The 121,302-nt window shown below is 41.3% G+C and overlaps 3 protein-coding genes across 6 annotated transcripts; all 3 read right to left on the reverse strand.

Moving 5' to 3' along the window:
• Positions 1-6,749: 6,749 nt before the first annotated feature.
• On the reverse strand, positions 6,750-81,625 carry nek7 (NIMA-related kinase 7). The gene is made up of 10 exons (XM_086115868.1): positions 81,324-81,625; positions 53,952-54,045; positions 47,391-47,531; positions 46,754-46,816; positions 40,066-40,176; positions 29,939-30,047; positions 27,656-27,763; positions 18,115-18,209; positions 12,185-12,298; positions 6,750-9,311 (listed from the first exon to the last, which is right to left on the reverse strand). The coding sequence occupies exons 2-10, from the start codon at positions 54,009-54,011 to the stop codon at positions 9,201-9,203; spliced, it is 912 nt and encodes a 303-aa protein (XP_085971994.1). The 5' UTR covers positions 54,012-54,045; positions 81,324-81,625; the 3' UTR covers positions 6,750-9,200.
• A 10,378-nt stretch (positions 81,626-92,003) lies between these two features.
• lhx9 (LIM homeobox 9) lies at positions 92,004-105,047 on the reverse strand. Of its 4 annotated transcripts, XM_086116179.1 has the most exons (6): positions 104,729-105,047; positions 101,904-102,180; positions 100,997-101,199; positions 99,865-100,223; positions 95,989-96,191; positions 93,665-95,535 (listed from the first exon to the last, which is right to left on the reverse strand). In XM_086116179.1, the coding sequence occupies exons 2-6, from the start codon at positions 102,081-102,083 to the stop codon at positions 95,281-95,283; spliced, it is 1,200 nt and encodes a 399-aa protein (XP_085972305.1). In that variant the 5' UTR covers positions 102,084-102,180; positions 104,729-105,047; the 3' UTR covers positions 93,665-95,280. The 4 variants fall into 4 exon arrangements, with proteins under 4 accessions (XP_085972308.1, XP_085972305.1, XP_085972307.1 ...); XM_086116182.1 differs by lacking the exons at positions 93,665-95,535; positions 104,729-105,047 and adding an exon at positions 92,004-93,244 and having other exon boundaries at positions 101,904-103,641; XM_086116181.1 differs by lacking the exon at positions 104,729-105,047 and having other exon boundaries at positions 99,865-100,220; positions 101,904-103,647.
• Positions 105,048-110,029: 4,982 nt separating this feature from the next.
• On the reverse strand, positions 110,030-117,936 carry c7h1orf53 (chromosome 7 C1orf53 homolog). Its single transcript, XM_086116507.1, has 3 exons — positions 117,531-117,936; positions 114,216-114,317; positions 110,030-112,059 (listed from the first exon to the last, which is right to left on the reverse strand). Exons 1-3 carry the CDS (start codon positions 117,915-117,917, stop codon positions 111,988-111,990), a joined length of 561 nt encoding a protein of 186 aa, XP_085972633.1. The 5' UTR covers positions 117,918-117,936; the 3' UTR covers positions 110,030-111,987.
• Positions 117,937-121,302: the final 3,366 nt, after the last annotated feature.

Here is a 121,302-nt window from a genome sequence, read left to right on the forward strand (position 1 = left end):
CTTCTGCTTTTAATAAAGATACATTCTTTATTATGTACTCACATTTTATCCATTATATACTCACTTTTATAATCAAGAATGCTTGGTGCACTGTGTGGAAGTTTAGGGACGCAACCACCTTTCCGAGGACGTGGTTGGGACGAGATCAGTGTTAAGACTAAACAGTGAGCAAGGGTGAACAGTGAATGGAGCCATCAACACCAGCTGCGGCGTGATGTTTTTGTGACAATTGCACACGTGTACGTAATTTGCACTCACATACACACACATAGTCAAACAAGTTCAGTGTGTGTTCAACAGCCCCCACCCTTTAGGTTGGACACACCTATGTAGTAGCTTTCCCAATAAATGAGGAGGTGAAGGGGGAGATCGTTAGGGTTACGTGCGGAGAACTGAAACCGAATGCTTCTCCTCGTTCCCTCCTGGTACCAGAATCGAGTCTCCTGTCTCCTCCTTTTGTTTATTCCTGAGTGTCAAATTGGATAAACCTGACAGACGCTCCCCACTTTTTCAGTCTTATTTCAATGCAAAAACCACCGTCTTATATTCGGGCCAATACGGTAATAACGCTCCATTCGTGTCTATCAAAAACAAGCATTCTAACGCTAAAAGACTTTTAGACTTCGAGCGTTGCTCTCAAGAGATTTTGCAGATTGTGTACCTCTGTTGTGGTTTCGCTTTCTCGGTGATGCGTCCGATATATTTTGGTTTACTCGCTTTCATGCGCACACTCACACACGCTCACCTGAAGGTGGTGGGTGGAAATGGGAGGATGGAGTGTGTGTGTTTGGCTGTGGGCCCTGCATACAGGGCGATCAAAGGCTCCTCAGTCTGTCTGCTAACGTAGAACAGACAATAGTAAAGAGGGCCCGCTTTGATTCCAGCTCACTTTTATTGATCACAAAGGAGCAGGGATTGAAATCTGAGAGACAACCCTGAACCCTATTCATCTTTCAGCTATTGCTTATATCCAGAAAAGGTGGATCAATGAGACAAGTTCTTGTTTTAACTTTTTGTTTGTTCCATTAAAAAAAAAACAAAAAAAAAACGGGTCTGCTCCTTGGCTGTCGATCAGGTGGTGCTCCGACTGCTTCCTCTTTTGCACACAATGCCTCATCTTAAGTAAGATGCTTCAGTAAGTTAACATTGAAAACTTGTCAGGGATTTGCTGACAGCCCTTGGCCTCTGCCGTGATCTTTCATTGCTCCTCTGCTGCCTGCTCAGCAACCTTCAAACCAGAGTTTTAGGATGTTTTGTTTCATCGTGCTAGCAGAGGTAGAGTCGGTGTAATTCGGGCGCAGGGAGGTTTGGCTGCAGCCCAGAAAGGAGCGTGTGAATGAGGAAAGCCAGCATGGCCAAGTCCACAACAGCCCCCGCCTCCCTTGTCTCTCTCTCTCTCACACACGCACGCACGCACGCACACACGCACACACGCGCACACGCGCACACGCGCACACACGCACACACGCACACACGCACACACGCACACACGCACACACGCACACACGCACACACGCGCACACACACACACACACACACACACACACACACACACACACACACACACACACACACACACACACACACACACACACACACTCTCAGCTCATCTCTGTCTTGACTCCAGCGGCAGCCTTGTTTAAATCCCTCATGAGACGCGAACTGCCCGGCCTAAATTTGAGACCTGCAATGAATTTATCGTCTTGGCTTTTACTGTTATGAGGTGAGACACAGCACTGCCTATGAGCTCAACTTGTGTGCAAGAGAGTGATGTTTTGAATTTAACTTGGCTGGTTGTAAAAAAACAAACAAACAAACCAAAAAAAAAACAACCATACACAACAAGTCATGTATGATGGTCATCAGAGGGGAAAAATGGGTATTACATCATGATGCATGACTGTAACCTGGCTTGAGAATGATTTGGAATGCCTCTCCAGTTGGTGACGGAGTCTTGCAAAACATGCCTTTCAATATATCATTTGCTTTGTCCGAAACAGTAATTCTGAGTCGGACCCATTCTATGTGCAGCTGGCGCGGTGCCTTCATCTTTAAAAGTGACTCTTTAAGGCCTGTTTAAGTTGAGCTGACAGATGTGGTTATTTGGGGACAGCTCATTGGCAACTTTATGGGCAGAGTGCTTATTTTACTGGAGCCAGGCACATGTGTGCGTGTGTGTGTGTGTGTGTGTGTGTGTGTGTGTGTGTGTGTGTGTGTGTGTGTGTGTGTGTGTGTGTGTGTGTGTGTGTGACAGTGAGGGAAATCCTTTCGGAAGTCTGGAACAGGGTTGAAATATTGGAGAGCTTCAAAGGACATAAAACCTCCTGATGTTTATCATCCCAACAACAAACAGTTTTGTCCAAATAACTACAGTAAAAGAAACTGCATTTGTTGACGGGGGGGGGGGGGGGGGGTCATCAGTTTGGACTGCTTTTACTTTGTATGTCAAATGTGCCAAAGAGTTTTGTTTCCACTGGGCAATGATCACATTTAAGGCACTGATGTGAAGTTCAGTGTCAATTTGAAGTGACCCGTTATAAAAGTGAGCATTCTTGCATATTTCCGAATGCTGTCCGTTAAGCAGTAAACACTTCGAGTAAACGACCCATTTCTAATCTTCTCATTGTCGCCTGGAGGCAGAGAGGAAAAAGACAAAATCAAGGAGTCAAGTGTGACCGTGTTTGTGTGTAAGTTTCTCGGGGGTGTCCAAATTACAGAACCCCCCCCACCCCCCCCCCCCCCCCCAGTCAGCTGTAAAGCCTCAGTCTTGGGTTCAGTTTCTTCTGAACACATTTAAGACAACATGTGTGTCCAGTGCATAACAGTTTGTGAAAATGCCCATTTGGGAAGGCTGAACTGATGCCTCCCTCTTTAGTTTTGCCAGGCGGGATTTTACGAACCCCCTGCAGGGCTGCCCAACAGACAAGGGAGGAAGAGTGCGTGGCTTTTAAGAGCGCCTGACTGCTTTAGTGAGCCACTTAGCTTTTTATTTTGGTTGAGCTCACTGCAGGCTCCTTGTACTTTAGCGTGCCTCCCCCCGTGCCGGCCTGGTGGTTGCAGATTAAGGACATGCGGGGCATTACGACGGCGTTTGTGTGCGTACACATGCTTATTAGGTGGGGTGTTTAGTATGTGTGTGCCTTCACATATGTTTGTGTATCAGGCACAGTGGCGCGACCGTGACGCCAGGTAGCCTGCCGGGGTGGAGCAAGTGACTGAAAAATGACTGCAAAGCAGAGCCTTTTCCTCATGTGAAACTCAAGACGTTCCCCCCGGAGAGAGCATCCTGACAAATACAGTAACCCGAAAACCGAGCGTGTTTCATTCTAAATATGAGTTTAACCTGTTTAAAGTTTTATCAGTTCAAACAATAGCAGCTTTCAAATGATGAACAGGACTGCGCTGCTGTTCCCGGCTGTGTTTGGAGACTGTCCCTGGTGATTCTCCTCTCCCAGCAAACTAATATGTTTGAAGCTCAGGCTGCCATAGCCAAGGATGCGCCACAAGCTATTACAAATGTGCACTCAAGTATTGATATTCTAGGCTTCTAAAAACAAAACAAACAAACGGGAAGGGGGTGGCGAAGGGAGGGTGTGTGTGTGTGTGTGTGTGTGTGTGTGTGTGTGTGTGAGTGTGTGTGTGTGTGTGTGTGTGTGTGTGTGTGTGTGTGTGTGTGTGTGTGTGTGTGTGTGTGTGTGTGTGTGTGTGTGTGTGTGTGTGTGTGTGTGTGTGAAGGGGGGGTCGTTGGGAAATCAAGTCAATGTCCTCTGGAACGGTCCTATTTCTTTCCCTCTCAGAACACTTGAATATCACCTGGGACAAATGATGAGCTGAGAGATTATCCAACTACTTTTTTTAAGCTCTTACATCTACATATACACAGACACATAAATTATGCTTATGAATTACCAGAGATATTTAAACTCAAACCCTATTTTAAGGTTGAGTGAAGGCCTTGCTGTTTTTCTCTTGCGGAGTTCTCAAGCTGTGTGCTCACAAATTTATGGAGGGCCTTTCTGCTCTGCTGATAGTCACAATTTTTTGGAACATTGGCATTTAATTAAATAAAGAAAAAAACAGCATTAAAATATTAAATAGCCCCACAGCGAAAAAACATGCCTGAATGAATTATTGTTGGGGGTGAATAGGAAATAACTGTACTGCCTGTAATAACCGTATATAACATTTATTCAATACTTTTGATTTATTGATGATGGGATGGAAATTAAGTGTATGAATTGAAGTATACCTATAATAACAATTCCCTTATTTATACATGTTCGTAATAAAGCCCCCAAAATGAGAGAAAAATGCAGGAATGTGCAAAGTGTATTTAACTGGGTTATTAGTAATGATTTACATATGAGCACTGTTCCGCAGCCCTCAAAAGCCAAGAAAGACCAATGTCATGACACTGAAAACGGCATATGTCATTGTGTGCTCATTTCCACACCTTTATGTAATTCCTCTTATTTTAAACAGTGAAAGCTCAGCGGATGCAGAAAAGTGCAGTGAAGATTTTTCACCACCAGATGGATTTAGGGCTGCACAGATATGGAATGAGGCGTTTGGCTAACAACGCTGCTCAACCTTTAAACTCAGAGCAAGCCAGATCAACATAATGTTTCTATACTTTGAAGCAGAGGAGCGCATGGGGGGGGGGGGGGGCGAAATAAGATGGGCCGCCAAACAGCGCGTGTATTAATTCCAGATATTTACTTGTGTTTGTTTTTACTTGGTTCAAGGCTCCGTGGGAGCAATTCTTGCCGCGGTGAAACTGAACAACAGTCCCTGTGGAGTTCATTATGGCGAAAGACCCAGTGCCCAGCCCGCCGCTCCCCTTGCCAACAGGGAATCGGAGGGCCTGGAGACTGGCGTGGCGTGGTGTTGGTGGTGGTGGGGTGGTGTAACTCAGGGGAAGCAAGACATCACAACCACTTTTCTAATGACCTCAAACATAACAAAAACACAACAGAAATTAACGGAATGGCTTCGAATGCGGAAGTTTGCTTCTGGTGCAAATGTCAAATTGTGTGCGTGTTTTCGTTCGACTCGGAAAAGTATCGAAAGATAAGGGAAAAAGTAGCTTTTCTGGGCCTTCATCAAATGTAGCTCCCTGTGGTGTGAGTGCATGGCAACCCGCACACAAACTCGGAGGAGTCAGAAAAAGGAGGAGAGGAAGCAGTAAAATAATTGCCTGTTTCGCGTCTCACATCCACTCCTTGTTATATTGTGTCGTAGCTGTATCCCAGAGCAAGCCGGTTTGACATTAACTTTCGAGTCACACTATCCTGGAGGCCTCCACGCGAGCACACATGATCAAACTCGTAACTCCGAGATTTAGTGTGCCTGCTCATTCGGGATTGAACTGCGAGTTTGAAATGAAGTGAGCAGATGTCTACATGCCTTTTAAGCAAACATTACCTCTGGAGATGAGTCGAAGCATGTAGACGTACTTCACCTTAAGGCTAGTACACAGGGAGCTGACAGGGATGTTTTCATATGGCAACTCCTGCCCTTTTCTACTTATCATCATTTAAGAAGGTTTTTATGCTTCAGAAGCAACTCAATGGGATTAACATAAAAGACAATTTCCTCTCTGATGGAAACGTCTTCAAGTGTCTTTAAACTTCAATCAAACGTGGGGTTTTTTTGGGGGCACTGAGGGCATCCGAAGAAGTTTAGGACATGATTGAACAAGTAATGAAATAAAGTATATATCAGAAAATGGATAAAAGTAACAAAGAAAAATGTCATCATGTCAGTCAGGCAGCTGGATTGACTAAACTAAAGATTAGAAAACAACAAAGTCCATCTCACCAAGAGCTGTGCCTGGTCCAAAAATGAACAAAACCAATCAGCAGCCTGCAACGTTGCAATTACGGTCTTGGTTTAGATATGTTAAAAACGAAAAGTAACACAGTACACAACTTGGAAGGATTTCTCTTTATCGCATCATTAACTTACCTACGTCGAACTTTGATGTGCCAAACATTATGTGCAGCATTCCTCAAAAAATTGAGAATTTAGGTTCCAGGACGCCACGGCCATCATGTTTTCTTGGGATGGTTAGCCTGCATCGAAGGACCAGATGTAATGACTAGACAATGACAAGCTAACTCCAGTGTGTCTTTCTGATTCATTGTCTGAAAATTAACTATTAAAAAAAAAAGGGAACTACAAATAATAAAGGAATACTTACAGACATTTGCTGAAACTCCCAAGATGTGGGCAAAGTTTAAACCTTGTTTATAGATGACACGTTTGTGTGTGACCACGCGTGTGTGTGTTTGGGTCAAGGTTATCATATTAACAAAAACTAACAAAATAACTAATACTCAAAATGAACATGGCTTTAAAAAAAGAAAAAGAAAATGGATTATATAAATGCTTATAAAATTAACGAAAACTATAATTACAGGGAAAATGTCCTTCATTTTCATCGTTGCGATTTAATATGATACATGAACTTTCAGATTTTATTTTAAATCTATATCGGTATTGCTGTATGGCCATACACAATGTCAAAGGTCAAGAATTACTTTAATACACTAGTGACTTTTTAATTTTGCACTGGACATTTCATATGAAAACTAACAAAAACGAAACAAAAACATGGCATTTGCCCCAAAATAAAAATTTCAATTCAAGAAGTCAAAACCAAATTAACTATCCATCATGAAAAATCCCAAACTCTGATCACCCTGGCGTGTGCGTGTGTGTCAATATCAAAGTACACACTCAAATAGTCGGGAAAAATGTTCGAGCTTTATTGCATGAAGCTAAAATACATGGCATCGGTGGGAATCTTTCACACGAGATGAAACCAAAACAACCACTAGCCAAACCATTAATAAAGCCAGTAGGGCCTATTATTTTACTTGTGGGAAAAGCCCTCAACTCTCCGACGAAACACAACTTACATAAGATGGCCTTTGGAAAATGTAACTGAGTCAAGGTAAAATAATGGGGCACAGTGGAGCCCTTTCCGTGAAGAAGGATTTCACCCTGATAAGAACCGCCATAATCCCCAGGACTCTGGATGTTTAACGAGCCCCTTGTGAAGACGTACAAATGACCTAAATCTCATCGTCTGTGCACAAACAAAACATAATACTGAATGCGCACGCCCAACTTCAGGCAAAGCGACACGAGTGAACGCAGCACAGTTCATGTTGAAAATTACCTATTTTAAGGACAAGGGTAATGGGTTTGATGAAGGCATTTGACTTTGGAGATTAAATATTCATGTCAATGACAATACATTTTTGACTTTAAACACACTTATTATTTTGGGATACTTCTCCTTTGGATTTTTGAAGTGACAATGGCGCGATGGTGCTTTCAGCGTAAATGTTTTTTCAGCAATGTTTGCATTGAGGTGGTTTGTGTGTGTGTGTATGTGTGTGAGAGAGAGAGAGTGAGAGGAGGATTTAGGAAAACAAGCATGGTGTTTTGTTTGTTGAAGGACGTGCCATTAAAACGGGCATGCTTATAAAAATGCTTAGTAGCAAATAAAAGTCGCTTGCAATTACAAAAATTACCGAAAGCTTTGGTGGAACAGCATTGTGGGTGAAGGTAATAAATATTCAAGATAACCGCCGACTGAAAATGTTTTACTGTGGAAGGAGGGGGGCAAAGAATTGTGAATGAAGCATGATCGCAACCCAAAATATTATGATACTCGTAAATGTAAATGTTCTTCTGTCTGGGCTGTGAACGTTTACTGTCTATGATAAATGGTGAGGATTTAAAAATGCATGTAAACTGCGGAACTTGCTAACAAGCCAATAAAGAAAATGGACTTTCTGATCATTCTAAAAGACAAAGCGGTGCTCCCGTCAATGTCGTGCAGTATCACCGTAATGTAAACCAGAGACAGTCAGCGCTCGACACGCATTGTATGTCACGCCTTCGTAAACCTATTTCATGAGAGCTAGAAACTTTGCCATGTGAACAGAGGACAGGGGTTGGGTAAACGTTAGACTGCAATGAACAAACAATGTGGACCAGCCGGTTGTCACAAGGATTAGGTAGGATCTTGGACAAAAAGTAATACACTTCCTTGAGGTCAGATCCCGCAAATAGGTTGTATTCTCCATGTAGAATAAAATAATACCCCCCACCCCCGCCCCACGGCTTTAATATAATGGCAAGAAACAAGTGTTTTCAGCGCAGCATCCTCGCCATGTTTGTGGAGTGTTTCATCAGGACTGTTTGGGCTTTGCGCAGTGATCCTGACGGACAGATACGACAGATGCCGAATGAACAACATTTAAAAGCAAATATTGTGCACATCCAGACCAGCTCATCATCTGGTAATTTGCTAGGAGCTATACATTGAGTAGACAACATACATACAAGGCAAACATTATCTGTCACAAGGAACACGAGGCAAACTCAGCAATGTCCATCACACCGTTTTAGCAATATAGACAACCTTGCCGGTGGATCATGAGCATGTTTGCTTATTGTCATTTACTGCTGTGCCCAAACAAAGTCCAAGGCAAACCAAGAAGCAATTCTTTTGGTTTCGGTGACAAAGGTAAACAGTATTTTGTGAAACTGTTCTGTTTTTTTTTTTTCTCTTGTCATAGTTTCTATTACTCCTTCTCCAGGCCGACTGAGTGACAACCATTCAAAGTGTTGGGAAAACATTTGCCCGTGTTCTCCCGCCTGCAGTCGACCCTCTGAACCAACCTTGCTTTCCAAACGCTGTACATAACCATCCTGCCGGGCCTCCAGTACCGCTGTAAAAAGTACAACACTTCCATCCAAACCGTCTTATTATTACATCGCTCACTTATGGGAATCATTGTGCATGATCCTCTTTCGTCAAATATTCACTTTATCGCTCCTGTCAAACTTTACAGCATTTGTGATAATTGCGTAACTTAAGAGTGAAAATATTGCTTGTAAAACACTTGGGCATCTTCACGAAAAAAAAGAAAAATCTAAGCTACAATATGAACAGGGATGTACAATAGACAGATTTGAGGGGGGTCTCGTTTCAGCGCAGAAAGGGTTTAGGCTGCCAGTCATGTTTACATCCTCCAAAAACCATGTTATAAATGCTGTCCCGCTTATCACAATGAGCACTGGACTAAGTAATTGCATAGAAGCAGATAGATGTGTACACGTCCAGCATGGAAATTGAGAAGGGATGTGTTCTACAAGCTATAGTTTGTGTAATTCCGGGCTTAGCTGCCCTGCGTCACGTTCTGCATGTGTTTGGCGATGTCGTACACGTAGGTGATGTCTGGCCTCTTCTCCGGGTCGGGGTTGATGCACATATCTACCAAATTCCTCAGCTGAGGGCAAGGTGGGGTTGGTTTGGGGAGGAAAGGAAAAGAAATAACGGCATTAATGAGGATTGATGACACAGTTTTTTCCAGATTTCAACAGCTCCTGAAAAGAGAATAAACCCCAGGCAAAGGACAAACGCTTTTGAGGAGATTTCTCCACTATGGTAGCAACAAGGCAACGGGGAAATGGACTGAGTCCACTAATCACTTGCTGGTCGGCAGCATTATACTCAGGTCCACGCTGACACACACAAACACACAGTACTGCCACTCCATTACCAACGCTCACACACGAAGCTGAGCAAAGCGGCTGATTGGAGCAGATAGACAGACAGGCTCGCAGGCGGAACAGCCACCACCATCATTAAAAAAAGAGGAGAATAAAGGATGCAGAGAAAAGGGGAAAAAAACATCTATGCGAGGTCGCTATGGTAACTGTCTGCCAACTTCACGGCTGCTGTTGCAACGGCAGTGGCTCGGATGAGTTCTTGCCGGCCGCTGTGTGCATATGTGGGTGCCGGAGTGAGAGGAAGATATAAATTTACATAGTCTGAAAATTAGTACTGCCGAATGGAGGTTTGGGCGGGGTTTAAAAAAAAAGATGCCGATATGTACAATATTCATGCACTTCTTTGCATGGCGAGTGGGGTGGGGGAAGGGGTGGAAAGTGTCAGGTGGCGGGTGGAGGGGGAGTGAGAGCTGGTGGAGGGAGGCGGAGGGGGGGTGGCGGTGGAAGCAGAGACGGAGATGGTTAAATGACACAACAAAGATGAGCAGCTGACAGTTTGCTGCCGATCCTTCAGGAGCATTGTTTACATCCAGACAGGCGCTGTAGGCACCCCCCCTCATCTCCATCCCTCCGTCAGCCCGTCTCGCGCTCCATCATTCGCTCACTCTATCGCTTTGTCTCCCTATCTGCGGGCTGGGGGTGACATGTGGGGCACGCTCCAGCTCCGAGCGGTGGGTGTGCAGAGAGGGAGCCACGGTAAGGAATACGCGCTTGTGCGATGGATGGCTCATGCACAAAAAAAACAACAAAAAAAAACGTGCAAAGACATGAAACACCATGCAATTAGCCTTTGTCAACCTAATGAAGTAAACACCAAAGTGTAATGAAAAGCACTCTGCAGGAGTTACTGCAGAAACTTCTCACTACCCACTGTGGACTCGTGTATGCAGACACACGGGTAGCAAAGTGGAGACATGGTCATTGAAACGCATGCAATGGCCGCCAGCTTTTACCTACACTATTAGACACCTGTCTGTATACATACTAAATTATACATTATAAAGCATTGATTAAAAACATGATTTTCAACAGGGCATTAACAAAGAGTGCTAACCTTTTAATACATATTAAAGGTTTTAAGTTGGCGCAAGCGTCATGAAGCTTTTAATAGTCTACAAAGTGAAAGCAAGGTATGTGATGTTTTGTAAAAGGGGGATTTTTCTTTTAACCTTCCGAAGAGCCGGCTTGTGGTTTCGTGCTGCTTTCGTAGTTGAAGCAAAGTGGTCAGTCAGAGAAGACAGTAAAAGGGTCGAACTACGGTGGCTCTGAAGTGCAAAACACACCAAAAAAAAAATCACCAAACACAACAGCAACCCCCCACAAAGATGAGCAACAAAAATAACGTAAAAAACACAAACACCCCTCCCAAAAAAACAACCCCACAGCAAATGAAAAACACATTTAAAAAAATTAACACGACGACATATGAACAAAAACAAATGCTGAAATAATATGAAACATAGCTAAACAACTGCAAATCAAAAAGCACAACAACAAATAAAAACAACAAGAAGCTTAACACAACACACAATAAAGAGAAAACATTAAATGAAAAAACATGTTGTCTTTACTTTTTTGTTGCGTTTTGCACTTCAAGGTCACTGTACAGAGCTGGTTTGAACTCTTCACCATACACAATCAGAGGTACACAATCATACAGCCCAGGAAACGTTCCATTTATTCGCATAATGTGAGGTTGTGACTCTGCAGTATTTGTAAAAATCTAAATATATTTGTTGGCAACATTTTTACTTAAAAACAAACTTGGGAGAGGGGGTCAAGCTGCTTGACGATGTAAATGTGCTTTGGTACAGACGCCTCAAAAGCAGTCCAACTTCTCCATAGAAATGTAACAAAACACATCAAAGTTCTTGTATGTCTGGACACTTTGATGGAGTTTTGAGACAAATACAGCAAAAATGTTTCCCAACAAAATGACCCCTGCGTAGCCAGCACACAGATGCATAATCCAGTACATTCTCTCTCACACACACACACACACACACACACACACACACACACACACACACACACACACACACACACACACACACACACACACACACACACACACACACACACACACACGCGCGCGCGCGCGCATCACAAGCAATCAACTACCATGCCATCTTTAACCGCAGCCTGACTGCATTACATGTACGTGCACGAATGAGGCTTTGCAGAATTACGGTAGATAATTTAACATTTAGTTAGGGAAACTTGATCCTCAAGCTGATTTTGTTTCGCCCTAGTTGTGTAGCACGGACAGATGCTTTTGATAAGTCGGATTTCATTTTCAAACGGTTAAAATCATGGCCTTTTCATCATGGAGTAAATGGCATTACAGGGAAATACGCTGCACCAACAGTTGGATGCATTTCAGACGTAAAATTAAAAAAAAAAGGCAATACAAGTCAAAATCAGTTATATGGCACAAAAAAAGAGAAACTGGTCATTGTTGCTCAAGTGTTGTTTCACTGAATATTCATAAGTGTTCACGAATCCAGACTAAAAATCAGTGAAACTATCTGAGAATATACAAAGCTACACTACATAGTACTGACTGCAAGTGATGCGTGACATTACTTACTTCCTCTGAATAATGATCTGATGGAAGTGGAGGGTAGTCACACTGCTCTATCTTCTTACAAAGGGAGTAGAGGTTCATCTTATCGCCATAGAATGGACTCTGTAGGGCTGCCATCTGAAATATGCAGACAAGAGAAAACAGTGTGAGGACAAGTAGGAAATTATGTGAAGAAAAAAAATAAACACTTGAAGTGCTCTAGAATTGATGGTTCGGTATGTACCAAACTAACATAATTTAGATTGAAACAAGAGTGGGATATCACTGAGCTTTGAATGCTTGTAGAGGCAGCGAATGTTGGAGTCATCAACTTTTATGACAAATGTTGATGAAAGACAGGGGGTCGCCTTCGTCATTGGCAAAATTAAGCAACTTCTAGAGATACCCAAGCCCGTAGCTAAACGGGTGTGTGACAATTTGCGGGTGCGCAAGCAGCAAAGGATTTTTCACCAGGGTTTGTTCATTCAAGGTCGGAAGAAACGTAATTTGAATGTTCTCCAAGGGTTGCAAAAAAATAAAATAAAATGTCAAAATTGGATGGCGGCAAGGAAAATGTGCAAACCATCGCTGCTGCGTTAGATACGGCCTTTAGAGACCACGCACAAATGTTTGTAAAAGTGTGTAAAAGCATCCATATGGGACAGAATTGCAAAGATTAGCAACTATTTGCCACTCCTTTGCCATGGTTTAGGATCCTTTGGGATTGTTTGACAACTACAAATGTAGCAGACAGATCTACGGACCCAACACAATGGAAAGGTGCACGAACGCCCAAACATTCACTTTTGATCTGTCCACCATCAAAGACGGATATATGTAACTCATAAAATTTAACACAAAACACTTCACGACTTGCACGTTGATGCAGGCAGGCCCTTGTCTTTCCATTTCTCTTTCGCAAACTGCCTCACCACTCCCTTTTGTCGTGTTTTCTATGTGAACTAAAATATCGTGGGACAACCACAGCTTTTACTGAAACACTATTTCTAACAGGGTATCTTATGCCACTGCTTCAGGTCCGTGACCGAAGATCAGTACTTACAGACAAGATAATTTTTAATCTTTTTTTTTTTTTTTAACACCACACCTTTTGCTATTTGTGTCCTTAAACTCTTCCAAAAAATCCGTTTTATGACTCTCAGAGCATACAGTAAAGTGAGTTGGGCATAGGTGGGCCCACTGGAGAGTGAGAAGTTTTGTTTGGCATCGTAAGTAAGGTTAGTTGTGGCAATGCACAGTCGACTGCTTTTCAATGGTTGCATTTGTGGACGGATGCAATTGCTTGTAGGCGTTCGACTGCTAGAGTTTTTCCATTCCACAGTATTGGCCGACAATGGGTCATCTCTGAGTCATACCGTAACCTCTGATCTATAGTACACAGAATATTATTTAAATGCACCTATTCTACTTGAAATTTAAACTTTAATTAATAGACAAATCAAAATCAGTGAAAATTTAAATGGAATAATCAGTTTTCTTTTGAATTAAATGGGCCTTTGTGTAGCACTGTGGAAGAGCTGAAAGAAAGTGGAGAGGAAAAAGAGTCATGAGGTGAGCGACAGGGATACCAGACTTTGTGGGAGCAATGAAAAAACACCATACTATGGAGCCCAGATGCACACAAACACAGAAGGGGGAAAACAGATGTTAATGGAAAAGGCGGCAGCATAAGGAGACTTTTACTGCTAAGTGTAAATCGGTCAAGAATTTCTACAGCCTTCCTAATAATAGGAACCTATGCAGTTAACCTATCTCTCTTTTTTTTTTAGCACAACATTTGCATTAGCCCAAGTGCTTTCATTAAGTTGAATATAAGCTGTGTCAGGCCTAAATGTTTAACAAGTGATGAAATACATTGAGCTTCAAATGATTATGCATAAATGATCTGAGACATCCTGTATTTGATAAATCGTCACCAGCGTAATTAATGAACTACTTCATGAAGTTGTTCCACATTATTTATGAGACATGAGAGAAAGTGATTAAGCAAGTCAGTTTTTATACATGATTGCTTTTGAGATATTCAATGTTTTTATTTAACAAAGGTTTTTAAAACGTGGACATTTTGAAATTGGCATTCTCTTTATGCTACAACGTTGAGCCTTCTATTATGCAAATCGTGTTTCATGGAGAAAATAAAACAAAAATTAAGAACATTTGACAATATTAGCAATAAAGAACAAGATTGGTTCACCTTTGAGAGAATAAACAAGCCTTTTGATAGCCCCCCCCAAATGAGCAATCAATTAATTGTCAAAAATATCAATGTCTCTCAAATGAGGACCAATTCAAAGACATTTCGTTTTCGGACTCAGCAGCCCAGAATGACTCAAAAATCATTCAAATATCTTCATAATTGTTGGACAGGGTACAAAAGGATGCCAACAAATTGGGACCATATTATACACAAGTACAGAAAGAAAAAATGCAGGATTCACTGTTTTATCCTTCCAAAACACATTTCCACACCACCACTCAAAACATGCAGCCATGCACAAAGTCCCGAAGATTTTGTGTGTCCGCTCTATAAGGTACTTATTACTCCAGGACTCCAGAGTGGGGGTTTTCCCCAGTGAGGAGCACAGTGGCCCTGAAGCTGAAATTTTACAAAATTCAGGGGGTGCACGCACGCACACACACACACACACACACACACACGCACACTGATTTTTTTTTATGCAAATTTACAGGTTGCATATATGTGTGAGTAGAAAAAAAACATCACGTACACGGTCTCAAATTTTAGGAGCAAAATGTCACCATTTATGATCAGTCTGGAGCCCTGAACTCCCGGTAGACTAATTATTAACTCTTCAGGAATGACCTGACTTATACATATCAACCTCACAATTAAAAGTAACACTAAATTGCTCGCCATTAAATCAGTTCACTATTTAATCAATTCATTCCAACCTGAAATGCCATCAGTCCAGTGAGGTGTGAGACATTTGCACTAAATGTCAAACAAAGATCCACTTCCAGTTTCACGACCACTAAACATTCTCATTTGCTGTAAAAAAAAAAAAATAATAATAATAATAAAAAAATACAGATTGTCAAACGTGTAGAGGAAAACTGTCTTTCAGAGGAGTCTTTCTGATTCGTTGAACTAAACAGGCTGACTACTTGCTGCAAAAGTTCATTTCAATGCCATGGAAGGGACCATGTTGACTCTCTCAGTGTCTGCCTTTTGATTCGGTAGAAAAGAGTACATGTTTTTGAGTGCTGGTGAGTGTTTACCAAAAATATACACTTCAAAGTAAGTAAGACAAAAAGAGAGGGAGACTGAAGCAGACGCACAGGGGGATGTGGTGGTTGGGAGGTGGGGGAGGATATGCCAGCAGCAGATACCAGAAGGCAAAGGGTTAAACAAGACCCCAAACGTATTTTCATGCATCTTCTACTTTTGACAGATGAAAAATGTCAACTGTCCTGTTTTTATTTGGGAGTTTTTGCACTATTCATCTGCTTCATTAGTGTCTGCTGCTCCTAGCCCCTGACAGCTGCTGGCCCCCCGCGCTTGCGCGCACACACACACACACACACATCGAGATGCACGCCACACAAACGCATACTCATTTTTTTCAGTGTCACTGATGGCTTCGATGATTGACTCACTGTCTGACCTCTGAGGCCCCGGTTTGTGTGTGTGTGTGTGTGTGTGTGTGTGTGTGTGTGTGTGTGTGTGTGTGTGTGTGTGTGCGCGCGCGTCCGTGTGTGTGTGTGTGTGTGTGCGTATTGAGAGAGAGAGAGAGAGAGCGCATGGTTCATTGATATTCGAGAAAGATTCAATGCGAACGCATGCCTGCTGTCTAAAGGGGTGTGAGTCGTCAGCGGTAGAACACGCAGACACACAAAGAGAAACAGTCTCCGCTTTTCTTCAGCAGGGCTTTTCCTGAACCTTCACAAAGGCCGCAAACCTCCTTGTTTAATCAACACTAATTCAGTCGGGCCTTTTCTGCCTCTTTCAGCGGCTGCGAAAGCTTCTCCGGCCATCCATGAGGGCTGTTCACACGTAACGATTTTCAATACCTTCAAATGATAGCAACTAAACGTGCGTACGTCCGGTCCCATTCTCTCTTACACACTGTGCACGCATTCTGTCCAAGTGAAGAAAGCACGACTTTTTTCATGTTCACATTGGTCCTTCGTGTTTCTTAAGGATGACATTCATCAAGGAACAAGTCAGAGTGTCTGAGGACTGTTATTACAAATACACCTACTCCCGGTGGAGCAATGATTCCCAAAGTTTGACATATTAATAACAAAGGAAAGGGTGAGGGTGGGTTGATTAATTCTCAGGACCAGAATCTATATGGTGTTCCAGTGAGCAGGACTTTGTAAAATTTATCTCTGTGTTTGACATATTGGTGTGTTCATTTTAGAGATATAATTCAATTTTTTAGCAAACGCACCAGTTACTACTTTTCTTCTCTACTATGAGGCTGTACTCGAAAGAGAAAACAAATCAAATGCCACAAGTGATGAGGTCATTTTAAGTAGGTTACATAATTTTTTAAAAAAATGGTAAGTAGTTCAAAAAAGTAATAAATACTTTTTAAAACGTTTAAAGGAGGCTCACATTTTTTCTTCAAAAACAAGTCCACCATCAGAAACACAGACTTAGCCGTGGGGCAGCTCATCACATGTAAATGCAAGTTGCTGAGAACCAAGGATGCTGGGTCCCGTAAAGCCAACATCAATACATATACTATAGTGGGGGATAACTGGCCGAGCTACATAAAAAGGTAATCTGCTCCTCTACTAAAATCATGTGTCGGTATCAATTGTGTGTGTCAAAAGGCAAACTTGCGAGTTAAGTACATACCAATCCAAAAATGTGGCATTTTTCCCAGTGACAGGAGGAGACAATGTTGTGAGGTGATAGTTTTTATCAGCTGATGTTGAGCAAACTCCGCCTCCTTACCTTTCATGTCACCCTGGCAGACATACGACTGCTGTTATCACAGAGGAGGGGTTTGGCTCAGGGGCACATGGAGGGTCAAAGAACGTAATGAGGGTGGACACAAGGAGAAAGGGATCAAACAGAATGGAAGATGAAGATAGACGCTGATACAATATGACCAGGTATTGACAGACCCTTCGGACTTCACCAAACCCGCAGGCATAAAAATGGAGGTGGGAGGTGGGGACAACAACGGTGCTTTCAAACGGAGCTGTTGTCCATGCGGGCACAAACACAAACCAGCACAAAACCTCAGCCGCTACAATGTTCAGAGTGAGATCAATGAGTACCAATGGGATCCTCCTTCTTGGATGTCTCTGTGAATTCCTGATGCCTGTAGGTTAAGTGAGGAAAAGGGAGCCACGCAGAGGGAATGGAAAAGAAGGGAGCAGAAAAGAGTAGAGAGGAAAGGAGGAGGGAATGCGTTTCCACACATTGTGGATGCCCTTTGGGCCCAAGCAGTTTGGGCAGCAAGGGCCTGTTCTTCAAATGGCATATTATGCATGGTGTGATGTGCAGGGCTTTGGAAATCTTCATCTCCACAGGCTTCTTGCATGGCCTACCTCGACCTGGTGGGATGGTGCTGTAGTTCGAGGAGGTCTTCCATCTCAAGCACCACCTATCCCCTTTCCTTCTATGAGCTGCCCCGTTCCACTTTACATCTCATCTTCCTTCCTCTATTTTTTTGTTTTTGTCTAGGAGAAGGTCGACCCCTTCCTGATCCTTTATTACATAGTTATTTTTAGATACAATATAAATGAATTTCTGATTCCACGTCACCTCAGACCCAGACCCAAAGTAGCACCCGCACAGCTAGCTATATCGGCACGCATGTATGCCCACATTACCATAGGAAGATTATTTTCATCACTGTAATGACTCATTACTTTTTGTGTAGAATCCTGCCATAGCCTTGAACATAGGCTGGGTACCGCATTTCTACAAAATATATTTGGCTGTACTTTACCTCGTAGAGCAGGCATCCTAGTGACCAGATGTCCGATTTGAAGTTGTATCCGTTTTCATGTATCCTCTCCGGTGACATGTAGTATGGAGTACCCACTCGATGATGGAATGGTACACAGAGAGATGGAAGTGGAAAAAGAGAACAGGAGGAACAGTGATTATTACCATTTTGCATTGCTTACCGCGGTTTATAGACCTCGTGACGTACGCTCACACAGTCAAGGAAAGCGGACAAGGAATAAGCCGTCTTTTCAACCATGGCAAGTTCAGAGGTAGGAACACTCCAGGAATGTTTGTAAGAGTGCAAGTAAGGCAAACTACGGGGAGTCATTAAAATATATGGCCTCTATTAATTATTAGTCAGCTCAAGTAAGATGATATTTAAAGGTTGCATATAACCATGCGCGGCCATAAAGTGCATATGATTGTCAAAGCATGACAATGTTGTATATGCATCCACAGCTGACACAAAATATGAATAAATCAGTTTTGATTAGTGGCCTTGGTAATGATCTGAAACAGCAGCTATTGAAGGCGCCCCAGGAGCACCGATGGAGCCTTAAAAGGAGGCCCATTTCTGGTTCTGGTTTGGAAACTCAAGAATCTAAGACTACCCTGGCGACTGGCAGCTTTCCAGAGAATCAGACCTTCACCCAACTGGACTCCAACAGGAACCACACAGCTTTACATCATGTCTGTAAGACACCGCAACTGGCTTTATAGATTCACTGCATTCTTAGCAGAGTTTGAGAGGCTGCTTTTTGCATTCGCTTTCTGTTTCTGGCAGTTCCCATGTAAAAGTCGACCAAGCACATCCAGCAGCAGTTTTACATTACAGTAATCACATATGGCCGGGCGTTTTACGAACATGTACTCATTCCACATACCGGTACTCTGAAGGCAAACCTATGTGGAAACTTGGAGCAATCAAGCAAGTCCACATTTTGTCTTTAACAACACAAGTCCTCTATATGATATTATTTTCATAAAATTATGTTGTAATGTGTTCTTTCCAGTCCCTCACTACGAAAAAACAAAACAAAAACAATGTCTTCACTGCATCAATTTGTCCAAAACTGTATTGAGCAGCCCTGAATGGAGTTGCTGAAATGTACAATTTGATTTTTACGATTTAGGTTTCGTTATAGTTCTTTTTTTTTTTTTTTTTTTAAATACAGACAAATGATATGTGGCCAGTGTTTTCACAAAGGTCTCCAGAAGCTGTCAATTTAGAGGGCGTTTCATTTGGAAGAAGAGTCCTCGGTGTTTGAGCGTAGTATTTCAGTAAAAACAGAAATGTACAGACAAAATGCACAATGGCAAGTGTTTAGGTGTGACCCAAGAAAAAGAGAGAGTGACATTGGATGGTGGTGTGGTATCAAAGATATGAAATGCATCTGCAGTCCACAGACCTTTCTAACAAAGAGAGAAGTCTTCGGAGTCCGTACAAAATAAACAAGTGGTGGTTGCGCACAAATTTCCGGGTTACGCGCAGTGTGGGTATGTCAAAAGCTTAGATGGGAGAATCGCCGCATCTTGCAAGTGTGACAGAAAGGTGCATAAGAAACTGACATTAAGCGTGAACGGGTGAATTTGCCCCGATTAGATCAGGAGCCGATGGGAATGGAAATGCGACTTTCATTTTGGTTAATGTTTACTTGGAATGAAAAAACACCCCCCCCCCCCCCCCAAATGAATAATGAAGTGTTACCTGTTATTAAAAAAAATAAAAATAAATAACTTCGGCAGCGGTAGTGTGAAAGCTAACTTGAAGAGCGGAATAAACAGGAGGTATCTAATTGGTCATCAGGCTGATTTTATCGCATGTGCTCGCGTGTGAGGTCTCATGACACGGTCGGAACAAGCTCCCCAACCCTAACATTCATTAGCTGATTAAAAAGAATCAGCTTCTCTTATGCAAATAGTTGCATGAAAAGAAGACTGGGTTGAGTGTGCTTCAGCATGCAAAATGAAGTTATTCATCTAAATGAATTGAAAATCATGTTGGGATTGATTTCAATGATTGCCCATGACTAGGACCATACTGTATTTTTCGTAAAACAATTCAAGAGAGGTAGAAGGTGAGATAGAAATTACTGTTAAGTCAACTGATGAGCAAATGACTGATTAAAAGTTCTTGCGCAAATTATTATTACTGATTTGTAAATAGCTGCAGTTTCAATACGTTGTACATCTTGGGTAAAAGATGTGCATTTCATGTGTTCCTTGAATGCTGAGCCATCATTATTTGTGCGTATGGGTGGGCTGAGGATATTAAGATGATCGCAGAAAATGTAAAAATTCAAGTATGATGAATGTATTGATGAATCACACAATTGTAAGCACCTTTGCTGCACTGTGTGCATACACATGGTGAATAAATGAGACCTGTTGATTCTTGTCAAAGTTTAGGAAAAGTGTTTTTTTCACAGAGGTTAACTTCTTTATCACTCAAATTCGATTTGTCTTTTTTTGTTGTTTTAAACAGAGTTGTGTGACAACAACAAAAAATAATTTAAAAAATGCACAGCTGTAAAAGGTTTTTGGATGGAGACCATTTGACAGTCGATCAGATTATGTCTGTTATTTTCTTTATTAAATCGCATCTTTCATACACATGGTACTCAATCTGCTTCACATAATTTTAAGTGGACCATTTAAAAGCGTTGACCAACAAAACCGTTAAAGACACTGAAAGCAAATTGAAATAAAAAGTACAGTGAAACTCCTCTAGAATGAAACCTACATGGCCGAAAATACCCCCTTATGTGAAAAAATCTTCATGCATTAACACAATTCCCATTCTCCTGCCCTCCATACGAAGAAAACCCCCCTGTTGCGTTACACAAAATTATTTTCTCTGCTCCAGCCTCGCGAAGACATTCACTACAACAAAGTCTTATCCAACAGCGACCTCTACTGCTTCGTTCGAAAAAAGGCAACAGCAACCACCACATTGGTTTACATAGTGAACGATGTTTATTTCGGTCACAGCTGCGAGTTTCCTGGACTCCACATACTCATAGCTGCTCTGCCATTGGCTTACCGAGCATCATCGTGGCCTCCAATTGGCCAAGAGGGACCTCGCTGTCTGTGTGTGTAGATACTGAAGCTAGATCCGTAGCATCCGATTAGCTGCTCCGAGGAAATTGCTTATGGCTCGACAGACGTTCAAATAAACGAACGTTTCCTTGAATGCTTTACTTGTTATCTTGTTAAAAACACCCACGGGACGCTTCGTAGTCCTCGATGGCCATAGTTAGCTCTCGAAGGCTTAAAACCTTACGCTAACTGGAGCGCTAATGAGAGAGAAGCGCTCCAGCTAGCGTAAGAAGCACTCCAGTTAGCATAAGGTTTTTAGCCTTCGAGAGCTAACTATGGCCATCGAGGACTACGAAGCGTCCTGTGGCTGGCTTAAAAGTTCATTGCATGCCATGAAGTATTTGCTATTGTGAGATTCAGACGAGGATGGACGTTGCATTGCTAAAATGGCTACAAAACGGACATTTGGATGTCAAGTAGCTAAGACAAGAAGAGCTCTGATGCTGGAAGAGAGGGTAAAAGTGATCAAAATGAAAGACAGAGCAAGCAAAATAAAAGACATTGTCCAAGAAATTGATGTAAGTGAAAGTGAATGCTGATCGTAAATTTCGCAATTTCTTTCCCTTTTTTCCTTTCTACACTGACAATATGAAGTGTCAAATAAGTGTGTGCTCATACTTCTGCACTATTGGAATAAAAATAGAGTACACATCCGTTTGTGTGTGCGTGTACACATACGTTTGTGTGTGTGTGTGTGTGCTTACATCTGAGATAAAATTTGCTACAGTGAAACCCCCCTGTTGTGAAAAATGTCTTGCTGCAAACATGATTTCGTTGTAGAGGAGTTTCACTGTAGCTGACTAAAATGACTAAAACAATGAACAGAACAAGATTTTGGAAAAAAAATATTTATGCTTTAAAAGACCTCAGTCATCGGTAAGAGAGGAAAATTGGTTTTAAAAGCATACATTGGGGCGAACTTAACCTCTGCTGGCAGCTTACTCTATTTGCATGCAGCATAACAGCTAAATGCTGCTTCACCATGTTTGCTTTAAACTCTGGGCTCCACTGTTTTTGTTTTTTTGTTTTTTTTTGTGCAGGTTTTGACAGATTTTGACATTTTCAGGAATCACAGCAGCCGACCTCGGGTCTGTTGTAGTCACGTGCAATTCATTGCTTTTCCTCATTCTTATTTTGACACGACCAGTCTATACAACTTTGCTGCTAGCTTTTATAGAATAAGTGTCCATTTCTAGACATATTTGTCTAAATCATCCCATTCATCTCCAATAATCTTCCCAGAGTAATCCATCTTGTGTTCTGCTTTTTCTGAATTTTCTCATTGCACAGTTCACATCGTTAACGCTGCCCTCATTAAAGGTGTTAATTACAGGTGTATTATACCACATATTACTGCCTAACATCTTTTTAATGACTACATCATCTTTCTGCTTGCTTTCTTCTTTTCTGTCTCTCACTTTTTTGGCCGAAGCCCACACTGCAGATGATGTTCTACTCCCAAAAGCTGTTAAAGTGTCATATATTGTATACTCGTGTGTAGCTTTTTCACACATACTGTGGCATCTAAAGTGCTTAAAAAATGTATTAGACGACCAATCATAAACAGACCATCCAGCGTCATTAACTGTTTTATGTGCACTCTTTCATTTTCAACCAGATCACTACCTGACCATTTTGAACAGGACTGGGGAATATCACACGGAATTCACCTTTTTAAACTTGAGTCGCTCACTGGGCTTCTCTGAGTTGACACCATTTCGCATTTTTTCATAATTAATGGGTTATATTTATATGTTAGCGTTAAAAATATGATTTGGGTCAAGCACAGTGCAGTATTACTATCAGCAAAAATAATGCTTCTGTTTTATTCATTATAAATGCAGTTATTTTATGGCAGCTCTGGCACAAACCTGACACTGGGTGATGGCCTAACAAATTTGTTGAGCGCTACATGTTGCTGTGGACAGAGTTAAAGCGCATGCACACATACATCAGGAGAGGAAAGTACAATTTTTTGTGTTATTGGAAGTAGCCTAGGCGAATGTACATAAGATGAAAAAGGCTGTTGACTGTGAATTTTAAAGCTTCTTAGCAGACCCAATGGCTGGACGACCACTGCATTGGTGACTGAGTTTTTTATAGAGCCACACTGGGACAGCTCTGTGCAAACATGCTCAAATATATGGCTCCTCCCACTCATCCTTTACTTTCACTGCCATTTTTCCTGCCATTCCGTTTTCCAATTGCTATGCTTTCTCTATTTCTTTTTACTGTCAAATAGTCAGATTATTTTCCAGCACTGGACACATTATGCCCTTCTTTCTCAGAGTTTCTTGGTGATCGACTCCATTTCTTTTGCCCCATCTTCAATCTGTTAGTAGACCCTGACTTCACTTTCTTCTCTTTCACATCCCTACACTCCACACACCTCGGCTGTGTCAAATGGTAGAAGAACAAAGCTGGGGGAAGAGTACGAGAGAATGACAAGAAGAGTGTCTGCAACTTAACAAAACGTATTAAAGACAGACAAGTAATAGGGGTGAAGTGATAAAAAAAAGTTACAAATATAGTGTAGGTACAGCTGAAAATTTGCTGCAAGGGGGCTTCTCGTGCACGGAAATACGTGAAGGGATGAGCGAGTACCAATACCAGGTCTGGGGAGGTATGGAGTACTGGCAAAGGCTGCTAATATCAGTTACCGATACTTAAGACACCCTCTTGTGGCTATTCTACAATCAAGAACTAAACGGCATGCATGGCTAACAGAACGTTTTTCTACAGGTAGGTGCATCCATGTCAATCCTCTCATATGCTCATTAGGATGCAATTTCTGTTAGTATATGTGTATGCTTTCTGCACTGCGTGGTTAGTGTACGTGCAATGGAGCACGCCATTTCTGGGAGCTGTACAACATTAACAACACCTGGCGGTTTACTCACCCGCGCAACGGGTTCTTCGACTAAGATTTTGAAGTTTGCACTCTGTAATCCTCCAATGATTTTTAAGGTTTCATCTGGCCGTGTATCACAGAGCATGTCGTCAACACCAGGTCGTAAACAATGTCGGAATCTCTGCTGAAAAATCTGCACTGGACAGCCTGTATGAGTCGATTCGGCCACAAAGAGTAACTTTCTGCCAGTATTGCTGTTTGAGATTAGTTGGCAAGTTGTCAGAATCCTGTAAGCGCATGCAACGCGTATGACATACCCCCAAAGAAGGCTGCGGCAGAAAAAAAAAAGAGACATCCCAGAATGCATTGCTCTGAACTGCGTGCAAGCAACCTACACGTTTGTTTGTCAACTCAATTTGGGTGGTATGATGACTTTCTCGATTACGGTATTTCAGTATATCAATACATACTTTACACATTGACTTTCATTTACTGAGAAAAGCAGAACGTTGCGACTATGCAGTGCATTAACAAGGTCGATTGTTTCTGTTGAATGCAGTGAAGGCAACATTGTCGCGCTTTTTTGTGTGTGTACATTTTACAGGGTGCCATATTCACAGGTTGCCTGCTTTTTGTACTTGTACAGGTATATACATATATTTTGTTGTATGAATGGCATTTTTCCTCTGGATGGTTGCATTTTATTATATTTTATTTTTAGTCCATTTAATCCATCCATTCGTTATTCCAACCGCTTTATCCTCACGAGAGCCCCGGGAGTATTGGGGCCTATCCCGGGCAGTAGGCAAGGTACACTCTGAACTGGTCGAGATATATTGTATTATTTTAATTAGGTTAAATAATTGATTTACCAATATCGGCGGATGCGAAATATTTCCCCGGCCCTATTTTGTAACTTTACAGTGCCAATATTAACAGTTAATAGTATTATTTTACGCTTCAATTTATTTTGAACAAAGACTATATCTTTGGAGTTGTCTGTTTTGTTTGACACTTGAATCCCAAATCAGAGTGACTTGTTTGTTTTATTTTGAAGTTAAATTCTCTTTTGCGGAGCAATTCTTTTGCCTTTTGCCATCAATAAATTTTCTTTCTTCAAAATTACCTGCCATTGGCTCGATATGTTATGCATCAAATGTACAAATGGTATACATTACTTGGTATCAAGTGTTGCGCACTCCCTTTGGTATCGGTCTGAAAAAAAAATTGGTATTGAATCTTTTTGAATATTTTGAAATGATGAATTCATAAAAGTTGACACAAACATGGCTTCTTTGATACTAACGTTAATAACTATGTATTTTATGTGTCTATTTTTGTAAGATGACATCCAAGTAGCTTTAAATGAATGATTAGGAATGGGATGGAAAGGAGTTGCCTGTCCCGGGTCAGCCTAAAGAGGGTGCTGTGGACTTAACGTTTAATGGCCAATTGCAGACATTTTCACAGCATCATGAGAGTCACACTTTTTCCACAGTCTGTGCTGCTGCTGCCACTGCACAGTGGCCTGGAATAGCATACTGAGTGTGATAATAACACTTCGACATCGGAAAGTGAGACAGCGTGAATGACAGTGGAATATGTTCAACATATTCCAATCTACTTAATTTAAGCAGCCATGAAGCTGCCAGAAAGGTTTTGGGCAGCTCCTTTGGACATCTCTGCAGGCCAAACTGTAACCAGCGCACATCTCTATTCCAATGCAAGGTCTTATTGATACAAATTTTAAGGCTGCTTTACAACATGACCAGAAAAGCAAATGTATTTTCTTCACACAACTAAAATTAATAGCATCTGTTAAGTTACTGTCATTTCTGTAATATTGACCACACTTGATACACCCAAAATAAATATTTGTAAATATATAATCCACACACCTCTATATGCCGCAGGTGTTCATGTTGTAACATTAGATATTCACACGGAAATATTTTTTTAATTAACACACACCCGTGTATATTACCCACCCGTCCCTTGCAGTCACCCCACCATGCCAAATAAATAAACAAATAAATAACTACCTTCAAAAACAGTTTTGTTTTTTTCCCTACTGTACTCATGTTTCACACGGTCCCGAGATTTGCAGGTATCCACACTGAAAAAGTGAAGCATTCTCCGCATTGTCATATGACACGTGTTTTGGTCAAAAGTACAAAGAAATCTTATTTTGCTAACAGTTTCGGCTGTCATAATTTTTACTGCTCATCAGCAATAATGATGACCTGCGAGTGCATTTGTCCCCAAATGAGCGGAGGCAAAAAACAAGGAAACGATCGGAAATTAAACAAACATGTTTTGTTTTGTTTTAAATTAAAGTGGCTTCCCCAGGCAGCATCATTTCACAACGCTCTTGCCTCGGGAAACATTGGGAGATGTTCGGCGCACATCCATGACTATTTTTCTTCATTGTTTTGTGACGTCACAAGAGAGGGCTGACTCTCACAGCAGGCTGCAGATAGCTTGCTCACAGGCTCTCTGAGCTGTTGTGAGAAGTTATAACATTGTGTGATTGCTGGGACAGAACAAAAGGACGGGAAGAATCACGCCAAAGGACAATATACAGAAGTCAATTTTTTTGTCATACCTTGATAATCACCTTGATAATTATACTCACATTTTTTTTAATTTAGCATTTGATTTTTAGTGTTTTACAGTATTGAATACAAAATTCATCATGTGTCAGCCAGGAGGCATTAATTAAAAACTTAATATTTAATTGATCAATCCATGCAACCTTTTGACATAGCAAATTAACTGTGATGGTTTAGGGTCACAGTGATAAACGGCAGTAAGAGCAGGCAGTTTACAAATTGTTAAGTGGCAGATTACCGTTTTAAACACCTGCACACCTTTGAAGTGAGGAAGAGGCGTACGGGGGTCTTTTTGTGTTGAACCCCATGTCTACTTAAAAGCGAAACAAATGTCTTGGTCTGTTCCTTTAGAAATTAATTATCACTCAAACGTCTCAATCGGATACTGGCTTCACTCCAAAAGATTCACGGTACATGGCTCATAGTACATCCAACATCCAACTCATTATAGAAGAATAGAACAGAACATGTGGTTCCAACCTGTCAATTTGTCTCCGGTTTAGCGCCCCTTTTTTGTGTGCACTCTTAAACAAGGCCAACATCCTAATTACGATAGCTTCTCATATCTTCAAAGAAAAATACTGTGTCATCAGATTTTATTTCCTATGGCAAACATGCACCCACTTAATGCTCATAGTAACTTTGATTGTAAAGTTTGCCAGCTTGCTTTACAAAACACAGCCCCTATCTGACCGTGTGTCAAATGCCTGTACTCTGTATCCATCTGTACAGGGGTTAAAGGGCAATGCAGCAGGAAGTGACTAAGTGGCCTATGAAGCTGTTGGGCACAATTCTGAGTAGGCAGCATGGCTAAATGACACATGGCTCTGCTCTCACCATGGCTAATGAAACACATCCAACTGCAGGTGATTACTGCGGGGTTGCCTTGTGCAAGTGTGTGTGTATGCATTTAGGTGCACAAACATAAGAGTGTATTTCTTTCATTTCCAAGAACTTGTAAGACTGCTGTGAATTACCTAGAGAGTGAGCGGCCGTGGTTTTGGAGCTGAAGAACCGCCCCAGTCCCAGATCTCCTAGCTTCACTACTCCTGTAGCTGTGATGAATACATTGGCTGGCTTGATATCTGAAGAAGAAAGGAGTTAGGTTAGGCAGATACTTAAATGATACTGTAACAAATTCTGGTCAGTTTGTTGCTATCAAACTCAAATTCCTGGGATGTCAACGTGATATTCTACAATAACATGATGCCAACCTGTTCCATTTGAGAAACTGTATGTACCAATTAATTTTGAAAATATTGACTTCAGTAACGTTAGTCAGACAAACCATCTCCGTGTTTTTGGAGTAATGTTTGATATATGATGATGCACATCAGCCTTTGAAATTTATTAACTTGGTCCAGTGATATTATTAAGCGGCTTTCCACAGACCTCCTCTCTGTAAAGGGGTCTTTAAAGCCCTGAGCTCTCGATTCATTAGTGTCCCAATACTCTAATCAAAGACAGTCTAACGGAAGCCTATCACACTTGTAGCTGTGTGTGTGTGTGTGTGTGTGTGTGTGTGTGTGTGTGTGTGTGTGTGTGTGTGTGTGTGTGTGTGTTTCTAGGGACTTGATTTGAGTGCTATTGAACACACATGGCTCCATGAACACTATGTTCTTTTGGCCTATGGAACTACTTGTACAAAAAAGCATTGCGAATTACCATTTTTGAAAAGCATTATTTCTGGATGAAATTACATTGTTTAGGGTGGTTTAGGTTAAACTCTGCTGAGATCAATGAATTATTATATTGAAATGTAATTAATTGAATATGAAAAGCTGACAGTCTTTTCTGCAACTGTCATTCTAAATCCAAGTGATCCTTTAAACACATCTGTGCAACTCAAGTGAGAAATGAACTGAAAATTAAAAACTACAACAAAAAAAATGTAAGTCATTTAAAAAAAAATAACCAGGGTTTTTCCTGCATTCAAAATTGCGTGGCAGCCGCCCCCAGTCAGACCGATTGATATTGCTCAACACAGTGTAACGCCCCAGCTGTGCTGCTAGAGCGATTGATGTCCCACTGCGGCAGCGATGTATTTTAAATGCAGTTGCAGCATTGCACCACTATAGAGGCGCTACATCAGCAGGAAAGACCTGAACAACTACCGAAGAAGAAATAAATCAAATCTTGTTTTTCCCCCGCTCGTTGGTGCCATCGGCATATTGATTTTTCCTAGTGGATAGATACATTAAGAAATGGGTTTGTTTGTTTGTTTGTTTTAAATGGAGGACACTGCAGCGTGCTATTGCAGCACAGGTGCCCATGGACCACAAAGCGCTTGAAGGGTGCTTCAAAATAATCTATGAGTGTCTCAAACAAAAGTGGCCCCATCAGATAAGCCATGAGTCCATTATTCTCCGATACAAGTTTTAATAAACGAATGCTGTAACATGATAATAGTCATATTCTTATTGGAACTCTTAACTTAAAGTATGCTTCCTGTAAAAGAAAGTGAGTCCGCTGAGTTTACAGAGTACATGCACGTTATGGCGCACGGTGAGGATGGAACCATCTCTGCCTTAATTTGAGCCACGAAAACCCTGATAACTTCCTGACTACCAGTAGTTCAAATTTGTCCTCTGTCGAGGACATTTGTGAACCTAAATATCTCCCACCCAGTGCCTCCAATCGCATTAACTCCTTTTGTTACTCAAAAGAGGACATTCAGTGCTTTCCAATGACACCAAATTTGTAGGGGCTAGAAAAAGTAAGAAAATGGCTTCCCTCATTGCAAGCACTTTTTATGGGAAGAGGAAAAGTAATACTTTTTATCAAACACATTTTGTCTTGAAATGCTGTTGGCATTTTAATTATAAGACTCTTATGAACACGTTAAAGTGTTGTTTGAGTTGTTCTAAGTGTATTTGAGCCCGTTTAAAAAATGTAGTGGGATTTCAAAAATTTCTTTTGGAGTAGTCCAATTACTTCACATAGATTGGGGAATTTCAAAATAAATGTGATTGGACAACATTTTTTTTCCTGGTAGTTAGGAGGATAACTCAACAAAACAACAGTAACAGAACATTTGAAAAATTCATTCAAAAATTCACATCACTATTACTATTTAACAGTGATATTTTAACATGAAAAAAAAAAGTCTAATTTTAGTCAATGGCGCTTTTTTACGTACTGGTGTATTAGCCATAACTGAAATATATAATGTTGGGCAGCTGTGGCATAAACTTTAAATGAGGTGACTGTCTAATAAATTTGTTCAGGACTGTACGTGGAGTGTTTTTCATCAAGTCTACCTCTGTGCATGACTCTCCGGGAGTGCATATGCTCAAGTGCGCTGCAAAGCTGGACAAAGTACTTCCACACAGTTCTTTCCGGGATTAGCCTCCTCTGCTTCTTAAAGTGCTGTGAGAGAAACACACACACAAACACACACAAAATAATTACGCAATACAAGATTTTAACAACTGCAGAAACGTTTGTGCCCTGAATACAGTTTTAAATATTGGCCCACAGTGCATATGCCTATCCGGGATCCCTCTTCTGTGTTTAATGGGACCCAGATCGATTTCCTCTCATTCGGTCCCTTTCCTCAGTCTCTTCTCATTTTCTCTATGGCCTTCAATAGAAAGCACATGCGCTCTCAGCAACAAAGGCAGGAAATGTGTGGTACCTTCCAAAACTCCCCCATCTGGCATATAGTTCTTTTGTGAAGTACAGCTTTCAGTGGCACACTGTAACAGTTGTTGTTATTGTTGCTTTTTGTTTTGTTTTTTTGAAGTTTATTTTGGAGGGCAGAACTGATCGGACTCATCCAGCATGTGGTCGCTTATTAAAAAATAAAATAACGGAGACAAAGCTTCAGCGAACAATATATTGGCACACCAATCACAAGCTATAGTCCTGCTTCAAGAGCAGTAAGTAAAATAGCCGAGTTCAATTTAGGGTTTCATTATCTTTATTTTTTCATTTTACCACATTGTCTACACATTTTCTTGCAATATTTTAGTCAAAATTTGTGATGTCAGCAGTAACATAATAGTGTTTTCCTTTTTATGTACCCTGCCATTTGTATATCAACTGCAGTACCTCAAGGTAACACAGTAGCTTACAGAAATGTTTTGTTTTGGTGCAACTGTATCAACGGAATGAAACGGGGGAGGGGAGGGAAAAAAAAACTTCGCTAAAGATGTCATCATCTGTAATATAGTAACTGCCCTATACCACATTGCTGACCTTACGCAGCACAATCCGCTTCTTGTTGAATTTATTTGTGAGTAACATTTGTCATACCAGTTCTACCAAAAAAATAATATTCATGCAAATACCGGTAGTTTGGCAATTACCATCTTGTCTACAAAAACAATAATGGAAACACAAACGATAAATGTTCCCTGTTCCACACCATAAATTGAAACACTCAGTGAAACTGTGATTGGGGTTTGAAAGCTTCCTGGCCGTTATGGTCCCATAAAAATGAAAAGTTGATTTAATTGTCCACCTACAGCACTCTGAATAGAAGATTACTTTGCTACCATGAATTCAAGTCGGTTTTAGGTACTTGGCGACTGTCAATTGGCCCTGTCAAGGCAAAATAAAAGCGAGTGTTGTTAAAGGTCCCCATATCTTTTTTTTTTTTACTGCATAATCTTTAATATTCTTTTATTAGGTTTGCAAGATAATTTCAGCTGGAAATGAGCAGGATGTCCTTTTTCAAAGTTATTTCTGTTGGTCAGAAATACAGTACGTGAGTTTGAACAATCCGTTATCTCATTAATATTCAAAAATATTCCATTTGTACATATGCTTTGCTCCAAGTGGGTCTCTGTTCCTCTTAATTTGATCTGGAAAACAGACGTCCTGTGACTGGTTAGTTACCGATATGTGGTCATCTTGTGGCCAACATGTCTCACTTGTATTGGCTCCACATGGCAAATATGACAAGGCAGTGTGTGTGAAAGCTTTTGTTCAGCCAACCTCCGCAGAAGGTGCCCTAAAAACACACAATTCTGGTTCCGAACCGTTCAGGAGTTTCTCCCAAAAGAAATGGAAGCAGTTAAATTCCTCAAGTCCTCTGAGAATGACAGAATGAGTTAAATATTGAGACACAAACCTAAGTCACAATGTTGGTGAATTGAAATCAGACCGTTTTGCAAGCAAGCCTTTGCCTTTTGTCGGCTATTGCATCCAATACACGAACCACATAGATGTCATCCTTAAAAGAGGACACAGACTCATTTTGACAAATGTTATGCAGAGAACTGTGGAAAAGATATATTGGAGTGCCAAATTTGAATGAATTATTCAAAAAGCCAAGTATATGAAATCAGGCTCCAAAATCATGAAAAATAGAGCCCTGCTCAAATTTTTCAGACACTCTGGTTGTGTCCACCGTATGTGACGAAAACACAGCAGTGACTCAATGATGCCTTTCAAGGACCAAAGTAGTATTACAGGTTTGGCTTGGTCTCATTTGCTTGTTTCACAGTTTTGAGTTATTTTCATGTATGACAATTAAAATGCAATTAGTTGAAATAGCATCTTATTGCACAAGCAACAGCACAATAGATAAATACAAAGACAGACATTTTGGTGAAGTCGACGGGTGAACAGCCCAACTGGACAAAGAAAGAAAATAAAGAAGAAGATAATAGCGGTAGATGGAAAGAGGAAAGGATAGACCTTGGCCTATATCCTAATAAAGCCCCACTAAGAAGCCATTCTTCCCTTGCCCTCCATTTCCATATCAGAGAACTGTTTGATGTCAATGGGGGAGCACAGAGATGCCCACCACCAACCCAACCGTTACTCCTTTCACGGCAAACACTGCACATGCAATATTCTGTCAGTGCATGCAAATTCAGCCATTTGATTTCATTTGGATTCTGAAATAACCAAAATAAGATTCATGGAAAATTAGAGAAGGAATGAGACAGAAATTGAAAGAAATAATTAATATTAAGAAATAATTCAATAATTGGAAATAACTACCGGTACTAATAACAACTGATTAGCTGAAACTGTATTTAAATCCATCCGTTATTTGATCCGCTTATCTAGACGAGGGTTGCGGGTGTGTTGAGCCTATCTCAGCTTTCTTCGGGGAGCAGGCGGGGTACACCCTGAACTGGTTGCCAGTGTGGTACATAATGTTAACTTGCACATACAACAGTGATTGGTAACAATTTAACAAATAAGGTTTAAGTGTTACTGTTATGAAATGAGGCCTATATAGCATGGTGTGCATTTGAATGCTTTGTGGAGGTCCATGACCTACTGTAAAGGTTTATACATATACACACACACACATATATATACATACTGTATATATATATATATATATATATACATACATACATACATGCACACACACACACATATATATATATATATATATATATATATATATATATATATATGTGGGTGTATATATATAATAATGCACGCACACACACACACATGTATATATATGTGTGTGTGTGCGCATGTATGTATGTATGTATGTATATATATATATATACATTATATATATATATGTGGGTGTATATATATAATAATGCACGCACACACACATATATATATATATATGTGTGTGCGTGTGCATGTATATATGTATGTATGTGTATATATATATATGTGTTTAACATATATATATAAACCCACACACAGTATATCTTAACATCTTCAGTATTTTAAAAAAATATACATAACTCAAATTATTTCATAGTCATGAAATGTTCTGCTCAATATATTTAAAGTATATAGCTCAAGTATTTTTTCAGTTTATTTTTAAAGGGATGGAAATAAAAAACGATTAATTGCTTGATCAAAAAACAATCACCCATTGAAATAATCATGAGTTGCAGCCCGATTCTCATGAATGTGGCAGCAAACTCCTTGCCGACGGAATGCGGGCGTGTATGCGTGTACGCATGCGCATGCCTGCATACTTCCTTCAGGCTGCCATGTTCACTCTCGTACAACTAATCCTCGCCTCTCCTAATTTCATGTGTTGAACTGTATGGATGTGAAACTGCTGAACATGACTCCAAACGGCTTGTCGAGCTGTGCTGATACAACGCCGCAGCGTTATTTATGCATAGAAGACCAGGCTCCATATATGCAAACCACTAATTTGCCTGACTGGCAGGCATAATAAAAACATGAGCTTCAGCTAAGTTCAAAATGAAAAATAAGGGGAACCACAGGAGGGTAACTGAGAAATTACCCTTTTGAGCTACCACATTCTTCTCTTCCACCTCATTTCAACATAAACATGAACAGCTAGCAGACAAACTTGGGCCATCAACATGGTATGTCAGAAAGGTTACAGGACTAATAATCACAAAAGACATTTTCAAATCCAAATGACACATTTTTCCATCTTAAAGTAATCCTGCCTGAGTGTGACACATTCACCGAGATACTGTTACACTAGTGTTTTCTGCCACACCTAATATGGTTTCTTCTGGGATCCTATGCAGCTCCGTTGACCTGGCGATCTTCAAAACGGGTCCCGTTGATGACCCCCTTGAGCTCGCGAGATGTGTGGGAAAATCACATGAAGCCAGGTCGGGTGAGAAGGGAAGTTGCTCGAGCACGTTGGTATTCTTTGTCAGGAACAGTCGGATGCTCAAGGGGAGTGAGCAGGCGTCTTGGTGAAACAGCCACAAGTTGTACTGACATAAGTTCGGCATCTTCTCACGTCCTGAAGGACGGAAATATTGCGAAATGTCTTTGCAGACGTGCTGGTTCATCGTCTGGCCCATATTGACAGGGGAAAACTTTTACTTTATAGTTTGGGTTTGAAATATATCTTTGGTGACACAAGTCCAGGAACTTCTCTGACATATTTCGTAGATGTACAGTATTTCGGTAAGTAAAGTATTATTACCCATGTGCCAATTTGGCTATAATTTACAAAATGATTGAGATGGGTTTACTGTATCCGTGATGGAATTGAATAGACAGCAAGAGGTAGTTGTTCGTTAAGAGACACTTCTGAGAATAGAGATTTCTGGTGATTTCTCTTGTCATTACAGCAGGAAATAAAACAAAACCAATCAATATCTGATGTGACCACCATTTGCCTTACATAGTGCAACACATCTCATACAGTTTGGCGATCAGGCTGTTGAGGCCACAGTGATTTGGGGAAAAGATTGAATTGTGATTTTTCTGGCAAACTATTTTTCTAATCACTTCCCGATTTTCTTTAAATCAAGTATGTACATTTTGTGGCGGCCCGGTAGTCCAGTGGTTAGCACGTCGGCTTCACAGTGCAGAGGTACCGGGTTCGATTCCAGCTCCGGCCTCCCTGTGTGGAGTTTGCATGTTCTCCCCGGGCCTGCGTGGGTTTTCTCCGGGTGCTCCGGTTTCCTCCCACATTCCAAAAACATGCGTGGCAGGCTGATTGGATGCTCTAAATTGTCCCTAGGTGTGAGTGTGGGCGTGGATGGTTGTTCGTCTCTGTGTGCTCTGTGATTGGCTGGCAACTGATTCAGGGTGTCCCCCGCCTACTGCCCGGAGACGGCTGGGATAGGCTCCAGCACCCCCCGCGACCCTAGTGAGGATCAAGCGGTTCGGAAAATGGATGGATGGATGGATGTACATTTTGTACTAAATGTACACAAAGTAACATTTACAAAGAGGACAGAAAACTACATCGTACCATCAAAACCTTCAACGGTATTACTCTAATAATGCACCGACACAAAAAGGGCTGGGTGAGGAAGGCAGCTCTTTTTCAAGGGTTTTCATAGAGCTCCATAAAACAAAACCTACTGCTTACCACTATACATGTGTTGATTGTCAATTATGTGGAATATTTGTGTGAAAATAACACATATGTCTCATTTTGACTAACACAAAAGAAAATCAGGATGTTTCCATGAAGAAAATCATTGAATAATTACTGTTGAGAGGCTGACATCAGAGGATTTGGACAGTTTGGATAATTAACACATTTGAACAATGATTCGATTATTAAAATACCTGGTGATGAATGTGATCATCGATTAATTAGCTGTAATCAATCTAATAATTTTGACAGCTCGAGGTGCAAAATGCTTTTAACCAGTTAGGAGGTTTGTCTCCTGTCACAAGTAGCATGCCGCTTCAGATTGCTGTGTCTGGGATCACGATTTATATCCCAAAGCAATAAATCGGTCAGCCCCATTGTCACCTCTGAAGGTTTGTACATGCTTATTCAATGGCTAAGCAAAGTTGTTCAATATCGGCAGAACATCTCAAACATGATTCATGGGTGACGTGTCTGGGGAGTATGCCGGCCAGCTTCCAGGAACTGACTAGAGATAAGATCTGAATTACTAGGTATGCTACACATGATGCTGCTGAATTCGGTTAGAAGAAAGGTTTGAAGCCTGACCTCAAAACTTTTAAATGGGGACTCTACACTAAAGGTCGCAAGCGTGACTTGGCAAGCGTGAAATGGTGCAACTTAATGTCCATAAGACAAAAAAAATAAAATAAAACAACAACCAAACACTGCATATAAGTATTATCAACTAGCATGTTTAAATGTAAATATAACCATATGAGTGTATACACAGCAGTTGTTCAAATGAAGGTCTGTGTACATTTAAAAACATGTGTAACTTTTATTGCCCACGATCATCATTGTATTCTTCCCAACATCCTTTCTCCATTTAAGACAGATGTCCACACATCCTATTTAGATTAAAGATGATTTTAGGGGTCCTATAATATTTGGTTTTTGGTTACATTGCCGAATGTATGATTCAGTTTGATTCACTGTCCAGGTAGCCAAAAACCCAGTCTCGCAAAAACCACAGACCTCCTGCCTCCATTCCTTCAGTTATACAAGGCCATATGTCTGGGATGTTATTTCCAAGTCAACATTCCATTACACTCAACAGGGAGGCAATATGATGGCGAATTTATCCTTGGAGATGATTTATATGTGTTTCATACAAAGTACTCCAATATATGACATTGTACAAATTAATATCTCATTCATTCAGTCATCAGTCATTCAGAATCTCGTATTCTTTTATTGTGTAAAAGGGTGTCCTATTGGGTGAAGAGATGCTAGGTTAAAGCCCCCGCCTCAAAAAAAAAAAATGAATTTGACAGAAAACTTTTATGCTTGAAATGACTGGGGTCAACTAGCCCAATTGTTGCAGTACAGAGGCGCACACTGTTTCTTTTAAAATAAAAATATAGGCATTAAAAGAGGTCATGGGTGACGGTATCAGACAGTATCAATCTATAATAACGTATCCATGTATACGTGCACATTATGCAATAGAAGAAATGAAACTGACATCTTCTCTGATGAAATACGCAACAGTACAACTTTAACGGAGTGAATAAATAATAAATGTAAATAAAGAACACTCAAATGGTAATGCAAATGGTGCAGAAGGAGATAGTACTTCTCGTGTCTTACTGTCGCGTCCTGAAAATTAGTCGTAGAGATTATAGAAAGAAGCACAAGTGTTCATCAGTATTTATTTTTTGGTGATTCACCATTAACTACACAAGCTAGCACTAACAAGTAGTTTTTCACCGCAAGATTGTTGAGATAGTTAGGTGATTTCTTCTGCCGTGTGAACCAACGTTATGTATGTGTGACGCGATTCTTCTAGTCATATATTACCGGGAGCTAATGTTAAGATTATGTCAACTGAGCTCATTTCTAACTTAAATATACAGTACCAAATACTGAATTCATCACTTCCCTAATTCAATCAGGCTACTAACGATTGCTCTTCGAACTTCCGATTCAGAAACTTGCTTCTTTTCAGTTTCGGAATACAGTCAAACCTCGGTTTTCTAACGTCTCTGTTTTTGACCAAATCGGTTTTCGACCAAAAATTTCAAGTTTTTTTATGCCTCGGATGACGACCGAAAATCGGTTCTCGAACAAACTGAGCGCACTTGAATGCGCCACTTGACTCCTCTCACCTTCCTTACACGAGGAAGTGACGCTTCCTCGGGTAGACAAGGAAGTGACGCTTCCTCGTGCAGTGTTCCATTACTGAGCAGACGTGTTAAATATATATATATTTTTTAAAAGAGTGTGGTTTCGGTTTTCGAACAAATCGGTTTTCAAACAGCCTTCTGGAACGGATTATGGTCGAAAACCGAGGTATAACTGTACTTTGATCTGATGAGCCAATGGCTTGTAGATGTCACAGATGTTAATATTTTTGAATAAATTTTGCAAGTTTTATTAAATGATAAAAAGACAACTGTATAACAGGGCGGGTGACTGTATTCGAGTATCGTATTGAAAATTGTCAAGACAGGTAGTGTATTCAGGTAAATTATATTTTTATTTAACACAGCTCACTTTAGAACGAAGAACCAATTGATTTCCCTTGTTATGTAATAAACTATTTTTTTTTGTCTAAAGAATGTTTCAGTAGGGCACTTTCAAACTTGACCAGAGAGGAAACAGTTAAAAAAGGAAACTATGATAAATCTTGATAAATGATTCTCATTAATTTCAGTTGTGTTTCAGTGTTGAGATGTGTCCCTTGTTCGATAATAATCATTAAGGAGTTTAATGACAATCTAGTTTAAGAAAAAGGAGACTTTTCTCAAATTTGCACTTACAACAGGCTCCACTACGTTGATCAGCAGTGTGACACGCACTGATTCCTGGAAACATCACATGACTTATCAAGATGGAATTCATTCATCTGTTCAGCACAGTAGTCACTTGGCTTGATAAAAACAAGTTACAAATTGTTTGAAACAAGTTCTCCCATGTCAGACAAGCAGTACTGGGACACTGCCTTTTTTGAGTGTGTACACGACGGCATCATTACGCATTTATGTCAAGACAGATACGCAGACCGGAAGCAGCCTGACTTGACTATGACTTATGTCGCAAGCTGGCTGACAACCACACTCCCCGCCGAGTCCCACACAGAGGGAGCGAAGGGAAAACAAGCCCTCCGTAACGGCGGCCACTTTGATGACTTTTTAAAATTATGTATACTGTATTTTCCAGACTATAAATCGCTCGTGAGTATAAATCTCACCAGCCATAAAATACATAATAAAGAAGAAAAAACAGAAGTCCCACTGGAATATACGTCGCATTTGGGGGGGAATTTTATTTGATAAAATCCAACAACAGATATGTCATCTTGAAAGGCAAATAAGACTAAAAATAGAGAACAACAGACTGAATAAGTGTACGATATCCTAACGTTAGATGATGCATAAACAACAAGGTGAGAATGTGCCTGGTATGTTCACGTAACATATTAAGAGTTATTCAGATAACTATAGCATAAAGAACATGCTAACAAGTTTACCAACCCCCCAGTGTCACTCCAAATCTCTAAACCCAATGAAATCTTCATCCTGTGTGTCACTTTTAAAGAACTCCCCGAACTCCGGAGGTAGAAGATGCGCCACTTCCTCTTCTACGCCACTTACGTCAGAGTCATCATCAGTTGTTTTTATCAGTTACCGCCAATGTGAAAAGTACCAACACAGGCCTCAAGCACCCTTGCAGTTTAATGTGAAAATTACGTGAAATGAAAAATATGTTAATCATTTCACACAGAAGTCGCTCCAGAGTATAAGTCGCACCCCCACAGTGTGTGTGTGTGTGTGTGTGTGTGTGTGTGTGTGTGTGTGTGTGTGTGTGTGTGTGTGTACATTGGTTTCAAAAAGGCAAATTTCTCAGAATGTTGAGTGATTTTCATGCCTGCAATTTGGCACGTCCATGATTGCCGAATCAATGTCATCTCATCCACGAGCCAAGTTCACTAAAAAGTCATGTTTTCTTGTCAACCAGTGCACAGAAACTGAGATCTGAGCTACATGTTAGCGCAATTGCAACAGTGCTGTATACATTTGCTGTGTAGTGATTTCAGACGAATATGAGATAATAGATCAGGATGTCAGCTTTTGTTTCGGGGTGTTTACAGTACATCTGATACCAGATAAGAAAACGGCAAATTGTGTTTTAATCAACTCATTTCTTAGGCAAGTAAACTATTTTAAAATCTGACTGACGTGTGGCCTCACTCCATATTCAGCTTCATTCACTTGAATCCGATGAATACTTTGGCTCACCTAAAAGTATAGCGGTTCGCTACAAATAAGGATTTTTCTCAGTTTTGTTTTGAAATCCAAATGTAAATTCCAATAAATAAAGTTGAAATGGTGATCTTTTGTCTTGTATTCCTCTTTTGATGTAAAGTCCAAATGTGTTCAGTCTACAAGAACAACACCAACAAAATATCACCCCAACTTTCAATACTGTTGGGAAGCAAGTTTATGGTCCAATAAGTAGCGATCTCTATATGATCATTTATGTTATGTGGTATCCTCGTGTGGATAATATTCAAGACCATTCTGTATTCATACAAACTGTTCTTTAATTTTGGGACTGCTGCTGAGGGTAGTCACTTACCTTGATCATACGCGAGAGGTCTCCGGCATCAGCAAGCTCCAGTACTATGTTTAGCTCATTGTCCTCAATAAAAGATGCATGATACTTTATCACATTTGGATGGTTCAGTTGCTGTGGGAGAGAGAGAAACAACACAACAGAGAAATATAAGTCAAACATCTTTTTCATATATTCAAACATAATATTCATTCATACCTGACCTGAAGTGACTATGGTAACAAGCACGAGATGAGCAGTAGATGAATTGTACTTGTTTGGCATTAAGTCTCGCAACTTTTTCCATTCGTCATAGCAGCACATGACCATTTTGCATAAATTAGCATTTGCCTGCATTCAAATTCACAGGTTATGAGTTGGTCGTGCAACCTCAAAATTTCGAGTTTTGATTCTATAGGGAGTAAATTCCGAATAGCCCCCAATGGACAAAAATCCAACAAGCACACAGTACAAATTCTTTGCATCCATAGGTACTGGCATTGTTGAATCAAACTCAAAAGTTTTTGTTCTCACTGGAAGTCACTCTCTCCCGTTCCCACGCCCATCATCAACTGGCATCTGAGTCGGAAGTTCACATAAGATTTCCCTATCCACCAGTCTTCTCCTCACACTCCTCATTTGGCTTTTGAAAATAATCTGGGCACAACCGCTTTGTTTTTGGAAAATGATATCACAAGGGATGCAGCTATGTTGCGTTCTGGCTGCAAGATGTTTTGTTCTGTCCCCCATAGAGCTTCAAACCCACCCGAAGAGGCTTAAAGAGAGCGTTGTCTGCCTGATATTCCCTGCTTCCACAATTGTTTACTATTTGTTTTTTTGGTGCTCCACCATGGAAAAGTACTGTGTAGTTCAATTACCGTATTTTCACGACTATAAGGCGCCATTAAAAGTCTCAAATTTTCTCCAAAATGGACAGGACGCCTTATGATGCGGAGCGTCTTGTGTATGCGCGGAGTTCCAAAACCTGACTGACAGCCGACACGCTGTTTATATAGAGAAAAGGCGGAAGTGACTGTGGACAGGCATGCGGCAAAGAAGTCGGCCAATCAGTGAAGGGTGGGCGTGTATATATACATATATTGAGAGAGAGAGAGAGAGAGAGAGAGAGAGAGAGAGAGAGAGAGAGAGAGAGAGAGAGAGAGAGAGAGAGAGAGAGAGAGAAAAGGCAGACGTGAGTGAGGACAGGCATGCGGCGAAGAAGTCCGCCAATGAGTGAAGGGTGGGCGTGTAAGTGGACGCGAAAGGGACGCCCCTAGCAGGTACCAACACCTGTATAGAGTGTGGCTATGTGCATTATTGCAAAACAACTTCGGTTTTGGTTTCTAAGAACCCCCGAAAATAAATTCTACAAAGAGACACGCCTACGAAGCTCAGTTCAAACTTCAAGCCATCGGTTATGCTTTTGGCATGCGTGCCCATCTCACAGCAGCGGTGAAAAACCAAGTCAAGCAAATGAACTCTGAGCTTGCCGTTATTCCCGGAGGCTTGACTAATGAAATCCAACCGCTGGACATCGGCATCAATCGGGCGTTCAAAGCAAAGTTGCGACCGGGCGTTCAAGGTAAAGTTGCGAGCTGCATGGGAACAATGGATGATCGATGGCAAACACAACTTTACAAAGAGTGAGAGGCAGCGCTGGGCGAGTTACGCCACAATTTGTGAATGGATTGCGGCTGCTTGGACGAACGTGTCTGCTTGCACTGTTGTTCGAGTTTTTGGCAAAGCCGGCATCATTTCTGTGGAGCCACATGGCAATGAGAGTGACTCTGACAACGAGAGGGAACACGGCGTTTTTGATGGATTACCGGTACTTGCACAATTGTTCAATTCTGATACAGAGGATGAGGACTTTGATGGATTTCTGGGTGATGATTGATCGAAAAACGTGAGTACATTGTACGATGGCTAAATAAAATACAACGGAATTCAGTTTTGCTTCCGTTGCCTTTTTAAAAACGTGTTTTTAGCTTGTATCTGTATGTCTTGGCATGCTACCGTATGCTACAAGCTAACGTGTTTTTAGCGTGCACGCATGCATGCCGTATGTTTAAGCTGGCGTATGTTTTACCACTGTAAAACTGCGCCCAATAATACAGTGCGTTTTGTCTATGTGTCAAATACAGAAATAGCACCCATTAATGAGACTGCGCCCAACCATACGGTGCGCCGAATGGTCGTGAAAATACGGTACCTCTTTTTTTGTTGTTGTCACTGTGGTTTTTGTCCGTATTACCTTGTGCAAAGTGCTGTTGACAACGTCCGAATTCATGTTGTTGAATTGATTGTTGAACATGTTTCAAGAGTACTAAAAATGGCAAGAAATGTTTGGGTTTTTTTGTACAAATATACCGGCAAATACATATTAACCAATTAATAAGGCGTTGGGCTGGACCTCAACGACCCCTTGAATTGTAATTCTTTAGATCACCAAGACAATTCGATGCCTTCTACTTTTCAGGAGCAATTCGCAGAAGGACATTTTTTGTTCCAGAGCTCCAGTGCAAAAAGCAAGGTCCATAAAGCCTGTTTGTAAAGGTTTGGTATAATGCAACTTGAGTGGCCTGCATGCAGTCCTGAGGTAAAGGCTGCATACAGTATTTGTAATCCCGATTTTACACATGTGGACCTAATGAAATGGTTTTGTTCTCTAGGGTGACAAAGCTGGGTGACTTGTCACAACAACCCCTCTAAATGCGATGACAACAACTCGTGCGAGACACACGCGCACAAACACACGTGCGCGCGCGCACACACACACAGACGCACACGCACACAGACGCACACGCACACACACACAGACACACACACACACACACGCACACACATGCACGCACACACATACGCCTGACAGGCTGACAGTCAGAAAAACAAGCCGGGCTTATCTCAGGCACTCAGGCTGCGATTCCTTCCTGCTGCTTGGTCAATAAGACAAGAACAACATTTCTCGTTGTAAACAAAGTGTACCCATCCAGTTCAAGAAGAGGGAGGACGGAGAGAGCGAAGGTGCAATTAGGGCGATGAAGGACACCATTAATTTAAAGCATTAATAGTGTCAAACATGGAAAAAAGAACTAAATTGAGAGAGCAGGGAACGGGGAAGTGAACATATTTAAAGAAAATATCAGTGAAAAGGGAATGATACAAATAGAAGCGCTTGAGTCAAGGTCCCATGTGGCATGGTATTGCGGCATTGTGGGGTGAGGGAGGATATGCGGAGGGGATACAAGTAGACAGAGCAGTGTGACACACGTCCTCCATGTGGCTTCGCTTTCTACGCTGTGATTAAAGAAATGTTCATGCTCTGAATGACGCAGAGATGGGGAAGGAGGGCTCTGGACAGTACACTGCACTCCCCCCAGTCATCTCTCCATCCCTCCCCGATCCTCCTCACGTGTACTCCCTTGTATTTTCCCCATGTCTCCATCTTTCCCCGGCCGTCCCTTGTCCTCTCGCTTGCCAGATGTATATTTGGCTCAGCGTGTCAGTTCTACATGTCTTCACACTGTAGCACAGCCAGAAAGCGATGACAAGCCCACCCAACCCATTCCTCTGCCATAAGTGTAACCTCAGGCAAAAGATACAGAGGACTGTGGGGATATACACATGCAGATGTTGATGCTAATGATGGATGGAATCCCAGTCTAAGGAAGTACCGCATAGAGCTTTACACGATTATGTCATTAATTACACACACGGCCTGTGACCCACCAGCGTATGTAATTACTTAATGATGTAAAACCGTGCGTGCAATATAATGTGTGAGCTAATGACATGGCTAAAAGAAGAAACTGGTATCTAGGGAGACCATCTGACAATATAAAATTACCTAACGATGTCTTACATTTTGAACCGATGGCATAGCTTTGTCATGTAGATGGAGCAAATGTTTTACAGTACAGTGGATTAGGGTTAGGGACTGAGCCGGCACACGAGTAGCGAAAATTCGCATATAATTGAAATGCATTGGTGGGAGGGATTAAATATATATATAATTTTTTTTTAATAACCACCAAAGTTCTTCCAAAAATGCTGATAAATATAAATAAGTGTTCCAAAAATAAATAAGTGTTTACCGTGTAAATATGTGCTATGTTTCAAAAATAAGTTCAAAACAACCCAAAATATGTAAAAACAAAAAATATATATTGAGAAAAAAAATGGACAAAAATCTGCAAATATACAACTCCACAGGTGCCAAACCGCGAGTATCAGGGGACCCATTGTACTTGAATGGGACAATTTTTGAAACAGAACCTGCAGCTGCAGTTTTAGACCTTCTAAACCAAGGGTGGGCAAACTCCGGCCCGTTGGTCTTTTTAATCCGGCCCGCCGAAGATTGGTGCACAATTAAGGTTTGATTGCATTCATTTCGTTTGGACTTGTAATGACAGGTATTTCAACACCAGTTAATTCAAGTTGCAGAGCACAGGGAGGGAGGGGAAGACGAAGAAAGATGGAGAGATTAATGACCATGGAAGGGAAAGTGATATGTATCTGATTAAACGAAGCGGGTAACAAAGTATGAAACATTCAGGAGACGCCTGGAGTCAGAAAGACTCAAATCTACGAGACTTTGAAAAACAAGGAAGCGATTCTTACTCAGTCCGATTCTGGCAAATTTCCATGCTCAGAGTGAATTGCTTGTGGCTCGAGTAAATGAACATTTCCTAGAATGGTTTGACTGTTATCATGTTAAAAACTCTCCGCAAACTGGACCGCTAATAAGAGTCGGAGAGCAGTCAAATGTGTAGAGTGTGAACAACAGGGGGCTCAGTACACATCCTTGAGGAGAACCGGTGCTGAGTGTGATGGTGGAGGAGAATGTTACATTATTACTGGCATACAAACACATTGTGCTATCTTCTTTATTTTCTATTTCTATTTCTAACTTTTGGCCCGGCCCTCCACAATATTTTCTGCTTCTCATTTGGCCCCCCCGGGAAAATAATTGCCCACCCCTGTTCTAGATAATTGAATAAAAATGTAAACAAAGTGGAAATGTAGGTGAATGTTTGATATTACAAAAGCTTAATACGTCACGGGTATTTGCCTTGTCAGTGAACACATGCTGCCTAATGACATTTGCACGCACACACACACACACAGACACACACACACACACACACGCATAGATAATTAGCATCTTTAATTGTTGACATCATTATTCCTCGGAACATAATGCAGACTTGATAGTAATTGACAAAGAGGAGCATGCAGATGTGGAACTGCATGCATGATGAAATCTGAGGCATGTCAGAGAGCTGGATACTCAGTGTGGACAAAAGAGAGAGTGAGTGAGAAGTGGGACTCTCCAGTTGAAACTGGTAAGCCACAACAGGACAATGCAGATGAATAAACAGATGCAAATACAGACAGACAAACAAACAAATAGGCAGAGCAATGAAAGGCAGTGACTAAGAGTAATGTGTATGTGTCCTGTGTGAGTGTGTCCAGGCATGCGTGCATGGAACCACACACAAGTATGTGTGTCATTCCAGTCGGTCCATGCCACTGTGTCTCTCATTATTCTGATTTGGCTGCATCTCCTGTTGGCTTGTCTAGAAGGGGGATAAGGCAAAATGGCTGTCTCTCTCACACTCAGCCTTTTATTACAAGGCGTGCAGTCAAGGGCCAGGCAGCACTTCCGTGTTCACTTGAATGAGCTCAGAGAGAGGGAAAAAAACCAAAAAGCTCAAGGCTGAAGGTGATCCACTATGAGGAAATGAAGGGGGTCTGTGTGAGACATGAATTGGTGAGAGGACAAAAATGGAGGAAAATGGTACATGTGACAGACAGCCAGCAGAGGAGACAGAGAGAAGGAAATTAGCATGATATAAAGAAAATGAGGAGCGTAGTCACCTGTCTAAGACTGACAGTGAACCCTGCCATAACCACTTGTAGGAGGTCAGAGACACAGACTGAGGTTAACCCTGATGTCTTGTGGCATTAAGTCACAGAAGGGCTGCTCAGTTTACATATCTCTACAATGCGGTGTCTGCATCCGCGTATCCTTGTCTTTGATCGACCCCTGGAGCTACACTGGAGTGTTTAGAGTGGCACAAACTAATCGAATTAGTTTCCTTCGTCTCCTCAACGTATATGTGAGAAAGCATACAAGCATAAACAGCCTGCAGTGATCATACATGCAAGACGAGCACAGATGTGAAGGCAAACATAATCTGGAAACATACGTTAGGAATGAAGATGAAAAAAAGTGTTCAGATTTCTTTTTCAAAACAATCTGGCAGACATTTTATGAGAGTTTGATGAATACCACTTCATGGGGGGCTGAATAAAAGCCAGCCCAAGTAAAAGAAACATGTTGGTGACATGTACAGTACGTCCCATTTGAGGGAATAAAATAGGAAAAATGTATCTGAGTGGCCATCGATGATGAGTCTCCAAGCCTGGAATCATCTACTGTAGATACACTGGCACACTCACTCAAACACTTCAGAGATTGCAAGTACTTTTCAGTCAGGTCCAAACATTCACTCTTTCCTTTGTGCTGTATATTCGTACACCCAAACAAACAAGCTAACTACAAATGTGCGCACAAGCACTTCACACATACATGCAAGATGCATTGTGCAGCTGAATTGTTTTCTTGTGTTGCAAGGACTCTGCTGAGCCACCTAAAAAGAAAGATTGCTGCAAAACACACAATCTCGCCTCTTCTCGGGTTGCTTACCTTAAGGAGATCTATCTCTTTGATGCAATCCTGCCGAGCTTTGGCATCCATCAAGTCAAATATCTATTAGGGTATCAAAAAAGGGGGTGGGGGGATAGAGATCGGACGCAGATGCACATTATGGCACGTTTAACAATTACAAGGTAAGGAGAGTTCTGCAGAAAGTAGCGAAAAGAAAAAACAAACACGAGGAAACATAGTTGCTGTTGTACGAGAGGTGAATAATGAAGTTGTTTAACTGTCAGCTATTATTTCATTGATGTTTTAAGTTTTTACCACGTTATCGTTCCCTGTTTTTGTCTTCTTTTGAAGTTGTACAAAATAACTAACCTGTTTTGTCAGCCACTGCATATTGCAAACAAAGTTGTTAATTCACGAATATATTTTGCTAATATCTTCAGTCGCTCGAAATCTTTACATCATATGAAACTACAGTTATCCAATTGCGGCGACTAAAAATCTGCAAACATGATCTGTACCACCCCCCCCCCCCCCAAAAAAAAGGGTGCAACCAAATCTGTGCTGGGGCGAGCAAATGAATTAGTTAATCATTGGAACCAACTGAATTAGTTGGTCGCACAGGTGCTACCAATACAAAAGTTAGTGTCAAGACTTGCAAGTGGTAATGGACTCTTACCTGGACTTTCTTCAGGGCCACAGATGTGTTGTCTAGCAGATACCTTGCCCGGTAAACCTCACTGAATTGTCCCCGGCCTATTTTCTTCTCAATCTGGAAGTTAGCAAGCGAATTGTGGCCCATGTCTGGCTGCAAAGGTTTCTGGGAAAACAAAACACACGTATGAATGACTTCACATACAGCCAAGTGAAGTGAGATTGCAGATAAATTGGAAGGGGGGAAAAAAACAGACATTACTTGACACTTTTTGAGTTCAATGCTAGATGATACCAGAGGAAAAGACAGGATATGACTGACCCACTGATTATTTCACTGGCATAAGGCTGGTGAAGAGTTACACATTTGTGCACACATATTAGGCTTAGTCAATATAAAGACAGGAAAAATCCCTAACACCCTATTGTGTTATTTACTATACGACCAATCCTTTCAAATAGTCCACACTATTGTAAGTGCATTGTAATTCTATAAATCATGTTTGAAACCAATCTGGTTCATGGTTCATGTTTTAATAATAAATAATTATTGAAAAATAGTGACTAGACCGGTTGGAAAAAGTCCGGAAATATAGCCACAATGTCACAAAGTCAGCAACACATCGTTGTGGGTGAGCACACACATCAAAATGAAAATATTTTAGGTTTCATTATAGACCAGGAGCACTGGCCAGAGGCAGTGAGTGGACAGGTCGGATGTGTGTCTGTACTTTAACCAGGTCAGCGGCGAATGTGAAGATGTTTAGTTGGGTCTGCCTTTGTGTCTGGTGTTGTAGGAAACAATTAATCTTGCAAAACACTTTTTTTTAATAATATGTAATGGACATTAATTAGACCGCGAGCCAAGAGAAGGTTTATGTCACAGTTGCCCTGTGTTAACAGCATTGGTAATGACTAACACTTGGTAGACAAGCGAGGCAAAAATATTTGAACCCATTGGCGCATTTACTGTATTTTTCAGACCATCGGATTATTAGGCACAATGTCAATGAACAGGTCTATTTCCATACATAAGGCACACCGGATGACGTCATTATTTCAGGACGACGTCATGAAATGGGTGCGGCAGCACAAGAAAGAGGCGGGGTTTTAGTGAGCCAGGCATATTTCTTCTGGTTGAGAAAAATAGCCCAAAAAAAAAAAAACATTTCATAAGGAATAAGATCATCATTGTGCCAAACGTAATGTATCGTTGCTGTCCTGTGGAAAACACACATGTCCATTTTTGTCATTTTTTAACAAACGTTTACATTAATATGTTGTCCAAAAGGCATAAATCAGAGTTTTATTTCTGGTTCACGCTGGCCATTACATATCTCTAGTCATGGTTATCAGCTTTCATTGCAGTCAAAAAACTAGGTTTGAAGTGAAGGGAAAAGCATTTTATCATTTCCATTAACTGATGGCAAAAGGAAGAAGCCTGTACGTGTCAGGTGATGGGTCGAATGAGCCCCTCTGAAGTGTGTTTGCTATTTCTGTGTGACTCTGCCTCCATATGTCTGCAAGTCACTCTGACAGCTACCATACAGGCCACCACAATAGATTATTCAACATTATGACACCTCCATGGCAGCTCCAGCACAGTGCCTCACTGACAAACATGACCAGAAATTGTGACGTTACATGTTGAACTATGTTGATGGAGGGTTGTATTCTGAAAAAAAATAAAAAATGGAAATAGTGTAATATTTGCAGGGAGGTGACCGCATGAAAGGTATGTACTGTCTGCTGTACAGATTGAGGTGTTGTAAAAACGATGGGGAGAGAGAGAGAGAGAGAGAGACAGAGACAGAGACAGAGACAGAGACAGAGAGACAGAGACAGAGACAGAGACAGAGACAGAGAGAGAGAGAGAGAGAGAGAGAGAGAGAGAGAGAGAGAGAGAGAGAAGAGGGCATAGCTTTCATTCGCTGCGTGGTAGCTTGACAAATGTTAGCATGAGCCTCTAAAGCGCTGTGACAACCGCCTGCTGAGAGCACAGTCTTGCTAATGTGTCCTGGCATGCCAGCCCAGTAATCACACATTTACATATGCAATGACCTACATTTGCATGTCAGATCGCACACTGTCCGGCATGATTAACAGTGGGCACCTCCCCGTGTGGAGTCGCCTTGGGTGGCAGCAGAGGCCGTGCGAGGGCGGAGGAGAGGGCTGGAGGGAGGGCGTCTTTTTTGGCAGCCGAGGGGCCAGGCTGCCAGGCAGGATTATGTCAGACAGCAGCCCCGGCATTAGACACTTCATTAGAGCTAATCTGTTTAGCAGTGGGCAGTGTATGTAAACTTCACAGGCCATTTGCGGCACCTCTTCGCCCCCTGGCCTGGCCTTCAAAGGGCAGCCAAGCCGCAGCTGACTGACAGACCGTCTCATCTGCCGCACATGGGTGTCACACAATCAAGGGCTCCCAGATGAAATGCGGGCCTTACAGACACACACTCACACATAAGGAGATGTCACAGAGGAATGACCCCGAATGATGCTGGGGTGACTGAAGAGAGAAGGGCGAGCAGGGGTCACAATGAAGGTAAAGCATTGCACAAACGAAATTTCCATTTATGGATTGAAATAATTTCACTCAAGTGCTAATAGAAACCTAAGAGACGACACAGAAATGATGACCAAAGCCTCTTTCCAAAAATTTACAGAAATGATGACCAAAGCCTCTTTCCAAAAATTTACTGTTGTGCCATTTGGTCTGCACTAATGTGATTCTGACTTGTGATAGGGACAAGGTACTTGGGAAGGATATTAAGTGGCAGCTGTGCAAGGCATTATGGGTAGTATTTGTGAGGGACAGTATGTCATGGGTAAAAACGTGACATATAACTGCCATGAGCATCTCGGAGGAAGAGGGAGGGAGGAATGGTGGGAGAGAGAGAGAGAGAGAGAGAGAGAGAGAGAGAGAGAGAGAGAGAGAGAGAGAGAGAGAGAGAGAGAGAGAGAGAGAGAGAGAGAGAGAGAGAGAACTCAGACGAAGTGTGATACAGGCTGACCAATAATGACGCCATTTCCAAACACAGCTGACAAGACACATGGAGGGTTGACGGGGCAAGGCGAGAGACGAGAGAAGCGATCGAGGGGAGACAAGCAACAGAGGAGTGGGTTTGATGTGACAGCTCGGCAGTGCCAACGGCTGCCACAGAAAGGCCAACAGCAGCAGAGAGGACAGACAGGCGGACATTGACACTTCAAGTACATCAGCACCATGCTGGCTAATTTTGAAAGTACACTGGCCCACTCCCCAGGTGAAGGAAAAAAAGAAGGAAAGAAAGAAAACCTTCAAGTCGTAGGTAGAGTTGTAAACCAATTGAAACACTTTTCAGAATCTTTGCAAAAATTCCAGTTGGGGGGGTGAAGGGGGGGAACAAACTCTTGGAAAATAGACCAAGGCCAATGACATCAGTTTGATCAGCACCAAAATTGTACTGCATATAGTTTTATTCAAGGAATTCATCTTTACCTGAGCCATATCCCCGAAAAGCTTACGGGCCAAATACAAAACGGGGTCAGACAGAAGTTGAACATTTTCTGGGCGAAACTCAACGGAATTCAAAGATCCATTGTTTTTTGTTTTGTTTTGTTTTGTTTTGTTTTTTGCCGATACAGTGATCCCTCGCTCTAACGCGGTTCACTTTCCGCGGCTGCGCTGTTTCACAGATTTTTTTAGTGCAGTTTTTAATGCTTTTAACCCTTTAAATCAGAACGCGTCGGCGGCGCTGCGTGTCGACAGTACAGTATTTCCAAAAACTATTATAGTTATTTGTTGAAAACGTTTGGTTGTTTTCTTTTTGTAATTGGGCCTGAAAACAGGTTTTGGTCTTTGATTTCATTGTATATATAGTTAAGTATTGTATAATAACTGTAAAAAAATAAAGTTAACTACTTCACGGATTTCACTTATCATGGTTCTTTTTGGAACGTAACCCCTGCAATAAACGAGGGATTACTGTATTTCAAAAATGAGGTTTTGACAGAATCAAAAAGAATGATCTCAGCTTTCTAAACGATATATCAACCATTGAGCTATGCTGCTCCGAACATAATTACTACATCATCACCACAGATATGATGGAAACATCAGGGTCAAAGTCATCAGCCATGTGGATGCAGGTAGATAGTGCGGCAAACAGTCGCACTATCAATAATTGTACGGACAACGTCGTACAATTATTACGAGGTAACTGGGAGTAACCTTCCACAGATTATTAAAAAATAATAATAAATTTGGGAACAAGTTTTCAAATGCTTTAGATTGACAGCACACCTTTTGGCATGGACAAACAAGTAAACCTCATGAAAATCGATTGCGATATTAGCACATTCCGACCTATTTTCAAAGTCCCTGCGTTGCCGTTGATGGGAAAGTCACCGCTGGTGGTGAGCTGGGGTGCTTCAGTATGCTAGAGATCATGGAAAATGTTGCAGATTCCCAGCCTATTCTTTTCCACCGGCCCTCCGAAGGAAGCCGTAACTCCGAAGTGGCCCGCGACAAAAAATGCGTTTGACACCCCTGCTTTACAGTGTGCATTTAATGAAACTTTTCATTGATGAAAGCAGTTGAAGTTTCACCAACTGAACCATTATTGCCTCGTATCTCACGTTAAACCACATTTATAGGGTTGTTCACACGGAAACTTTTACTCCGGTGTAGCACCGGGGCTGCCGCCGTAGAGCGTTCACATGTACAAAGTTACACCAGTGTAGCCAGGGTTAACACGCTTCTCTTTAGTAAGCAGCTTTATATGTGTGAATGCTCCACAAAATTTACACCGGTGTAAGATATATTGCAACAAAATACATCGGTGCAGCACCGATGCAAATGTGTGCCGCGTGAACGCCGCTTAAATTATAGTTTACTTGTTAGGTAAGGTAGTGTTTTACGTGTTCATTGCTGTAAACATGAGACAAAATTAAATCATAACCTCCCTAAGATATTGTACACTTGAGTATAGATTCATTGAAGTGTTGTCATTCAGATTAACGTGCACATCGACTCCAAAGAGACAGTGAGGACAACAGGATGAGACAGTGACTGGCAGGCAGAGGGGCTCACACCCACTCTCACCCATCACGAGCCCCCTTGAGCACGGCGCCATGCAATATTCAAATCCCCAGCCAGTGAGCCAACCAGGCAGCCAAAACGCCAGGATTCAGCCCAAAGGTGCTTCTCGTTCGCCTCTCAACCCGTCTCATGTTTACAGACAGACCTGTGTCTGTCAAACTGTGCAGCCACGATCAAAACCACAATGGAATAGGGGTGTGGTGGTGGGGATGGGGTGTTGCTCCTCAACCTCGCTACTCACATGAAGAGCAAACGTACCATTAAAAATGCACATCTTACCAGCTCATTTCGTTTACCTTATGCATATGCAACACACCTCCGGGACACAGAAAAACTACTATATGTTGCAAGCGATGCAGAATGTCCTTCGTTGCATATACAATTTCTTCATCAGGATGGTACCCCTTCCCCAGAGTTTATTGAACCTTGGGAAAGCGCAAACAGATCCATGACTTGTTGAAATGCATCCCGTCTGGAGGCAGGTTGCACTGCAATCTAATTTACTATCTTTAACTTTAACTCCCACCGAATATGTAATCAGTTCAGAGGGCAACACTGAAAACAGCCAAAGATTAGCACAAAGCGCAGGACTGGAATTACCACCAGTGAAAAACACTAGAAATAGCTTGAAAACCAGTGTGTGCAAATCATTAAGCCTGGAAAAAGAATACATAATCAACATCTGGGGGATCCGCAGATGATCTGGTGTTTGTGTGTATGGGGGCTTGCCTAAAGTCAAATTAATCATTAGAGCTTTTATCCGAGTTTCTTATGCGGGCAACCCAATTATCCTTAATTTTGCAATTACAAAACTTAGAATAAATTGACTCCCTTGGCTATTCCAGCATTAATGTTGTAATGCCCTCACATACACAAGGAAAACAACAACCAGGGCCTATTTTTAGTGTTGTTTCTTTTGCAACCAAAATCCACATTTACTCTGGGGCGTATGGATGAACATCCTTGTTTAAACTCTATTCAATAGTCATGGAGGCAAAAACATCCTTCTGGAAAGAAATCAATAGAGCTGATGTTGAAGGACGGCTGTAAATTCCAACGGCGACCAGATCTGCAATGAGCAAACCGCAGTTTATCGAACCGAGAACTGCATGCAGGGAGGCCCGGCCGTGTCTGCCAGCCTCCAGAGTTCTCATCAATAGAAGCAACTCGGCATTCATCCACTGCTGCCTGTTTCATGCAATTGCTGCCACAATCTCAAGTATGATTGAAAGAAAGGAGCATGTTAAATTATACAGGGAGAGTGAAGGCAAGACGGCTCAAATGCACACAATGTGAAGCAGGATGAATACTCCAATCTAATTTTAATCGCCCATAACTCAATGCATCATTGCTGATAATGCTTCTTAAATGTTCTTGGTAGGAGGCACCCGTACGCACAATCTGACATTAGTTATTTATCATCCTTAAGTTTGATTGAGAATATCAATATCATAGGCTACAAGTACGAATACAGGGATGCAAGACGACGACTGTCTAGGTCTCTACCTGTGGCTGAAAGACTGGCACGGCTGCTTGCTGTCCTTGTGGCTGAGTGTCCATATCCATGGTGTTAAGGCCTTGAATCCGTTTCTCCCCCCGTCTGAGGATAAAAACACAAGTTAGAGATTCTCGTTGGCCAATATAACTGCAGCATGAGCTTGAAACAATCAGGAGTTAATCAGTTCATCACTGGACAATGTTTCAGGGCGGAAAATCTCCCCCCCCCCCCCCCCCCCCCACGGAGGTGTTTGCGGTGCCAACCTCTCGAATTAAGCAACTAACGCAGTGCAGCGGGTGTGCGGTTTCAAGAGAATTGGATCCGGTGTCACGCCTGCGAATCTGACACTCCCTGTGTGAAGCTCTCCCCTCTCACATTGCACCCTGAAGAGCTAAAGCAGGCACCACTGTTCTGGAAACTGAGATAATGACACAACATCACTACATCAACTTGGATTTCCTCCAAGCATCCTTTCATGGGGATTAGAAATATTTTAGCAGTTTCACATCACTGTATTTATTTTTTTCTAAGAAAATAGGTCACACTGAGGTGAGTGCACTGGATGTGAGTGTATGCTATGGTGCTGCATAGTTGCATGTTCTGGCATGCAGCCCAAACAGACATTTTCCACTGCAAGTTGGTGATCTAAATAGCATAAACATTTCATAGATGCGCATACAAAATGGTACCTAAATTAATTCAGAGAAACCTTTGGTAAAAGTAGGTTCAGACACACAGTTTATGGTTCCAGTGCGTCCAAGTGCTCACACTTTCACAGATGCTCACGGGTCAATCCCAACAAAATTTATGATGCTGACTCCTGTCAACTAAATATGCAAAAAAAAAAGAGAGAGAGAGAGAGAGAGAGAGAGAGAGATCAATCGATAGATATGCTGTGTATGCTGCGCATGTTATATGATGAACATTAACTGTGCATTTGCGTGCTTTGCCATTGGTTTAGGCACATTTTAACTTGGCTCAATGTTGGCATTGGACATAATTATCCAATTCTTACTTCGACGCTGTCGGAGTTGTACCAGGCCAAGTATAAGATCTGAAGTGAGAGGCAGCACAGGAAGGTCAAACACGAGACATGCGGAGATGTGTTATCATATTTCGAGTGCAGCCTCATTATTTAATGACGTGTGTTGCACTAAACAGAACTTTTTTTTTTTTTTAAATATAAAGTTCAGAGTGGTTCAGCCACACTTTTCATACAAATGAGACGACTTGAGCAGGATCGCTGACCCAGTAAAGGGTCACTGCTGCCACCGTAGAGACCCAGCAGGCACCACAAGTGGAGAGATCCACGGGAAGGGCCTGACACGCGTTCAGAATCCAGGGGGAGTGAGCGGCGGAGCAGGCCAGGAAAAGGAGCGACTCGGAGACGCGCAACTCCGACGAGCCAGCCGCCAGACCCTGCGCCGTGGTTCCAGTAGTGAAGTGGTCCTTTTTCATTCGTGTTCGGCGGCTTGTTCCGCGCTGCTAACAATGCATCGAAATTTAGCACTGACATTTTAAAATCTGAACGATTCCGGGAGAACCGGAATGTTAGTTCCAGCCCCATTCGATTCTCAATTCTCAATGTCCAAACCCAGGTGTCTTCATGACTTTAATCCATTGATGAATCAATGGTGTCATTGATTGTCTCCTCAAAATAAGACACTTTTTTTAACTCACTGATCAGCCCCACAAACCATGATCGTGTAAAATTGAGTAACTAGACAGTCAAAAGAATATGACATAGATCTAGCCATTAAATGGGGAACTAGCCACTTAAACCTCCAGTGTAAATCCAGCCTGAAGACTGCCATAAACTAAGAGACACAATTTAAGTGGATTGGAATTGGACCATTGTTAACTAATTCCAACGCACATCCAAATATGACCCCCCCCCCACCCCACCAAAAATACAAATAAAAATAATAAATAGGAAACCCTGGCATTATCATTGGGAAAATGTTTTGAAGTACCACCTATATTACTTGACTGGCCCACAAAATCATGGCATAATTTGTAAAGGAAGGAGTGGATTGTCCTGGCAGCTGTGTTGACATTGTACTGCATTTCTAAGTTGGTGGGGAATAAAAAGATGGGTGAGAGGAAAAGAAGAAGAGAGGAAACTCTGCCTGAAGACGCACATACAGTTGCTCGTCAAAACTTAAAATGGCCTGTTAAGAAAATCCAGTGTTTTGCTGCTACACTGGCTTTACTATTTTTCCTCCCGACACCACATTTCTGTCCTTGCTTTTAATCCATCCTTTTTAAAAACCTTCTCATCCTGCGTCCCAAAAATGGATGGACGGGCGGATCGTTCTGTCCCAAGGATGGAATGCCCATTTCTGGCCATTATGACTGTAAAGCTAAATAAATACATATACAGAACACACTGATAACTGGTGTTGAAATCAAAGGTCAGTAAAAATTGTTCAAATAATAACTAATTTATTTTCCAAAGTCAGGGAGCCACAGCAAAAGCCACACAAAGATCTACATAAATTATTCTGAACTACATTGACGGTCAGATTGGGGTGTTATGTCTCTGCAATAAAAAAAGAAAAAAGTTTGCTGTATTGAGATGATTAAGCATATAGAATGCTTAATCAATTGCTCACCCAGTGGCCTTGCTGCCTCCCATTTGACTCTTCGCACTTCACATGTGTGCGTTGCCAGATTGAAGCTGGCACCTTAACTCTTCTCTTCAAAGCTCTTGCGTTCCTGTCTGCCTTTGTGTCAAAATAACCAGAGGGCATTTGAGCTTCGTGACCCACAATAAGATCAATTAAGTCTGTCAAGTTGAGTTATTACACCACCCAAAACAGCTTGATTAATTGAGGAAGTTACCAATCAAGGCGGGGTAAAGGCATTGTCACGCTCATGGTTTGAGGAATGCGCAACTAGTCCAAGGCTAAAAATTCAACAAAAGTCTGCAGCTTACATCTCCAACAACACAGAGGCACCATTACTCTCAATACTGTATCGACACTCATCACAGGCCTGGTTTGAGACGATTGGAAAAAAAAGTATTGGAAAACCAGCATTAAATTAACACAAAATGTACTTCCTTATATGTGAAACGGTACATTGTGATCATTACAAATGGTGTCGGCTTGTAACTTATTTTCTTCAATCAATCTAAATGTTCGCATTACATCATCATCATTTATATTAACTGGAGGTCACACTTCACTACTCGACAGCAAGCAGAAGAGTTAATTTAACACCCACAATGCAGACTGGAGGAAAGTGAAAGGCGTAAAGTTCACAAGGTTGACAAATTTTCAGATTCAGATTCAGAAAATTTTATTTATCCCCGTGGACAAATTTAACACTCAATAGACCTGCATCCCCACATCCTGGGTAGTTGTGGAGCAGGTCTTTACAGCGGCTGTACTGAATATCAGCTGGGCATGCTGCCGTTTGTCAATAAGATAAGAAAAGATAAGAAAACCTTTATTTGTCTCACAATGGAGAAATTCCCAATTTACAGCAGCAAAAAGAATCAGCCGCCTGAATTTTCTTGATTTTGTTACAGGTGGCAGGGAAATGTTTAACTGTTAAAATAATTACTGGCACTTATTCTTGTCGTAAAACAAATAGTAGAAGAAAAACATTTTACAAACATTGCTATCATTACAGCATAATTTAAAAACGTTCAATTCCATGCAAGAATGATGTAAAATGTTCAACATACTACAGCAGACTCAGTTGCAGCGGTGTTCATACTGCCAACGTGTGACATTTTCCCTGTATTTAGTGACTTTTCTAACATTGCTATTTTCCACACAAAAAAAGTGACCAGCGACAATGGCAACAGCAGTCCTCGTGAAGAATCTAGATATTTCTGTTAATTTGGTGGAGGGAAGATTTTCGTGGGGGATGTTCCTTGATAGGTATATTAACAGGTTCATAGACTGCACATATTGGGTGTATTAAAATTAAGGTGTTAAATGTACATAAAAAATAATAAAGTTATCAAAGTCATGATAGAGGAAATCTTAACCTTTTTACTGTTGAAAATTGCACAATTAGTAAAGTATCCCTTTAAAAACTGCTAATAATAAACAGATGTATTTCCTTACTATAACACTCTTTCTCGACCAGTAAGTAGCAACTTAATACACAGAGAATTTAATGCCATGTGTTTGTTGTTACGTCGTGTGGACCTGATGTGGACTTTTTTCAGCATTTTTTGGCCACGACATTCATCAAGGAGGAGACTGTGCTTGGTGGTTGCGCCTTCTCGGCAGCATGGGTATACCAGCACTGTTTTTGACTGGGAGGAATGTCGGCGCCATTTGACTGTCGTTGCTGGACAGTCCCGGGGCGCTTGTGTCTTGCGCCTGTAATGGGCAGCATTTTTCACAGCCCCGCTTTGTTCAGCGGAGAGATCGGTGCTGTTGAACGGTCTGCGGCTGGATGGATGTAAGTCTTGAGGAGCCGACGATGAGAAGAAAGGAGCGTTAGCGCGGAGCGCCGATGCTGATTTGGAACTGGGAGTCGCGGCTTGGAGTTTGAAGCGGATAACGTGGGACAGGAGAAGTGAACTAATCTCTTTTCGTCAATGGACGCTACAGCTTCGTGTTTGCTTTCAAAACTTAGCTTGTAGCAGACGTGTGCACATTTTCAGCATGACGTCTCTGATCCACTGGAGAAAGGACACTTTGATCCTCTCCTCTTTCATCTATAACTGCTTCAGAGAACAAAGTGTATGCAGAAAAGTGGTGAAGATTGCACGACTGTCTGTGTCCTATGTGTTGTGTTGTGTTATTTTTGTTATTTTGACTTCAAAATGGCGCCTCGTGAGTGGCTGCCTTTCCAGCAGCTCCTATATTTTGTTGTTCTACTTCTTCCTTTCATAACTTTGCTGCTGTGAATTGGGAATTTCTCCATTGCGAGACTAATAAAGGTTTTCTTATCTTATATATGAATAGATTAGATCAATATGAAAGACAATTGAAGTTAACAAGCTAGCTTGGTCCTCGCTAATGGCTCCAGTCCCCCACCGCTTTTCAAAATTAATTGCCTGCCCCAGGCCTTGAGAATGCATGTGAAGTCAGGCCGAGTACAACCCATTCCTGTTTTTAATTGAAGCACGATACATTAAAATAACATCGAATACGGACTTTAAGTTCTTCCTTCTGTATTGTACTCCTTTTGACATTTAGTGGCTTTGCTCTAATAAGTGGTTTCATTTCTGTGACTTGACAAACTTGACGAGTCAAAAGATGCCCTGGGAAAAATATTTTTCACTTAAGTCAAGAGGTGTGGCAGCTGAATATTCAAGATTGCTAATGTAGTGATTCAGAGTAGACCTCTGTGAAAATTCGTAGATGGCTGCGTCCTCCGATGGATCCTTTGCAGGCTGAGTCTTTTGAAGGCTCCTTCTCTTGTTACCGTCGCGAATATGGACAGCCCAAGCGACTCTCACTTGAGTGTATTTTGTACTGTTGCAAGATGGCGACAATGTGTTCAATTGGTAGAAGCTCATGTGTGTGGAGTGGCATAGAAGAGCGGAGCAACGTCGGCTGCAAAAGTGTGCGGCGAAGCAGCCTTCGCTCGGGGCCCGTCGCCGCAGAAACGAAGGCCAGATTTAAAGGCCGAGTAAATGTGGACGTTATGTCATGTGGCCTTCAAAATTGGTCTTTGGAGGGTGCAGCCTACAAATTTGGACACAGCAAATTTTGCATTCTACCATCATGCAAGCTAAGCAACATTGTCGTCCTGCCAACAACAAAAAGGCACAACCACAAAGCCAAAACATGTGCCTGAATTGAATCATTGATTTTACATAAACTAATGTTTCCCAGTGGCTTCCTTCCATATTATCTGCATGCGGCTCTGGTTGGGAAACGTTGGACCACCTGGAGTAGCGAGAGTGAGCGTTGTCAAATTTATCATCGTTCTATATCAGTAACAAAAATAAAATAAAATAAAAGGTCTCATCTTAAAATATAACATTATTACTTTTTTCAATGGTGAATTTTTTTAATATAATCAGCATGTAAATTCTTTATTTATGACTAAATGAAGTATCTGACATGGTCACAAAAACTGAACTTTGACCATCAAAAGGCAGATGAAAAACTTGTAATTCAATTCACACAGAAGTGAAACTGTGGAGATTTATAGTTAAATATTGCACCTGGGAAGAGAAAAGAAAAGATGATGTAAGATGATTCAAGTGAACATAATGCTTATTACATCACTTGACCCGAATAGGGCTCTTCCTCGGGGAGAGGATAATTTATAAAATTTCAAATATCAGTTGAGGATTGCAAAACCTACAAGTAAAAAAGTTACGGGGATATTACAACTGACAAAACTCTCCTGATAAACCGGATACGTATACATTTGTTTTTGTAGTGTTGGAAAACTGACTTAAGATACTATGAAAAAGAACACCAGCGGAGGAAAGGCTGAGTCGGAAAAAGGCAGACGGGGCTAAGGCTAATCCTCATTTCCTTCCTTCTATATTATTCATTTCAAAATCGGGGAAAAAGAAAAATAAAGAAAAGGTGGTCAATTATGAAACGGTGAACCATGACAGCCTGGAAGAGGGGCACGGATGAAACAAGGCGTACGGCGAGTTCCTTGAAATAAAGCAGAGTGCTACCTCAGCTCGCGAGCTGAGGACATAAAAATACAAACAAATTGATGAGCTTGTGCCTGAGAAAGCATGAAGATAGAAGGCCAAGAAATGGGGTGAGCGCTGGAGACGGGTTGCATAGTTAAAGAAGGAGAGCGGAACCATATAAAGTGACACTATCCGGCCCGGGCTTAGGATGTAAAGGAATCAAAGGCACCTTTGAGGAGCCGGAAGACGACAGTGAAAGGCCTAGAAGAGTGGTGTCCATGATTACAAGAAGTGGAGAAACCTTTGAGTTTGTGTTCATGAAAGCCAACCCCGGGCCTCGAATGAATCCGCTGCCTGACTAACACATTGATGATACAGAAAAAGGGGAAGCCGTCCACTAATGATGGAGGGTTCCAGATACTACAAAAGCAGCATACTCTCCAATTCATTTTAATCACTACGCAAAATCATTAGCCCAAATGTGCGAACACTCATCAACATCGGACCATTACATGAGAGCAAGGAGGAGTGTAGCGGAACACCAATTACACCTCAGCATGTCAGCCACTCTTTCGTCTTTGAGGGAGCCCAAGACTCAGTGGAATACAAAATGAGGAGGAAACTTTATTTCTTCATCCATAACAAAAGAAACACGACGAAATGAGAGAAATTCACTTTGCAAAGCCAGCTAAACACACTTCAGACACTTACAGTATGCCTTCCAAATCCTGCCAAGTAAGCAAGAAAAGATCAGGGAGCTGATTACATTTTTGCTTGTTTTGCAGCTCGGGCGATCAAACATAAAGAACTAAACAGCAACACTGACATTAAACAGATGAAATTATTCAGAAGTTGGATTATATGAATTAATAGCTGGGTCTCTTTTACATGGAATGCTGGATTTGTTTGCATAGCGCCGACCTTCACTCTATCGCTGTTGGGGGCAGTGCAGCAAATTGATCAAAAAAGGGAATCAAGACAAAGAAATCCACTACGGTCCTCGGGGAGACTACAAGGCCACAGATCCATAATGCTGCTTGCCACCTACTATTTATATGCCTCCTTTACATTTTTCACATTCAGAATTTTATAGGCTAATGATTATTTTACCGCAGAAATAAACAGCACAGCACAAAAAGCCCGGGCTTCATGTGAGGCCTGAATTGATTAATTTCTTCTCAACCGTCCAAACAGAACTAGCACAGCTCTGTGCCTTAGCGTGTGTGCATTTCACTAAGCGCACCATCAAAAATACACATCTAGACTTTAACCTGACCTTCAATGAGCGAGTAGCATCCTTAATACATGCCTCTTATGTCTGTGTGTCGGCGGCCACGGCCACAGCTGCACTTTTGTATTCTCCTCAATCTCCTCCTCTCTGGTTAGAATTTCCGACATTATTCCAAAATAAAAATAAAAAAGCCTCAAGCACATGCAGGTGTCAGCCTCTCACTTCACCTTGGTCCTCCGTACACCCCCTTCATGTTCCTATGTGCTCTCTTAGTCCTGCATATTGTCAACACGAGCTGGCACGTGGCTAAAATCCCAGGCCACCTCCTCGCTCTATTGTCCTACCCACTCGACAGCAGCAGTGACAACACTCACATGGTGAGGAGCTCTTTGTTGCCTGTCTATCAATTCAGCAGGTGCCTTACAGTGAAAAGCCGGAGTCGGCCAGCCAACTTTGTTCAAAAGTACCGTTTGATGTGCTCATTTCACAAACAGGGGGGTGGCAGCCAAGGAGGATGGTAATAATCACACACACACACACACACACACACACACACACACACACACAAAAAACACCTACATTCACGCTCACGCTTGAAAAAGATAAACTCCAATTTCAATGATAAAAGAAAGGAGGCCAACAAGCACAATGCCACATGAATCCGGCCTGGCAGTATAATACCCCTTTTCTAAGGTGAAATCCATTCATACTGTCAATCAATGAGAATAAACAAGGTCTGATGACAGTTTGACAACTGAATACAAACCAGACACGCCATGTGGACAAAGTGTGAAAAGAAAAACAGTTGAATTTAAGACATCTTGATGATCTGATATGTAAAGGAGTGAAAACGTGCATTCAAGAGAGGGGAACCTTGGGGGTTTGGACTATGACTGCACAAGCTAACAAGAAAATGAAAAAGTGGACAAAATTAAAACCTGGACACATGAAAAAGGCAGATATGCTGTAAGGGGGTGGCTTGGGTTCTGCATATTATTTTTTTTCTAGTTTCAATGGTGCTATGATCTCAGCAAGGAAATTTTACAAATTCCACACTTGTTAAACACACAGAATTGGAAATCCATGTGAAATCCATCAGTGACTCCAGTGTAACCGATATCAGTACGGTACGGTGTCAGGGCATCTTTTGTATTTTCTCATACATTCCAATGCACATATGGATGAAATTAAAACAAGATGGTCATTAAGGCAGGGCTTCAGACTGCCTCTAGATTGTAATGGTGGAATTTATCAATAATATCCTGAAAGTGAAAATGTGGATTTTTAATTTTGCAAGTCTATTTACAGTGTGCACCCCTAAATTCAGAAGCGGGTAATTTACTACATTTTGCCACTCCGTCATTCATCATTCGTCAGCAGCCTGGGCACCTGTCGGTCATCTTCAGTCCATCATTATTTCAAGCCGAATGAAACCGTAATTGTCAGTCGGTTAGACAGACATGTTACTTTAACCCGCGGTTCAGTCAGTACATTTCGCTGGTCCGCAGTCGTCAACCCCCCCCCTCCAAAATCCACCAAATGGAAAAAGAAAATGTGATTAAAATGGTAAACGGAGAGCACTATATATCAATGTATCATACGGTGTCTGATCAAAGAGCTTTACACACCTGCACGCACACACACACGCATTACCGACACTTATTTGCCAAACTATTGAACTGTAAAGTACAGCAGTAGCACAGTGGTAAAAAATCTTGTTGCATTGTTGCCAAAAGGTACAATCCTAGTGGTTTAAAGTGCATCATGCACCCTTGTGGAAAGTGAAATCAAGTGGCCACAACCAGTCAATGTGCTTTTCCTTCGACTTTGTCTTCTTCTTGTCTTTCAGCATTTGGCAAACAACCTTTGGTGCATTACTGCCACCTTCTGAAATGGGTATGGAGCTGCAAAATACCATTTCACAAACTCCTAACTCTACACTTTCCCAAAAAACATCAGGTAAGCTTGCCGTTATAACAAACTACAAGCGAGACAGGCAGGGTGTGTTTCCGTCATTTGTCAGTGAAATGGGCATCAGTCCATCAGTGACAGACAGAGGTACATCAGTACTTGACCCGATTGGTGACGACTACAAGATAATGCATTTCTGCCAGTGCTTAATTGATTTTTTTTTGTTTTGTTTTGTTTTTAGTTTATCGTCAGTCGCCTTTCGTCAGACAATCGGGCATCCTTCAGTGACAGACTGACCGATATTTCCTCAGTGGAGTGCCCACCTCTGCTTAAATTGTCTAAAATTTCAGATCAGCGAGCCCTAGGTTAAGGGGATACCCTTTTGGCCTGCAGTATGTTATTAGTACACAATCAGTAATCTATCTGCAGCAGCAATTGATGACCAACGGTTAATCTAATGTCTACTAAGATACACATCTAACTGTTGGAGTGGACACAAAAAATAAATGAGAAACACAACAACATGTTTCAGTGTTATTATAAATGTCCAGCATCTAGGGCTGCAAAATTTGTGATTACTACCAAAAGTTTGCCTACACACTTGAGAAATACGGTTAGGGGACAAAAAAAAATGATCAAACTAATGAATGTGTGATGTTTTCTAAGGGATGTCTCCAAAGTCATGGGAGATTTCACTCTTTATTCCATTGAGTTCACCTGAATTTTGCAAAGTGCATCAAATGATGCATTGCAAATTATGGGATCATGTTGGCAATATGAAATAACAGTAACTACCATTAAATAAAAATGTTTTGTTTGAAGTATGTGGGTTTTTTTTTTTTACCTTGTACTCAGACTTCTGGGACACCCTGTACATGCCAACAGTTACAATGATTCCAAAATTATTGCAGCCGCCGCAAGATGAAATTAAAACAATCGTAGCATGACAAATGATAAAATCTTAAGGAACCCTACCTTTTTTATTTTCTGAAACGCTAGTACATATCTCTATCTATCCACATCTGCACAAATATCCCAGGGCACTAGGCCTCGTACGTGCCGGCAGGCAACAACTCATGGTATTCACAATGCAAAGCAGGGCATCGCACAGCAGAGCAGAATTTGCAGGGCTCCAGGACCAATAAAGGCTTTGTTAGCCATGTCACTGAAGGACCACCAAATTAGCTTAATCACGTCTGGCACCGGGATATTCAATGTGACATTCTCTACCACAAGGCTGGGCTTCTGTTTGCCTGCGAGAGACAAAGAGGGCTTCTAGGGAAAAGGGGAAAACATGGCAACATTTGCAAACAAATGAAAATGGGGAACGTCAAATGTTTTTGGTTCTTGTGATGCATTTTTTTAAATCCCATAAACTAATGGAAATCATTTTTAAGGGTCCAAATCTAGATATCTAGATAGATAGAGAGAGAGAGAGAGAAATACCTGTACATATTATAACTCCATTACTTCTGACTTTATGTTGTAGTTTGCTGAAATTGAATCAATGAGAAAAATTTCACCTTTAAACAATGTGAGTCTTGAAAGCTACGTAACGAGTGTTGCACATTGTAGTTTATCCCCGTGATGGCATCTCGTATAACTTCTGCTGCAGAATCTGTACTGAAAGCGCATGAAACGTGGTTATATAGTATACGTTTGGGAAGCATAGGGCGAAATAAAAAACTTTTATTAAAAAAAAATGTACGTTTGGTCTCAAATAAGTTTAAAAACAAAGAAATGAGCTTATGAGGACAACAAATGCACAGGCAAAGAAGTTTTGCATTTACTTTCATTCCTCGGGCAAACATTTCTTTTTTGCCTGAGTGCATCGACCCACACTCCAGCCGAATATGGATGCAAGTGTGTATGTGCAAAGAGCAAACAATCAGAGAATAACACTACCCCCAGGGTGTCACACTTTCTCCATTCTCACACTCCTTCTCTCTGTACTTTGTGGCTGCAGGGATTTCCCTTTTCAGATCAGGAACGATGTCAGACCTGTTCCACCATTCATCACAGTGAGGTTGGACCAGCTCTTCGGTAATCTGCCTCTTCTCACGTTAGTAACTAAAGTAAACTATTAACTTTGCTTTCTTGCAAATCTGCAGGTGTTTGGGTTTTTTTAATCCAATGCATACAACATTACTGGAACAGCAGCATGTTTTCAGCTGTGTTGGACCTCCTTTTTTTTTACCAGCACTCGATACGTGTTTTGGAACTGAGGACATTAATTGTTGACTTGTCACCTGAGGAATTATTTCCCATTTTGGACAGTTACTCAACAATCTGAAGTCGAAAAACCCGAACTACTGTTTTCAAAATAGTAAGTCGTTACTTATCAGGTAAAAAAAAAAAATTATAAAAATAAAAAAGACGCACCCTTTCAAAGTGCATGAGATATAGCAATCATTTTAAATGTTGGGGCAAGATTCCACAACCACACATTTTTAGCTTCAAGAGAAACAACTGAAATGATGAAAATAAATATCCACAGACAAATTTTACACATGAGAAATTGGAAACAGGCCTGTTTGAAAAGGTTAGAAATGTTATACAAGTGCAATTTAGCAGGCCCCACAAAATTTCATCCACCCATCCATCCATCCATCCATTTTTAACACCACTTCTCCAACACAGCAGTAGTCTCAAACTTATTTTAAGCCAATTTGGCGTTATGTCTCCCCTCGGAGGGCCGTTATGACAGTGAAACCACAAAATTATTACTTGTACACAACAAATTAATAGATGACTAGTTTTCAGATTAGTCAAGTTAATTATAATAGTTTGTTCAATTATTGTTCAAACTGAACATTATTTATTTCACATTACAATTTAACATTTCGGGACAGATTTTAGCAAGTTGACTCACATGATTTGCTTTCGTGGGCCACATAAAATGACCTGGCGGGCCAGATCTGGCCCCCAGGTCTCGAGTCTGACACCTGTGCTGTACAGGGTCGCGGAGACTATCCCAGCTGACTTTGGGCGAAAGGCGGACGACAATCTAAACTGGTCGCCAGTCAGTCGTAGCGCATGCATAGAGACGAACAACCATTCACACCCACATTCACACCGTCACTGAGTTGGAAGCCACGCTGCCTGCACGCAAGTCCGGCGATTGTACCACTACACCATCAGCAACTCCCACAAAAAATATTTCTAATAGCAATTGTATGTATCACAGCGGGTCTGAACTAATCCCAGGGTTCTTCTAAAAAAGAAAGAAAATGACAAAAAAGGTTCAGACTGCAAAATTACAATCCAACATACAATTGCCACCCTAAAAAAAATAAAATAAATTCTAATGTGAATTTGCACCCAATTGTCAACTTTCACAAGTACCGTCTCCGAAACATTATTACATTTAACATTAAAATGCATGCAGTATTCACTGCATTTGAAATACCAAAGAATAAAGCCTCTCCCAAAAACAACAAAACTGCTTCACACCTTTCTGATTACTCGATAATTCGATGGAATTTTCAGTAGAATGCTCGACCAACAAAACATTTGCTAGCTGCTGTCCACCGTTTCTTCTCGTTTTCGAGCCCATTGTTTTAAAGCATTATGCTTACCCTCTTCACCATTTGCATCTGAACGATAACATTGGCTGACTGGTGCCATGCATGATTGGTCTGTCTTTTTATTTACCGTGTGCATATATTTACTGGAAACAATGGTAATGAAGGCCAGAAAACATCACCATAAATCCTCCCCCAACCCCCCCCCCCCCCCCCAAAAGGTTGCACTGGTGAAAATACAACATCAAAATAATAGGTCTCAGTTCGCGTAGAAAAGCGTCCGAGTCGGGATGCGGGCCAAGGTTTGCCTGCTGAGGACCTCTGGTTTCAGCAATACTAGAAAGTGCATGCAATTTCTTTTTCATATTTTAAAACATATTTCAATAAACTCCTCATCTCAGTTGCCAGTAAAGCTCGTTTGCACTGACAAATAATTGTTGACAAATTTCCAATACAGCTACATCACTCTCCAAAAAGACAAAAACAAGAGAGGATGAAAGCAGTTGAACCAGAGATCCTGCCTCCTACAGACATAAGATTAATATTAATGAGACATGCTGTCCCCCCCACCCCCTTCCGCAGCCGTTCTTCCCCTGAGTTGATTTGAACATGAAAAACCTAAAAAGCGAAAATTCCAGGAGTTGCGTATCACAGTTTGACCCTGCAGCCACGCAGCAGACACAAACCATGACAGACTCGCGGTTCAAAGCAGGCAGGAGCTGCTTTCATCAGGGAATCCTGGTGTTTTTTCCTTACAGTGTGACACCACCAGCCCATGCCATCTGCCTTTTTCTCAAATCAGAATTTCAAGATGCGTCCTAACCGTGTGTTGTTTTTCAATGGGCTTCAGAATTGAGGCCTGGCATCACACGGACTTATGCTTCCATGCCGCTTGCTTACTGCTGTTTACAATCAAGCCGCGAACTGTGCTCCAATGTTAAATATTCACCGTTAAACTGTCAAGCCAGAACTAGTCGGGCACCCAGCCAGGCATACACTTTGGAGTCACTGTGCATTCTACAAACCAAAAGTATGGTTCTAAATCCATTCAGCGTATTTCTCCCCCCACCCCCGCCCCCCATGCACCCACTTCCTGAAGTAGTACTTCATTAAAGTCATTCTCCTCCCTTCTTAACTTGCACTTACTTTACCCTGAACACCAAGCACACATACAGAAGTAAATTAACACACACACACACATTCATATACTGTTTTCACCTCTGCTCTACATCTGAGCACGCTGCTGCTGCCTCCCCATGCCTGCCTTCAGATGTAAAATATTTTTATTCTGTGCCCCAATACCACACGAGCAAAGGTCTCTCATCCTTGGCTTGGCAGGACTTCTGACAGACAGCCGGCAGCGCCATACAAGCCTAACCCCTGCTGCTGCTGCTTCCTGCTGCTCAGAGGGAGTCAGGCTGCCTGCCTCCCATTGACTGAGGGCCAGGCTGGGCAGAGAGGAGGAGGCCGAGTGGTGGCCGCGGGTAGCAAAGACCCCCAAGGAGAGGAGGGCTGAGACTGGGCAGGACAGACAGAGCATCAAGAAAAAAAGAAAAAAAAACTCTACGTAGACTACAGACAATGTGGGAAAGGTTGCAAAAGAAAGTGAGCAGACTGAGGGGGTGAGAGAGAGAGAGAGGGGGTGAGAGAGAGAGAGAGAGAGAGAGAGAGAGAGAGAGAGAGAGAGAGAGAGAGAGAGAGAGAGAGAGAGAGAGAGAGAGAGAGAGAGAGAGAGAGAGAGAGAGAGAGAGAGAGCGCGCTGGGATTTGCCCAAATCTGTAAGTGAATTTGTATGCGCGTCATTGATTCCCAACCATGGTGTCACGGCACGGTATGCGTCGAAAGATCATCTGTGAATTTTGTGAACCATTCCACCGCTGAAGAAGAGTGGAGTGACTTGTTATGATGAAAAAAAAAACGTTTTAATTGCTTGCATACTAATATTAGTGCTTGCCCACCAGTCACGTGATTTTTATGAGCCATTTATTTTCAAAAATATCTCTGAAAGGCAGCGGCTCAGATTTAGGCTATATGGCGGTCAAAATTCAATTGATTAATCGACAACGAATGGATTATCAAATTAATCGACCAATATTTTGATATTTGAGGACTGGTCATCACTTAGAGCAGCGTTCTCAAATTTACGGCCCAAGGGCTATTTATGGCCCGCAGGACAATATTTTGCGTAGCAATGATGCTAATGCTGTAGCTTGGATCATAAAATCAGTATTATTAGTGTTTGTCATGTCCGACCCTGTGATTGACGTATCGTATATTGGTAATCATGGTAACAAAGTTGCTTGCATTGGAAAATCAAAAAGAACTTTGGCAACACGTCTTGTGACCGTTTACAAATGCTTACAATTGTCTGCAAACACTTGCCACTGTTACTAAAACAATGCATGCACAAGGAACTATTCAAAGTTGTATCTGAGAAGTGAAACGGTTTGCGAACATGTTTGCAACCTTTGACGAACCCTGGCAAAACCTCATATTTGCTGCGTTCGCAAGCATTTGCCGCTCATCTCGACAAATACAATCAGTGATTAATAACTACATTTTCAGTCATACAAGGTAGTGGCACTTCAGAGAATTTCGATTGATACAATTTGGAAAACAAACTAGACCCACAACTGGGAATCCTAACGGACTCATGATGATTAAGACACTCTTCTTCCATTTTCAATACCCGCAGGCCCCAAGGCCTCAGGTCAAACTGAGAATCTGCTGTGACTCAAAGTGCAACCATAGTAAAATGAGGAAGGGGGTGATTTGTCCCCTGCCCCAAGATGACAGTGTGAAGAAAGAAAGGCTTTTTTTTTAATAAAAAATTAATTGTGTGTCAGGCTTGCACAAGAAATTAGTTGGAAATCCTTCAAGAAATTCCAGGCTCCCTTGAAAGTGAACTATTTCTGAGAACTGCGCCTGTGCAACCTTTGGCAGAAAGCCATTCCAAATAAAAGAAGTCATGCAGCAAAACACTCAAACATGCTCAAAATATTTTTGTCAGAATTTCAAAGCATTTGGAGATTTATCATTATTGTCGAAGTCTAGTCATATTTTATTTGTCTAGTTGTAACTTCAGAATCACAGGGTCGGACATGACAAACACTAGCACAATACAGCATGTTTAAGACAGGCAACTCCTCTTGACTGCTTCACCACATATCTATCCGGAAGTGTTTCATTGTGTTACTATGTACAATGACATCTTACTGTAAGCCAGTGCTTCTCAATTATTTTCTGTCATGCCCCCCCCCAGAAAGAAGAAAACATCTCGCCCCCTCCCCCCACGTGTGCGACTATAAATAGTATAATCTGTCTTTAAAATTGTTAAAAGTACACCTCTGCATTACACTGTGTTCTTATTAACCGATAAGAGAATAAAAAAGAGAATATGGACCACTATTTATTTATATGATAAACATTTTCCATTAACTAAAGTCTCCAAAAAGTATAAAGACCCAAGTAAGCCATGGATAACGAAAGGCATAGAAAACGCATGTAAAAAGAAAAACAATTTATATAAATTGTTTTTAAAATTGAGAACTGAAGAAGCAGAAAAAAAATATAAGACCTATAAAAATAAACTAGTAAATATTATAAGAACCAGTAAAAGAGATCATTATCATGCACTATTAGAGCAGAATAAAAGTAACACACAAGAAATATGGAAGATACTTAACCAAGTAATCAGAAATAGTCCTAAAAAAATGTATTATCCAGAGTATTTTATCAAAGGCAAAAATACTATTTTGGAAAAAACTGCAGAAATAGCAACTGAATTTAATGAGTATTTTGTCAACATCGGCAGTAACCTAGCAAAACAAATTCCTGATCCAACAAACTTGTTTGAAATAGATAGATATGTAGAAAAAAACTCCTCCACGATGTTCCTTACTGCTGTAAAACAAGAAGTATCAAATATTATAAAAACTTTTAAAAATAAAAAGTCAACTGATTGCTTTAATATTGACATGACAATAATAAAGCAGATTATAGAATATGTAGTGCGACCTTTCACGCACATATGCAACCTGTCATTCAAAGCTGGTATCTTTCCATCAAAAATGAAAATTGCTAAAGTTATTCCAATCTATAAAAGTGGAGAAAGACATCGGTTTACAAATTATAGACCAATATCACTACTACCACAATTTTCAAAAATATTAGAAAAACTATTTTCTCGCAGACTTGATAGCTTTATACAAAAGCATGCGCTGTTAAGTGAGAATCAATATGGCTTCAGGGAAAAACGGACCACCTCAATGGCAGTTATGGAGTTTGTGGAAGCATTAGCCACTAATATAGACAACAAAGAATTTACTGTTGGGGTTTTCCTAGATCTAAAAAAAGCTTTTGACACAATAGATCACAGTATATTATTGAAAAAACTAGAAAGATATGGCATTAGAGGTGTAGCTTATAAATGGATAAAAAGTTATTTAGAAAACAGATATCAGTACGTGCAACTCAACAATAAAAAAACAAATCAACTAAAAATCACTCACGGAGTTCCTCAGGGGTCAGTGCTTGGTCCAAAACTATTCATCTTATATATAAATGATATCTGCAAGGTCTAAAAACAATTTAAATGTGTCCTATTTGCTGATGATACAACTTTCTACTGTTCTGGAATAAATCTGAAACAGCTCCTGACAACCGTAGAAAACGAATTAAACAAATTAAAAAACTGGTTCGACAGAAATAAATTGTCACTTAACCTGAAAAAATCGAAGTTAATTGTTTTTGGCACAAGACCAATCAAACACCAAGCTAAAATTATGGTAAACTCAATTGAGATAGAAAGAGCGTATGAAACCAAGTTTCTCGGATTAGTAATAGACTCAAAACTATGCTGGAAGCCACATATCGATAACGTAAAAAGAAAAATAGCCAAAACCGTAGGGATCCTCTACAAAACCAAGGAAGTGCTAAATAAGAGATCTTTGTACACATTATACACTTCATTATTATTACCATATATGACCTACTGTGTGGAAATATGGGGAAATGCCTGCAAAACAAACACACTCCCTATTCTCAACCTACAAAAAAAAGCAATTCGAATTATTAATAGATCAAAATATACGGAACCCACAAATCCACTATTTATCAAATTAAATACGATGAAATTTTATGACCTGGTTGACTTTAAAATCGCCCAATTAATGTACAAAGCACACAATAACCTGCTCTGCCAAAACATTCAGAAGTTTTTCGAAATTCGAGAAAGCAGCTATGATTTAAGAGGTACCAATTTATTCAAAAAACTCAAAACAAGAACAAACATCAAGCAAAGAAGTGTATCTATCAAAGGTGTTAATCTGTGGAATAATCTCGAAACGGACCTGAAAATGAGTAAATCGCTTGCTGAGTTCAAAAACAAATTCAAAAAAATAGTACAAACAACCTACATCAATCAGAGTTAAAATGATAAATTCAAAACATTAAATATAATGATAAATCAGAACTAAGTTGATAAATAGAGAAAGGTATATAAATATCCATTATGAATACAAGAGAAAATTGACACAAGAGTGTCAGGGTGTGGAAGTATATAATCCCGATACAAACCAAAAGTTGTAAAAATATCACGGTTAAGGGTAAAGTATGAGCCTTAATGGAGACTTCTTTCTTCTTACTTTTTTCTTTTCTGATTGATATAAAAATGATTTATTAGATACAATCACATAACGGGGTAGGACTAGATAAGTTTTTTACTTCTTCCTACTCCCTTGAACATAATAACTGTGTTGTATGAAGATTGATTTCTTTCTTTTTTTATCTACCTTATTTTCTGTCAAATTATTACTGTATATATGTTTTATGTTCAATAAACAAACCAAACCAAACCAACTATTTGAGAAACACTGCTGTAAGCTATCCTGAGACAACTCGTCATTTATTTGAACAAAGCTATGCCATACTATCGCTCTGCGCGAGAATGCTAAAGGCACACGCGCATGCACTGCTTCCAGCTGTTTAGCTGCTGCTTCTTCTTGTCCAGAGTCAGCTGTGCTTAAAACATGCTTTTGAGCTCAAAATCTCATTTTAGGTACTTCTAATTGTGGCACAAATCTAGTGCCACGCTGTAGTCTCTGCCCAAAACATGCACAATACTGGCATTAGGGTTTGGTTCCTGATTTTTTTTTTCTACTGAACTTTTTATCAAAGGCATTTTCGACTGATATTGATCACGTCTATCGCAATATATATCAAAATTGAATTTGCACCCAGCCCTAATATAGGCCTACATGTGGATAAAATTATATATAAAACAGACTTAGGCAAAATGGCTGCTGGTTAGACATTCTACCAATCTATCAAATATCACTGATCGAATCCGACTTTTGACATCCATGCTCCTTATAAGGTTATTGAACTTTACAAGAAAGTAATGCTTCAATTTACAGGATTTGCTATTTTTGAAGATTTGAGCACTTTAAGACATTTTCTTGACAACTAGCAAAATCATTTTCGAGACGGATTTTATATATATATATATATATATATATATATATATATATACTGTATATATAGGTTTGGGTTTTTTTTGCAGGTACATTATGGTAACAACAGATGGCATGGCAACAAAGAACCTGGCAGAGGATATGGATTAAGTTAAAAGGTCTCTGAACTTCATGCCAGAGGATCTTTAGCAATGTGGCAAAACAACAGGTGGGGCACCTTTCTCTAATTGAGGTAGTGCGACAATCGAAAGCTGTGTTCAAAGAGAAGGATAAGAAGATTGAAGAGCTAGAAAGAAGAGCGGATGATTTGGAACAATACATAAGAATGGATGATAACCCCCCGCACCCATGCTCAGATCAGAGCAGGCAACAATATAATAAAATAAAAGACATTTCGAAAGGACAAATATAGCTGCCTGCCAGACCTTGCTGTTAAAAAAAACAACAACAAAAAAACCAAAATGTCATCATTCGTTTTGTGAGTAGAAATAATAATAATAATACATTTTATTTATAAGCGCCTTTCAAAACACTCAAGGACACTTTACAATTCAGGAATAAGAACAATAAAACCACTGATAAAATTATGAATAATAAAAGATTAATTTAAACTGAGTATGTGATTATGAATAGGTGGGTTTTGAAATGGGATTTGAATGTGGGAAGAGAATCAATATTTCGGATGTTGGGTGGAAGTGAGTTACAGAGTTTGGGGGCAGAGCGGCTGAAAGCTCTGTACCCCATCGTGCTCAGACGGGCAGAGGGTACACAGAAAGCATAAAATTGAGGTGTGAACGCTTTCTAAAAAAACCTAAGAGCACAGGAGTATACGTATATCAATGAACAGCTCACAAAGAGAAATGCTGAAACTGCATGACAAGTAAGAATTCTGAAGAGAGGGAAGCACATTCAAGACACCTGGACAAGAAACTGTAAAGTAATGGCAAGATTGAATTTTCTAATCCACTTATCCTCACGAGGGTCACAGGTGTGCTGGGGTCTATGCCAGGGCAGTAAGCGGGGGACACCCTGAACTGGTTGCCAGCCAATCGCAGGGCACACATAGACGAACTACCATCCGCGCTTACACTTACAACAAGGGACAATTTAGAGTGTTCCATAAACCTGCCGTGCAAGTTTTTTGGAATGTGAGGGGAAACCGGAGTACCCAGAGAAAAACCAAACAGGCCCGGGGAGAACATGCAAACTCCACATCGGAAGACCACAGTTGGAATCGAACCCTGCAACTCTGCACTGTGATGCGGATGTGCTAACGTGTCGCCCTTTGCGCTGCCCCCAGAATATCCATGAATTTTGAAATGTATAAATCAGGATGATTGTATTGTATTGTATTGTAAGACAACATATTCTGCACGATAAATACACAGTCCAGTTATAATTGGAAAGAAAAAGAAAAAAGAAGCTAATCCCATGAGCCCTGATCTTTGGTTTCAAGAGCAACAAAAACATGATAATCTCAGATCATCACAAAAATCTCAATAAAATATCGTGAAAGGGATAAAGGAAGACGTGGAGGCAGACAGGAGGAAATGTCGCCAGCTCTTTACAGCGGGACTGGACAAAGCAGCCTGTCAAAAACAGATACTTTCAGACTAATTTACAGCATTGTGCTCCAAATTCCACATGAAACATGAAGGCCCCGTTTGCGGTGAGGCTGAACCAAACGCCCACAGCACACCAACTCATAAAAAACCCTCTCCTTCCTTCTGTTTCAATGTGTTCATGAGTGGAAAATTCATTTTGCTTTCGTCTCATCTCATGACAAATACATCCCGTCATTGCCACTGATGTAGTGTTTACAGTGGCACCCAGCATCTTGTAATCATTTGGTGAAAGTGGATTTGTATTCTTGGGAGATTGTTTTTTTTTCCCTGGTGGGTAATCAAAAGCGATGGAAAGGGACAAGGGACAACTGAAGAGTGATCTAAAATCCAAATTGATGATACTGCGTGAACGCTGTCGTCCCACTGTTGTTTGAATTATGCCAATTTGGCTTTGGCAGAACACAGCAGCATTTCCCTCAGTTTCTACTGACCGCAAGCAACACGAACATGATGAACAACAGCATCTTATGTTAAGTTTAATGAGCATCGGGAACGAGTGCCAGAAATACAGCAATCTTTGCAGTGCAAACCCCGTTTCTCTGTTTTTTTGATGACAAACTCTGACCATCGCCAGCAACCAATGACAGGCGCTAGAGTCTAGCCTCAAAGGAACGATTTTGTTGTCATGGAGCAATATCGCCTTTTTTTTCTTTTGCAATGAGTAAAACAAAATCTACATATATACAGAATCTAAACCTGGGGGGCCCAACCAGTCGACTGCGATCGACCGGTAGTCTGCGAATTGGTTTCGAGTCGATCGCGGGGGTGGTTCTAGGGGAAAATAGATGAAAATAAAGTATGAGAGTGTGTGCGTGTGTGTGAGTGATTAATATTCTATATTTTTTGTTATTGCACAGTGTACCCTAAGCATCCTCTCAGTTTCACTTTCACAAAAAAGTGCTTAAAAAATAAAATAATACAATAAAGGTCACCTTTAAACTACGGCGGCATGTGACTTGCATCACCGGAAGTCAGCAGTATGCACTTGCAGCTTGCGATTAGCGCTGTTGCCATATATCTTTTTTCAGTTTTATTATTCTCATTCAAAGTTTGTTATTCGTACAATTCACAGATGGCACTGACAAAGAATGGGAATCTGCAGTGCCAGGAGAATTTTTTTTTTAAATGATACATGTGAGCTACGACAGTGACGACGTTGCACTGAAGACGCTGCCAAAGTGCGTCCCATGCTGCCACGTCAGGTCTGGACTCAGGTCAGCACTGATTCCTTTTTACAAACTCACAAGCTCTTGTATCTACGTTATTTTCCTGTTTCGTTTGTGTTCTGGGCCGTTATGGCTGTTGCAGGGATGGCAATGGCTAGTGATGAAAAAAGCAGAAAGGGGCGTGGCCTGGACGGGGCGACCAATCACAACAAGCAAGACATCATACACGTCCAATCGCAGGACTGTTTCCAATCGGAAGATGGAAAGACTGATCGGGAGAGCTTGTGAAAACTCGACGATAAGGTACCTGACCCCCCTAAAATTTTCTCAACGGATTTAGACGATTCACAAAAATGATCAATTTAAGAAATAAAACAGCGGATTTCCGCGTATCTGCGGAAAATTGCCATCCCTGCTGTTGCTCATCATGGCATGCATGTGTACGCATACACACACGCACGTGCGGTAGCGGGTCGATATTTGGTCAAAAAAGGTTGGCCACCCCTGATTTTAACACATCATCCCTTAAACTAATCCATTATATACCATGGGTTCACACCTCTAAGGCATATAATACATAGTTACATATAGTTATAGTTTGATGATACAGGACTTCAAAAATGAATAGATTTGGAAAATATTGCATCGAAGAGACTGTGTGGTCATGACAGAAAATGACCCAGCAGCACTCAAACTATTTCATTAACTTCAAACAAGGTCCAAGGTCGGTATTTTTGGTGCTTGCATGTCTTTGTAGTCCTGCGGAATATCAGTGAGCCGGTATGAAAAGGCATCAGTTCCACGGCGATGTTAAAAATGTTCACGGAACACAAGGGGCTGCAAGGCATCGTCTTATTTGAATGCTTGAAACATCCGCGACCCTTCCATACTGAAGAAGAAAGAGAGAGATGCACAATTATTGAGGAAGAGGGGCCGTTTCAAGGGAGCCTAAGAAGCTGCTTGAATAGCACTCTCATTGCCAAAGACCTTACTCTAAACTTTAACCGTACAGAGACGGAAAAGGAAAGAGGGTTTTAAATTGTTCTGGGAAAGGCAACAACCACATGTAATATGTAAATGCTTCATTTTGAATCTGAACCATTTGGAAAGTTGGAACACCAAGGATGCATAAACCTTGCGGTGGTCCTTTGCCAGCATCAGTTCTGTGCAATGCCTGGCCATGGTCTTTGACATCATCCAAGAGATGGTGTTAAATGTAGCTCAAAATGGCCTAAGGACGCATCTCCAAATATGCTTTGTGAAAGTAGGGAGCTAATATTTTTGTTTTAGATTTTTAAAACTATATATAAATGTGGGCAAAAATTAAGTTCAAGTGGTCAGATGACAAATGTCTCATCTAATCCTCAACACAGTAGAGTGACTGGCTCCAGGGCTAAAACGGGAACTTCTGAGGAAACAGAGAGAATTGGTGAATTCCATTACACTTAATCACTGCTATGGGTCCAGCATGCAGATTTCTCCACACCAAGAGTGGAAATTTTGGTCTAACCCAAAACAGTAAAACACTTTAAGGCAGAGCTGACACTACAACTGCATGGTTTTGTCAAATACAGAATAGACCAAAAACTTTAAAAAAGAGGAAAAAAATAACCGTGACCCAGTCTTTCTCCTGAAAAAAAAATTTCTAGTCAGCATCCCTACCAATAATATACAAGAATTTGACTAATTTTGATAGCTCTTCTTTCCATGTGCTTTTTTTAAGCTATGTTTAAAAAGGGGGGGAAACGCTGTTGCACGCATCTTCTAGTATGGTTAATCTTAATAATATTCTCTCAAAACCATTTTGTTCTGGCTGAACCTTTAAAAAGGAACAGGCTGATACAAACATTTGGCAGCCATTGTCGTTCATCCGGTTCATGACAACACTCCTTGACAGTCAACTTCACTGAGCCGGCCAGTGTTCATGACGACCCGGGAAGACTGAAGCTTGTACAGAGCCTTTGACGATGATCAAATGTGGCAACGCAGAAGTGGGTAATTATAAGGTCAACAAGGTATGTCAGTTCCCACTCACCCTTTGCTGAATCATCCCCCTCTAGCATTGCCAAATGTGATGGTATAAATGCTGAAATCTTTAGTGGAGAACAGCAACATGAATACCATTTTCAAGCATTTGACTTCATACTTGAAAGCAATTGTTCCCAACTGTCGTGACTATCAAACCAATAACCAATTCTTAAACACAGCGGGCCACCACCCCTCGTTGGGAATAAGGAACGAGCACAACGAGAGAATACCTGTGAATAACGGATGCTTGACTTAAAGTGATTATAATCGCCTATATTAATAGTGCCACAAGCTATGATTCCAAAACCATTTCAAACAAGTATATCTTCAAATATTGCTGTGCCCTTAATTATATAGCAGAGCTATAGCTTTGCACACATGCATACCATGTGCAGTACCTGTACATACATGCAAACAACTCTGACAGCGATGAATTACTGTCACAGTGCAGTCTGGTGTAAAACAATGAACATTTAACTGCCCAGCAAAGCGCAAGAGTTACATCGATGATGGTGAAAGGAATGAGAACTTGATAGGATAAAGTAAAAATCGGCACCCACCTGCCAAATTGGTCCATACCAAAAAAAATAAATAAAAAAATAAAAATAAATAAAGCCTCTCTCGGTATGCATGCAGATACAGTTTTGCAGATGCCTTATATGTATCAGCAACAATTTATAAAGCGCAAATGTGTAAAACCGCTGAAGGCAACAGAACCTTAGACCACCTCGACATTGACACCCCTTTTGTTTTTTCCCTTTCAACAGATACACAGTATGGTTTTATTATGCTGCCAGCACTGCTTGGTGACAACATGGTCGAAGGAAAAAACAAAAACACACGGATTCTGATCTGACCATCCTTATTCATCTTGCATGGCCACAAAGCGGATATCCAATATATAACCGACGATTAAAAAGGCCACAAATCCAACTTGGTGGGGAAAATGCATTTCTCTCTCCACAAAAATGCATTTCTCTCTCCGAGATACACAGGGTGCACCCCACCTCTTGTCGGATGGGATAGGTGCCATCTTGAAAATAGAAAAAAACAATTAAGAAAGTTATGGAAGTTTCAACCTCAGATACAACCATAAAAGGTAATCCCTAAAATCTCGGCCGCCACTGACTTTAAATGAAGACGCTGGCCGGGAATTTGTGCATTTTTATTGCTTTTAAACAGTTATAACTTCCATAATATTTGTCACAGTGAAACATTACTTCTTGCATTGGGATCATCTTTAAAAGATGTGTCTGATAATGCAGATTTCATGTCAATCAATTCATCTTTGAAATTACCCACAAACATATTCAAATTTAAATTAGATATGTTCAGGTTCATCCGGACATTACAAACAATTTTCAGTGTTTCAGCTCTGTACAACACCACATCCATCCATCCATCCATCCGTCTTCTGAGCCACTTTATCCTCACAAGAACGGCCCGGTGGTCCAGTACCAGGTTCAATTCCAGCTTCGGCCTCCCTGTGTGGAGTTTGCATGTTCTCCCCAGGCCTGTGTGGGTTTTCTCCGGGTACTCCGGTTTCCTCCCACATTCCAAAAACATGCATGGCAGACTGATTGAACACTCCAAATTGTCCCTAGGTGTGAGTGTGAGCATGGATGGTTGTTCGTCTGTGTGTGCCTTGCGATTGGCTGGCAACCGGTTCAGGGTGTACCCCGCCTACTGCCCGAAGACAGCTGGAATGGGCTCCGGCGTGCCCCGCGACCCTTGTGAGGATAAATCCATCCATCCATTTTCCGATTAGTAAGCGAGGGACACCCTGAATCGGTTGCCAGCCAATCCCAACACCACAATGGATTTGAAATGAAATTATCAAGATGTGATTTAAGTGCAGACTTAGAGCTGTAAATGTAGGTATTTACATCCAAATCAGGTCATCAGTGTAGGAATTACGACATTCTCTATATGTGGTTCCAACTTTTTCAGGACTAAACGTAAGTGGACAAACTAACATGAATCAGATTGTGTCACTTTTCAACTTTATTGTTGCAACTTGTTTATTTAGTTGCAAATGCTTTGCAATCAAGGAGAGCCTGAAGTCCCAAACCCACGGATGCCGGATTTAATCTCTGGGCATGCTCTGCCAGGCCTTACTATAGCCGTCTCCAGTTCTTGATTGTTTTTATGGCATTTTCCTTTCAGTTTTGTCTTTACGAGTGAAACGTGTTTAATCAGATTCAGGTCCGGTGATTGACTTGGCCACTGCAGAACATTCCACCTCTTTGATGCATGATATGCTTCTTGAAGCCGTGACAATAACCACACAAAAGTATGTCTCGCCCAACAAATCACCCAGAATGCAACCTCACATAATTCCGGAAAGTCAGAGACACGTTTTAAAAAGGGCTTAAAACTTAAACTAGTGTGGAAAGTCATTAGAATACGCCACATACCCTACGCATTTTAGGTTGCATCCTTTTAAATCTGTTGCCTGGATTCATGAAGTTGTTGCAATACAGTACTGTATTCAGCAGTCAGTCGCGCCCGACCATGTTTGACTGGAAGCACACTGTAACGTACTCAAGTGACAGTGACATTAGTTGCCTCAAGTCAGACGAACTTGAATGCAGTGAAAGTTAGGGCTGCTACATGCTAGCCTCGGGCAGGCTAAGCTAGCTGACGAACTTCCCTCAAACTTTTTTTTTCTTCCCAAATGTGAAGCTCGCGTATCAGCATAGACTATGGCAACATCGGTGAAACTAACAACTGCGCCGTCCCTTGTCTTGTGCAGACAAATCGGGGAAAAAAGAGTTGAGAAACAGCGCCTTAGCTGCTCCAAAGTAGTTTTGCTAAATTCATGGTCAGCTACGTGAGGACTTACCAGGAAGCGGGACTCTGTTGCTAAGCTATTCCTTCTTCACGCGCTGACACGCCACTGATTGTTACGGTGCTCGTCTCCTTTCGGACTTTCCCTTTCCTGTTGAAGTGCACGAGTGGGGGAGTCGCCTTGACAGGGCCTGTTGCTGCGTTGCCGAAACGCTGAAAAGTTTTTTTGAGGGTGGTTTTGTGGGGGACGGCAGAGAAAGTGCTGCCGCTGCCGCTGCCGCTCCTGCGTCAGTGAGGTTGTGAAAGGCAGGCAGGCACTTCGACCGCTAGGCCCGCCAGCCGCCGTCAAACTCCTGACCCGCGTGCCACCAATGTAAACAAGGTGGCATTCTCGGAGAGCTGTCAAATACCGCGAGACTCCACACTGACGCTCCAAGCCTCCAGTATCAGCATCGTCAGATAGACTGTACTGTACAATCCAATCCATCGTTATTTTTTTTTTGTTCTTTCACAATAGCGGCAACTGGAACAACGCGCTTTTCGTTTCTCATGTCTTCCTTGACATGCCGGTTTGGTTTTTGTTCTTTATTGTTTAGCCAGCCAACAAGCATGCCATACTTAAAATAAATGTAAATACATTCACACGTATGGCGTTTACATGATTGGGTTTTAATTGAAAATAACCAGTTGCCTCGAAGGAACATGAGTAGCCTGTAGGTCTTTTCCAAAAATAGCTTACCCATAGTGGGATATTGTGAAGTACAGGAATACTGTCAAAGTGATTTAAAGATGTCTACAGATTTAGAGATGAGTGATTTACAGATTTAAAACAGTTCATATTTAGCAAGACTGGAACGGCCATCCTATGTACAGGGCAGATGCCCGATGGGCCAGCATCTTTTGGAGCTGATACCTTACTATTCGATTCTTGTTTTTCTCCCTTTCACCCCAAGAGACCAGCCCACAATTTAGAGGGAGCAGCCCATTCATCAGGGACTTACAATAATAGCCTGGACTGCCAGTCGCCTCTTGCGGCTGAAGCCAGAGGGCAGCCATCTTGCTTTGCCACTGCTACTGTCATCACTGACTGCATCTGTTATTCTGAGTATATTTTCTCAGTATCGTAAAACATGACTTATAGAAATTAGGTTTACATTTCACAGCGATTTTGTATTTTTTTTGTTGCTGTCCTTCCATTTCATTTTTCATTGTTCTGACTGTATGAATCTTTGATTAAGACTTTTAGATACATTATACGATTTAAGAGAAAATTTATAATTGCATTCAACATGGCTTTAAAGCTTCTCCCAGACTTATTGGTACATCTGTATGCCACACACTGTGGCATTTTCACCATCAAGACAGAAAATGAAGTGAATACGCTGCGGTGAAATCAATGTATTTGTGTTAAGTGTGTTTTACGATTCTCAATCCAAGACGGCCACCAATGGCTTCACTTCTGCACTGTTGTTCTATTCATCACTTCTAAAGGGACAGACTGAGAACCAAACCTCCATCACTGGGTTCGTGGAAGGACCTTTCTTAAGGGTCCTGTGTGTATAAAATGTTTGGTTGGGTTGTCTTAGAGTAATTTAGTGAAACATAATGGTTAGCATGGAAATGCGCTATCCATATCACCATCAATAAAGAACATCTGTGCCATTATTCAGAGCAACAGAAAAGTTCCAGAACTTCTGTGTCACAACATGCGAAACATTTTAGTGTCAAACCGTAGCCATCAGATCGACCACTCCAAAAATAAAATATGACATTTTTTTTCCAAACATTCTAGCCAAATTGTTCTTCAACACAGTAAAATTAAATATATTCTTTTTTTTTAACTAGTGGTTGTGTGCCTCAACATTCAAACTAAAAGCTGAACATTTTATTTTGAACGGGAATGATTATCCGTCACGACTGTCAATGTCGAATCCTTTGGGTAACGGATGAGAACACACACAGTTACTCGATATCCACTCTAGCTTATGTTTCACGGCTGTATGCAAAGTATTCCAAACGCTTTGTATAATTAGGTAAATCATGAGGACATATTGACAAAAACAGAAGTGCAAATTGGAGGCTGGCATGTGGAATTGATCAGCTTACATGACTTTGATAAAAGCTTGCTGCGCTCATTCCTTTCATACTGACAAATTCCAAATACTCGTGAGCCACTGAAAACACATCCATCTTGCCATCCGCATTGTTAATAATCAACAAGTTAGGTGGGATGTTGTTTTTTTCCCCCCTCCATACTTCAATCGCCTTTTTGTTAACCTCACTGCAAATATGGAAAAGGGAAAAGGGAGCGATGCCTGCAATGTACAGCCCCCCACCCTCTAAGCCCCCCCCCCTCCTTTTTCTTCAACAACGGTTGAAGATTAAAAGAAACGTCTTGCAGATATCTGTCAATTCGCTATGTGAATAATGCTGTGTGGAATTTAATGGCACAAGTTAAATTGGGTTTCCACTACACCCACATTTTCTCTCAATAAGATCAATGGCGCTCTGTGACAGATAGGGACGGTCTTTTGTATCTTCAAATTTCAGGTTTCTGAGGGAATAATTAGATGGATGGATGAGAAGTAATGCGGCAGTCTGCTCGGGGAGCTGCACCCAGAGATCCTCTAGTTCAACACGCGTGCCGCCATGTCTGTTTGGTGGAAAACTGTTTAATAACCGTGTGGTATTTCCATTGTTTTAAAAAGTGCCTGTCTGCCTGATGTGGTCCTTTTAACCGCTAGAAAACTTTTTGTGTTCTTTTTGCTGATATTGTTTATTTAGCAGAAAGGAGTTCCTTTTGATTTTTTTCTGCGTCAACATAGCACTGTTCTGTGTTTCACTTTATTCCCCCTTCAAACTTTTCTATGGTGTTGCTTGCAGGTAACCCGCTTGCTCGAGAGGTTCTTCCTGCAGGGTAAATGGAGGCGGTTCAAGTGGAATCTTTTTTTTTCCTCTTTGTTTTTTTTATTTGTTTTGGAGTTTTGGGGGGAGCAAACCACACTTGTTTGAAGAAAATGTATGTTAGAGCTTGATCTGCGTTATTTGGTTTTGTTTTGGGGGGTTTTTGTAGAATTTTGGGGTTGCACAAAAAATATAGAACAGAAAGCTTTGTGTTCAACTAAACAGGCCCTCAAATTTAAAAAAAATCAGGCCCAGATACGACAGTAAATAAATAGGAGTAAATTAAGACAAGATCATCATTGTTTCAGTACAGTATTCATATTTTTGTGACATTTTTGTCCAGTGGTGTGCTGTAATATTTTTCTTGTGTACAATATGTGTAAAGTTCAGAACTAATCCGGAACAGAGATGGATTCCACAAATGCAGACCGGGACAAAAAAAAAATCTCATAGTAAAAAACCTTATTACAGAAAAAGACTACATGAAACCGAGTAGAAATTAGATGGCTGGATGAACAAAGCCAGGAGAAAACATAACAAAAAGTGTTTGTAAAAGGCAGGGAAATAAATAAGGACAAGAAAAATCCAGTTGCAAGCAAGAATAAGCAACACAAAAGTCGCAAGAACACCACTTACAACACAAGACAAACCACGGCATGGACAAAATGGCATGAGCGAGACTCAAACGTCGAGGAAATAAGCACTTGGTCCATGGGCTGCAAGCAAATAACCCGACGGTAAATTGTCGGTGTAGCAGTCCTAAGGGAGTCCAAACTCTCATAACTCACGCCGGAAATTGATACTAAAAGCAAACAGGAACATGACAATATGTTTAATTGGGTCAATAAAGGTTGACAAAACTGCTCTAGAGGTTACATGAAGGGAGTGGTAACTAGATGCTAAAAATAACTTGGTGTCACCGAACACAGTCATAAACAAAACAGCCACACCTTTCTTTTGCTTGTTTATTACAACTTCTTCTGCAGTTTGTCATTGTCAAAAAAAAACATCACTTGCATAATCTTCAACTAAAAAAAAAAAATCAACTGTAAACAATGATAAATATTCTCATGTAAAGACCCTGTAAACTGAAATCATCAATATGTTTCTAAATACATTATACATGCCTTACGATAATTGCTGAAAACATGCAAAGACCGAAAACTACGCAATACTGAATTGTAGAGCTATAGCAGTGAACTGCTTTTCACCAGTTCAGTTTTCCGCATTTTTTGTGACACATTTTGGCTTCCGGTTTGAGTCACCTCTCCACAACTATATAAAAACCTCAGTGTCTTAATTCAATGGTTTTTCAACCTTGACCCTGCTGTGGGGTGTGAGGCAATTCAACGGGGACCCGACACAAGCAATTGATGTCAACAAGAGCGGAGAATTGTACATAATCATTCGCACAGATGGACATAAGTAAGATTTGCAACTCATTCAAATAAATGGGAATGAGCTTCTTTTTTTTTTTACGTGCACAAGAGAGAATGATAAATGCTGAGAATTTAAGAAAAATGTTACATGATGAATTACACTTGTGAATCAGATGGAATTAGAGGGAAGAAAAAGTCCGTTAGTCTCCGTAGTTTAGGTAGATAAAGGTCTCAGTCATATTTGCGTAAAAGAATCCTATTTCGATCACATTTTTCAAAAATACATTTTATTTTGATGGACCCCTTGCAGTTACACCCCAGCCGGCTAGAGGTCCACTGCCTTAGTTCACATCAGTGGTTATCTGATGCAATTGCTAGTTACTTTGTTGTTATTATGACACATATTTCTACCGCTACCGCCTGCAGTTTGATAGCAAGCTACGCCTACACGTGAAAAGGCGCATTCCCTAAATGTCACAATTGACAGAACAGCTTGCGGACGAGTCCATTGCCCGTCTGCCATCTTCTAGAAGTCTTGGAAGCCTGTTAGCTTGCGAGATAGCTGGTGGCCACCGCCTCTCGTTGCGGCATCTAAAGCCTTGCGATGGCCCCGTGGGAGACTTTCCAGCCCCAGGAGGCTTTATGCAGATATATTTTCACAGCGCAAACATACAGGGATGTGAAGCCAGAAAAAAGTTAATGGACTAAGTAGCATCCATTTTTTTTTCAATAGGCCACGGTTTCACACATTCACTGGCTACACCCACCACGTTTGATAGCGGAGACAACAGAATGACTTCACGATTTTGAAGCCTCATCTTATATACTTCATGATTTTTTTTTTAATTATTCCAATTTGGAAGGGCTCTCTTCTCTGTTATGTGTCATATTTAGGAGCTGGATTATGATTAGCGTTAGGGTTAGGCTAAAAATAACCCATTAGAGCAGATCTTTGTGTCGTCAAATAACTCAGCCATGCTGACAAATAAGCAGTGTGCCATGGACGGATGTGCTGATGTAAACAGTACATTGGATGGCAAATTCAGTATTCTACACTTTCCTGTCTGTGGAAGGGTGATTGCAAGAGAATGGGCAAGATTCCCATTTCACGTTTACCGTTTGCACTGTCATATGTTGCCAAACCATTTCATTGTGATGCACAAAGGAAGAAACAGCACTGCATAGCACAAAGAAAAAAAATGCATTTAAAAAAAGTAAAAAATGTGAACACTTTACAATCTCCTTAGGGATGATTGTACCTGCAGCACTGTAGGAATTACAGTGCAGTCTTCCTACCATTAGACCACAAATTCTCATCCATATCACAACAATTATCCTCACTTACTATGAGCTATTTCAGGAAACTGGTTGTTCGTTGGTTGATTTACTGCCACACACATTTCCTTTCGTTAGGAAAACTTACGATACGCCTGGGAAAAAAAGTCCAATGGCAATATTTAAATATGCAAGGATAAGCGTTTTGGATATTGGATGGATGACATGGTGTAAAGAATTTTTTTTAAACCATTATGAAGATTTACAGTACAGGAGAAGTGTACCAAAGCAACTGAGAAAAACGGCAATTACATTTACCTTTGTGAAGACTGATTTTGTAAGTTTTCACACAACAATTATCAGCAATGAGTTAACAAAGTAGGAAACAGATAAATGTCACTGTGCAACATTTTATTTCTAACCCCCCACTTAGGATATTGGTTGGTTAAGTTATAGATAGATAGATCGATAGATAGATAGATAGATAGATAGACAGATAGATAGATAGATAGATAGATAGATAGATAGATAGATAGATAGATAGATAGATAGATAGATAGATAGATAGATAGATAGATAGATAGATAGATAGATAGATAGTGAACACCTGACTGGAAAAAATGTTGATGTTTTCCCTTCATGTCTCCCTTTGTGTTGTTGATGTGGCTCAGGGGTGAAGCTTGACTACGGCACGCTAGAGAAGCTGCAGTCAGAGCCGCTGTGATCAGGTACACACTTCATAGACACCGGCAGATGGAGGGGAGAGGAGCTGCGAGCATCCTGAAGCTTTAGCAGGAACTGAGAGGTTACACTGGAGCGCTACAAAGCTGACCTGTCACGCACTGACACACGGCGTATCAGTGCACACACCGGCTTCACATTCATGTGCACACGGAGCAACGTAACCCGGAGGAGAGAAATGTTGACTGCGTTTTCACATCGGAGGCAGCCCGCATTTCCATTTTATTGGCTAATTAATGTTGCTTTGTCTTCAAAGCGCAACGGCAGCCCGTTGTTATCGGCCTTGATCGCAGCATTTTCAAGGTTGCCTGGATGTGAAGCGTCACATGATGAATATGTTTAAATATAGAATAACAGCACAACAGAGAAGCAGAGGATTTACGGTGTACGGAGAGCCATGTGCAAATGAGGCATGGGAGAGACAGTTTGTAATAATATGAAGGACAAACCTGGCATATTGTTTCTGGCATCATCACTCATAAAATCTGTTTTTCAACCTTTCATTTGCGTGTGTGTGTGTGTGTGTGTGTGTGTGTGAGACTGTTTGTTAGCGCTGTCTTTATCTTGGCACATGTCCAGTAAATCCCTCCACCTGTTCTGCTTCAACCAGCAGGCAGGCCTCAAAATCATACCACACACACACATTCAAACATGCAGCAGTGGAGTTGTGTCTCATTCACATGGTCACTCCTCTGACGTGTGCGTGTTGGTGCAAGCTTGTGTCAGCGTGAGTCTGAGGTGAGGTTAAATAGATGCTTAGCAATGAGAGGAAGCAAGTGAGGCAGAACTGGCAGGATATCACACACGTGCACACACACACAGACACACGCACACACACATGCACGCACGCACACACACACACAAATACAAACGCACACACGTGCCCATCACAAGGTTGTGACAATATAGCGACACTATCAGAGCAACATGTAAACTGCACGTGACCTGCACCTCAGTCATCATTCTACACTTGTCACTGTACCTCTGTAACATAGGCTGTATGTGTGTGTGTGTGAGAGAGAGAGAGATAGAGAGAAAGAGAGTTCTCGCACATGTCTACAGCCATTTAAAAAAAATTCCCTTTCTCTTGAACATATCATAAAAACTTGTTTTCCCCAACTGCCTTTGAATGCATCATGAGCAGTCTCAGTGCAATCACACACAGTTGATGGGACACACAAACATGCTGAAAAACTGTTGAGAACCAGACTGCAAGAGGCAAACATACCCTTGCACGTATTTTTCCAAACAAGCAATGTAAGAGGAGTAAAGCTAGTGATAATGTAGCCAATTTAGGACACATTAAGAGGAAATTAAAACATTAAGGGTTAATGCGGAGTCGGGTAAGCACTATAAATTTCACTGTACAGTCTCAAGAAGAACACAACCGAACGTGTGCATAGATGACAAAGGGAGAGGAAGTGGCAGAAAGTCCTCACTGGCCGTTAGGATTCCGTCACTTAACTCAGTGCCAAGCAACACCAAACATGGTTTCATATTTCCCCCGGGACAAGGAGTTATTTAGAGTTGGAGAGGAGACATGCTATGCAGGTGACATTAAAAACGAACGCTGTGCGGAGTATTTTTAATGAGCCAGAGGTAGGATCTGTGCTTCCTCTGAATCTCAACCCCTTTGCCATCCCCGGCAACACATGGGGCGGCTTTATGGTTCGCTATGTCCATAATGCAAGCGGAACCGCATTCCTAAATTAAGCGGCTGAGACACTGGACAAAAAGCAACACTGTTCATCATGCGTGCAAGGTAGGTAGATGTTATTTCCACCATTGTCCATTTGTGTGCTTACAGCGAGCACCACATCCATGCTGTACTTTTGCTCCACTCATTCTCCAAGATCATCCAGCGTTGCATCCTTCACATCCATCCAGTCTGGTCCAAAGCTGACACACATGTGATGGTTCTCTAGTGACATACTAAATGAACATGGCAGCCAACTATATTATTTTTGAAATTGATTTTTAAAGTTATTGAATGTGCATGAAAAATAATGAAGTTATCACCTTCATTACATGTGAGGTATCCCTTTAAGAAGGTGATGGTGTGGGTGTAGAGTTCCTATTGGTGAGGGGGAGGCTCACTTAGAAACACGTACATACACACACACACACACACACACACACACGTGCACCCCCCTTAATACGATAAGCTGCATTCCACTCACCAACAATCTGGCAGCAAAGCCCAATAATTGTTTGTCATCACCGTGGCCATGATGTTGTCCAGAATATAACATTTTCCAGCTGCACAACAGATTGACTGTTTTTCTTTCTTCTTCTTTGTGGGGTTTGTCTGCCTCCTGAAACGTCAAACCGACCTGAAGTCTGCACAAGGGAAGAGGTTGGGCTTTCCTCTTTGGACACACTCAAGTGTTTGCTGTTTCTCACATTGTTGGAATTCAACACTGGCCTGTTTACTGGCCCCCCATGTGGCCCCAGACTCTTTATCTGGCTCTATTTGCTTTTCCAACACAAAACACATTTGTCTTCTACTTATACATTCTCAATATGTGGCTTCAAACCATGGCTGGAATGAGCGATTCCACTACAATCTAGAGGAGTGGTCACCAACCTTTTTGAAACTGGGAGCTACTTCTCAATTAGTGTCAGGGGCGACCGGTTTGATTCACACTTCTGAAATAACAACTTCGGTCAACCTAAAATTATGTTTGTATTAATAGTTATGCTATTCATCTCTGTGAAGACCGGGGGTCTCGGTTGGCGACTGGTTAGTGCGTTGGCCTCATAGTGCAGAAATGCAGGGTTTGATTCCGGCTCTGGCCTTCCTGTGTGGAGTTTGCATGTTCTCCTCATGCCTGCGTGGGTTTTCTCCGGGTATTCCGGTTTCCTCACACAAAACATGCATGGCAGGTTAACACTCAAAATTCTCCCTAGGCGAGAGTGTGAGCGCAGATGGTTGTTCGTCTACATGTGCCCTGCGATTGGCTGGCAACCAATTCAGGGTGTCTACTGCCTACTGCCCGGAGACAGTTGGGATGGGTTCCAGCACACCCTGCGACACTTGTGAGGCTCAGAAAATGGATGGATGGATCTATGTGAAGACACTGATCCTATTCATGATTGCTCACAATTAGTAACTATGATTTAATAATGTAGGAAACATAAATAGAGGACACGCTATTTCTATAAACTTTGACAACATTCCTCGGGTGTACTACTGCTTTGAAAAAAGTGAATCAATGGTTAGAGAAGCGCAATTTTATTTCACACTTAAAAGATTAAATTGACATCCAAGGTCTTCCTGTGTGGAGTTTGCATGTTCTCCTCATGCCTGCGTGGGTTTTCTCCGGGTACTCCGGTTTCCTCCCACATTCCAAAAACATGCATGGCAGACTGATTGAACACTCCAAATTGTCCCTAGGTGTGAGTGTGAGTGCGGATGGTTGTTCGTCTCTGTGTGCCCTGCGAATGGCTGGCAACCTGTTCAGGGTGTCCCCCGCCTACTGCCCGAAAACGGCTGGGTTAGGCTCCAGCACGCCCCGCGACCCTAGTGAGTATAAAGCGGTTCAGAAAATGGATGGATGGATGGATGGATGGACATCAATGTATGGAAGGCTTTAAACTGTACGTCGGTTTGAATGCGAGCGCGAATGGCTGTTTGTCCATACGTATAGCCTGCGGCTGACTGGCAACCAGTCCAAGGCATACACTTCATTTCATTGGTCATGCAATCATCTGTGTACTGTGTAATGTTTTGAGTGGTTGCTGGGCACATCTGTGCATTCTGTTTTTCAAGAAGCTTTGTTATGTTTATTTCATCATTATGGATTTCCCTGCGGCCGGCCCGGTAGTCCAGTGGTTAGCACGTCGGCTTCACAGTGCAGAGGTACCGGGTTCGATTCCAGCTCCGGCCTCCCTGTGTGGAGTTTGCATGTTCTCCCCGGGCCTGCGTGGGTTTTCTCCGGGTGCTCCGGTTTCCTCCCACATTCCAAAAACATGCATGTCAGGCTGATTGGACGCTCTAAATTGTCCCTAGGTGTGAGTGTGGGCGTGGATGGTTGTTCGTCTCTGTGTGCCCTGCGATTGGCTGGCAACCAATTCGGGGTGTCCCCCACCTACTGCCCGGAGATGGCTGGGATGGGCTCCAGCACCCCCCGCGACCCTAGTGAGGATCAAGCGGTTCGGAAAATGGATGGATGGATGGATTTCCCTGCTTGTTGAAAAAAAAAAAGTAAAAAAATGTAATCATGAACTGCTGAAATAGAACAAAATTTCATGGCTACAGAAATCGTATGATGGTGACATTTGATTTTGTATAAACCTTTTTTTTTAGCCAAGAAATGCAATTCCAAAGGATTTTACAATAAATTAGCGCTGAAAATGGAGTCAAATTCAAAACAACAAAGTAAAATAAGAGAATGCAAGTTTCAAATCACAAAGGCTGTAATTTTGAAGAAAAAAAGTTTATTTCGACTGGTTGGTAGGCCTTTTTTTTCTTTGTACATAAAGTCTACATAGGTTCAGTGCTTAAGAAGTGCATTCCACATGTTTATATATCATTGTTTCACGAAACATAAAAAGTTGAAGCGATAACGCTATGGATTTGTCTGCTCACAATCACAACATTACAGTCCATTGTCACACCGCCATTAAAAATGCCTCTGGAGTTAAGATTTGAAATCAGTGAAGCTCAATGAAAGAATATCCAGCCATGTTCTGTCATACCTTGAGCTCATTGTAGTCATGTGAAAGGGGTCATGTGACTGATTCCACCTACAGTGTGCTTAATGTCAATAACACTGTAGGTCTATTATCCCCTATAATGTGTACTAACCACATGTCACAGGGACAAGATTTTTTCCATATTTTATTTTGCAGCGGACAATCACACAGCGACTCAAAGCAAATAATATACACCTCGAGTATATCGTGAACAATAAGGCGCATGCAAAATGAGACTCTCTTCCTTCTGCGTTTTGTTCCCATCCTGGCGTCGCTCGCCACAGACAGATGGCAAAGCTCCAGCTCCGCAGTCGTCTTCATGCGCGCATCACATTTGATGGACATCCTGCTGTTGCTGCCCATGCCCATTTTCAAGGAGGCCGTGTGCTTTGCAAAAAAAGGACCCTCGTGACAACACAGAAAACTTGTATGTGCTGTAGAAGGACGGTTCTTGGGCGAGTGGGTGCAGAACGTGTGTGGTTGAGAAAAAAAAAAAACTCTATGGCATGTATATATACACTGTGCTGTGCTTTCATATAGGAGGCCGCGAGAGAAGTGTGTGTGTGCATGTGTGATGGGAATACGGTCTGGGTTGGTTTTACATGTGGTGTGGCCTCTGTGGAGTAGTTTGAGTAGGTTGTTGTTGTTGTTTTTTTTTTAAACGTCACAATACATTTTATTGTCATAGTTTTGCATGAGTCCTTCCAGTACAAACATTGAGTGGCATCATCAGTATCATACATGGTGCGCTCTCCTCGCTTGGGTGGATTCAAACAACTCATTCTGCTGTGGCCAAACAACATCTGCTGTACACTTGCAAGTGAATATTTGATCTCGATATGCTATATCATCTTATCCTAATATTGTCTTTGTCTTCAATGGTGAGGAACTCCCATCAAAGTTTCCCCCTTCTGTTAATACTTTAGGGAATTTTCAAACGTCGGGATGTATGGCTGTAATGCCCCAAGATTTGTTCTCCCTGAAAGAAATGATAGAGTAAGAATATATTAACTACAGATCAACCTGACTTTACGGGGTCTGCATTGATTTTGACTTCATTTTTAGGTTTACCACGTTATACATATGTAAATATGTGCTTTGCGGCATTCTGTCGATTCAAATCCTACAGCCATGATCATGCATTAAAAAGCAAATTTCAAAGTTTTGGACTGCAGGGTTTTGGATGCAAATCCATGGGGCATTACGTTTCAAAAAAAATACATAAACATCATAAAAGAGGAAATAGAAATTAAAATGGAAGCAAAAATGAGGAACGACGGGTCAGTCAACGGCTTGCTGCAAAGCAAATGCTCTCTGGGCTGTTGATGTGACAAAAGAAAAAAAACGGTATTCAAGAAAGAACACAAAAATGGCGAGTGCAATGAAAAATAAAAAGCCATTTAAAGCAAAGTATTGTTTTTATTCACACAAATTTAATAAGATATATAACAACCGTTTTGGTCCATAAATATTTAAGGGGAAATAGTTTCTATACACCATCTTTATCAAGAAACAGGGAAACATGGACAATCTTCGATAGAACACTTACTGTACTCAACTATTAACACGAAGATCAATATATAAGGTTCTTGGAACTATATCTGAAAGAGTGCACAAATGCTTTCTATGACATCGCTGCCCCTCCCCCCTTCTTCTTCTTCTTTTTTTTTTCTTCAAAACAGGATACACCATAAAAAGATCTTTGAAAATAAGATGTAAAACAGTACAAAACTAGTGAGGCGTCCGAAGGGTGCGAATCAGATAACAAAGAACACACAGAATCCTGAATTTCACAACCCTTTCTCCCACGTCATCGCATAAGGCACATAAGAGTAGAACTGAGTTAGGCATCTACTTCATCAAGTAGACTCGGAGTGCCATTTTGTTCTACAAGAGAACAAATTAGGATGCACAGAATGGAAATGTGTCTTCTGCTCCTCTCTCTCTCTCTCACTACCTTTCAGCCAGAAGAAACATGTTTCGGGGGGGGGGGGGTTTCTTTTTGTTTTTTTTTTGTTTGTTGTTTTTGGTGTGATCAGTGGCAAGTGTTTTTCCAGAAAGGTAGAAAACGTCAGGAGAAAACGTGATTCCACCTACACTGAACTTCACCTATCTGAGGTCTTTTTATTTTCAATGCCAGTTCTACAAATCCAGTCTTCATCATTATACTACACTCCCTTTTCCATTAAAAAAAAAATCACCCTGAGCAACATGATAAAACAATAATGCACTTTTTACTGGTGGGGGAGGGGGGGGGGGGGGTTGTGCAATTGACTCGATCTGCGGATGTGTTTACTGGATTCAATTTTACTGCAATTCATCCAGCAGGCCAACAAGAAGTGACAGCGGACTCCGACAGTGCCCATCAACTGCTCTCAGATCCAAATTTGTTGTCGAACGACGAAACGTTTGCTAGCGCTACGATTGCGTGATTGTTACCACTGATCTATTAGCACAATAAATGTGTGAAACAAGTCATAAAATATGTTGGGGTTCTATCTTGATATCGGATTCAATTGCCATACAGATGGGAGACATTCAAGAAGAGGATTCAAAGACTGTTTTCTGGATTTGGACCCATATACAGAACATTCGACAAGTTTTGCTTCCCAAATGATTTCAAAACACAAACAAAAACTGAACTGGGAAGCAAACAATTACATGTTTCGGAGGGCAAAGTTCACCAATTCACCAGTAATTAAAAAGGGCTCAATTTTGTAATCATTCAATACAAATGTACAAATGAAGTTTTAACTAAGTTCCAGGCTTTTAGTTATTGTTTTCCCCGATGATTTTCTGAAAGTCCTTTCCCAAAGTCCGTCACTGCCATGAGGTTGTCAAATGCTACACATTTGTTTGTTCTACAAAAGTTCAAGGCGGCCACTGCTCTTCTTGCTCTTGCACACTCTTCAAAGGAGCATCGCCGCTTGATTTAAAGGCCAATTTAAAAAAAAAAAAACTCAATTAGAGAAAATAACGTTCATAAAGCAAAAGGAAAAAAAACAGTCTGCTTGCTTAGAAAAGGTTCGTCAAGGTAGTTTGTGAAGGGCTCCCCGAATCGTGGCTGTCCAAACTAGAGGTGACGGACGTCACTACGGTAATCGAGGGGTTTGTCAGGTCTGTTAGTGTGGCCGCGCTGGAGGGGGGGGTCAGGGCCCCACTGTCGGACGAGGGCGGAGGGAGTGAGGTGCCATCAGCCTTATCAACACCTCCATTCTCCTGTCGTAAAACGTTCCTTCTGAATTTGGCTCTCGCGTTTTGGAACCAAACCTGCAAACCAACGCCAGGGCGGCTTTTACTCTTTGTGTTGTTGTACGACTGCTTTCAAGAAATACAGCACACAACTACAGCTGGAGATCAACATGAATTGAAACAAGATTTGGGGAGTTAAGGGCGCCATACAACTATGTCCGCTCCTCATCTCAGCACAGAAATGAAAAGGGGAATGATCATCCGTTGGAAATTGAAAGAACATGTGCACTCTTCTTTGAAATCAAACACTAATCAACTCCTTGCTACCTCCAAAAACAGCAAATTACATCCCAAACACCCAGCTAATGATTACATCCATCATGGCTCAATGAAACAAACAAAAGAAACAATAAATATGAGTTCTTGGGTGAAATGGCAGGAGAGGGGGGTGGGGGTGTCATGGATTCAGGGCTGGATGCAGGAACACTCGAGGACTGACCATATGAGGAAGGTAAACGGATCCGTGCTTACCTGCAGAACTCTTTTGGTCAGGCCCGTCTTCTGGGCCAGCTGCTTGAGGTCTTTAGCATCCGGGTTGTGGTTGATGGCAAAGTAGGATTTCATTGTCCGCAGCTGGTGGTGCTTGAAGGAGGTCCGCATGCGCTTGGTCTTCTGCGTCGGCGCGTAGGCCTGCTGGTCCCGGTCCAAGTGGTCTGCGTCGTTCTCGTTGCAGCCTGCGAGCAGACGGCGGGGCGACGTCAACCGGCAGCAGTGGTGAAATCCAATAGTCAACATGTTTGTGTGGCTCGGCATTCATGTGGCTCAGACAGATCTTGTGGAAAACTTAATTGTGGTTACTTACAAATCGTTAAAATAACATATCATTCTTGAGATTCACTGCACGCAGTGATTTATTTGATTTTTGAGGGGTTTTTTAGAATTTTGATGATAAGACATACGGCTGACAAAACCCCCAAATTCACCATCTCAAAAAACAAGAATATGACACACATACACGCACACGCACGTAGATAGATAGATAGATAGATAGATAGATAGATAGATAGATAGATAGATAGATAGATAGATAGATAGATAGATAGATAGATAGATAGATAGATAGATAGATAGATAGATAGATAGATAGGTTGGAATTTAGCTACTGAAAAATACATTTGCCATTTTTGTAAGAATCTGTCTTAACATCATTTCGTATCATCAATCTAAAAACATTGCTCAACCTATCTCACATCTTAATGAGATGTGTAATATAATATTAGCCCAATTCCTATGAATGTGGGTTTTTTTTCCTGGGGGTGAAAAAAGGCTACATTGCATCAGTGTCTTTCTGAAATTGGTTATAAAAATCTACATCTGTTGGAATATACTTTTGGAATTTTGATAAATATATCTACCGTCTAGCCTTGTCGACATATTCATATTTCAAATTATGTCAAATGATGTGTTTTGCATCAAATGTCAATTTTTGAACAGAACTACTTCAGTAAATGAACTTTTCTACAACACTGTAATGAGTGGTAAGCTGACTGTGGCACACCATTCCAAACAACAACACACGTCTCCAGCGCATTATTAATACCAACTGTGACAACAACTTATAATGGTTTGCCATATAAATTCAACATGAATACATTACACCGGGTATCACTGAAGGTTACATTGTTGTCCTGATGCTTGTAACATACCTTTTTTTTTAAATAGTACGCTGTTTGACTGTGAACTTGAGGCTCAAAATAAAAAAAGGACAACATGTGCAATCATACTTGGCAGAATGTGATGGTTCATGTTATTTCGGCTGTCACAACAGCTCAGCCTGGCACCGATTCACACTAATAAAAAGCAGATTATTGGCATCTGTGTCACACATTGTTTTACAACAGTTACCCACTAGGGGTCTCTGTATCCAAAGAAGACCTAACCTAACCTAATGGAGAGGTGTGGAATAACAATACTCAGTAGACTCACTCAGCGAGCTCGGCGTGTTCAAAACAAAGCTAGAAAAGGCTCACTTGAGACAAATAACATCAAAACAACAGCGGAATCGGATCCTATTTGTAGCAAAGTAGAGGTTTCAGATGTGCGCAGAGTGACGGATATTAACAGGAACATTTTGGGGAGACTACAATGAAAAGGGTGTCAAAGGTTTGTACACGTTCAAACTGATTTAATCGTCTCCTATTTTTGTTCACATTTAACAATCCCGTTTGATTATTCATCGTTAGTCACAGCTTTGATAATCGTTTTGAAAAGATTCATGCCGCAGATAAGGACAGAAATCAGGAATATTAAGACTGTATTATAGATACCCCAAATTATTTGTGCTTGATTCTGTATAATGTAAGTATGCATGCATTTTTTTTCCAACTGGCAATTTAAAATCAATCTCATCCTCGGGTTCCATGAGAAAAGCTCTCATTTGCATAAAGGAATAAAAGAAAGAGAATCTTGTTTGTGGTATCCAGTTGATGCATAAAGCGGCATGCAGTGGCCTGAGAACGACGGCCTGGGCCTGGCCGCAGCGCTGGAGGCCCGGCCGGCATTCCAACGTCGCTTCCAATTAACGGAGAACAATTAACGCGCAGATTACCCTTCTTCCTCCCCCCACTCATCGGGAACACAACTCGGCCGCACAATGACTCGCTTATCAAGCGCGCACTAATTCGCAAAGAGACACGAAAAATTGGGACGCTGCGGGGTCCAGCGACTCGGGGCACGTACAAGAGGGTTTTTTTTTTGTCCTTTTTTTTTTTTTGTAATTCAAATTCCTTTTCAGTCAAATAGTTACTTATTGACAACAGACAAAGAATGTGCAAAACGTATATTTTTGTATTTAATTTGGCCAAACAACCGCAGTGACTGTTTACACGTGTGATTGATGTATGTGAAAATAAACGGATGACGGTAAATTAATTATTTGGTGACGAAGGCCATCGGTTACCTTCAGGGCAGATTTATTTCATCCAGACATGCAACCCGTTGCATAAACCGACATTTAAATTCATCATTTAATTCAGTAATTGTCAACCACAGTGCCGTGTGAGATCATCAAGCGTGTCGCAGCAAATTGTGCAATTTTCACTTATTATTTCATCTCTACAAATAACAAATCTTTGTTTGTCTATCTATGACAGCTGTGTATAGTGTCGGACATAAAAATTAAATTCTCTTCCACTCGATAGAAATTATATTTGGTGACGTGGAGATGAGATCGTTTTGTAATGTAAAATATGTACTTTGGCTCAAAAAGAGGTAGCAAAAACTGATAGATACATTGATATACTGTACATGCATACCAATTTAGACCAAAAAAGAATTCTTCCCAGACAATAATCTGTTTGTTTATCTATTCTAGCAACATATAGGGACACGCAGAGCAATTAAATGCTCTTCCATAAGATGACAATTTACCTGTGTACCCGCTTTTTGTGAAACCTTTGTTTTGTTCGTGTTCCAAGTGATTTTATGCTTATTCAAATGTGTTCCTCGACTCACAAAAAAAGGACGGGTGGGGGGCGAACACAAATCTATTGGAATATTTTTTTTCCACAAGTTAGATTTTGCTAATGTTTTCTTCATGTTGTTTTTGGAAAAATCATTAATGTAAAAACCTTTGTGTTGCTAGTTGTTTTTTCCCTTCTTTTTCTTATGTAGTGAGATATTATCAATTGCTTGAAATTGTGCAATCCCGCGTAATTGGTCCGAAACCATTTGCTACATATAATTTATCGATTTATGCTCGTGTCATGGAGTGACAGGCAGGGGAATTAATTGCTCTTCCACGAGACTACACGTATATCCATTAATTGTGACTTATTTGGGGCGGTGGTGTATAGATGGATGCATTTTCATGTAAAAATGTGCTTTGACTCCATACAGGTTAGAAGCTGTTTTTGCACTCAAATTATTATTATTTTTTCATATACCTGTATGAGCTATGAAAGATAATCATGCTTGTCACATGAAATTGTGTAGTTTCACTTAATTGGTCTGAAAATTATTTATGAACTACAATAATACATATTTGTTCATCAACCTAACAGTGGCGTTTATTGACATTCAGAACAATTAAGTGCCCTTCCACTAGATGGCAATTAACCTCTGTTTCCACTTTTTGTGAGATTTGTTTGTGGATGTAATCTTCCGGAAAAAAAGTAGCTCTTTGTAAAGTATTCCAGGTGTAATAAATGTTGTGAAACACTGATCTAATTAACTTATGTTTTCTACGAGTGAGACTTGGGAAAGTTTTTCTCGTGTTGTGTTTGATAAAATTGGGAATGTGGAAACTTCTAGGAAGCTATGTTGGGAAGGTTGGTTTAAAAAAAATAATTAATAAATAAAACAACCAATTTTTACTTTATTGTGTCTTACGAGTGTGGGGGGTCTCACCTGTGTTGTAACTCGGTAAATCCAAGCCCATGGCAGGGCTCTTCCTTTTCCTCGGCCGGCCCTTCTGAGCAGTGCCGGTGCCGTTGAAGTAGGGCAGGCCCAGGCCGCCGCCCTTGGCCGCCAACTCGGCGAAGTTGAGCTGGGGGTGGTAGTCGGCGCCCTGCACCAAGCTCTCGAAGTGGAGGCGGCAGTAGACGAGGCTGTCCTTCATGCCGAAGTGGTCGCCAGTGGTGAGGGTCTTGTTGCACGAGGTGCACGTGAAGCAGCTCAGGTGGTACACGGACTCTCGCGCGCGCATCACCATCTCCGAGGCGGAAATGCCCAGGTGGCAGCGCGCGCACCTTTGCACCGAGAACCTTCTGGAACAGACGCATCGTCAAAAACACACTCCCGGGGAGCACAAACACACACAAACATTGTCTTATGGATGTTAGCAAACAATACGCCATGTCTCCATATTAGATTGTTGTTAGAAACCGAGTCAGAGACTTTTGAGTGATTTTAATCGTAATACCAAATGTAGCATGAATTCAGGCCACCCTGGACATTAGCATGGGTTTACATGTAACACCCATGGCAACACTTTTTAAAAACCGGCGTTGTACGTGAATTTAACTTGATGTCACAAATGTAGAGCTATCCATAATATTCACTATTGTTTCTCCGTATAAATGGTGAGCTTCTTTTCTCCCTCCAAACACCGTTCCACCACTACTCTCTCCCTGACATTCAGCTAAAAAAGATGGCGCTTTGAAGGCTGAGAATATACATTTGCATTGAAAGTGACTCATATAATTACTGTATTTTTGACACTGATAATGTCTTGCAAGCACACATATTTGACTGTTACTACCACCAATATATTTGTTTCCCACCCATTTATTATTGTGTATGTTGGTAAAGGTTGCACTAACAGATATTCATTTGCATGCAGTAAAGCATATACATTAACACAACAATAAGATTAAAAGCAAATGCAGGCCCGACATAGTCATCCTAAACGAAAAGCAGCAGCCTGCTAAAATCATAATCTGAATTCAAAATTATTATCCAATTTGTCTTTGATTGTTGAAATCTTAATAAAGCGATTTTTGCCAACATTCGTACAAGACTTCGTTCGTGTACCCCTTACCTGTAGTAATCCTCTTTGCAGTAGATGCTACCATCCTTTGCGAAACACGTTAGCTCCGACTCCAACGCAAGTTTACATTCACAGCATTTGAGGCACCGCAGGTGCCACTGCTTGTCCACGGCCAGGAGGTAGTATCTGTCCGAGATCTTGCCCCCGCAGCCGGCGCACAGGGCGGGTTTCTCCGGGCTCATAGAGGGCATGGTCTGGACATAACAATGAACCCCTTCAATACACAGTCTGGAAAAAAAAAATCCCCTTTTGCCCTATTGGAAATAACATGGACACGCAGTGATACACTTTTACACGTAAGTCGTATTATCCTATAATTTTTGGTCGATATTTTCAAAATGTTTTTATATGCCAGTTGGTCTGGCCTTGGTGATACACCGCAGGCAAAATATCCTGCACATTTGAGTCCAAACTAAATATTTTTTGTTTTGCACAAAAATCTGCCATGATTAGCCAAATGTCATGCGCACATTTTACTTTTATGTGCACCGTTTACCACTTCAATATAAAGGCTAATTTATTTTTATTTATTTGTTTATTTATCTAGAAATGATGCCATGTCTACAACAGCAACCATGTGTAGGCCTACTGTATCCCAATTGTGAGCAATAGATCCGTCATGTTGTGCTTGGTCAATGAAAAAAAACCCTACTATTACAACTTGTTAATTGTGTCACGTTATGATGAAAATATTTTGGTTAGATCTACACGTGATGCTTCTAGTTGTTTGAGACTGTTAAAACACCCATTACTTGTCATGGTTAAAAATTTAAATTGCTCCATTATTATCTTTGGGGAAAAGATTTTGAATTGGAATGGTATATCCCAGCCGTCAACCCCTTCAGAAATAGGCTACCTGTGTGTTTCCTTCCAATGGAATTTAAAATCCTGGCCTCACCGTCTCTCTGCCGTTGATCTGCATGGTTTTGGCCAGACGAGACTCCGACTTGGACCTTCTCTCCATCTCCTCCATGATCCCTTGGATGTGATCCCCGGAGATCCCGTGGAAAAGCATGGCTCCCGGTCCTGGGCGCAACGTGCGAGCGGCTGCTTCTGCCTTGCAGCCCACCACTTCCATATACCGTGGACGCCGATTGGTGTGCTGCTGGCTCGGCTCAGCGCATCCAAAATGCAAACAGTCGGATCACCTCCCGGCCCGCTGCGTGCAAAGGCAACTGGAAGCACAGAAGAAAAAAACTAGGGGGAAAACTACAACAGCGGCAGCATGGGCGGGACGACGAGGATTGTTGGTCGTGCACCAGCGTGTTCTTTCGTTCCAGAATGTCTCTCATCCAGATTAAAAATATACATATATAGTCCAACGAGGTGAGGGGAAAGAGAGGGGTGGCTGCAGAGTGGCCAAAAATAATGACACAAGCTTCGGTTTGTTTCTGTTCTTTTTTCCCCACTTCCAAAGTTCTCAGTCAGGGCTATTTGGTATTTGGAGGTCAGATTGGAACTGCCTGTATTTGAGAACCGTGTCCTATTTGTGAAGAGAGCAAAGCCTGCCCAGCCTGAATAATTTGGTAGGAGGAGTTCCCCATCTCTCTCCCTCTCCCGCTCTCTCTCTCTCTCTCTCTCTCTCTCGCTAGCTCTCCCTCTCCTCTCTGTCTACCTCTCACTCACTCTCTCTCACCATTCATTCCTATTGCTCAACAAAGTGTCTTCCTTGCCTTAAATCCTCCCAAGTCTGCCAACACTGCTTCACTTTACACTATCAACTTGTTCACATCATTTTCAGTCACCGTGTCGCTGTTTGGCTGGCCAATAGTTTGTTTCGTCACGTTCACTGTTTATTTTCCAAAAATAATAACTTGTACGTTGTTAAAATGTAAACATTACGAAATAAGATACTACACGAGATTCCTTCCTAAATTTCCACTTAGCTGCATTATCATTACTATTACAATAAAAATAATTCATCCGATGTTCCAATCAAATGTTTAGTTGCTCTAGTGTGTGTGTGTGTGTGTGTGCGCGCGCGCACGCGCACGTGGAGTGGGCGGGGTCTTTTTTAATGAAATATTTCGAAAAAAGACACTGCTGTATCACATCCGAATTATATTGCCACTCTCATGCACACACATTCAATAGCTTCCATTTTTACATTTTAATTTTATTCGTTTTTATTTCATAACGCTACCTTGATTATCTGTTGTAATTACCTTACATTCATTTGTCTCTTCCTCGGGAATTGGGCCATGCAGCACCTTTGTTTACTTCCAGTGGGACTTAATTAAGGACAAGAGAAGTACAGTGACATTTTCCACGTATCTAACGGACCAAGTGGCAGAGATGAAAAATAATATCATACTATCGGTGGGCGAGGAGGAAACCCCGTCAATTCTCACCTGTTTTCTGAAATTTCGTATATTTTCGATATTATATGATCCACATTATGAAGGCGTCACTGACATAACGCAATTAAGTGGCACCTTAGAGGGGTCGGTAAAATAGGTAACACGAGTTATGAAAAAAAAAAAGGAATTCAGAATATAAGATATATTATTAATAAGTCCAATGGAGCCACGCCATAAAATGCTATAAAACAAACCAACTAGACTTTGGTCACCATAAGATATAGTCTATATTCTCAATTCATTTGATGATGTTTTACACTATTACGCACCCACCCACCCACCATCCAGTAGTGTAGCCTTTAATTAATTGGAGCCCCGATGCAGGCTTTTGGATCTGAATTGCAAGAACGTTCATATTTGCACACTGACAAGATTAAGCCAGTATGAGTGTATTCACGTTATATACATATATATATATATATATATATATATATACACACACACACACATTCATTTTTTTACCTGCATGAACACAGGATGTGCACGCTTTTTAAAAAAAATCCTTACAATTAAAAGGAATGCGTTGAATTCATGCACATCTACGGTGATTTTATGGAAACATTTTTAACGACTTGAGAATTGTGTTGACCCGTAGCCTCCAGCGGTAACATTTGATTTGACTGAGAAGGATTTAGCGACGCGTCAGTGAGCACGCAGCGAGTATCACACAAGGGCTGGTGTCGTTTGTGGATTTGCATGAATAATTGTGATGTTTTCTCCTAGTAAACATGCTCATTTTGCCCCCCCCCCCACCCTGCACCGTTTCACAGAGAAGTCTGTTTGACTGCCTTTGAGCCTAAATTGTGAGATACTCATCAAGTGATTTTTATTTGTTTATTTTGGGGCATAGATATGCACCTAATAAAATATACAATTCCCCAATATTTAATTGTTAAAATGAGACATTGAGTGTATGGAACAAACCGATTTCCATTTATTTTAACAAGAGAAAATGAATATGCAGTCGATCCCGTTAAAAACACAAGTAGTCTCGTGTATTTCAGTTTATTGAAGCATTTTAAATCGAAATGCATTTGACGTGAAACATGGCGTTGATAGCATGAGGTTTTTCTTGCCCTAATTGAAGAAAACATTTTCCCCTAATACCTTTCATCTATTTTGTATTGAAATTACTTCAGGTACATGTACATGAGGTAATTTCGAAACAAACGTCATTTACGTAGTGTAGCTATCTAAAAGCGAACTCTTAAAAAAAGAAATAAATACAACCCAAGAGTTATTCTTTTTATTAAGGAGGGTTTGTTAGTTAGTTAACCCTTTGCTTCACACAAGCGTCATGTTTTGCTCGTGGCTCCTATTGCCGTATTTATTCCAAGACACTGGCCGGAAGTCAAGGTCTTACCTGAGGATGTGCTGGTTCGATGGCCGCGCGATGCGCAAAGCGGAGGAGACGCTCCCAGTCCGGATTGCGCGCTGCAGCGGAGGAGAGGTGAGGAGAGGCGAGGCAAGGCGGGGAGAGGAGGAGAGGAGAGGGAGGCTGCCTGCCTGCCTGCCGGTAGATGGGGGCTGTTCCACGTTTGCGAGCTGGGGCTCCACTTCCAGCCTCAATTAAAACGCAAGCCATTTAAATATTCCTCCGGCATGCACAAGACACAACGCGACGCACACACGATTGCTCTGAAAACTGCGAGCCAATTGGCCTTCTTCGAGCGCGTGTAGCTTCTGATGGCTGATGTCGCCACGAATTAAACAGGGCTAAATAACACCATCCTGTATCGGTTACCGCCTTATGGCCACCAATGAGCAGTCATCCAAAGACTTTGAAAACATAACATTCATTTTAGGTTCGTTATTATCAATCACGACAGAGCAAAATACCGTACGCGCTCTTTACTCTGTATGACGCCTCAGTGTTTTGAATAAGAAGCTCCACTTGCAGGTCTGTGACAATTCGAAATAAGCTATAGCATATTGTTCACATCGATTATAGATATTTGCATCGTAGCCAACGTTATATTTGCTTTAAAATGGACTATAGCAACAAATTCATCAAACTCATGCAACCACCAAGAGATTCTCAACACAGTGCAATAAAAAAAATCCACTTTTCTTTCTTTTGGTCGTAAAATAACAAATGAAAAGAATGCATTCATTTAATTAATCAACACGTTCACTGCTGCCCTAAAAAGCAAAACAATTATCTAGAAATGACTTCCTCTGGTTTTGAATAAGGTAGCTGACATATGCTCAATGTTGGCTGTATTTACCATTCCAAACACGTATGGCCTTATACTGCAGTATCTTATGAATGAAAGAAAAAAGGTGAAACATTCACCAGTTAAGTAATGTCAAACCTTTGTGGTTCCCAAATCCTCAATATTGTTTTGAAGTGGTTTCATTGTACCTCACCTCAAATGAGACAATATTTCCTCAACTATCATTAAAGCAATGTCCCTTTGCTTTTGTTAATGAATATTCATGTCCCCAAATGGCTGGGTAATGTTGAAAGAAAAAAAAAACAGGCCATAAAGGGTTGCTCACAATGGTCATAAAATAACACCGACCTTTGAGTGCACCGAGCCTGCACCTGAATTGAACTGTTAAAATGACACATGCACAAAGCCATCCCGCAGGCAGGATCACACTTGCGGGAGGAGTGATTTCAATTGACAAGGAGTGAATAGAATTTTGTGTGGCTGACTACTTGGGCTGTGAGCAAAGGGTGACAATTAATTACACCGCTTCTGCTTGCATAAATGAACACGTGCCATGCTGCAATCAAGTCACTCTGCTCCTTTGCCTGGTATGCATCTCATCAATAATGCAGGGCCACTGAGATCCATTTCAGTGTGCATTGCAATGTGCATGCCGTGCGCTGTGGCTCCTGAGCATGATCGCCGCTCACAGTGGGGATCTGTGCAGCAGGCTCGGTTCAACCGGGCTATTGCAGACACAGCACCGAGCTGCAGGATGACTGCCTGCTCGGTGCTGTAGGAATCTGTGGTTATCATAGCACACGTCCAGGGTTCATCTGCCGTTATCATTTCTGGGTCACCTCAAGTGACACTCAGTCTCGTTTTCTGTACCTCCCAAAAGCAGGGCAGAGGAGGCGGGAAGCTTCTCCCAGTATCTGCCGTGGTGAAAAGCTGACAGAATGAGGGAGAGGAGAGGGGAAGGGAAGCGAAAGGAGGTGGGTGGGTGGTGCGTCGTGGGCTTTCAGGAGGAGGATCAGAGGGAGGAGTGAAGTGCTGTAAAGCTGCATCCCAGTCACATGTGCCTTGGTGGGTGTGTGAGGAGAAGGGTGAGACATCCGTGAAATATTTACAAACAAAAGCAGACATGAGTCCATTTTTGGGGTAAAGGACATTTATTTTATTTTGCATTATTGTTTTCATAAAGCGATTAACTGCAATTGCTGCCTGAAATAGAAGCCCACTAATTTTTGGGACAGTACTCAATAAAAAGTGCCAGTCTAGGAATTCATTTCAAATAAATTGTGACGTTATGATGAGACACAACATAAACATGGTTCTTTAAGGGGGAAGTCAAGTTAAAACGTGTTTTTTTTTACACTATACTGTATGTCCTACGGCCCTGCTAGTCGATGAATTAAGCAGCGAAATACAGCAATTTTATCCATCTCGGGGGGAGGCCATTTTGCCACTTGCTGTCAACTGATAATTACCTTACATTGTCTGAGGGCGAATGTCACATGACTAAATCCAGAAAATAGGTGAGTCATGATTGGTGGTTACCTGACCCTGTTGACAGCAAGTGGCCGCCCCCTGCAATGGATAAAAATGGTGGATTTTGCAGTGTCATTAATATTCCTCAAATGCAACATAAATCAAAATGACGTGTTTAGACTAGTGGGGGCGCGAACAACATACTGTACAACATTTTTGACTTGACTTCCCCTTCAAGGATAAGGAACACTTGAACGTCAAGCGTTCTCTCCTTTTTAGGACCTTTTTGAGAATGAGAAATACGTCTTGCGGGAAAATGGACACGCACAAAATTTTGTGTGCAATGAATACACTGAATTGAAAATGGACTACACGTACATAGACATGTGTTGGTGGGGAATTGCAATCCCTAGTTATCCCTACTGTGAACTTTACATGCAAATCTATATATTTTTTCTATATGTGGAGCCTTTAGGTGTCGATGGAGCATTAAATCGACATTCCAGGCATCTCATATCCTGCTTTCCAATCCAAACCTTCCCTCTTTCTACCCCTCACTTTCTCCCTGTTCTCCCACTTTGTCTTTTCTGTCTCTTCCTGCTCTCCATACCCCAAACACCCCCACCAACCCTCCTTCGATCTCATCCGTGCTCTGCTCTGCTGGAGCTCAAATCACAACCCCAGTCCCTGGCAGATGGAGGATAGGAAAGAGAAGCTCTTAACTAGCTAGTCTGAGCCTCTGGTCTCTGCACACCAACTGCTGCCTGCACACCCCAGGCCCCCCTCCTCACTACACCCAAAACAGCTCCAACAGCCCGCCGCCACCTCCACACACTCCCTGTTATGTCCCCTGGGATAGGCTATCCTCCCGGGGGCTGGTGCACGTATTAGTTCATATCTGGCTATACTAGAAAGGACAAGGTAACATGATAGATGGATGTTGTTTATTGCGATATAACAAAGCACAGCTTTTTTGAGGGTAGACACACTGGTTTTCGATGACGTTTGGATGTGGTGTTAGGTTGTTAAAACTGGCTACGTCCTTCTGCTCTGAGCGTCCGCTGTCGAAGAAAGAGTCAAAGGTTCTTTTAGTGGCCAGTATTGTGGCCACACTATTGATGAGAGAGCTGCAAACGAAATATCACCCTTTGTCCCCCAAGGTGGAGCTTCAATTCACGCCGACTTGTTAAAATTCGCAGAGAAGTTGGGATATTCACACACAAACAGTTTCCAGTGTGCAATCGTACATGAATCTGGTAGATACAGTCAGGACCACCCTGAAGGGAGCTTTGCTGAAGGATACCTCAGAAGCGCTAAGGACACAAAGTACCATATTGGCCCGAATATAAGACAGTGTTTTTTGCATTGAAATAAGACTGAAAAAGTGGGGGTCGTCTTATATTCGGGGTCTACATTATACCCATTCACGACGTTAGATGGCGCCACATATCATTGAAGCGAATACTGAACTTGACTCCCCAGGCCAAAGTGAACCCCTGTCACGAAGAATAAAAATAAAAAAAAGCGGTAGTACGAAGAAAAATTAAAAAAAATAGCGGTAAGAAAGAAAAGAGAAGAAAATAATCTAAGAGATAACAGAAAATGGAGAAACGTAGCGACAATCTGGAGAAAATTGGGTCGAAGATCGGCCGAGGAGAAGTTATGATGTCATTTACATTTCAAAAACCAGAAGCCATTCATTTACGAATGTGATTGCACTTTAGTTTACATATTTAAATGTTCAGATATTACGATTTGAATGAGGCAAAATAACATGCTTTTTCTCTCAAATATATTTTTATAATCATTTGTTTCAGATGTACTGTAACTATTTTCTGTATAAAAATTAATTTGGTGTTCAAAAAGTCTTTTTTCAAACTTGAGTCTTGAAAAAGGGGGTTGCCTTATAATCAGGGCCGTCTTATATTCGGGCCAATACGGTAGAATCTCTCCGGCAATGAATCACACTTTCTACACGCCATGGTTTGCAAATAGGCTTCTGCAGGAGGGGGCATGGTGGGGGGGCAAACTTACGACCTCTTGGTCCCCAGGTCCTTGCAGACTGAGCTTGTCTGCCCACGCATACGGTTAGGCTGCCAAAAACAGTACCTCATTGAGGTGCCAGCGAGTGCCCCGGACTCGCCTTTTATCTGGGCTCATCTGGCGGCCACGGCTTGGCCTGGCGTCAGCGTGTGCACCAGTTGCGATCCAGGGGAGCAACTGCCCCTCCGTGCTATTTGCAGCCCTGTCTGTCCGAAGGAATCTGGCACCCTGACTGTCACACAGTGGCCATGCGTGTGTTTTTATCACTAATTCTACCACAGGGATCCGGTTGTCCATATGACCAGTGTGCGGGATGCTACCCTGAGGCGAGCTGATGTTGTCTGTGTAGACCAGATGTTGATGGAGGGGCTGTTCAAATGCTACTTGAAAATCAAGACACTTCCACACGTCTACACACTCCAACAAATAAGGCAGGGCCAAGCCAATCGCTGGGACTGATGTTCCTTTCAGCAATCATAAGAATGACACTCACTTTTTTTTCTTTCTTTTTTTTACCCACTGCCAAGCATGTGACAGTTTGTGGTGAACAGTGATGGAGATGCTGCAAGTGACTGTGGTGGAAGCCGTTGGCCGCAGGGCTGCCGTGCCTGTTTGAGATGGAGAGAAGGGTGCGGGGACGGCTGAGGCAGGGGGGAGCTGCTCGGCCTGTCAACTGGTTGTGACTGGAGCATGTCTGGTCACAGTTACAAACTGGACAGCTCTCGTTTTCTCTGCGGCTAGTGCCATCGTCCTGCAGAAAGGCACACGGATAGTTGCTGCCACGCTACTCTCGTGCAGCATATGCTTCAGCTGAAGGTCAAAGATCTTCAGTCCAAAACGCCTGAAACAAACACCTCGTGTCTGACCGGCTGCTGTCATTTCCGGACCAAACAAAGGAACATTGGTAAAATGTTTGAAAACAAGTGTTTGCCTAAAAATGCATTTTACTGTTCTGGACTTAAAATACACGTCAATACATTCTGCTGATATTTAATGGCAAGGATATTAAAAGATTAAGCAACAGTATTAGTTCAAATTAGACTGACACATGAAAAAGCAGACAGAGGCAAAATAATTCCACAAAATTGGACATTTAGATACTAACTCAGCATCCAGACTTTCAACCAAGTTGATCGTGCTCTTTCTTCATATACGCTGCAGACTTTCAAAAAGTCACATGAAACTGCCTTCAGTCTTGGGGATGAAAACCTAAAGTCAGAAGCAATCATTTCCCCTCCGCGGAATGTTATTTAATTGTCGATGTGATCAATGAATGGAGGTTCATGGAAAGACCATCAGTATGAATAAGATGACTTCAGCCAGACTGAGTGGCTTTTCTGTGTTGTTTGTGTCACTAAAACAGGGTGAGGACCAACAACCTTCCAAAAGGTGCCATCAATGGACTGTGTAGATGTGGAGGGACAAGGCAGACACTAAAGGTGGCCAATTTCATGGTCCGGGCTGCAGGACTGCCAAGGCCGTGAGTGGCAACGCATCTACTTGAAAGTGACAGAAAAGTCCCCAGGCAAAAGGGGCGGCAGGCAAGCCGACCCAGGTAACCTACTTGATGGGTGTGACACCTTAACCATCCCACTGTAGGATGTTGCCGCCGCACGCTTCGCTGCCTCACTTTACAAGAACACAACATAAATTCACTTCTCATCCCGCCCGGCGACGCGTCCCCAAGAACCTGTCCTCCCCAGCACTGTTGGGATCATAAATCTCCTTGTAGCTGCTCACAGGCCTGCGTTGCCATCACCAAGCGCTTGCCTTTAGGACCCACCTGCCGAGGAGGATAGTGGCCCCGCCAGTTGTCGGCACAGACAGAATTCGGCGGCAGACACATCCTCTCACATGCCTCCGTTTGCCCAATCAGGCAGAGGCAGGCGAGCGTGTGTGACAAGCTCAGAGCCTCAAGGCATTGCGCTGTCTTCCCACATGCGCTAACGAGTCAACCCTCACATATTTCCTCAACGTATCTGCGAGTGGTGCACAGCCAGCCATTGGCCTTACCTCGCACCGCTAGAACTGTGCAAAGTGCAGTGTTTAGTGCACCCTTTATTCTGTATTAGCCCATTAAGAGCCACGGGGTGTTCTGCTCTTATAAGCCTATATATATGCTCTTGAACACGAGTTGATCTTTTGCAGTAGTGGGAAAGGAGGGCCCGGGAGTTCATTAGGCTGCAGCTCAGGAGAGCAGCCGCAGGGAAGTGCGCTTTAGCCAAGTGTTGCCAGGAGGCTGCAAGTCCAGTGGGGCTGCTGTTGATGTCCGCGCCGTGTTTGTGAACAGCCGGATTCCATCAAGTGGTGTAAAAGCAGCGCAGCCAAGTGAAAGGGCTGACCCTTGGCCCGAGCCTATTTTTAACAACGCAGTATTTCAGTCTAAGGTAGTGAGTTTAGTTGAGCCGAAACGGAGTGCAAATGATGCTAATATTCATGCCCTCGTACATTTGGGAGAAAATAAATAATAAGAGATGCAAAGCAAAAGAGCCAAGATGTTATCTATCACCCGACTGTTATCTTCTCTTATATGCCCTTTATCTTGAGGGCAAACATCTAAAATGCACTTTCAGTTTTCATCCCGATACTCCCACAACCCTTGTTAATACATCAGAGAAGAGAAATACCACCCGAAATTAAGTACTCATAAAAAGGAATGAAAAATGAAACCCACTGCATTTCAGTCGAAATTCAAGAAAAGCTTCACAACAAAAATACCATGAAATTGTATTTTTCACAAGAGTCAGACACAGAACAATCCCCTATCCCCCATATTCAAAATGGGAGTAATGAAGAATAGTTGTGATGTATAGGAGGTATTGCACAGTCACTACTCAAATTTCATCATTCAGCACGCTGCTAAAAATGGTTCAAAACAAGGCGCCAGATTCTTGTTACAATCTTGCCTACCTGTTACCTTGCCACATTGGATCTATACATAAAATAGAGAATTAAATATTTTCTTCATGGCAGGGTCCTTCACGTTGACTTGGCCATATGGACACTGCAGGAGAGAATGAAAGAATGAAAATGCGTTAAAACAGCCGCAGGTGGAGAGCAACTTCAGTCATGCAGCGAGAAAGGCCAAAAAAAAAAACCCACACAACCAACCAAACCATAAAAGAAACAGAGGACAAAAGCAGAAGAAGGAACAGAGTCATTGGCAAGCAAGACTGGATGTGATTTAACAGAGCAGGACGGAAAAACAGACTGGAACAATACTCATTGGGACAGAGGAGAGCAATGCTCACTTTCAGCCTAAAACAATCATGCTGTCATAATAATAATCAAACGAGTGGTCTTAGAAACACCACATCATACTTTTGTTTCACATGTCAATATTCTGTTCAGTACAATTTATTTCTTTTTGTTAATTTGTTTTCCTCTGTAGCATTAGTTTAAGAAAAGTGGTTTTCTGTTGTGGTGACGCAGATGAATCTCAGATGACATTTATGACCAAAATTCATCCAAAGAGTTCATAAATCCTTTTTTTGCAGTTGTGTATGTACAATTGACCACACCGGTGGATTCAATAAAATGTATTATTATTATTATTCACAGATTTCATTTAAAACAATTTTCCAATATTTGTTGACAATTGTTTCTTTTTTTTTTTTTAAGCCGTTTCCCCTCATTTTACATGGAAAACGCATAGACAGATAGATACATATATCTGTGTGTGTGTGTGTGTGTGTGTGTGTGTGTAGGCTGGCCGGGTCCCTATCCCTCACGAATAATGGGGGTCTAAGGTATACAGAAAAAAAAATCCCTCCTACTGTATTTCCTTAAATGCCCTTGAGCAACTTTCACCTTCACCAGATGCTTTTTGTAGCCAACTTCTGGCATAATTCTGGATGTATTTTTAATCGCTTTTCTTGGCAAAAATGGTGGAGCTCATTTTAATTGGTTGGTTGCCTGGCCCAGGAACGGGCTTTCAAGCATTGTCCCCAAATCTTCAATAGGTTTGAGGTTTGGGTTTGGAAAAGGCCGTTCCAAAGGCTTCTACAATCTTTTGTCATCTGACCATAAAAAAAAAAAAAAAAAAACTGTCCCAAAGCATTCAGTTTTTAAACTAAAAAAGAAAAACCGTCCCGTACTTCTGAGCGGAAATTTCAAATCCAAACGAAATGAAACAAAACTCGTTCGCTGCTGTCAACATAATTACGGAACGGGGGGTTTGGGTGTGAGGCAGAGCTCTAAATTTAATATTTACACCTGAGTAAAAACCGCAGGACAAGCCAAACTATGAAGATTAAAAAAAAAAAAAAAAAAAAAAAACACTTTCACCATACATGTTAGGTTTTTCACAGTCATAATTTTGGAGCCGATCACCGATCAGCAAGTTTGGGAAAAAAAGTTATATACAGTCAAACCTCGGTTTTCGAACGTCTCTGTTCTCGACCAAATCGGTTTTCGACCAAAAATTTTGAGTTTTTTATGCCTCGGATTACGACCGAAAATCGGTTCTCGAACAAACTGAGTGCACTTGAATGCACCACTTGACTGAAGTGTCAAGTTGAAGAGTCAAGTTGACTTCTCTCGCCTTCCTTACACGAGGAAGTGAGGCTTCCTCGGGTAGACGAGGAAGTGACGCTTCCTCGGGTAGATGAGGAAGTGACGCTTCCTCGTGTTGCTTTTCATTGTGAGCAGACGTGTTCAATAAACTTTTTTTTTTTTTTTTTAAAGAGCGTGGTTTCGGTTTTCGAACAAATCGGATTTCGAACAGCCTTCTGGGAAGGATTATGGTCAAAAACCAAGGTTTGACTGTATATCCAGATGATTTAATTTTGTACAGCCATTTGAATCATTGAAATTGAGTCAATTCAACACAAACGTTTTGAGTATGAACCAGGAAGTAGCCTGATCCTCCTGATAACTACCATAAAAATCAGATGAACAAATGCTAAATTCTTTCTTCTTTTGGGCGCAGGTATGTGCCTTAAATAGTGACATGTGACATTCTACATAAACAGTATATGTACTGTACAACACTGCCAAAACAAGTCAGGTAGTGACTTTAAATTTCTATAGAACAATATTAAAGTGCATGTTTCATTATTATACAAACACATGGAATAATAATTGACACAGGAGAGAATAGAATTACAGCGCAGTAGCAAAGAAAATACACATGTTCTTGAAGCACACAAAGGAGCTCACATGTCTGCAAGCACTGCCACAGCACTTCCCTCGTTGAAGGTGAGCATACTCTGTGAACACCTTGTACCCACTGGAAGGGTCATTATACATCTGCTTCTTTGCCTGCACATAATCAACAATTAATTAGTGCAAGACACAACATGTACGCTTCCTTATGGCACATGCATAAAGTGAAACATGTACTACAACTGAAATTCACACAGACATACATACATACACATTTATACACACACACACACACACACACACATATACATACATATACATTAAATATATATATATATATATATATATATATTAGAGCTGTCAAACGATTAAAATATTTAATCTAATTAAAAACGCAACTGTCATAATTAACTCAAATGAACTAAAAATGCATCGTGATTACTCACACATTTTTTATCGTTTCTGAATTTCCTTTTAATATTTTTTGTCCTATTTTTCCCCATTTTAATGCTCTCATCAACATGGAATCATGAATCAGTTTTCTATGTGCAAAATGCAAATATTTACTGAAATAACAATTTCGATTTTCAATTTTACATGAACATTTTTCACTTGGAGCAGTTATTCACACATAATCTCTCACACAATATTACTGTCCATCAACAACAGTGAAAATATTTTGTCACACAACAGCTGCTTTAACAGCTCTTTTTATGGAATCAAAACAGAGCAATATAACATTATAAAGTGCACATCTAAGGTAAACTAGTACTCAGCCTATAGTGGATTTAAGCCATGGTTGCATACTTCGTTTTTCTCAAGTTTGCTTTGAACACAGCAGTCAGGCTATGTTGATTCTGTTGGTCCTTCTTGCGCGGAAGTCTCTCTACGGTTTTGTGTAGACATCATTTCGGATGACTACACTTGGTTCGAAGACAACACTGGAGACGTTTTATTTTCAGTATGGTCGCTACCACTGCACCGCTGAACTCTCGAAGTGCCTCAGCGCACCGTCGCTGTCAGACGAACACAGAGAAGCTCCACCCCCATTATTTATATGGACATGGAACACGGTAACCTTCCACACAAAATAGTTCCAAACAAGTAACAATCGCGTCAGTGGCATACATCAAAATCAAGAGAATGCCTGCTCTTTATTCACCAGAGGCTCATCAACCTAATCTCTTATTTGTCTCCAGAAACAGTGTCTTCTCCCGCTTGGTGTAATTTAGCCTTCTCTGCTACATACAATTTCTGTTCATAGCTTGTAATGGAGGCTCTCGCTGGTAATCCGTAGTGGAGTCGTTAGATGCAATGCGAATGATTTCAACTTGAGTCTGGCTGGGGACAATGTTGACAGGCTTGCATGCAGTAGCCATACATTTAGCTATGGCTTCAGCAAATTTTTTCTTTGTCGTGTTATCCATTTTCTTCGCTTTGAAATGATCCATAGCTGTCTGTCTCAGACGAGGGGGCGGAGTGCTCACATCAGCTGTGTGCTTGACCATTAAGTGGTACTATATTTCAGACTCGACGTACTATGATGATAGCTCAGTTTACTACTGCAAAACATACAGGTAACTTTGGTCTTGTCAGTGGAACAATCTGACAACTTTTTAAAAGTAAACTTTCCATTCATAAACTCTTTAAGTATCCGTTTTTGGTGTCTCGCGCTGCCGTGGCTGGCAAAACAAACGTGCGTGGACCTGTGCAGTGCGCTTGTTGTTTTGTTTCTGGTTTATTTATAGAGCAACGTAACATCCGCTGTGACGTATGCCGCATTAATCTCGTGAGAAAAAATTTAATCCTGTTAAAATTCATTTAAATTAATGCCAATAAAAGCGCGCTAAACTGACAGCTCTAATATATATAAATAAATAAATAAATATATATATATATATATATATATATATATATGTATATATATATATATATAAAACAAATTGCTTTCGATTAAAGGGTTTGAGCGTCATGGCATTGACAGAGGTATAAAACACAATATCTTTGTCAAAAAGATGCCACGATAAATACACCCATAATCATATTCACATGGATTTCATCTACTTAAGTTAAGCAGGGAGTTTGAGAATATACAGTATTTCTGACACAACCACTTACGTTATGCTCCAGCTGTTCAGAGACGCAACTACCTTCTGAGAGTATTTAACACCAAACTCCTCTGCCATCCCTCAGGAAGTTTCGAAAATGTCACCTCTCAGTCTGTTTCAAACTGAGAGCCCACTCGTTGGTGAGCTTTGACAGGCCACAAAGGCAAAAACGCCCCAGGCCTTTTGGTGACACAGCCTGTCATTTCACATGGCATTGCACGGCCACACAGTAAAGCTGGCATCGCTGGGCCCCCTCTGCATTGTGCTTTTGCCACCCAGGCCCTCACACTCTCCTGAGGTCTTGGCCAACTTGCCTCAACTTCACTGCACACTCAGGAGCACAATATTTACAACACAGAGAGGCCTCAAGGCATGCAGATGCACCTATACACGTCCGCCACCACTGCACGCCTCACTGGCTCTGCTTGATGGAGGAGTAGAGACGATCTGGAGAAGATGAAGGATCTGACAAAAAAAATTTACCACCACCATCAAGCTTGTGTTTAAATGCTGGAGATGGAGACGGACTGACGGACTGACTGACTGATACAAAAGGAATAGAAAATGCATGTAAAAAGAAAAACAATCTATACAAATCGTTTCTAAAATCCAGAACTAAAGAAGCTGAAACAAAATATAAGACGTATAAAAACAAATAAGTAAACATTATAAGATCTAGCAAGAGAGACCATTTTCATGCATCTAATAAAGTAGATTATCTATTATTACTGACTGACGGACGGACTGACGGACTGACTGACTGACTGACGGACGGACGGACGTACTGACTGACTGACTGGCTGACTGACTGACGGACGGACTGACGGACTGACGGACGGACTGACGGACTGACGGACCGACGGACCGACCGACGGACCGACCGACCGACCGACCAGGCCCAATGAACTTGCATTAACCAGATTTTAAACCAACACTTCATGTTATAACAGGCACCATCATAAAATGTTCCTTTACTGTACAGTGACTTTACTGACAACACAGTACTTAAGTACTAAATACCATAGACCAGTGGATTACTGCGTTTGGACTTGAATATCTGAAACGGATATCATAATCACAAACGTTTCATTTTTTAATTAGTCTAAAATGTCTACATCGGAAAACTAATATGCATTAAAATTTTCTTCGGTAGTACCTCAAAGAAGTTTGATCACACTTGATCAAGTTAATGCAGTGTATTAATCAATATATATGCAAAGAGGTTTTTATGAAAGCATATTAAAGTTATCAGACACGCTACCTGACATGCTTCTGTGTGGAATTTATGAATCTGCAGCTCCTCCTTCGTCAGCTGTCGCCTCGCCAGTTGCGGTTCGGTTCTGCTTTCAGACGCGTCTTTAAGTTCGGCGCAGACTTCACGGGTCGGCGTGCCGGTGTTTCGCAGTTGCCTCGACCCGACCAGATGTGGCTGAGAGCTTGACATTTTTGTTCCAAGTCCTTGTAACAAGTGGACTTGATAGAGAGTGGAAGTGCCGAGCAACACTCTAGTTTTATAACGTTGGCAATACATTGTCAATCTTTGACGAGCGGCTATATCCACGGAACATATCTTTAATATCAAAATGACTGACAATGTATTTTTTTTTTTACCCGATTTGCGTCTTTCCGAATTTTCGGGGATTTGCATTCACATGAGCCGCTGAGTGAACCACTTCCTGTTTCAAAGATGCGTCACAAGCACGTGACCATTCAACCATACCGCCCCCACAGTCGTCGAGGAACAACAGTGTAGACGACCGCTTCATTGGGCACACTATGATTTACATACTTATAAGGTTATAATACAAGGGCTCTGCCATTCCAACGACGAGTAAGGGCCATTTTGATTGACACTTTCTGAATTTATAGTAAAGTGCATTAAACCAAAGATAAATATTAGAAATGGATGAAGCATGATGCAGACGTTCAACATTATTGCGAACCATCCATCCATCCGTTCATTCATTCATCCCTCCATCCATCTATAGCGCTTTTCCTGACTAGAGAAAAACAACCATTCACACTTATATTCACAGACATGGACAAAATAGTGCCTTCTGTCAACCTAATACACACATTTTTGGGGTGACAAAAACCCAAGAAAGTACGAGGATAAAATGCAGAATCCACACCGAAAGGACGCAGTTGAGTTTTGAATCTGGGATAATACAAGATTATACGCAGCAATCAAACCCATCATACCCACCCTGTCACGCAACTAGATTGTGGACTGTCAGTGCCGCTCCGCCCCAAACTATCAAGTCAAGTGTGACAAAAGAGGTGACTGTCGAAGCGGGATCTGCATCTGGCCGGTACTTTGCGCAAGTTGGGACCACGTTTCACAGGACCTTTCGAGGTGGAGACAGTTATCCACCAGCATTGAAACATCTGAAAGAGTGTGTTTGTCTCTCTGTGACTCTTTACATGAATGTACTGTATTTAGCATATTAGATGTACAGTATATATGTAATTTGCCATGCAGGTAAATCCCTGTAATCATGATAAAATTTTAATTTTACTCTCCTTGAGTGAGTACAAGGATACCGTCCTATAATATTAAAGTTATATGAGGATTGAGAACTGCAAGGTTGATGACAGGACATTAATGAGTCATTTCAAGGTTATCTTGTCCTGGAAGCCACTGATGATGCGTCTACTCTAGTATTACGTGTAATGAAAACTGACAAGTGTTTTTTGATTGACATTGTGGGTTTCACTCACCCTCAGACAATTTGAATAAAAATAAATATCTGACAATGTATCTACCTTGGGGAGGGGTTGGGGGGGGGGGTGGAAACAAACGCAATGTATTATATTTTTCTCCAAAACATACTGTAATTCTTCATCTGTCAGACCAATGATTGAACATAACAAAAGGTAGATTACAATCATACACTTTCGGGTTGCTGTGGCTGCAGCTCAAACAAATGGGTTGTTTTCAACATGACAAGAAATAGAGAGTGCAAACTATGCAATAATTCGTCATTCTTTGAGTATTTTGATAAAAGCATGTCACAGACATCTTATTAAGACATCTAGCAACTGCTTTAAATTGTGGAAAGAATGTATGATAAATCATCTTTAATCAAGCAAGATATAGTGTGTGCATGGTCAAATGCTTAGAACCAATCCAAACCAAAGTTTACTAATCATCAGAAGTGTTTTCCCATAAATAAACATGATCTGGACCTTTTTGGAGCATAGTTCCATGAAATGTGAAACCTCAGTGGGGTCCTTTATTATGTGTGTATGCTCCTGATTGTTTTTTTGTTTTTTTAAATATATACATCTATGTATGTATGCTATCACTGTAAACGCATCCCGCTGCCTGAAACCATATGTTTCATTTTGCTGCCACTTAATTACCTTTTAGTCCGTCTGTAAAAATCTGGCTCTGATCCAGACAGCCTCTCTGGAGAGGACAGGGAGGCTCATCCAAGATTTGATTTCAATTTACCATCAGACAAATACTGCTTGAATATGAGTAACTGTAAACTGAAAAGGTATAGTCGAGTCTAAAGAGAATTGAAGCTCCTCTGAGATGGGTTGGTTTCTGATAACAGAAACAACATTCAGGCAGACATAAATCTCCCTCAGGATGGAAATCGAAGTGTCAGAATAATAATTGATTCTGCCAGCAGGTTTCACTTCAGGGAGTTGGTCCCTTGACAAATAAGGAACTGAGTCTCTTGACAAATACAAGTTAACGTTTGTGAGTCAAACCATGAAACAAACATTAATCCCTCCACTTTTAGCTGTGCAGAGAGATTCAACTAGACTAATTTGCTGTGGATCCACCTTTTGCCCAAAATTACTCACCTAAGGACAAGATCAAAAGTGAGTGCCATTGATATGTACACAATTTTTTCACTTTGGTTCGGTTCATGCAGACTGGTGTACTAGTAGTTAGTGCATCTGTCTCACAGTCAGAAAGAATATCCTGGATCGAATCTCTGTCAGACCATCCATCTACCCATCCACTTATCCTCACGAGGTTGTGGGCGTGCTGGAGCCTATCCCAGCTGTCTTGCGGCAGCAGGCAGTGGAAACCCTGAACTGGTTATCAGCCACTCGTAGGGCACAGATAGAGAAACTACTAACACTCACAATCCCAACTGGAGAAAATTTAGAGCATTCACTCAACCTACCATGCTTGTTTTTGGAATGTGGGAGGAAACTGGAGTGCCCAGAGAAAACCCAAACAAGGACGGGGAGAAAACATACAAACTCAATGCAGAAAGGCTGGATTCGTACCCACGATCTCTGAGGTGGCCTTGCTAACAAGTAAACCGTGCCCCAGTCTTAAATTAATTAAATCCAATAAAATATAAGTTTTTGTAATGTGGGATGAAGTAGGAGTACCTCAAGAAAAACCCAAGTAGAACATACAAACTCTGGAAAAAAACAGAAACAAGTCATAAAAAAGAAAGTAGGATTACTCCAAAATATAGCTGATTTGTATAGTGTCTTATTATGAGGATGCTAGCACCTGGGACCGGTCAAATAGTAGTTGTTGTTACAGTTAACCTGTGGATATACTGTATGCTGCGTGACTCCTGGATTGCTCAAGAAATTTGTTGTTTTGAACTTTTAGGGCCACTATACTCTATTTGTTTGCATCTTTGGTGCAGTCAGCAGAGGTTCAATCCCTGGCCAATGACCCAGTGCCCAGCCATTGCTGGTCCCAAGCATGGACAAAGAAATGTTTGTGATTAATAAGGAAGGAAAGAACTGTGCCTAAATGTGGGATATTGTCACCTTAAATAGCACTTGAAGGGCACTTGAAGAATGACTGTCTTTGTAGTGACTTATTTTCCCACAACCCCTCGTGAGGACCAAAGTACCTCCGAGTGCATAGATCTTCAGGTGGATACCAAGGATATGTTCAGTAAAAAAAAAAAATAAAATAATAATAATAATGGTAAAAGGCTTTCCATAGCTCACTAACTGGTATGCAATTATACACTGTTCACGTGTGACTACACGACTAAAAGGACATTTCTGCAACATGTATAATTTGTGTCCACTAGTGG

This window comes from Hippocampus guttulatus, chromosome 7, assembly GCF_054856545.1.
Source record: "Hippocampus guttulatus isolate MCC_2025c chromosome 7, RoL_Hgut_1.0, whole genome shotgun sequence".
NCBI classification, from domain to species: domain Eukaryota; kingdom Metazoa; phylum Chordata; class Actinopteri; order Syngnathiformes; family Syngnathidae; genus Hippocampus; species Hippocampus guttulatus.

Bases quoted from the DNA above. Each gene is read 5' to 3' on its own strand.
- nek7 (XM_086115868.1), bottom strand. From the start codon at position 54,011: ATGGATATGGACACTCAGCCACAAGGACAGCAAGCAGCCGTGCCAGTC. The intron at 47,532-53,951 runs GTAGAGACCTAG...TTGTTTTCCCAG, and splicing joins TGCCAGTCTTTCAGCCACAG to AAACCTTTGCAGCCAGACAT. The intron at 40,177-46,753 runs GTAAGCAACCCG...TCTCTCCCACAG, and splicing joins AAGAGATAGATCTCCTTAAG to CAACTGAACCATCCAAATGT.
- lhx9 (XM_086116179.1), bottom strand. From the start codon at position 102,083: ATGGAAGTGGTGGGCTGCAAGGCAGAAGCAGCCGCTCGCACGTTGCGC. The intron at 100,224-100,996 runs GTAAGGGGTACA...CGTCTGTTCCAG, and splicing joins TGCAAAGAGGATTACTACAG to AAGGTTCTCGGTGCAAAGGT. The intron at 95,536-95,988 runs GTAAGCACGGAT...GTTGGTTTGCAG, and splicing joins TGACCAAAAGAGTTCTGCAG to GTTTGGTTCCAAAACGCGAG.
- c7h1orf53 (XM_086116507.1), bottom strand. From the start codon at position 117,917: ATGCAAATCCCCGAAAATTCGGAAAGACGCAAATCGGGTAAAAAAAAA. The intron at 114,318-117,530 runs GTAGCGTGTCTG...GATTATGTGCAG, and splicing joins TCCACACAGAAGCATGTCAG to GCAAAGAAGCAGATGTATAA. The intron at 112,060-114,215 runs GTGAGCTCCTTT...TCTCTCCTGCAG, and splicing joins GTGGCAGTGCTTGCAGACAT to TGTCCATATGGCCAAGTCAA.